Here is a 144,179-nt window from a genome sequence, read left to right as displayed (position 1 = left end):
AAAATTAAAATCGTGCGATAATCGTGCGAATGGTTTTTATGCCCAGAATTGTTCAGAAACAAAGTCTGATGTTTTTAAGCTGCAAAATCCTTTATAACTTTCACTTAACACTACGAAAATTATTAAAACCGACGCAAGTTTTACCGAGTTTCTTTGTTTGAGTGAGTTTAAAACATTGGATTCGAGATATTCAAATTAATTTCCACTTAAAAACCTGCTAAAACAATGCCCTCATATTTTAAAGCTTGACTCCAGTGAAAATCATTTTCACAGGAAAACATAAAATTTCAAAAGCATTAGGCTTCGAGTGCTCCCCCTGTGAACTGCTAAAACAGTTTAGCACATAATTATTCACATTAAGCACCGATAACAACTTCATAAATAATATCCAAATATGAAGATCACTCATATGTAATTCCTCAAAATCCTTAGAGCACCTAAAAATGTATCTAAAAAGCAAATAAGTACGAAACGCAGCGAAAAATTAAAATCGTGCGATAATCGTGCGAATGGTTTTTATGCCCAGAATTGTTCAGAAACAAAGTCTGATGTTTTTAAGCTGCAAAATCCTTTATAACTTTCACTTAACACTACGAAAATTATTAAAACCGACGCAAGTTTTACCGAGTTTCTTTGTTTGAGTGAGTTTAAAACATTGGATTCGAGATATTCAAATTAATTTCCACTTAAAAACCTGCTAAAACAATGCCCTCATATTTTAAAGCTTGACTCCAGTGAAAATCATTTTCACAGGAAAACATAAAATTTCAAAAGCATTAGGCTTCGAGTGCTCCCCCTGTGAACTGCTAAAACAGTTTAGCACATAATTATTCACATTAAGCACCGATAACAACTTCATAAATAATATCCAAATATGAAGATCACTCATATGTAATTCCTCAAAATCCTTAGAGCACCTAAAAATGTATCTAAAAAGCAAATAAGTACGAAACGCAGCGAAAAATTAAAATCGTGCGATAATCGTGCGAATGGTTTTTATGCCCAGAATTGTTCAGAAACAAAGTCTGATGTTTTTAAGCTGCAAAATCCTTTATAACTTTCACTTAACACTACGAAAATTATTAAAACCGACGCAAGTTTTACCGAGTTTCTTTGTTTGAGTGAGTTTAAAACATTGGATTCGAGATATTCAAATTAATTTCCACTTAAAAACCTGCTAAAACAATGCCCTCATATTTTAAAGCTTGACTCCAGTGAAAATCATTTTCACAGGAAAACATAAAATTTCAAAAGCATTAGGCTTCGAGTGCTCCCCCTGTGAACTGCTAAAACAGTTTAGCACATAATTATTCACATTAAGCACCGATAACAACTTCATAAATAATATCCAAATATGAAGATCACTCATATGTAATTCCTCAAAATCCTTAGAGCACCTAAAAATGTATCTAAAAGGCAAATAAGTACGAAACGCAGCGAAAAATTAAAATCGTGCGATAATCGTGCGAATGGTTTTTATGCCCAGAATTGTTCAGAAACAAAGTCTGATGTTTTTAAGCTGCAAAATCCTTTATAACTTTCACTTAACACTACGAAAATTATTAAAACCGACGCAAGTTTTACCGAGTTTCTTTGTTTGAGTGAGTTTAAAACATTGGATTCGAGATATTCAAATTAATTTCCACTTAAAAACCTGCTAAAACAATGCCCTCATATTTTAAAGCTTGACTCCAGTGAAAATCATTTTCACAGGAAAACATAAAATTTCAAAAGCATTAGGCTTCGAGTGCTCCCCCTGTGAACTGCTAAAACAGTTTAGCACATAATTATTCACATTAAGCACCGATAACAACTTCATAAATAATATCCAAATATGAAGATCACTCATATGTAATTCCTCAAAATCCTTAGAGCACCTAAAAATGTATCTAAAAAGCAAATAAGTACGAAACGCAGCGAAAAATTAAAATCGTGCGATAATCGTGCGAATGGTTTTTATGCCCAGAATTGTTCAGAAACAAAGTCTGATGTTTTTAAGCTGCAAAATCCTTTATAACTTTCACTTAACACTACGAAAATTATTAAAACCGACGCAAGTTTTACCGAGTTTCTTTGTTTGAGTGAGTTTAAAACATTGGATTCGAGATATTCAAATTAATTTCCACTTAAAAACCTGCTAAAACAATGCCCTCATATTTTAAAGCTTGACTCCAGTGAAAATCATTTTCACAGGAAAACATAAAATTTCAAAAGCATTAGGCTTCGAGTGCTCCCCCTGTGAACTGCTAAAACAGTTTAGCACATAATTATTCACATTAAGCACCGATAACAACTTCATAAATAATATCCAAATATGAAGATCACTCATATGTAATTCCTCAAAATCCTTAGAGCACCTAAAAATGTATCTAAAAGGCAAATAAGTACGAAACGCAGCGAAAAATTAAAATCGTGCGATAATCGTGCGAATGGTTTTTATGCCCAGAATTGTTCAGAAACAAAGTCTGATGTTTTTAAGCTGCAAAATCCTTTATAACTTTCACTTAACACTACGAAAATTATTAAAACCGACGCAAGTTTTACCGAGTTTCTTTGTTTGAGTGAGTTTAAAACATTGGATTCGAGATATTCAAATTAATTTCCACTTAAAAACCTGCTAAAACAATGCCCTCATATTTTAAAGCTTGACTCCAGTGAAAATCATTTTCACAGGAAAACATAAAATTTCAAAAGCATTAGGCTTCGAGTGCTCCCCCTGTGAACTGCTAAAACAGTTTAGCACATAATTATTCACATTAAGCACCGATAACAACTTCATAAATAATATCCAAATATGAAGATCACTCATATGTAATTCCTCAAAATCCTTAGAGCACCTAAAAATGTATCTAAAAGGCAAATAAGTACGAAACGCAGCGAAAAATTAAAATCGTGCGATAATCGTGCGAATGGTTTTTATGCCCAGAATTGTTCAGAAACAAAGTCTGATGTTTTTAAGCTGCAAAATCCTTTATAACTTTCACTTAACACTACGAAAATTATTAAAACCGACGCAAGTTTTACCGAGTTTCTTTGTTTGAGTGAGTTTAAAACATTGGATTCGAGATATTCAAATTAATTTCCACTTAAAAACCTGCTAAAACAATGCCCTCATATTTTAAAGCTTGACTCCAGTGAAAATCATTTTCACAGGAAAACATAAAATTTCAAAAGCATTAGGCTTCGAGTGCTCCCCCTGTGAACTGCTAAAACAGTTTAGCACATAATTATTCACATTAAGCACCGATAACAACTTCATAAATAATATCCAAATATGAAGATCACTCATATGTAATTCCTCAAAATCCTTAGAGCACCTAAAAATGTATCTAAAAAGCAAATAAGTACGAAACGCAGCGAAAAATTAAAATCGTGCGATAATCGTGCGAATGGTTTTTATGCCCAGAATTGTTCAGAAACAAAGTCTGATGTTTTTAAGCTGCAAAATCCTTTATAACTTTCACTTAACACTACGAAAATTATTAAAACCGACGCAAGTTTTACCGAGTTTCTTTGTTTGAGTGAGTTTAAAACATTGGATTCGAGATATTCAAATTAATTTCCACTTAAAAACCTGCTAAAACAATGCCCTCATATTTTAAAGCTTGACTCCAGTGAAAATCATTTTCACAGGAAAACATAAAATTTCAAAAGCATTAGGCTTCGAGTGCTCCCCCTGTGAACTGCTAAAACAGTTTAGCACATAATTATTCACATTAAGCACCGATAACAACTTCATAAATAATATCCAAATATGAAGATCACTCATATGTAATTCCTCAAAATCCTTAGAGCACCTAAAAATGTATCTAAAAGGCAAATAAGTACGAAACGCAGCGAAAAATTAAAATCGTGCGATAATCGTGCGAATGGTTTTTATGCCCAGAATTGTTCAGAAACAAAGTCTGATGTTTTTAAGCTGCAAAATCCTTTATAACTTTCACTTAACACTACGAAAATTATTAAAACCGACGCAAGTTTTACCGAGTTTCTTTGTTTGAGTGAGTTTAAAACATTGGATTCGAGATATTCAAATTAATTTCCACTTAAAAACCTGCTAAAACAATGCCCTCATATTTTAAAGCTTGACTCCAGTGAAAATCATTTTCACAGGAAAACATAAAATTTCAAAAGCATTAGGCTTCGAGTGCTCCCCCTGTGAACTGCTAAAACAGTTTAGCACATAATTATTCACATTAAGCACCGATAACAACTTCATAAATAATATCCAAATATGAAGATCACTCATATGTAATTCCTCAAAATCCTTAGAGCACCTAAAAATGTATCTAAAAAGCAAATAAGTACGAAACGCAGCGAAAAATTAAAATCGTGCGATAATCGTGCGAATGGTTTTTATGCCCAGAATTGTTCAGAAACAAAGTCTGATGTTTTTAAGCTCCAAAATCCTTTATAACTTTCACTTAACACTACGAAAATTATTAAAACCGACGCAAGTTTTACCGAGTTTCTTTGTTTGAGTGAGTTTAAAACATTGGATTCGAGATATTCAAATTAATTTCCACTTAAAAACCTGCTAAAACAATGCCTTCATATTTTAAAGCTTGACTCCAGTGAAAATCATTTTCACAGGAAAACATAAAATTTCAAAAGCATTAGGCTTCGAGTGCTCCCCCTGTGAACTGCTAAAACAGTTTAGCACATAATTATTCACATTAAGCACCGATAACAACTTCATAAATAATATCCAAATATGAAGATCACTCATATGTAATTCCTCAAAATCCTTAGAGCACCTAGAAATGTACCTAAAAAGCAAATAAGTACGAAACGCAGCGAAAAATTAAAATCGTGCGATAATCGTGCGAATGGTTTTTATGCCCAGAATTGTTCAGAAACAAAGTCTGATGTTTTTAAGCTGCAAAATCCTTTATAACTTTCACTTAACACTACGAAAATTATTAAAACCGACGCAAGTTTTACCGAGTTTCTTTGTTTGAGTGAGTTTAAAACATTGGATTCGAGATATTCAAATTAATTTCCACTTAAAAACCTGCTAAAACAATGCCCTCATATTTTAAAGCTTGACTCCAGTGAAAATCATTTTCACAGGAAAACATAAAATTTCAAAAGCATTAGGCTTCGAGTGCTCCCCCTGTGAACTGCTAAAACAGTTTAGCACATAATTATTCACATTAAGCACCGATAACAACTTCATAAATAATATCCAAATATGAAGATCACTCATATGTAATTCCTCAAAATCCTTAGAGCACCTAAAAATGTATCTAAAAAGCAAATAAGTACGAAACGCAGCGAAAAATTAAAATCGTGCGATAATCGTGCGAATGGTTTTTATGCCCAGAATTGTTCAGAAACAAAGTCTGATGTTTTTAAGCTGCAAAATCCTTTATAACTTTCACTTAACACTACGAAAATTATTAAAACCGACGCAAGTTTTACCGAGTTTCTTTGTTTGAGTGAGTTTAAAACATTGGATTCGAGATATTCAAATTAATTTCCACTTAAAAACCTGCTAAAACAATGCCTTCATATTTTAAAGCTTGACTCCAGTGAAAATCATTTTCACAGGAAAACATAAAATTTCAAAAGCATTAGGCTTCGAGTGCTCCCCCTGTGAACTGCTAAAACAGTTTAGCACATAATTATTCACATTAAGCACCGATAACAACTTCATAAATAATATCCAAATATGAAGATCACTCATATGTAATTCCTCAAAATCCTTAGAGCACCTAAAAATGTATCTAAAAAGCAAATAAGTACGAAACGCAGCGAAAAATTAAAATCGTGCGATAATCGTGCGAATGGTTTTTATGCCCAGAATTGTTCAGAAACAAAGTCTGATGTTTTTAAGCTGCAAAATCCTTTATAACTTTCACTTAACACTACGAAAATTATTAAAACCGACGCAAGTTTTACCGAGTTTCTTTGTTTGAGTGAGTTTAAAACATTGGATTCGAGATATTCAAATTAATTTCCACTTAAAAACCTGCTAAAACAATGCCTTCATATTTTAAAGCTTGACTCCAGTGAAAATCATTTTCACAGGAAAACATAAAATTTCAAAAGCATTAGGCTTCGAGTGCTCCCCCTGTGAACTGCTAAAACAGTTTAGCACATAATTATTCACATTAAGCACCGATAACAACTTCATAAATAATATCCAAATATGAAGATCACTCATATGTAATTCCTCAAAATCCTTAGAGCACCTAAAAATGTATCTAAAAAGCAAATAAGTACGAAACGCAGCGAAAAATTAAAATCGTGCGATAATCGTGCGAATGGTTTTTATGCCCAGAATTGTTCAGAAACAAAGTCTGATGTTTTTAAGCTGCAAAATCCTTTATAACTTTCACTTAACACTACGAAAATTATTAAAACCGACGCAAGTTTTACCGAGTTTCTTTGTTTGAGTGAGTTTAAAACATTGGATTCGAGATATTCAAATTAATTTCCACTTAAAAACCTGCTAAAACAATGCCCTCATATTTTAAAGCTTGACTCCAGTGAAAATCATTTTCACAGGAAAACATAAAATTTCAAAAGCATTAGGCTTCGAGTGCTCCCCCTGTGAACTGCTAAAACAGTTTAGCACATAATTATTCACATTAAGCACCGATAACAACTTCATAAATAATATCCAAATATGAAGATCACTCATATGTAATTCCTCAAAATCCTTAGAGCACCTAAAAATGTATCTAAAAAGCAAATAAGTACGAAACGCAGCGAAAAATTAAAATCGTGCGATAATCGTGCGAATGGTTTTTATGCCCAGAATTGTTCAGAAACAAAGTCTGATGTTTTTAAGCTGCAAAATCCTTTATAACTTTCACTTAACACTACGAAAATTATTAAAACCGACGCAAGTTTTACCGAGTTTCTTTGTTTGAGTGAGTTTAAAACATTGGATTCGAGATATTCAAATTAATTTCCACTTAAAAACCTGCTAAAACAATGCCCTCATATTTTAAAGCTTGACTCCAGTGAAAATCATTTTCACAGGAAAACATAAAATTTCAAAAGCATTAGGCTTCGAGTGCTCCCCCTGTGAACTGCTAAAACAGTTTAGCACATAATTATTCACATTAAGCACCGATAACAACTTCATAAATAATATCCAAATATGAAGATCACTCATATGTAATTCCTCAAAATCCTTAGAGCACCTAAAAATGTATCTAAAAAGCAAATAAGTACGAAACGCAGCGAAAAATTAAAATCGTGCGATAATCGTGCGAATGGTTTTTATGCCCAGAATTGTTCAGAAACAAAGTCTGATGTTTTTAAGCTGCAAAATCCTTTATAACTTTCACTTAACACTACGAAAATTATTAAAACCGACGCAAGTTTTACCGAGTTTCTTTGTTTGAGTGAGTTTAAAACATTGGATTCGAGATATTCAAATTAATTTCCACTTAAAAACCTGCTAAAACAATGCCCTCATATTTTAAAGCTTGACTCCAGTGAAAATCATTTTCACAGGAAAACATAAAATTTCAAAAGCATTAGGCTTCGAGTGCTCCCCCTGTGAACTGCTAAAACAGTTTAGCACATAATTATTCACATTAAGCACCGATAACAACTTCATAAATAATATCCAAATATGAAGATCACTCATATGTAATTCCTCAAAATCCTTAGAGCACCTAAAAATGTATCTAAAAAGCAAATAAGTACGAAACGCAGCGAAAAATTAAAATCGTGCGATAATCGTGCGAATGGTTTTTATGCCCAGAATTGTTCAGAAACAAAGTCTGATGTTTTTAAGCTGCAAAATCCTTTATAACTTTCACTTAACACTACGAAAATTATTAAAACCGACGCAAGTTTTACCGAGTTTCTTTGTTTGAGTGAGTTTAAAACATTGGATTCGAGATATTCAAATTAATTTCCACTTAAAAACCTGCTAAAACAATGCCCTCATATTTTAAAGCTTGACTCCAGTGAAAATCATTTTCACAGGAAAACATAAAATTTCAAAAGCATTAGGCTTCGAGTGCTCCCCCTGTGAACTGCTAAAACAGTTTAGCACATAATTATTCACATTAAGCACCGATAACAACTTCATAAATAATATCCAAATATGAAGATCACTCATATGTAATTCCTCAAAATCCTTAGAGCACCTAAAAATGTATCTAAAAAGCAAATAAGTACGAAACGCAGCGAAAAATTAAAATCGTGCGATAATCGTGCGAATGGTTTTTATGCCCAGAATTGTTCAGAAACAAAGTCTGATGTTTTTAAGCTGCAAAATCCTTTATAACTTTCACTTAACACTACGAAAATTATTAAAACCGACGCAAGTTTTACCGAGTTTCTTTGTTTGAGTGAGTTTAAAACATTGGATTCGAGATATTCAAATTAATTTCCACTTAAAAACCTGCTAAAACAATGCCCTCATATTTTAAAGCTTGACTCCAGTGAAAATCATTTTCACAGGAAAACATAAAATTTCAAAAGCATTAGGCTTCGAGTGCTCCCCCTGTGAACTGCTAAAACAGTTTAGCACATAATTATTCACATTAAGCACCGATAACAACTTCATAAATAATATCCAAATATGAAGATCACTCATATGTAATTCCTCAAAATCCTTAGAGCACCTAAAAATGTATCTAAAAAGCAAATAAGTACGAAACGCAGCGAAAAATTAAAATCGTGCGATAATCGTGCGAATGGTTTTTATGCCCAGAATTGTTCAGAAACAAAGTCTGATGTTTTTAAGCTGCAAAATCCTTTATAACTTTCACTTAACACTACGAAAATTATTAAAACCGACGCAAGTTTTACCGAGTTTCTTTGTTTGAGTGAGTTTAAAACATTGGATTCGAGATATTCAAATTAATTTCCACTTAAAAACCTGCTAAAACAATGCCCTCATATTTTAAAGCTTGACTCCAGTGAAAATCATTTTCACAGGAAAACATAAAATTTCAAAAGCATTAGGCTTCGAGTGCTCCCCCTGTGAACTGCTAAAACAGTTTAGCACATAATTATTCACATTAAGCACCGATAACAACTTCATAAATAATATCCAAATATGAAGATCACTCATATGTAATTCCTCAAAATCCTTAGAGCACCTAAAAATGTATCTAAAAAGCAAATAAGTACGAAACGCAGCGAAAAATTAAAATCGTGCGATAATCGTGCGAATGGTTTTTATGCCCAGAATTGTTCAGAAACAAAGTCTGATGTTTTTAAGCTGCAAAATCCTTTATAACTTTCACTTAACACTACGAAAATTATTAAAACCGACGCAAGTTTTACCGAGTTTCTTTGTTTGAGTGAGTTTAAAACATTGGATTCGAGATATTCAAATTAATTTCCACTTAAAAACCTGCTAAAACAATGCCCTCATATTTTAAAGCTTGACTCCAGTGAAAATCATTTTCACAGGAAAACATAAAATTTCAAAAGCATTAGGCTTCGAGTGCTCCCCCTGTGAACTGCTAAAACAGTTTAGCACATAATTATTCACATTAAGCACCGATAACAACTTCATAAATAATATCCAAATATGAAGATCACTCATATGTAATTCCTCAAAATCCTTAGAGCACCTAAAAATGTATCTAAAAAGCAAATAAGTACGAAACGCAGCGAAAAATTAAAATCGTGCGATAATCGTGCGAATGGTTTTTATGCCCAGAATTGTTCAGAAACAAAGTCTGATGTTTTTAAGCTGCAAAATCCTTTATAACTTTCACTTAACACTACGAAAATTATTAAAACCGACGCAAGTTTTACCGAGTTTCTTTGTTTGAGTGAGTTTAAAACATTGGATTCGAGATATTCAAATTAATTTCCACTTAAAAACCTGCTAAAACAATGCCTTCATATTTTAAAGCTTGACTCCAGTGAAAATCATTTTCACAGGAAAACATAAAATTTCAAAAGCATTAGGCTTCGAGTGCTCCCCCTGTGAACTGCTAAAACAGTTTAGCACATAATTATTCACATTAAGCACCGATAACAACTTCATAAATAATATCCAAATATGAAGATCACTCATATGTAATTCCTCAAAATCCTTAGAGCACCTAAAAATGTATCTAAAAAGCAAATAAGTACGAAACGCAGCGAAAAATTAAAATCGTGCGATAATCGTGCGAATGGTTTTTATGCCCAGAATTGTTCAGAAACAAAGTCTGATGTTTTTAAGCTGCAAAATCCTTTATAACTTTCACTTAACACTACGAAAATTATTAAAACCGACGCAAGTTTTACCGAGTTTCTTTGTTTGAGTGAGTTTAAAACATTGGATTCGAGATATTCAAATTAATTTCCACTTAAAAACCTGCTAAAACAATGCCTTCATATTTTAAAGCTTGACTCCAGTGAAAATCATTTTCACAGGAAAACATAAAATTTCAAAAGCATTAGGCTTCGAGTGCTCCCCCTGTGAACTGCTAAAACAGTTTAGCACATAATTATTCACATTAAGCACCGATAACAACTTCATAAATAATATCCAAATATGAAGATCACTCATATGTAATTCCTCAAAATCCTTAGAGCACCTAAAAATGTATCTAAAAAGCAAATAAGTACGAAACGCAGCGAAAAATTAAAATCGTGCGATAATCGTGCGAATGGTTTTTATGCCCAGAATTGTTCAGAAACAAAGTCTGATGTTTTTAAGCTGCAAAATCCTTTATAACTTTCACTTAACACTACGAAAATTATTAAAACCGACGCAAGTTTTACCGAGTTTCTTTGTTTGAGTGAGTTTAAAACATTGGATTCGAGATATTCAAATTAATTTCCACTTAAAAACCTGCTAAAACAATGCCTTCATATTTTAAAGCTTGACTCCAGTGAAAATCATTTTCACAGGAAAACATAAAATTTCAAAAGCATTAGGCTTCGAGTGCTCCCCCTGTGAACTGCTAAAACAGTTTAGCACATAATTATTCACATTAAGCACCGATAACAACTTCATAAATAATATCCAAATATGAAGATCACTCATATGTAATTCCTCAAAATCCTTAGAGCACCTAAAAATGTATCTAAAAAGCAAATAAGTACGAAACGCAGCGAAAAATTAAAATCGTGCGATAATCGTGCGAATGGTTTTTATGCCCAGAATTGTTCAGAAACAAAGTCTGATGTTTTTAAGCTGCAAAATCCTTTATAACTTTCACTTAACACTACGAAAATTATTAAAACCGACGCAAGTTTTACCGAGTTTCTTTGTTTGAGTGAGTTTAAAACATTGGATTCGAGATATTCAAATTAATTTCCACTTAAAAACCTGCTAAAACAATGCCTTCATATTTTAAAGCTTGACTCCAGTGAAAATCATTTTCACAGGAAAACATAAAATTTCAAAAGCATTAGGCTTCGAGTGCTCCCCCTGTGAACTGCTAAAACAGTTTAGCACATAATTATTCACATTAAGCACCGATAACAACTTCATAAATAATATCCAAATATGAAGATCACTCATATGTAATTCCTCAAAATCCTTAGAGCACCTAAAAATGTATCTAAAAAGCAAATAAGTACGAAACGCAGCGAAAAATTAAAATCGTGCGATAATCGTGCGAATGGTTTTTATGCCCAGAATTGTTCAGAAACAAAGTCTGATGTTTTTAAGCTGCAAAATCCTTTATAACTTTCACTTAACACTACGAAAATTATTAAAACCGACGCAAGTTTTACCGAGTTTCTTTGTTTGAGTGAGTTTAAAACATTGGATTCGAGATATTCAAATTAATTTCCACTTAAAAACCTGCTAAAACAATGCCCTCATATTTTAAAGCTTGACTCCAGTGAAAATCATTTTCACAGGAAAACATAAAATTTCAAAAGCATTAGGCTTCGAGTGCTCCCCCTGTGAACTGCTAAAACAGTTTAGCACATAATTATTCACATTAAGCACCGATAACAACTTCATAAATAATATCCAAATATGAAGATCACTCATATGTAATTCCTCAAAATCCTTAGAGCACCTAAAAATGTATCTAAAAAGCAAATAAGTACGAAACGCAGCGAAAAATTAAAATCGTGCGATAATCGTGCGAATGGTTTTTATGCCCAGAATTGTTCAGAAACAAAGTCTGATGTTTTTAAGCTGCAAAATCCTTTATAACTTTCACTTAACACTACGAAAATTATTAAAACCGACGCAAGTTTTACCGAGTTTCTTTGTTTGAGTGAGTTTAAAACATTGGATTCGAGATATTCAAATTAATTTCCACTTAAAAACCTGCTAAAACAATGCCCTCATATTTTAAAGCTTGACTCCAGTGAAAATCATTTTCACAGGAAAACATAAAATTTCAAAAGCATTAGGCTTCGAGTGCTCCCCCTGTGAACTGCTAAAACAGTTTAGCACATAATTATTCACATTAAGCACCGATAACAACTTCATAAATAATATCCAAATATGAAGATCACTCATATGTAATTCCTCAAAATCCTTAGAGCACCTAAAAATGTATCTAAAAAGCAAATAAGTACGAAACGCAGCGAAAAATTAAAATCGTGCGATAATCGTGCGAATGGTTTTTATGCCCAGAATTGTTCAGAAACAAAGTCTGATGTTTTTAAGCTGCAAAATCCTTTATAACTTTCACTTAACACTACGAAAATTATTAAAACCGACGCAAGTTTTACCGAGTTTCTTTGTTTGAGTGAGTTTAAAACATTGGATTCGAGATATTCAAATTAATTTCCACTTAAAAACCTGCTAAAACAATGCCCTCATATTTTAAAGCTTGACTCCAGTGAAAATCATTTTCACAGGAAAACATAAAATTTCAAAAGCATTAGGCTTCGAGTGCTCCCCCTGTGAACTGCTAAAACAGTTTAGCACATAATTATTCACATTAAGCACCGATAACAACTTCATAAATAATATCCAAATATGAAGATCACTCATATGTAATTCCTCAAAATCCTTAGAGCACCTAAAAATGTATCTAAAAAGCAAATAAGTACGAAACGCAGCGAAAAATTAAAATCGTGCGATAATCGTGCGAATGGTTTTTATGCCCAGAATTGTTCAGAAACAAAGTCTGATGTTTTTAAGCTGCAAAATCCTTTATAACTTTCACTTAACACTACGAAAATTATTAAAACCGACGCAAGTTTTACCGAGTTTCTTTGTTTGAGTGAGTTTAAAACATTGGATTCGAGATATTCAAATTAATTTCCACTTAAAAACCTGCTAAAACAATGCCCTCATATTTTAAAGCTTGACTCCAGTGAAAATCATTTTCACAGGAAAACATAAAATTTCAAAAGCATTAGGCTTCGAGTGCTCCCCCTGTGAACTGCTAAAACAGTTTAGCACATAATTATTCACATTAAGCACCGATAACAACTTCATAAATAATATCCAAATATGAAGATCACTCATATGTAATTCCTCAAAATCCTTAGAGCACCTAAAAATGTATCTAAAAAGCAAATAAGTACGAAACGCAGCGAAAAATTAAAATCGTGCGATAATCGTGCGAATGGTTTTTATGCCCAGAATTGTTCAGAAACAAAGTCTGATGTTTTTAAGCTGCAAAATCCTTTATAACTTTCACTTAACACTACGAAAATTATTAAAACCGACGCAAGTTTTACCGAGTTTCTTTGTTTGAGTGAGTTTAAAACATTGGATTCGAGATATTCAAATTAATTTCCACGTAAAAACCTGCTAAAACAATGCCTTCATATTTTAAAGCTTGACTCCAGTGAAAATCATTTTCACAGGAAAACATAAAATTTCAAAAGCATTAGGCTTCGAGTGCTCCCCCTGTGAACTGCTAAAACAGTTTAGCACATAATTATTCACATTAAGCACCGATAACAACTTCATAAATAATATCCAAATATGAAGATCACTCATATGTAATTCCTCAAAATCCTTAGAGCACCTAAAAATGTATCTAAAAAGCAAATAAGTACGAAACGCAGCGAAAAATTAAAATCGTGCGATAATCGTGCGAATGGTTTTTATGCCCAGAATTGTTCAGAAACAAAGTCTGATGTTTTTAAGCTGCAAAATCCTTTATAACTTTCACTTAACACTACGAAAATTATTAAAACCGACGCAAGTTTTACCGAGTTTCTTTGTTTGAGTGAGTTTAAAACATTGGATTCGAGATATTCAAATTAATTTCCACTTAAAAACCTGCTAAAACAATGCCTTCATATTTTAAAGCTTGACTCCAGTGAAAATCATTTTCACAGGAAAACATAAAATTTCAAAAGCATTAGGCTTCGAGTGCTCCCCCTGTGAACTGCTAAAACAGTTTAGCACATAATTATTCACATTAAGCACCGATAACAACTTCATAAATAATATCCAAATATGAAGATCACTCATATGTAATTCCTCAAAATCCTTAGAGCACCTAAAAATGTATCTAAAAAGCAAATAAGTACGAAACGCAGCGAAAAATTAAAATCGTGCGATAATCGTGCGAATGGTTTTTATGCCCAGAATTGTTCAGAAACAAAGTCTGATGTTTTTAAGCTGCAAAATCCTTTATAACTTTCACTTAACACTACGAAAATTATTAAAACCGATGCAAGTTTTACCGAGTTTCTTTGTTTGAGTGAGTTTAAAACATTGGATTCGAGATATTCAAATTAATTTCCACTTAAAAACCTGCTAAAACAATGCCTTCATATTTTAAAGCTTGACTCCAGTGAAAATCATTTTCACAGGAAAACATAAAATTTCAAAAGCATTAGGCTTCGAGTGCTCCCCCTGTGAACTGCTAAAACAGTTTAGCACATAATTATTCACATTAAGCACCGATAACAACTTCATAAATAATATCCAAATATGAAGATCACTCATATGTAATTCCTCAAAATCCTTAGAGCACCTAAAAATGTATCTAAAAAGCAAATAAGTACGAAACGCAGCGAAAAATTAAAATCGTGCGATAATCGTGCGAATGGTTTTTATGCCCAGAATTGTTCAGAAACAAAGTCTGATGTTTTTAAGCTGCAAAATCCTTTATAACTTTCACTTAACACTACGAAAATTATTAAAACCGACGCAAGTTTTACCGAGTTTCTTTGTTTGAGTGAGTTTAAAACATTGGATTCGAGATATTCAAATTAATTTCCACTTAAAAACCTGCTAAAACAATGCCCTCATATTTTAAAGCTTGACTCCAGTGAAAATCATTTTCACAGGAAAACATAAAATTTCAAAAGCATTAGGCTTCGAGTGCTCCCCCTGTGAACTGCTAAAACAGTTTAGCACATAATTATTCACATTAAGCACCGATAACAACTTCATAAATAATATCCAAATATGAAGATCACTCATATGTAATTCCTCAAAATCCTTAGAGCACCTAAAAATGTATCTAAAAAGCAAATAAGTACGAAACGCAGCGAAAAATTAAAATCGTGCGATAATCGTGCGAATGGTTTTTATGCCCAGAATTGTTCAGAAACAAAGTCTGATGTTTTTAAGCTGCAAAATCCTTTATAACTTTCACTTAACACTACGAAAATTATTAAAACCGACGCAAGTTTTACCGAGTTTCTTTGTTTGAGTGAGTTTAAAACATTGGATTCGAGATATTCAAATTAATTTCCACTTAAAAACCTGCTAAAACAATGCCCTCATATTTTAAAGCTTGACTCCAGTGAAAATCATTTTCACAGGAAAACATAAAATTTCAAAAGCATTAGGCTTCGAGTGCTCCCCCTGTGAACTGCTAAAACAGTTTAGCACATAATTATTCACATTAAGCACCGATAACAACTTCATAAATAATATCCAAATATGAAGATCACTCATATGTAATTCCTCAAAATCCTTAGAGCACCTAAAAATGTATCTAAAAAGCAAATAAGTACGAAACGCAGCGAAAAATTAAAATCGTGCGATAATCGTGCGAATGGTTTTTATGCCCAGAATTGTTCAGAAACAAAGTCTGATGTTTTTAAGCTGCAAAATCCTTTATAACTTTCACTTAACACTACGAAAATTATTAAAACCGACGCAAGTTTTACCGAGTTTCTTTGTTTGAGTGAGTTTAAAACATTGGATTCGAGATATTCAAATTAATTTCCACTTAAAAACCTGCTAAAACAATGCCCTCATATTTTAAAGCTTGACTCCAGTGAAAATCATTTTCACAGGAAAACATAAAATTTCAAAAGCATTAGGCTTCGAGTGCTCCCCCTGTGAACTGCTAAAACAGTTTAGCACATAATTATTCACATTAAGCACCGATAACAACTTCATAAATAATATCCAAATATGAAGATCACTCATATGTAATTCCTCAAAATCCTTAGAGCACCTAAAAATGTATCTAAAAAGCAAATAAGTACGAAACGCAGCGAAAAATTAAAATCGTGCGATAATCGTGCGAATGGTTTTTATGCCCAGAATTGTTCAGAAACAAAGTCTGATGTTTTTAAGCTGCAAAATCCTTTATAACTTTCACTTAACACTACGAAAATTATTAAAACCGACGCAAGTTTTACCGAGTTTCTTTGTTTGAGTGAGTTTAAAACATTGGATTCGAGATATTCAAATTAATTTCCACTTAAAAACCTGCTAAAACAATGCCTTCATATTTTAAAGCTTGACTCCAGTGAAAATCATTTTCACAGGAAAACATAAAATTTCAAAAGCATTAGGCTTCGAGTGCTCCCCCTGTGAACTGCTAAAACAGTTTAGCACATAATTATTCACATTAAGCACCGATAACAACTTCATAAATAATATCCAAATATGAAGATCACTCATATGTAATTCCTCAAAATCCTTAGAGCACCTAAAAATGTATCTAAAAAGCAAATAAGTACGAAACGCAGCGAAAAATTAAAATCGTGCGATAATCGTGCGAATGGTTTTTATGCCCAGAATTGTTCAGAAACAAAGTCTGATGTTTTTAAGCTGCAAAATCCTTTATAACTTTCACTTAACACTACGAAAATTATTAAAACCGACGCAAGTTTTACCGAGTTTCTTTGTTTGAGTGAGTTTAAAACATTGGATTCGAGATATTCAAATTAATTTCCACTTAAAAACCTGCTAAAACAATGCCCTCATATTTTAAAGCTTGACTCCAGTGAAAATCATTTTCACAGGAAAACATAAAATTTCAAAAGCATTAGGCTTCGAGTGCTCCCCCTGTGAACTGCTAAAACAGTTTAGCACATAATTATTCACATTAAGCACCGATAACAACTTCATAAATAATATCCAAATATGAAGATCACTCATATGTAATTCCTCAAAATCCTTAGAGCACCTAAAAATGTATCTAAAAAGCAAATAAGTACGAAACGCAGCGAAAAATTAAAATCGTGCGATAATCGTGCGAATGGTTTTTATGCCCAGAATTGTTCAGAAACAAAGTCTGATGTTTTTAAGCTGCAAAATCCTTTATAACTTTCACTTAACACTACGAAAATTATTAAAACCGACGCAAGTTTTATCGAGTTTCTTTGTTTGAGTGAGTTTAAAACATTGGATTCGAGATATTCAAATTAATTTCCACTTAAAAACCTGCTAAAACAATGCCCTCATATTTTAAAGCTTGACTCCAGTGAAAATCATTTTCACAGGAAAACATAAAATTTCAAAAGCATTAGGCTTCGAGTGCTCCCCCTGTGAACTGCTAAAACAGTTTAGCACATAATTATTCACATTAAGCACCGATAACAACTTCATAAATAATATCCAAATATGAAGATCACTCATATGTAATTCCTCAAAATCCTTAGAGCACCTAAAAATGTATCTAAAAAGCAAATAAGTACGAAACGCAGCGAAAAATTAAAATCGTGCGATAATCGTGCGAATGGTTTTTATGCCCAGAATTGTTCAGAAACAAAGTCTGATGTTTTTAAGCTGCAAAATCCTTTATAACTTTCACTTAACACTACGAAAATTATTAAAACCGACGCAAGTTTTACCGAGTTTCTTTGTTTGAGTGAGTTTAAAACATTGGATTCGAGATATTCAAATTAATTTCCACTTAAAAACCTGCTAAAACAATGCCCTCATATTTTAAAGCTTGACTCCAGTGAAAATCATTTTCACAGGAAAACATAAAATTTCAAAAGCATTAGGCTTCGAGTGCTCCCCCTGTGAACTGCTAAAACAGTTTAGCACATAATTATTCACATTAAGCACCGATAACAACTTCATAAATAATATCCAAATATGAAGATCACTCATATGTAATTCCTCAAAATCCTTAGAGCACCTAAAAATGTATCTAAAAAGCAAATAAGTACGAAACGCAGCGAAAAATTAAAATCGTGCGATAATCGTGCGAATGGTTTTTATGCCCAAAATTGTTCAGAAACAAAGTCTGATGTTTTTAAGCTGCAAAATCCTTTATAACTTTCACTTAACACTACGAAAATTATTAAAACCGACGCAAGTTTTACCGAGTTTCTTTGTTTGAGTGAGTTTAAAACATTGGATTCGAGATATTCAAATTAATTTCCACTTAAAAACCTGCTAAAACAATGCCTTCATATTTTAAAGCTTGACTCCAGTGAAAATCATTTTCACAGGAAAACATAAAATTTCAAAAGCATTAGGCTTCGAGTGCTCCCCCTGTGAACTGCTAAAACAGTTTAGCACATAATTATTCACATTAAGCACCGATAACAACTTCATAAATAATATCCAAATATGAAGATCACTCATATGTAATTCCTCAAAATCCTTAGAGCACCTAAAAATGTATCTAAAAAGCAAATAAGTACGAAACGCAGCGAAAAATTAAAATCGTGCGATAATCGTGCGAATGGTTTTTATGCCCAGAATTGTTCAGAAACAAAGTCTGATGTTTTTAAGCTGCAAAATCCTTTATAACTTTCACTTAACACTACGAAAATTATTAAAACCGACGCAAGTTTTACCGAGTTTCTTTGTTTGAGTGAGTTTAAAACATTGGATTCGAGATATTCAAATTAATTTCCACTTAAAAACCTGCTAAAACAATGCCTTCATATTTTAAAGCTTGACTCCAGTGAAAATCATTTTCACAGGAAAACATAAAATTTCAAAAGCATTAGGCTTCGAGTGCTCCCCCTGTGAACTGCTAAAACAGTTTAGCACATAATTATTCACATTAAGCACCGATAACAACTTCATAAATAATATCCAAATATGAAGATCACTCATATGTAATTCCTCAAAATCCTTAGAGCACCTAAAAATGTATCTAAAAAGCAAATAAGTACGAAACGCAGCGAAAAATTAAAATCGTGCGATAATCGTGCGAATGGTTTTTATGCCCAGAATTGTTCAGAAACAAAGTCTGATGTTTTTAAGCTGCAAAATCCTTTATAACTTTCACTTAACACTACGAAAATTATTAAAACCGACGCAAGTTTTACCGAGTTTCTTTGTTTGAGTGAGTTTAAAACATTGGATTCGAGATATTCAAATTAATTTCCACTTAAAAACCTGCTAAAACAATGCCTTCATATTTTAAAGCTTGACTCCAGTGAAAATCATTTTCACAGGAAAACATAAAATTTCAAAAGCATTAGGCTTCGAGTGCTCCCCCTGTGAACTGCTAAAACAGTTTAGCACATAATTATTCACATTAAGCACCGATAACAACTTCATAAATAATATCCAAATATGAAGATCACTCATATGTAATTCCTCAAAATCCTTAGAGCACCTAAAAATGTATCTAAAAAGCAAATAAGTACGAAACGCAGCGAAAAATTAAAATCGTGCGATAATCGTGCGAATGGTTTTTATGCCCAGAATTGTTCAGAAACAAAGTCTGATGTTTTTAAGCTGCAAAATCCTTTATAACTTTCACTTAACACTACGAAAATTATTAAAACCGACGCAAGTTTTACCGAGTTTCTTTGTTTGAGTGAGTTTAAAACATTGGATTCGAGATATTCAAATTAATTTCCACTTAAAAACCTGCTAAAACAATGCCCTCATATTTTAAAGCTTGACTCCAGTGAAAATCATTTTCACAGGAAAACATAAAATTTCAAAAGCATTAGGCTTCGAGTGCTCCCCCTGTGAACTGCTAAAACAGTTTAGCACATAATTATTCACATTAAGCACCGATAACAACTTCATAAATAATATCCAAATATGAAGATCACTCATATGTAATTCCTCAAAATCCTTAGAGCACCTAAAAATGTATCTAAAAAGCAAATAAGTACGAAACGCAGCGAAAAATTAAAATCGTGCGATAATCGTGCGAATGGTTTTTATGCCCAGAATTGTTCAGAAACAAAGTCTGATGTTTTTAAGCTGCAAAATCCTTTATAACTTTCACTTAACACTACGAAAATTATTAAAACCGACGCAAGTTTTACCGAGTTTCTTTGTTTGAGTGAGTTTAAAACATTGGATTCGAGATATTCAAATTAATTTCCACTTAAAAACCTGCTAAAACAATGCCCTCATATTTTAAAGCTTGACTCCAGTGAAAATCATTTTCACAGGAAAACATAAAATTTCAAAAGCATTAGGCTTCGAGTGCTCCCCCTGTGAACTGCTAAAACAGTTTAGCACATAATTATTCACATTAAGCACCGATAACAACTTCATAAATAATATCCAAATATGAAGATCACTCATATGTAATTCCTCAAAATCCTTAGAGCACCTAAAAATGTATCTAAAAAGCAAATAAGTACGAAACGCAGCGAAAAATTAAAATCGTGCGATAATCGTGCGAATGGTTTTTATGCCCAGAATTGTTCAGAAACAAAGTCTGATGTTTTTAAGCTGCAAAATCCTTTATAACTTTCACTTAACACTACGAAAATTATTAAAACCGACGCAAGTTTTACCGAGTTTCTTTGTTTGAGTGAGTTTAAAACATTGGATTCGAGATATTCAAATTAATTTCCACTTAAAAACCTGCTAAAACAATGCCCTCATATTTTAAAGCTTGACTCCAGTGAAAATCATTTTCACAGGAAAACATAAAATTTCAAAAGCATTAGGCTTCGAGTGCTCCCCCTGTGAACTGCTAAAACAGTTTAGCACATAATTATTCACATTAAGCACCGATAACAACTTCATAAATAATATCCAAATATGAAGATCACTCATATGTAATTCCTCAAAATCCTTAGAGCACCTAAAAATGTATCTAAAAAGCAAATAAGTACGAAACGCAGCGAAAAATTAAAATCGTGCGATAATCGTGCGAATGGTTTTTATGCCCAGAATTGTTCAGAAACAAAGTCTGATGTTTTTAAGCTGCAAAATCCTTTATAACTTTCACTTAACACTACGAAAATTATTAAAACCGACGCAAGTTTTACCGAGTTTCTTTGTTTGAGTGAGTTTAAAACATTGGATTCGAGATATTCAAATTAATTTCCACTTAAAAACCTGCTAAAACAATGCCCTCATATTTTAAAGCTTGACTCCAGTGAAAATCATTTTCACAGGAAAACATAAAATTTCAAAAGCATTAGGCTTCGAGTGCTCCCCCTGTGAACTGCTAAAACAGTTTAGCACATAATTATTCACATTAAGCACCGATAACAACTTCATAAATAATATCCAAATATGAAGATCACTCATATGTAATTCCTCAAAATCCTTAGAGCACCTAAAAATGTATCTAAAAAGCAAATAAGTACGAAACGCAGCGAAAAATTAAAATCGTGCGATAATCGTGCGAATGGTTTTTATGCCCAGAATTGTTCAGAAACAAAGTCTGATGTTTTTAAGCTGCAAAATCCTTTATAACTTTCACTTAACACTACGAAAATTATTAAAACCGACGCAAGTTTTACCGAGTTTCTTTGTTTGAGTGAGTTTAAAACATTGGATTCGAGATATTCAAATTAATTTCCACTTAAAAACCTGCTAAAACAATGCCCTCATATTTTAAAGCTTGACTCCAGTGAAAATCATTTTCACAGGAAAACATAAAATTTCAAAAGCATTAGGCTTCGAGTGCTCCCCCTGTGAACTGCTAAAACAGTTTAGCACATAATTATTCACATTAAGCACCGATAACAACTTCATAAATAATATCCAAATATGAAGATCACTCATATGTAATTCCTCAAAATCCTTAGAGCACCTAAAAATGTATCTAAAAAGCAAATAAGTACGAAACGCAGCGAAAAATTAAAATCGTGCGATAATCGTGCGAATGGTTTTTATGCCCAGAATTGTTCAGAAACAAAGTCTGATGTTTTTAAGCTGCAAAATCCTTTATAACTTTCACTTAACACTACGAAAATTATTAAAACCGACGCAAGTTTTACCGAGTTTCTTTGTTTGAGTGAGTTTAAAACATTGGATTCGAGATATTCAAATTAATTTCCACTTAAAAACCTGCTAAAACAATGCCCTCATATTTTAAAGCTTGACTCCAGTGAAAATCATTTTCACAGGAAAACATAAAATTTCAAAAGCATTAGGCTTCGAGTGCTCCCCCTGTGAACTGCTAAAACAGTTTAGCACATAATTATTCACATTAAGCACCGATAACAACTTCATAAATAATATCCAAATATGAAGATCGCTCATATGTAATTCCTCAAAATCCTTAGAGCACCTAAAAATGTATCTAAAAAGCAAATAAGTACGAAACGCAGCGAAAAATTAAAATCGTGCGATAATCGTGCGAATGGTTTTTATGCCCAGAATTGTTCAGAAACAAAGTCTGATGTTTTTAAGCTGCAAAATCCTTTATAACTTTCACTTAACACTACGAAAATTATTAAAACCGACGCAAGTTTTACCGAGTTTCTTTGTTTGAGTGAGTTTAAAACATTGGATTCGAGATATTCAAATTAATTTCCACTTAAAAACCTGCTAAAACAATGCCCTCATATTTTAAAGCTTGACTCCAGTGAAAATCATTTTCACAGGAAAACATAAAATTTCAAAAGCATTAGGCTTCGAGTGCTCCCCCTGTGAACTGCTAAAACAGTTTAGCACATAATTATTCACATTAAGCACCGATAACAACTTCATAAATAATATCCAAATATGAAGATCACTCATATGTAATTCCTCAAAATCCTTAGAGCACCTAAAAATGTATCTAAAAAGCAAATAAGTACGAAACGCAGCGAAAAATTAAAATCGTGCGATAATCGTGCGAATGGTTTTTATGCCCAGAATTGTTCAGAAACAAAGTCTGATGTTTTTAAGCTGCAAAATCCTTTATAACTTTCACTTAACACTACGAAAATTATTAAAACCGACGCAAGTTTTACCGAGTTTCTTTGTTTGAGTGAGTTTAAAACATTGGATTCGAGATATTCAAATTAATTTCCACTTAAAAACCTGCTAAAACAATGCCCTCATATTTTAAAGCTTGACTCCAGTGAAAATCATTTTCACAGGAAAACATAAAATTTCAAAAGCATTAGGCTTCGAGTGCTCCCCCTGTGAACTGCTAAAACAGTTTAGCACATAATTATTCACATTAAGCACCGATAACAACTTCATAAATAATATCCAAATATGAAGATCGCTCATATGTAATTCCTCAAAATCCTTAGAGCACCTAAAAATGTATCTAAAAAGCAAATAAGTACGAAACGCAGCGAAAAATTAAAATCGTGCGATAATCGTGCGAATGGTTTTTATGCCCAGAATTGTTCAGAAACAAAGTCTGATGTTTTTAAGCTGCAAAATCCTTTATAACTTTCACTTAACACTACGAAAATTATTAAAACCGACGCAAGTTTTACCGAGTTTCTTTGTTTGAGTGAGTTTAAAACATTGGATTCGAGATATTCAAATTAATTTCCACTTAAAAACCTGCTAAAACAATGCCCTCATATTTTAAAGCTTGACTCCAGTGAAAATCATTTTCACAGGAAAACATAAAATTTCAAAAGCATTAGGCTTCGAGTGCTCCCCCTGTGAACTGCTAAAACAGTTTAGCACATAATTATTCACATTAAGCACCGATAACAACTTCATAAATAATATCCAAATATGAAGATCACTCATATGTAATTCCTCAAAATCCTTAGAGCACCTAAAAATGTATCTAAAAAGCAAATAAGTACGAAACGCAGCGAAAAATTAAAATCGTGCGATAATCGTGCGAATGGTTTTTATGCCCAGAATTGTTCAGAAACAAAGTCTGATGTTTTTAAGCTGCAAAATCCTTTATAACTTTCACTTAACACTACGAAAATTATTAAAACCGACGCAAGTTTTACCGAGTTTCTTTGTTTGAGTGAGTTTAAAACATTGGATTCGAGATATTCAAATTAATTTCCACTTAAAAACCTGCTAAAACAATGCCCTCATATTTTAAAGCTTGACTCCAGTGAAAATCATTTTCACAGGAAAACATAAAATTTCAAAAGCATTAGGCTTCGAGTGCTCCCCCTGTGAACTGCTAAAACAGTTTAGCACATAATTATTCACATTAAGCACCGATAACAACTTCATAAATAATATCCAAATATGAAGATCACTCATATGTAATTCCTCAAAATCCTTAGAGCACCTAAAAATGTATCTAAAAAGCAAATAAGTACGAAACGCAGCGAAAAATTAAAATCGTGCGATAATCGTGCGAATGGTTTTTATGCCCAGAATTGTTCAGAAACAAAGTCTGATGTTTTTAAGCTGCAAAATCCTTTATAACTTTCACTTAACACTACGAAAATTATTAAAACCGACGCAAGTTTTACCGAGTTTCTTTGTTTGAGTGAGTTTAAAACATTGGATTCGAGATATTCAAATTAATTTCCACTTAAAAACCTGCTAAAACAATGCCCTCATATTTTAAAGCTTGACTCCAGTGAAAATCATTTTCACAGGAAAACATAAAATTTCAAAAGCATTAGGCTTCGAGTGCTCCCCCTGTGAACTGCTAAAACAGTTTAGCACATAATTATTCACATTAAGCACCGATAACAACTTCATAAATAATATCCAAATATGAAGATCACTCATATGTAATTCCTCAAAATCCTTAGAGCACCTAAAAATGTATCTAAAAAGCAAATAAGTACGAAACGCAGCGAAAAATTAAAATCGTGCGATAATCGTGCGAATGGTTTTTATGCCCAGAATTGTTCAGAAACAAAGTCTGATGTTTTTAAGCTGCAAAATCCTTTATAACTTTCACTTAACACTACGAAAATTATTAAAACCGACGCAAGTTTTACCGAGTTTCTTTGTTTGAGTGAGTTTAAAACATTGGATTCGAGATATTCAAATTAATTTCCACTTAAAAACCTGCTAAAACAATGCCCTCATATTTTAAAGCTTGACTCCAGTGAAAATCATTTTCACAGGAAAACATAAAATTTCAAAAGCATTAGGCTTCGAGTGCTCCCCCTGTGAACTGCTAAAACAGTTTAGCACATAATTATTCACATTAAGCACCGATAACAACTTCATAAATAATATCCAAATATGAAGATCACTCATATGTAATTCCTCAAAATCCTTAGAGCACCTAAAAATGTATCTAAAAAGCAAATAAGTACGAAACGCAGCGAAAAATTAAAATCGTGCGATAATCGTGCGAATGGTTTTTATGCCCAGAATTGTTCAGAAACAAAGTCTGATGTTTTTAAGCTGCAAAATCCTTTATAACTTTCACTTAACACTACGAAAATTATTAAAACCGACGCAAGTTTTACCGAGTTTCTTTGTTTGAGTGAGTTTAAAACATTGGATTCGAGATATTCAAATTAATTTCCACTTAAAAACCTGCTAAAACAATGCCCTCATATTTTAAAGCTTGACTCCAGTGAAAATCATTTTCACAGGAAAACATAAAATTTCAAAAGCATTAGGCTTCGAGTGCTCCCCCTGTGAACTGCTAAAACAGTTTAGCACATAATTATTCACATTAAGCACCGATAACAACTTCATAAATAATATCCAAATATGAAGATCGCTCATATGTAATTCCTCAAAATCCTTAGAGCACCTAAAAATGTATCTAAAAAGCAAATAAGTACGAAACGCAGCGAAAAATTAAAATCGTGCGATAATCGTGCGAATGGTTTTTATGCCCAGAATTGTTCAGAAACAAAGTCTGATGTTTTTAAGCTGCAAAATCCTTTATAACTTTCACTTAACACTACGAAAATTATTAAAACCGACGCAAGTTTTACCGAGTTTCTTTGTTTGAGTGAGTTTAAAACATTGGATTCGAGATATTCAAATTAATTTCCACTTAAAAACCTGCTAAAACAATGCCCTCATATTTTAAAGCTTGACTCCAGTGAAAATCATTTTCACAGGAAAACATAAAATTTCAAAAGCATTAGGCTTCGAGTGCTCCCCCTGTGAACTGCTAAAACAGTTTAGCACATAATTATTCACATTAAGCACCGATAACAACTTCATAAATAATATCCAAATATGAAGATCACTCATATGTAATTCCTCAAAATCCTTAGAGCACCTAAAAATGTATCTAAAAAGCAAATAAGTACGAAACGCAGCGAAAAATTAAAATCGTGCGATAATCGTGCGAATGGTTTTTATGCCCAGAATTGTTCAGAAACAAAGTCTGATGTTTTTAAGCTGCAAAATCCTTTATAACTTTCACTTAACACTACGAAAATTATTAAAACCGACGCAAGTTTTACCGAGTTTCTTTGTTTGAGTGAGTTTAAAACATTGGATTCGAGATATTCAAATTAATTTCCACTTAAAAACCTGCTAAAACAATGCCCTCATATTTTAAAGCTTGACTCCAGTGAAAATCATTTTCACAGGAAAACATAAAATTTCAAAAGCATTAGGCTTCGAGTGCTCCCCCTGTGAACTGCTAAAACAGTTTAGCACATAATTATTCACATTAAGCACCGATAACAACTTCATAAATAATATCCAAATATGAAGATCGCTCATATGTAATTCCTCAAAATCCTTAGAGCACCTAAAAATGTATCTAAAAAGCAAATAAGTACGAAACGCAGCGAAAAATTAAAATCGTGCGATAATCGTGCGAATGGTTTTTATGCCCAGAATTGTTCAGAAACAAAGTCTGATGTTTTTAAGCTGCAAAATCCTTTATAACTTTCACTTAACACTACGAAAATTATTAAAACCGACGCAAGTTTTACCGAGTTTCTTTGTTTGAGTGAGTTTAAAACATTGGATTCGAGATATTCAAATTAATTTCCACTTAAAAACCTGCTAAAACAATGCCCTCATATTTTAAAGCTTGACTCCAGTGAAAATCATTTTCACAGGAAAACATAAAATTTCAAAAGCATTAGGCTTCGAGTGCTCCCCCTGTGAACTGCTAAAACAGTTTAGCACATAATTATTCACATTAAGCACCGATAACAACTTCATAAATAATATCCAAATATGAAGATCACTCATATGTAATTCCTCAAAATCCTTAGAGCACCTAAAAATGTATCTAAAAAGCAAATAAGTACGAAACGCAGCGAAAAATTAAAATCGTGCGATAATCGTGCGAATGGTTTTTATGCCCAGAATTGTTCAGAAACAAAGTCTGATGTTTTTAAGCTGCAAAATCCTTTATAACTTTCACTTAACACTACGAAAATTATTAAAACCGACGCAAGTTTTACCGAGTTTCTTTGTTTGAGTGAGTTTAAAACATTGGATTCGAGATATTCAAATTAATTTCCACTTAAAAACCTGCTAAAACAATGCCCTCATATTTTAAAGCTTGACTCCAGTGAAAATCATTTTCACAGGAAAACATAAAATTTCAAAAGCATTAGGCTTCGAGTGCTCCCCCTGTGAACTGCTAAAACAGTTTAGCACATAATTATTCACATTAAGCACCGATAACAACTTCATAAATAATATCCAAATATGAAGATCGCTCATATGTAATTCCTCAAAATCCTTAGAGCACCTAAAAATGTATCTAAAAAGCAAATAAGTACGAAACGCAGCGAAAAATTAAAATCGTGCGATAATCGTGCGAATGGTTTTTATGCCCAGAATTGTTCAGAAACAAAGTCTGATGTTTTTAAGCTGCAAAATCCTTTATAACTTTCACTTAACACTACGAAAATTATTAAAACCGACGCAAGTTTTACCGAGTTTCTTTGTTTGAGTGAGTTTAAAACATTGGATTCGAGATATTCAAATTAATTTCCACTTAAAAACCTGCTAAAACAATGCCCTCATATTTTAAAGCTTGACTCCAGTGAAAATCATTTTCACAGGAAAACATAAAATTTCAAAAGCATTAGGCTTCGAGTGCTCCCCCTGTGAACTGCTAAAACAGTTTAGCACATAATTATTCACATTAAGCACCGATAACAACTTCATAAATAATATCCAAATATGAAGATCACTCATATGTAATTCCTCAAAATCCTTAGAGCACCTAAAAATGTATCTAAAAAGCAAATAAGTACGAAACGCAGCGAAAAATTAAAATCGTGCGATAATCGTGCGAATGGTTTTTATGCCCAGAATTGTTCAGAAACAAAGTCTGATGTTTTTAAGCTGCAAAATCCTTTATAACTTTCACTTAACACTACGAAAATTATTAAAACCGACGCAAGTTTTACCGAGTTTCTTTGTTTGAGTGAGTTTAAAACATTGGATTCGAGATATTCAAATTAATTTCCACTTAAAAACCTGCTAAAACAATGCCCTCATATTTTAAAGCTTGACTCCAGTGAAAATCATTTTCACAGGAAAACATAAAATTTCAAAAGCATTAGGCTTCGAGTGCTCCCCCTGTGAACTGCTAAAACAGTTTAGCACATAATTATTCACATTAAGCACCGATAACAACTTCATAAATAATATCCAAATATGAAGATCACTCATATGTAATTCCTCAAAATCCTTAGAGCACCTAAAAATGTATCTAAAAAGCAAATAAGTACGAAACGCAGCGAAAAATTAAAATCGTGCGATAATCGTGCGAATGGTTTTTATGCCCAGAATTGTTCAGAAACAAAGTCTGATGTTTTTAAGCTGCAAAATCCTTTATAACTTTCACTTAACACTACGAAAATTATTAAAACCGACGCAAGTTTTACCGAGTTTCTTTGTTTGAGTGAGTTTAAAACATTGGATTCGAGATATTCAAATTAATTTCCACTTAAAAACCTGCTAAAACAATGCCCTCATATTTTAAAGCTTGACTCCAGTGAAAATCATTTTCACAGGAAAACATAAAATTTCAAAAGCATTAGGCTTCGAGTGCTCCCCCTGTGAACTGCTAAAACAGTTTAGCACATAATTATTCACATTAAGCACCGATAACAACTTCATAAATAATATCCAAATATGAAGATCACTCATATGTAATTCCTCAAAATCCTTAGAGCACCTAAAAATGTATCTAAAAAGCAAATAAGTACGAAACGCAGCGAAAAATTAAAATCGTGCGATAATCGTGCGAATGGTTTTTATGCCCAGAATTGTTCAGAAACAAAGTCTGATGTTTTTAAGCTGCAAAATCCTTTATAACTTTCACTTAACACTACGAAAATTATTAAAACCGACGCAAGTTTTACCGAGTTTCTTTGTTTGAGTGAGTTTAAAACATTGGATTCGAGATATTCAAATTAATTTCCACTTAAAAACCTGCTAAAACAATGCCCTCATATTTTAAAGCTTGACTCCAGTGAAAATCATTTTCACAGGAAAACATAAAATTTCAAAAGCATTAGGCTTCGAGTGCTCCCCCTGTGAACTGCTAAAACAGTTTAGCACATAATTATTCACATTAAGCACCGATAACAACTTCATAAATAATATCCAAATATGAAGATCACTCATATGTAATTCCTCAAAATCCTTAGAGCACCTAAAAATGTATCTAAAAAGCAAATAAGTACGAAACGCAGCGAAAAATTAAAATCGTGCGATAATCGTGCGAATGGTTTTTATGCCCAGAATTGTTCAGAAACAAAGTCTGATGTTTTTAAGCTGCAAAATCCTTTATAACTTTCACTTAACACTACGAAAATTATTAAAACCGACGCAAGTTTTACCGAGTTTCTTTGTTTGAGTGAGTTTAAAACATTGGATTCGAGATATTCAAATTAATTTCCACTTAAAAACCTGCTAAAACAATGCCCTCATATTTTAAAGCTTGACTCCAGTGAAAATCATTTTCACAGGAAAACATAAAATTTCAAAAGCATTAGGCTTCGAGTGCTCCCCCTGTGAACTGCTAAAACAGTTTAGCACATAATTATTCACATTAAGCACCGATAACAACTTCATAAATAATATCCAAATATGAAGATCACTCATATGTAATTCCTCAAAATCCTTAGAGCACCTAAAAATGTATCTAAAAAGCAAATAAGTACGAAACGCAGCGAAAAATTAAAATCGTGCGATAATCGTGCGAATGGTTTTTATGCCCAGAATTGTTCAGAAACAAAGTCTGATGTTTTTAAGCTGCAAAATCCTTTATAACTTTCACTTAACACTACGAAAATTATTAAAACCGACGCAAGTTTTACCGAGTTTCTTTGTTTGAGTGAGTTTAAAACATTGGATTCGAGATATTCAAATTAATTTCCACTTAAAAACCTGCTAAAACAATGCCCTCATATTTTAAAGCTTGACTCCAGTGAAAATCATTTTCACAGGAAAACATAAAATTTCAAAAGCATTAGGCTTCGAGTGCTCCCCCTGTGAACTGCTAAAACAGTTTAGCACATAATTATTCACATTAAGCACCGATAACAACTTCATAAATAATATCCAAATATGAAGATCACTCATATGTAATTCCTCAAAATCCTTAGAGCACCTAAAAATGTATCTAAAAAGCAAATAAGTACGAAACGCAGCGAAAAATTAAAATCGTGCGATAATCGTGCGAATGGTTTTTATGCCCAGAATTGTTCAGAAACAAAGTCTGATGTTTTTAAGCTGCAAAATCCTTTATAACTTTCACTTAACACTACGAAAATTATTAAAACCGACGCAAGTTTTACCGAGTTTCTTTGTTTGAGTGAGTTTAAAACATTGGATTCGAGATATTCAAATTAATTTCCACTTAAAAACCTGCTAAAACAATGCCCTCATATTTTAAAGCTTGACTCCAGTGAAAATCATTTTCACAGGAAAACATAAAATTTCAAAAGCATTAGGCTTCGAGTGCTCCCCCTGTGAACTGCTAAAACAGTTTAGCACATAATTATTCACATTAAGCACCGATAACAACTTCATAAATAATATCCAAATATGAAGATCACTCATATGTAATTCCTCAAAATCCTTAGAGCACCTAAAAATGTATCTAAAAAGCAAATAAGTACGAAACGCAGCGAAAAATTAAAATCGTGCGATAATCGTGCGAATGGTTTTTATGCCCAGAATTGTTCAGAAACAAAGTCTGATGTTTTTAAGCTGCAAAATCCTTTATAACTTTCACTTAACACTACGAAAATTATTAAAACCGACGCAAGTTTTACCGAGTTTCTTTGTTTGAGTGAGTTTAAAACATTGGATTCGAGATATTCAAATTAATTTCCACTTAAAAACCTGCTAAAACAATGCCCTCATATTTTAAAGCTTGACTCCAGTGAAAATCATTTTCACAGGAAAACATAAAATTTCAAAAGCATTAGGCTTCGAGTGCTCCCCCTGTGAACTGCTAAAACAGTTTAGCACATAATTATTCACATTAAGCACCGATAACAACTTCATAAATAATATCCAAATATGAAGATCACTCATATGTAATTCCTCAAAATCCTTAGAGCACCTAAAAATGTATCTAAAAAGCAAATAAGTACGAAACGCAGCGAAAAATTAAAATCGTGCGATAATCGTGCGAATGGTTTTTATGCCCAGAATTGTTCAGAAACAAAGTCTGATGTTTTTAAGCTGCAAAATCCTTTATAACTTTCACTTAACACTACGAAAATTATTAAAACCGACGCAAGTTTTACCGAGTTTCTTTGTTTGAGTGAGTTTAAAACATTGGATTCGAGATATTCAAATTAATTTCCACTTAAAAACCTGCTAAAACAATGCCCTCATATTTTAAAGCTTGACTCCAGTGAAAATCATTTTCACAGGAAAACATAAAATTTCAAAAGCATTAGGCTTCGAGTGCTCCCCCTGTGAACTGCTAAAACAGTTTAGCACATAATTATTCACATTAAGCACCGATAACAACTTCATAAATAATATCCAAATATGAAGATCACTCATATGTAATTCCTCAAAATCCTTAGAGCACCTAAAAATGTATCTAAAAAGCAAATAAGTACGAAACGCAGCGAAAAATTAAAATCGTGCGATAATCGTGCGAATGGTTTTTATGCCCAGAATTGTTCAGAAACAAAGTCTGATGTTTTTAAGCTGCAAAATCCTTTATAACTTTCACTTAACACTACGAAAATTATTAAAACCGACGCAAGTTTTACCGAGTTTCTTTGTTTGAGTGAGTTTAAAACATTGGATTCGAGATATTCAAATTAATTTCCACTTAAAAACCTGCTAAAACAATGCCCTCATATTTTAAAGCTTGACTCCAGTGAAAATCATTTTCACAGGAAAACATAAAATTTCAAAAGCATTAGGCTTCGAGTGCTCCCCCTGTGAACTGCTAAAACAGTTTAGCACATAATTATTCACATTAAGCACCGATAACAACTTCATAAATAATATCCAAATATGAAGATCACTCATATGTAATTCCTCAAAATCCTTAGAGCACCTAAAAATGTATCTAAAAAGCAAATAAGTACGAAACGCAGCGAAAAATTAAAATCGTGCGATAATCGTGCGAATGGTTTTTATGCCCAGAATTGTTCAGAAACAAAGTCTGATGTTTTTAAGCTGCAAAATCCTTTATAACTTTCACTTAACACTACGAAAATTATTAAAACCGACGCAAGTTTTACCGAGTTTCTTTGTTTGAGTGAGTTTAAAACATTGGATTCGAGATATTCAAATTAATTTCCACTTAAAAACCTGCTAAAACAATGCCCTCATATTTTAAAGCTTGACTCCAGTGAAAATCATTTTCACAGGAAAACATAAAATTTCAAAAGCATTAGGCTTCGAGTGCTCCCCCTGTGAACTGCTAAAACAGTTTAGCACATAATTATTCACATTAAGCACCGATAACAACTTCATAAATAATATCCAAATATGAAGATCACTCATATGTAATTCCTCAAAATCCTTAGAGCACCTAAAAATGTATCTAAAAAGCAAATAAGTACGAAACGCAGCGAAAAATTAAAATCGTGCGATAATCGTGCGAATGGTTTTTATGCCCAGAATTGTTCAGAAACAAAGTCTGATGTTTTTAAGCTGCAAAATCCTTTATAACTTTCACTTAACACTACGAAAATTATTAAAACCGACGCAAGTTTTACCGAGTTTCTTTGTTTGAGTGAGTTTAAAACATTGGATTCGAGATATTCAAATTAATTTCCACTTAAAAACCTGCTAAAACAATGCCCTCATATTTTAAAGCTTGACTCCAGTGAAAATCATTTTCACAGGAAAACATAAAATTTCAAAAGCATTAGGCTTCGAGTGCTCCCCCTGTGAACTGCTAAAACAGTTTAGCACATAATTATTCACATTAAGCACCGATAACAACTTCATAAATAATATCCAAATATGAAGATCACTCATATGTAATTCCTCAAAATCCTTAGAGCACCTAAAAATGTATCTAAAAAGCAAATAAGTACGAAACGCAGCGAAAAATTAAAATCGTGCGATAATCGTGCGAATGGTTTTTATGCCCAGAATTGTTCAGAAACAAAGTCTGATGTTTTTAAGCTGCAAAATCCTTTATAACTTTCACTTAACACTACGAAAATTATTAAAACCGACGCAAGTTTTACCGAGTTTCTTTGTTTGAGTGAGTTTAAAACATTGGATTCGAGATATTCAAATTAATTTCCACTTAAAAACCTGCTAAAACAATGCCCTCATATTTTAAAGCTTGACTCCAGTGAAAATCATTTTCACAGGAAAACATAAAATTTCAAAAGCATTAGGCTTCGAGTGCTCCCCCTGTGAACTGCTAAAACAGTTTAGCACATAATTATTCACATTAAGCACCGATAACAACTTCATAAATAATATCCAAATATGAAGATCACTCATATGTAATTCCTCAAAATCCTTAGAGCACCTAAAAATGTATCTAAAAAGCAAATAAGTACGAAACGCAGCGAAAAATTAAAATCGTGCGATAATCGTGCGAATGGTTTTTATGCCCAGAATTGTTCAGAAACAAAGTCTGATGTTTTTAAGCTGCAAAATCCTTTATAACTTTCACTTAACACTACGAAAATTATTAAAACCGACGCAAGTTTTACCGAGTTTCTTTGTTTGAGTGAGTTTAAAACATTGGATTCGAGATATTCAAATTAATTTCCACTTAAAAACCTGCTAAAACAATGCCCTCATATTTTAAAGCTTGACTCCAGTGAAAATCATTTTCACAGGAAAACATAAAATTTCAAAAGCATTAGGCTTCGAGTGCTCCCCCTGTGAACTGCTAAAACAGTTTAGCACATAATTATTCACATTAAGCACCGATAACAACTTCATAAATAATATCCAAATATGAAGATCACTCATATGTAATTCCTCAAAATCCTTAGAGCACCTAAAAATGTATCTAAAAAGCAAATAAGTACGAAACGCAGCGAAAAATTAAAATCGTGCGATAATCGTGCGAATGGTTTTTATGCCCAGAATTGTTCAGAAACAAAGTCTGATGTTTTTAAGCTGCAAAATCCTTTATAACTTTCACTTAACACTACGAAAATTATTAAAACCGACGCAAGTTTTACCGAGTTTCTTTGTTTGAGTGAGTTTAAAACATTGGATTCGAGATATTCAAATTAATTTCCACTTAAAAACCTGCTAAAACAATGCCCTCATATTTTAAAGCTTGACTCCAGTGAAAATCATTTTCACAGGAAAACATAAAATTTCAAAAGCATTAGGCTTCGAGTGCTCCCCCTGTGAACTGCTAAAACAGTTTAGCACATAATTATTCACATTAAGCACCGATAACAACTTCATAAATAATATCCAAATATGAAGATCACTCATATGTAATTCCTCAAAATCCTTAGAGCACCTAAAAATGTATCTAAAAAGCAAATAAGTACGAAACGCAGCGAAAAATTAAAATCGTGCGATAATCGTGCGAATGGTTTTTATGCCCAGAATTGTTCAGAAACAAAGTCTGATGTTTTTAAGCTGCAAAATCCTTTATAACTTTCACTTAACACTACGAAAATTATTAAAACCGACGCAAGTTTTACCGAGTTTCTTTGTTTGAGTGAGTTTAAAACATTGGATTCGAGATATTCAAATTAATTTCCACTTAAAAACCTGCTAAAACAATGCCTTCATATTTTAAAGCTTGACTCCAGTGAAAATCATTTTCACAGGAAAACATAAAATTTCAAAAGCATTAGGCTTCGAGTGCTCCCCCTGTGAACTGCTAAAACAGTTTAGCACATAATTATTCACATTAAGCACCGATAACAACTTCATAAATAATATCCAAATATGAAGATCACTCATATGTAATTCCTCAAAATCCTTAGAGCACCTAAAAATGTATCTAAAAAGCAAATAAGTACGAAACGCAGCGAAAAATTAAAATCGTGCGATAATCGTGCGAATGGTTTTTATGCCCAGAATTGTTCAGAAACAAAGTCTGATGTTTTTAAGCTGCAAAATCCTTTATAACTTTCACTTAACACTACGAAAATTATTAAAACCGACGCAAGTTTTACCGAGTTTCTTTGTTTGAGTGAGTTTAAAACATTGGATTCGAGATATTCAAATTAATTTCCACTTAAAAACCTGCTAAAACAATGCCCTCATATTTTAAAGCTTGACTCCAGTGAAAATCATTTTCACAGGAAAACATAAAATTTCAAAAGCATTAGGCTTCGAGTGCTCCCCCTGTGAACTGCTAAAACAGTTTAGCACATAATTATTCACATTAAGCACCGATAACAACTTCATAAATAATATCCAAATATGAAGATCACTCATATGTAATTCCTCAAAATCCTTAGAGCACCTAAAAATGTATCTAAAAAGCAAATAAGTACGAAACGCAGCGAAAAATTAAAATCGTGCGATAATCGTGCGAATGGTTTTTATGCCCAGAATTGTTCAGAAACAAAGTCTGATGTTTTTAAGCTGCAAAATCCTTTATAACTTTCACTTAACACTACGAAAATTATTAAAACCGACGCAAGTTTTACCGAGTTTCTTTGTTTGAGTGAGTTTAAAACATTGGATTCGAGATATTCAAATTAATTTCCACTTAAAAACCTGCTAAAACAATGCCCTCATATTTTAAAGCTTGACTCCAGTGAAAATCATTTTCACAGGAAAACATAAAATTTCAAAAGCATTAGGCTTCGAGTGCTCCCCCTGTGAACTGCTAAAACAGTTTAGCACATAATTATTCACATTAAGCACCGATAACAACTTCATAAATAATATCCAAATATGAAGATCACTCATATGTAATTCCTCAAAATCCTTAGAGCACCTAAAAATGTATCTAAAAAGCAAATAAGTACGAAACGCAGCGAAAAATTAAAATCGTGCGATAATCGTGCGAATGGTTTTTATGCCCAGAATTGTTCAGAAACAAAGTCTGATGTTTTTAAGCTGCAAAATCCTTTATAACTTTCACTTAACACTACGAAAATTATTAAAACCGACGCAAGTTTTACCGAGTTTCTTTGTTTGAGTGAGTTTAAAACATTGGATTCGAGATATTCAAATTAATTTCCACTTAAAAACCTGCTAAAACAATGCCCTCATATTTTAAAGCTTGACTCCAGTGAAAATCATTTTCACAGGAAAACATAAAATTTCAAAAGCATTAGGCTTCGAGTGCTCCCCCTGTGAACTGCTAAAACAGTTTAGCACATAATTATTCACATTAAGCACCGATAACAACTTCATAAATAATATCCAAATATGAAGATCACTCATATGTAATTCCTCAAAATCCTTAGAGCACCTAAAAATGTATCTAAAAAGCAAATAAGTACGAAACGCAGCGAAAAATTAAAATCGTGCGATAATCGTGCGAATGGTTTTTATGCCCAGAATTGTTCAGAAACAAAGTCTGATGTTTTTAAGCTGCAAAATCCTTTATAACTTTCACTTAACACTACGAAAATTATTAAAACCGACGCAAGTTTTACCGAGTTTCTTTGTTTGAGTGAGTTTAAAACATTGGATTCGAGATATTCAAATTAATTTCCACTTAAAAACCTGCTAAAACAATGCCTTCATATTTTAAAGCTTGACTCCAGTGAAAATCATTTTCACAGGAAAACATAAAATTTCAAAAGCATTAGGCTTCGAGTGCTCCCCCTGTGAACTGCTAAAACAGTTTAGCACATAATTATTCACATTAAGCACCGATAACAACTTCATAAATAATATCCAAATATGAAGATCACTCATATGTAATTCCTCAAAATCCTTAGAGCACCTAAAAATGTATCTAAAAAGCAAATAAGTACGAAACGCAGCGAAAAATTAAAATCGTGCGATAATCGTGCGAATGGTTTTTATGCCCAGAATTGTTCAGAAACAAAGTCTGATGTTTTTAAGCTGCAAAATCCTTTATAACTTTCACTTAACACTACGAAAATTATTAAAACCGACGCAAGTTTTACCGAGTTTCTTTGTTTGAGTGAGTTTAAAACATTGGATTCGAGATATTCAAATTAATTTCCACTTAAAAACCTGCTAAAACAATGCCTTCATATTTTAAAGCTTGACTCCAGTGAAAATCATTTTCACAGGAAAACATAAAATTTCAAAAGCATTAGGCTTCGAGTGCTCCCCCTGTGAACTGCTAAAACAGTTTAGCACATAATTATTCACATTAAGCACCGATAACAACTTCATAAATAATATCCAAATATGAAGATCACTCATATGTAATTCCTCAAAATCCTTAGAGCACCTAAAAATGTATCTAAAAAGCAAATAAGTACGAAACGCAGCGAAAAATTAAAATCGTGCGATAATCGTGCGAATGGTTTTTATGCCCAGAATTGTTCAGAAACAAAGTCTGATGTTTTTAAGCTGCAAAATCCTTTATAACTTTCACTTAACACTACGAAAATTATTAAAACCGACGCAAGTTTTACCGAGTTTCTTTGTTTGAGTGAGTTTAAAACATTGGATTCGAGATATTCAAATTAATTTCCACTTAAAAACCTGCTAAAACAATGCCCTCATATTTTAAAGCTTGACTCCAGTGAAAATCATTTTCACAGGAAAACATAAAATTTCAAAAGCATTAGGCTTCGAGTGCTCCCCCTGTGAACTGCTAAAACAGTTTAGCACATAATTATTCACATTAAGCACCGATAACAACTTCATAAATAATATCCAAATATGAAGATCACTCATATGTAATTCCTCAAAATCCTTAGAGCACCTAAAAATGTATCTAAAAAGCAAATAAGTACGAAACGCAGCGAAAAATTAAAATCGTGCGATAATCGTGCGAATGGTTTTTATGCCCAGAATTGTTCAGAAACAAAGTCTGATGTTTTTAAGCTGCAAAATCCTTTATAACTTTCACTTAACACTACGAAAATTATTAAAACCGACGCAAGTTTTACCGAGTTTCTTTGTTTGAGTGAGTTTAAAACATTGGATTCGAGATATTCAAATTAATTTCCACTTAAAAACCTGCTAAAACAATGCCTTCATATTTTAAAGCTTGACTCCAGTGAAAATCATTTTCACAGGAAAACATAAAATTTCAAAAGGATTAGGCTTCGAGTGCTCCCCCTGTGAACTGCTAAAACAGTTTAGCACATAATTATTCACATTAAGCACCGATAACAACTTCATAAATAATATCCAAATATGAAGATCACTCATATGTAATTCCTCAAAATCCTTAGAGCACCTAAAAATGTATCTAAAAAGCAAATAAGTACGAAACGCAGCGAAAAATTAAAATCGTGCGATAATCGTGCGAATGGTTTTTATGCCCAGAATTGTTCAGAAACAAAGTCTGATGTTTTTAAGCTGCAAAATCCTTTATAACTTTCACTTAACACTACGAAAATTATTAAAACCGACGCAAGTTTTACCGAGTTTCTTTGTTTGAGTGAGTTTAAAACATTGGATTCGAGATATTCAAATTAATTTCCACTTAAAAACCTGCTAAAACAATGCCCTCATATTTTAAAGCTTGACTCCAGTGAAAATCATTTTCACAGGAAAACATAAAATTTCAAAAGCATTAGGCTTCGAGTGCTCCCCCTGTGAACTGCTAAAACAGTTTAGCACATAATTATTCACATTAAGCACCGATAACAACTTCATAAATAATATCCAAATATGAAGATCACTCATATGTAATTCCTCAAAATCCTTAGAGCACCTAAAAATGTATCTAAAAAGCAAATAAGTACGAAACGCAGCGAAAAATTAAAATCGTGCGATAATCGTGCGAATGGTTTTTATGCCCAGAATTGTTCAGAAACAAAGTCTGATGTTTTTAAGCTGCAAAATCCTTTATAACTTTCACTTAACACTACGAAAATTATTAAAACCGACGCAAGTTTTACCGAGTTTCTTTGTTTGAGTGAGTTTAAAACATTGGATTCGAGATATTCAAATTAATTTCCACTTAAAAACCTGCTAAAACAATGCCCTCATATTTTAAAGCTTGACTCCAGTGAAAATCATTTTCACAGGAAAACATAAAATTTCAAAAGCATTAGGCTTCGAGTGCTCCCCCTGTGAACTGCTAAAACAGTTTAGCACATAATTATTCACATTAAGCACCGATAACAACTTCATAAATAATATCCAAATATGAAGATCACTCATATGTAATTCCTCAAAATCCTTAGAGCACCTAAAAATGTATCTAAAAAGCAAATAAGTACGAAACGCAGCGAAAAATTAAAATCGTGCGATAATCGTGCGAATGGTTTTTATGCCCAGAATTGTTCAGAAACAAAGTCTGATGTTTTTAAGCTGCAAAATCCTTTATAACTTTCACTTAACACTACGAAAATTATTAAAACCGACGCAAGTTTTACCGAGTTTCTTTGTTTGAGTGAGTTTAAAACATTGGATTCGAGATATTCAAATTAATTTCCACTTAAAAACCTGCTAAAACAATGCCCTCATATTTTAAAGCTTGACTCCAGTGAAAATCATTTTCACAGGAAAACATAAAATTTCAAAAGCATTAGGCTTCGAGTGCTCCCCCTGTGAACTGCTAAAACAGTTTAGCACATAATTATTCACATTAAGCACCGATAACAACTTCATAAATAATATCCAAATATGAAGATCACTCATATGTAATTCCTCAAAATCCTTAGAGCACCTAAAAATGTATCTAAAAAGCAAATAAGTACGAAACGCAGCGAAAAATTAAAATCGTGCGATAATCGTGCGAATGGTTTTTATGCCCAGAATTGTTCAGAAACAAAGTCTGATGTTTTTAAGCTGCAAAATCCTTTATAACTTTCACTTAACACTACGAAAATTATTAAAACCGACGCAAGTTTTACCGAGTTTCTTTGTTTGAGTGAGTTTAAAACATTGGATTCGAGATATTCAAATTAATTTCCACTTAAAAACCTGCTAAAACAATGCCTTCATATTTTAAAGCTTGACTCCAGTGAAAATCATTTTCACAGGAAAACATAAAATTTCAAAAGCATTAGGCTTCGAGTGCTCCCCCTGTGAACTGCTAAAACAGTTTAGCACATAATTATTCACATTAAGCACCGATAACAACTTCATAAATAATATCCAAATATGAAGATCACTCATATGTAATTCCTCAAAATCCTTAGAGCACCTAAAAATGTATCTAAAAAGCAAATAAGTACGAAACGCAGCGAAAAATTAAAATCGTGCGATAATCGTGCGAATGGTTTTTATGCCCAGAATTGTTCAGAAACAAAGTCTGATGTTTTTAAGCTGCAAAATCCTTTATAACTTTCACTTAACACTACGAAAATTATTAAAACCGACGCAAGTTTTACCGAGTTTCTTTGTTTGAGTGAGTTTAAAACATTGGATTCGAGATATTCAAATTAATTTCCACTTAAAAACCTGCTAAAACAATGCCCTCATATTTTAAAGCTTGACTCCAGTGAAAATCATTTTCACAGGAAAACATAAAATTTCAAAAGCATTAGGCTTCGAGTGCTCCCCCTGTGAACTGCTAAAACAGTTTAGCACATAATTATTCACATTAAGCACCGATAACAACTTCATAAATAATATCCAAATATGAAGATCACTCATATGTAATTCCTCAAAATCCTTAGAGCACCTAAAAATGTATCTAAAAAGCAAATAAGTACGAAACGCAGCGAAAAATTAAAATCGTGCGATAATCGTGCGAATGGTTTTTATGCCCAGAATTGTTCAGAAACAAAGTCTGATGTTTTTAAGCTGCAAAATCCTTTATAACTTTCACTTAACACTACGAAAATTATTAAAACCGACGCAAGTTTTACCGAGTTTCTTTGTTTGAGTGAGTTTAAAACATTGGATTCGAGATATTCAAATTAATTTCCACTTAAAAACCTGCTAAAACAATGCCTTCATATTTTAAAGCTTGACTCCAGTGAAAATCATTTTCACAGGAAAACATAAAATTTCAAAAGGATTAGGCTTCGAGTGCTCCCCCTGTGAACTGCTAAAACAGTTTAGCACATAATTATTCACATTAAGCACCGATAACAACTTCATAAATAATATCCAAATATGAAGATCACTCATATGTAATTCCTCAAAATCCTTAGAGCACCTAAAAATGTATCTAAAAAGCAAATAAGTACGAAACGCAGCGAAAAATTAAAATCGTGCGATAATCGTGCGAATGGTTTTTATGCCCAGAATTGTTCAGAAACAAAGTCTGATGTTTTTAAGCTGCAAAATCCTTTATAACTTTCACTTAACACTACGAAAATTATTAAAACCGACGCAAGTTTTACCGAGTTTCTTTGTTTGAGTGAGTTTAAAACATTGGATTCGAGATATTCAAATTAATTTCCACTTAAAAACCTGCTAAAACAATGCCCTCATATTTTAAAGCTTGACTCCAGTGAAAATCATTTTCACAGGAAAACATAAAATTTCAAAAGCATTAGGCTTCGAGTGCTCCCCCTGTGAACTGCTAAAACAGTTTAGCACATAATTATTCACATTAAGCACCGATAACAACTTCATAAATAATATCCAAATATGAAGATCACTCATATGTAATTCCTCAAAATCCTTAGAGCACCTAAAAATGTATCTAAAAAGCAAATAAGTACGAAACGCAGCGAAAAATTAAAATCGTGCGATAATCGTGCGAATGGTTTTTATGCCCAGAATTGTTCAGAAACAAAGTCTGATGTTTTTAAGCTGCAAAATCCTTTATAACTTTCACTTAACACTACGAAAATTATTAAAACCGACGCAAGTTTTACCGAGTTTCTTTGTTTGAGTGAGTTTAAAACATTGGATTCGAGATATTCAAATTAATTTCCACTTAAAAACCTGCTAAAACAATGCCCTCATATTTTAAAGCTTGACTCCAGTGAAAATCATTTTCACAGGAAAACATAAAATTTCAAAAGCATTAGGCTTCGAGTGCTCCCCCTGTGAACTGCTAAAACAGTTTAGCACATAATTATTCACATTAAGCACCGATAACAACTTCATAAATAATATCCAAATATGAAGATCACTCATATGTAATTCCTCAAAATCCTTAGAGCACCTAAAAATGTATCTAAAAAGCAAATAAGTACGAAACGCAGCGAAAAATTAAAATCGTGCGATAATCGTGCGAATGGTTTTTATGCCCAGAATTGTTCAGAAACAAAGTCTGATGTTTTTAAGCTGCAAAATCCTTTATAACTTTCACTTAACACTACGAAAATTATTAAAACCGACGCAAGTTTTACCGAGTTTCTTTGTTTGAGTGAGTTTAAAACATTGGATTCGAGATATTCAAATTAATTTCCACTTAAAAACCTGCTAAAACAATGCCCTCATATTTTAAAGCTTGACTCCAGTGAAAATCATTTTCACAGGAAAACATAAAATTTCAAAAGCATTAGGCTTCGAGTGCTCCCCCTGTGAACTGCTAAAACAGTTTAGCACATAATTATTCACATTAAGCACCGATAACAACTTCATAAATAATATCCAAATATGAAGATCACTCATATGTAATTCCTCAAAATCCTTAGAGCACCTAAAAATGTATCTAAAAAGCAAATAAGTACGAAACGCAGCGAAAAATTAAAATCGTGCGATAATCGTGCGAATGGTTTTTATGCCCAGAATTGTTCAGAAACAAAGTCTGATGTTTTTAAGCTGCAAAATCCTTTATAACTTTCACTTAACACTACGAAAATTATTAAAACCGACGCAAGTTTTACCGAGTTTCTTTGTTTGAGTGAGTTTAAAACATTGGATTCGAGATATTCAAATTAATTTCCACTTAAAAACCTGCTAAAACAATGCCCTCATATTTTAAAGCTTGACTCCAGTGAAAATCATTTTCACAGGAAAACATAAAATTTCAAAAGCATTAGGCTTCGAGTGCTCCCCCTGTGAACTGCTAAAACAGTTTAGCACATAATTATTCACATTAAGCACCGATAACAACTTCATAAATAATATCCAAATATGAAGATCACTCATATGTAATTCCTCAAAATCCTTAGAGCACCTAAAAATGTATCTAAAAAGCAAATAAGTACGAAACGCAGCGAAAAATTAAAATCGTGCGATAATCGTGCGAATGGTTTTTATGCCCAGAATTGTTCAGAAACAAAGTCTGATGTTTTTAAGCTGCAAAATCCTTTATAACTTTCACTTAACACTACGAAAATTATTAAAACCGACGCAAGTTTTACCGAGTTTCTTTGTTTGAGTGAGTTTAAAACATTGGATTCGAGATATTCAAATTAATTTCCACTTAAAAACCTGCTAAAACAATGCCCTCATATTTTAAAGCTTGACTCCAGTGAAAATCATTTTCACAGGAAAACATAAAATTTCAAAAGCATTAGGCTTCGAGTGCTCCCCCTGTGAACTGCTAAAACAGTTTAGCACATAATTATTCACATTAAGCACCGATAACAACTTCATAAATAATATCCAAATATGAAGATCACTCATATGTAATTCCTCAAAATCCTTAGAGCACCTAAAAATGTATCTAAAAAGCAAATAAGTACGAAACGCAGCGAAAAATTAAAATCGTGCGATAATCGTGCGAATGGTTTTTATGCCCAGAATTGTTCAGAAACAAAGTCTGATGTTTTTAAGCTGCAAAATCCTTTATAACTTTCACTTAACACTACGAAAATTATTAAAACCGACGCAAGTTTTACCGAGTTTCTTTGTTTGAGTGAGTTTAAAACATTGGATTCGAGATATTCAAATTAATTTCCACTTAAAAACCTGCTAAAACAATGCCCTCATATTTTAAAGCTTGACTCCAGTGAAAATCATTTTCACAGGAAAACATAAAATTTCAAAAGCATTAGGCTTCGAGTGCTCCCCCTGTGAACTGCTAAAACAGTTTAGCACATAATTATTCACATTAAGCACCGATAACAACTTCATAAATAATATCCAAATATGAAGATCACTCATATGTAATTCCTCAAAATCCTTAGAGCACCTAAAAATGTATCTAAAAAGCAAATAAGTACGAAACGCAGCGAAAAATTAAAATCGTGCGATAATCGTGCGAATGGTTTTTATGCCCAGAATTGTTCAGAAACAAAGTCTGATGTTTTTAAGCTGCAAAATCCTTTATAACTTTCACTTAACACTACGAAAATTATTAAAACCGACGCAAGTTTTACCGAGTTTCTTTGTTTGAGTGAGTTTAAAACATTGGATTCGAGATATTCAAATTAATTTCCACTTAAAAACCTGCTAAAACAATGCCCTCATATTTTAAAGCTTGACTCCAGTGAAAATCATTTTCACAGGAAAACATAAAATTTCAAAAGCATTAGGCTTCGAGTGCTCCCCCTGTGAACTGCTAAAACAGTTTAGCACATAATTATTCACATTAAGCACCGATAACAACTTCATAAATAATATCCAAATATGAAGATCACTCATATGTAATTCCTCAAAATCCTTAGAGCACCTAAAAATGTATCTAAAAAGCAAATAAGTACGAAACGCAGCGAAAAATTAAAATCGTGCGATAATCGTGCGAATGGTTTTTATGCCCAGAATTGTTCAGAAACAAAGTCTGATGTTTTTAAGCTGCAAAATCCTTTATAACTTTCACTTAACACTACGAAAATTATTAAAACCGACGCAAGTTTTACCGAGTTTCTTTGTTTGAGTGAGTTTAAAACATTGGATTCGAGATATTCAAATTAATTTCCACTTAAAAACCTGCTAAAACAATGCCCTCATATTTTAAAGCTTGACTCCAGTGAAAATCATTTTCACAGGAAAACATAAAATTTCAAAAGCATTAGGCTTCGAGTGCTCCCCCTGTGAACTGCTAAAACAGTTTAGCACATAATTATTCACATTAAGCACCGATAACAACTTCATAAATAATATCCAAATATGAAGATCACTCATATGTAATTCCTCAAAATCCTTAGAGCACCTAAAAATGTATCTAAAAAGCAAATAAGTACGAAACGCAGCGAAAAATTAAAATCGTGCGATAATCGTGCGAATGGTTTTTATGCCCAGAATTGTTCAGAAACAAAGTCTGATGTTTTTAAGCTGCAAAATCCTTTATAACTTTCACTTAACACTACGAAAATTATTAAAACCGACGCAAGTTTTACCGAGTTTCTTTGTTTGAGTGAGTTTAAAACATTGGATTCGAGATATTCAAATTAATTTCCACTTAAAAACCTGCTAAAACAATGCCCTCATATTTTAAAGCTTGACTCCAGTGAAAATCATTTTCACAGGAAAACATAAAATTTCAAAAGCATTAGGCTTCGAGTGCTCCCCCTGTGAACTGCTAAAACAGTTTAGCACATAATTATTCACATTAAGCACCGATAACAACTTCATAAATAATATCCAAATATGAAGATCACTCATATGTAATTCCTCAAAATCCTTAGAGCACCTAAAAATGTATCTAAAAAGCAAATAAGTACGAAACGCAGCGAAAAATTAAAATCGTGCGATAATCGTGCGAATGGTTTTTATGCCCAGAATTGTTCAGAAACAAAGTCTGATGTTTTTAAGCTGCAAAATCCTTTATAACTTTCACTTAACACTACGAAAATTATTAAAACCGACGCAAGTTTTACCGAGTTTCTTTGTTTGAGTGAGTTTAAAACATTGGATTCGAGATATTCAAATTAATTTCCACTTAAAAACCTGCTAAAACAATGCCCTCATATTTTAAAGCTTGACTCCAGTGAAAATCATTTTCACAGGAAAACATAAAATTTCAAAAGCATTAGGCTTCGAGTGCTCCCCCTGTGAACTGCTAAAACAGTTTAGCACATAATTATTCACATTAAGCACCGATAACAACTTCATAAATAATATCCAAATATGAAGATCACTCATATGTAATTCCTCAAAATCCTTAGAGCACCTAAAAATGTATCTAAAAAGCAAATAAGTACGAAACGCAGCGAAAAATTAAAATCGTGCGATAATCGTGCGAATGGTTTTTATGCCCAGAATTGTTCAGAAACAAAGTCTGATGTTTTTAAGCTGCAAAATCCTTTATAACTTTCACTTAACACTACGAAAATTATTAAAACCGACGCAAGTTTTACCGAGTTTCTTTGTTTGAGTGAGTTTAAAACATTGGATTCGAGATATTCAAATTAATTTCCACTTAAAAACCTGCTAAAACAATGCCCTCATATTTTAAAGCTTGACTCCAGTGAAAATCATTTTCACAGGAAAACATAAAATTTCAAAAGCATTAGGCTTCGAGTGCTCCCCCTGTGAACTGCTAAAACAGTTTAGCACATAATTATTCACATTAAGCACCGATAACAACTTCATAAATAATATCCAAATATGAAGATCACTCATATGTAATTCCTCAAAATCCTTAGAGCACCTAAAAATGTATCTAAAAAGCAAATAAGTACGAAACGCAGCGAAAAATTAAAATCGTGCGATAATCGTGCGAATGGTTTTTATGCCCAGAATTGTTCAGAAACAAAGTCTGATGTTTTTAAGCTGCAAAATCCTTTATAACTTTCACTTAACACTACGAAAATTATTAAAACCGACGCAAGTTTTACCGAGTTTCTTTGTTTGAGTGAGTTTAAAACATTGGATTCGAGATATTCAAATTAATTTCCACTTAAAAACCTGCTAAAACAATGCCCTCATATTTTAAAGCTTGACTCCAGTGAAAATCATTTTCACAGGAAAACATAAAATTTCAAAAGCATTAGGCTTCGAGTGCTCCCCCTGTGAACTGCTAAAACAGTTTAGCACATAATTATTCACATTAAGCACCGATAACAACTTCATAAATAATATCCAAATATGAAGATCACTCATATGTAATTCCTCAAAATCCTTAGAGCACCTAAAAATGTATCTAAAAAGCAAATAAGTACGAAACGCAGCGAAAAATTAAAATCGTGCGATAATCGTGCGAATGGTTTTTATGCCCAGAATTGTTCAGAAACAAAGTCTGATGTTTTTAAGCTGCAAAATCCTTTATAACTTTCACTTAACACTACGAAAATTATTAAAACCGACGCAAGTTTTACCGAGTTTCTTTGTTTGAGTGAGTTTAAAACATTGGATTCGAGATATTCAAATTAATTTCCACTTAAAAACCTGCTAAAACAATGCCCTCATATTTTAAAGCTTGACTCCAGTGAAAATCATTTTCACAGGAAAACATAAAATTTCAAAAGCATTAGGCTTCGAGTGCTCCCCCTGTGAACTGCTAAAACAGTTTAGCACATAATTATTCACATTAAGCACCGATAACAACTTCATAAATAATATCCAAATATGAAGATCACTCATATGTAATTCCTCAAAATCCTTAGAGCACCTAAAAATGTATCTAAAAAGCAAATAAGTACGAAACGCAGCGAAAAATTAAAATCGTGCGATAATCGTGCGAATGGTTTTTATGCCCAGAATTGTTCAGAAACAAAGTCTGATGTTTTTAAGCTGCAAAATCCTTTATAACTTTCACTTAACACTACGAAAATTATTAAAACCGACGCAAGTTTTACCGAGTTTCTTTGTTTGAGTGAGTTTAAAACATTGGATTCGAGATATTCAAATTAATTTCCACTTAAAAACCTGCTAAAACAATGCCCTCATATTTTAAAGCTTGACTCCAGTGAAAATCATTTTCACAGGAAAACATAAAATTTCAAAAGCATTAGGCTTCGAGTGCTCCCCCTGTGAACTGCTAAAACAGTTTAGCACATAATTATTCACATTAAGCACCGATAACAACTTCATAAATAATATCCAAATATGAAGATCACTCATATGTAATTCCTCAAAATCCTTAGAGCACCTAAAAATGTATCTAAAAAGCAAATAAGTACGAAACGCAGCGAAAAATTAAAATCGTGCGATAATCGTGCGAATGGTTTTTATGCCCAGAATTGTTCAGAAACAAAGTCTGATGTTTTTAAGCTGCAAAATCCTTTATAACTTTCACTTAACACTACGAAAATTATTAAAACCGACGCAAGTTTTACCGAGTTTCTTTGTTTGAGTGAGTTTAAAACATTGGATTCGAGATATTCAAATTAATTTCCACTTAAAAACCTGCTAAAACAATGCCTTCATATTTTAAAGCTTGACTCCAGTGAAAATCATTTTCACAGGAAAACATAAAATTTCAAAAGCATTAGGCTTCGAGTGCTCCCCCTGTGAACTGCTAAAACAGTTTAGCACATAATTATTCACATTAAGCACCGATAACAACTTCATAAATAATATCCAAATATGAAGATCACTCATATGTAATTCCTCAAAATCCTTAGAGCACCTAAAAATGTATCTAAAAAGCAAATAAGTACGAAACGCAGCGAAAAATTAAAATCGTGCGATAATCGTGCGAATGGTTTTTATGCCCAGAATTGTTCAGAAACAAAGTCTGATGTTTTTAAGCTGCAAAATCCTTTATAACTTTCACTTAACACTACGAAAATTATTAAAACCGACGCAAGTTTTACCGAGTTTCTTTGTTTGAGTGAGTTTAAAACATTGGATTCGAGATATTCAAATTAATTTCCACTTAAAAACCTGCTAAAACAATGCCCTCATATTTTAAAGCTTGACTCCAGTGAAAATCATTTTCACAGGAAAACATAAAATTTCAAAAGCATTAGGCTTCGAGTGCTCCCCCTGTGAACTGCTAAAACAGTTTAGCACATAATTATTCACATTAAGCACCGATAACAACTTCATAAATAATATCCAAATATGAAGATCACTCATATGTAATTCCTCAAAATCCTTAGAGCACCTAAAAATGTATCTAAAAAGCAAATAAGTACGAAACGCAGCGAAAAATTAAAATCGTGCGATAATCGTGCGAATGGTTTTTATGCCCAGAATTGTTCAGAAACAAAGTCTGATGTTTTTAAGCTGCAAAATCCTTTATAACTTTCACTTAACACTACGAAAATTATTAAAACCGACGCAAGTTTTACCGAGTTTCTTTGTTTGAGTGAGTTTAAAACATTGGATTCGAGATATTCAAATTAATTTCCACTTAAAAACCTGCTAAAACAATGCCCTCATATTTTAAAGCTTGACTCCAGTGAAAATCATTTTCACAGGAAAACATAAAATTTCAAAAGCATTAGGCTTCGAGTGCTCCCCCTGTGAACTGCTAAAACAGTTTAGCACATAATTATTCACATTAAGCACCGATAACAACTTCATAAATAATATCCAAATATGAAGATCACTCATATGTAATTCCTCAAAATCCTTAGAGCACCTAAAAATGTATCTAAAAAGCAAATAAGTACGAAACGCAGCGAAAAATTAAAATCGTGCGATAATCGTGCGAATGGTTTTTATGCCCAGAATTGTTCAGAAACAAAGTCTGATGTTTTTAAGCTGCAAAATCCTTTATAACTTTCACTTAACACTACAAAAATTATTAAAACCGACGCAAGTTTTACCGAGTTTCTTTGTTTGAGTGAGTTTAAAACATTGGATTCGAGATATTCAAATTAATTTCCACTTAAAAACCTGCTAAAACAATGCCTTCATATTTTAAAGCTTGACTCCAGTGAAAATCATTTTCACAGGAAAACATAAAATTTCAAAAGCATTAGGCTTCGAGTGCTCCCCCTGTGAACTGCTAAAACAGTTTAGCACATAATTATTCACATTAAGCACCGATAACAACTTCATAAATAATATCCAAATATGAAGATCACTCATATGTAATTCCTCAAAATCCTTAGAGCACCTAAAAATGTATCTAAAAAGCAAATAAGTACGAAACGCAGCGAAAAATTAAAATCGTGCGATAATCGTGCGAATGGTTTTTATGCCCAGAATTGTTCAGAAACAAAGTCTGATGTTTTTAAGCTGCAAAATCCTTTATAACTTTCACTTAACACTACGAAAATTATTAAAACCGACGCAAGTTTTACCGAGTTTCTTTGTTTGAGTGAGTTTAAAACATTGGATTCGAGATATTCAAATTAATTTCCACTTAAAAACCTGCTAAAACAATGCCTTCATATTTTAAAGCTTGACTCCAGTGAAAATCATTTTCACAGGAAAACATAAAATTTCAAAAGCATTAGGCTTCGAGTGCTCCCCCTGTGAACTGCTAAAACAGTTTAGCACATAATTATTCACATTAAGCACCGATAACAACTTCATAAATAATATCCAAATATGAAGATCACTCATATGTAATTCCTCAAAATCCTTAGAGCACCTAAAAATGTATCTAAAAAGCAAATAAGTACGAAACGCAGCGAAAAATTAAAATCGTGCGATAATCGTGCGAATGGTTTTTATGCCCAGAATTGTTCAGAAACAAAGTCTGATGTTTTTAAGCTGCAAAATCCTTTATAACTTTCACTTAACACTACGAAAATTATTAAAATCGACGCAAGTTTTACCGAGTTTCTTTGTTTGAGTGAGTTTAAAACATTGGATTCGAGATATTCAAATTAATTTCCACTTAAAAACCTGCTAAAACAATGCCTTCATATTTTAAAGCTTGACTCCAGTGAAAATCATTTTCACAGGAAAACATAAAATTTCAAAAGCATTAGGCTTCGAGTGCTCCCCCTGTGAACTGCTAAAACAGTTTAGCACATAATTATTCACATTAAGCACCGATAACAACTTCATAAATAATATCCAAATATGAAGATCACTCATATGTAATTCCTCAAAATCCTTAGAGCACCTAAAAATGTATCTAAAAAGCAAATAAGTACGAAACGCAGCGAAAAATTAAAATCGTGCGATAATCGTGCGAATGGTTTTTATGCCCAGAATTGTTCAGAAACAAAGTCTGATGTTTTTAAGCTGCAAAATCCTTTATAACTTTCACTTAACACTACGAAAATTATTAAAACCGACGCAAGTTTTACCGAGTTTCTTTGTTTGAGTGAGTTTAAAACATTGGATTCGAGATATTCAAATTAATTTCCACTTAAAAACCTGCTAAAACAATGCCCTCATATTTTAAAGCTTGACTCCAGTGAAAATCATTTTCACAGGAAAACATAAAATTTCAAAAGCATTAGGCTTCGAGTGCTCCCCCTGTGAACTGCTAAAACAGTTTAGCACATAATTATTCACATTAAGCACCGATAACAACTTCATAAATAATATCCAAATATGAAGATCACTCATATGTAATTCCTCAAAATCCTTAGAGCACCTAAAAATGTATCTAAAAAGCAAATAAGTACGAAACGCAGCGAAAAATTAAAATCGTGCGATAATCGTGCGAATGGTTTTTATGCCCAGAATTGTTCAGAAACAAAGTCTGATGTTTTTAAGCTGCAAAATCCTTTATAACTTTCACTTAACACTACGAAAATTATTAAAACCGACGCAAGTTTTACCGAGTTTCTTTGTTTGAGTGAGTTTAAAACATTGGATTCGAGATATTCAAATTAATTTCCACTTAAAAACCTGCTAAAACAATGCCCTCATATTTTAAAGCTTGACTCCAGTGAAAATCATTTTCACAGGAAAACATAAAATTTCAAAAGCATTAGGCTTCGAGTGCTCCCCCTGTGAACTGCTAAAACAGTTTAGCACATAATTATTCACATTAAGCACCGATAACAACTTCATAAATAATATCCAAATATGAAGATCACTCATATGTAATTCCTCAAAATCCTTAGAGCACCTAAAAATGTATCTAAAAAGCAAATAAGTACGAAACGCAGCGAAAAATTAAAATCGTGCGATAATCGTGCGAATGGTTTTTATGCCCAGAATTGTTCAGAAACAAAGTCTGATGTTTTTAAGCTGCAAAATCCTTTATAACTTTCACTTAACACTACGAAAATTATTAAAACCGACGCAAGTTTTACCGAGTTTCTTTGTTTGAGTGAGTTTAAAACATTGGATTCGAGATATTCAAATTAATTTCCACTTAAAAACCTGCTAAAACAATGCCCTCATATTTTAAAGCTTGACTCCAGTGAAAATCATTTTCACAGGAAAACATAAAATTTCAAAAGCATTAGGCTTCGAGTGCTCCCCCTGTGAACTGCTAAAACAGTTTAGCACATAATTATTCACATTAAGCACCGATAACAACTTCATAAATAATATCCAAATATGAAGATCACTCATATGTAATTCCTCAAAATCCTTAGAGCACCTAAAAATGTATCTAAAAAGCAAATAAGTACGAAACGCAGCGAAAAATTAAAATCGTGCGATAATCGTGCGAATGGTTTTTATGCCCAGAATTGTTCAGAAACAAAGTCTGATGTTTTTAAGCTGCAAAATCCTTTATAACTTTCACTTAACACTACGAAAATTATTAAAACCGACGCAAGTTTTACCGAGTTTCTTTGTTTGAGTGAGTTTAAAACATTGGATTCGAGATATTCAAATTAATTTCCACTTAAAAACCTGCTAAAACAATGCCCTCATATTTTAAAGCTTGACTCCAGTGAAAATCATTTTCACAGGAAAACATAAAATTTCAAAAGCATTAGGCTTCGAGTGCTCCCCCTGTGAACTGCTAAAACAGTTTAGCACATAATTATTCACATTAAGCACCGATAACAACTTCATAAATAATATCCAAATATGAAGATCACTCATATGTAATTCCTCAAAATCCTTAGAGCACCTAAAAATGTATCTAAAAAGCAAATAAGTACGAAACGCAGCGAAAAATTAAAATCGTGCGATAATCGTGCGAATGGTTTTTATGCCCAGAATTGTTCAGAAACAAAGTCTGATGTTTTTAAGCTGCAAAATCCTTTATAACTTTCACTTAACACTACGAAAATTATTAAAACCGACGCAAGTTTTACCGAGTTTCTTTGTTTGAGTGAGTTTAAAACATTGGATTCGAGATATTCAAATTAATTTCCACTTAAAAACCTGCTAAAACAATGCCTTCATATTTTAAAGCTTGACTCCAGTGAAAATCATTTTCACAGGAAAACATAAAATTTCAAAAGCATTAGGCTTCGAGTGCTCCCCCTGTGAACTGCTAAAACAGTTTAGCACATAATTATTCACATTAAGCACCGATAACAACTTCATAAATAATATCCAAATATGAAGATCACTCATATGTAATTCCTCAAAATCCTTAGAGCACCTAAAAATGTATCTAAAAAGCAAATAAGTACGAAACGCAGCGAAAAATTAAAATCGTGCGATAATCGTGCGAATGGTTTTTATGCCCAGAATTGTTCAGAAACAAAGTCTGATGTTTTTAAGCTGCAAAATCCTTTATAACTTTCACTTAACACTACGAAAATTATTAAAACCGACGCAAGTTTTACCGAGTTTCTTTGTTTGAGTGAGTTTAAAACATTGGATTCGAGATATTCAAATTAATTTCCACTTAAAAACCTGCTAAAACAATGCCTTCATATTTTAAAGCTTGACTCCAGTGAAAATCATTTTCACAGGAAAACATAAAATTTCAAAAGCATTAGGCTTCGAGTGCTCCCCCTGTGAACTGCTAAAACAGTTTAGCACATAATTATTCACATTAAGCACCGATAACAACTTCATAAATAATATCCAAATATGAAGATCACTCATATGTAATTCCTCAAAATCCTTAGAGCACCTAAAAATGTATCTAAAAAGCAAATAAGTACGAAACGCAGCGAAAAATTAAAATCGTGCGATAATCGTGCGAATGGTTTTTATGCCCAGAATTGTTCAGAAACAAAGTCTGATGTTTTTAAGCTGCAAAATCCTTTATAACTTTCACTTAACACTACGAAAATTATTAAAACCGACGCAAGTTTTACCGAGTTTCTTTGTTTGAGTGAGTTTAAAACATTGGATTCGAGATATTCAAATTAATTTCCACTTAAAAACCTGCTAAAACAATGCCCTCATATTTTAAAGCTTGACTCCAGTGAAAATCATTTTCACAGGAAAACATAAAATTTCAAAAGCATTAGGCTTCGAGTGCTCCCCCTGTGAACTGCTAAAACAGTTTAGCACATAATTATTCACATTAAGCACCGATAACAACTTCATAAATAATATCCAAATATGAAGATCACTCATATGTAATTCCTCAAAATCCTTAGAGCACCTAAAAATGTATCTAAAAAGCAAATAAGTACGAAACGCAGCGAAAAATTAAAATCGTGCGATAATCGTGCGAATGGTTTTTATGCCCAGAATTGTTCAGAAACAAAGTCTGATGTTTTTAAGCTGCAAAATCCTTTATAACTTTCACTTAACACTACGAAAATTATTAAAACCGACGCAAGTTTTACCGAGTTTCTTTGTTTGAGTGAGTTTAAAACATTGGATTCGAGATATTCAAATTAATTTCCACTTAAAAACCTGCTAAAACAATGCCCTCATATTTTAAAGCTTGACTCCAGTGAAAATCATTTTCACAGGAAAACATAAAATTTCAAAAGCATTAGGCTTCGAGTGCTCCCCCTGTGAACTGCTAAAACAGTTTAGCACATAATTATTCACATTAAGCACCGATAACAACTTCATAAATAATATCCAAATATGAAGATCACTCATATGTAATTCCTCAAAATCCTTAGAGCACCTAAAAATGTATCTAAAAAGCAAATAAGTACGAAACGCAGCGAAAAATTAAAATCGTGCGATAATCGTGCGAATGGTTTTTATGCCCAGAATTGTTCAGAAACAAAGTCTGATGTTTTTAAGCTGCAAAATCCTTTATAACTTTCACTTAACACTACGAAAATTATTAAAACCGACGCAAGTTTTACCGAGTTTCTTTGTTTGAGTGAGTTTAAAACATTGGATTCGAGATATTCAAATTAATTTCCACTTAAAAACCTGCTAAAACAATGCCCTCATATTTTAAAGCTTGACTCCAGTGAAAATCATTTTCACAGGAAAACATAAAATTTCAAAAGCATTAGGCTTCGAGTGCTCCCCCTGTGAACTGCTAAAACAGTTTAGCACATAATTATTCACATTAAGCACCGATAACAACTTCATAAATAATATCCAAATATGAAGATCACTCATATGTAATTCCTCAAAATCCTTAGAGCACCTAAAAATGTATCTAAAAAGCAAATAAGTACGAAACGCAGCGAAAAATTAAAATCGTGCGATAATCGTGCGAATGGTTTTTATGCCCAGAATTGTTCAGAAACAAAGTCTGATGTTTTTAAGCTGCAAAATCCTTTATAACTTTCACTTAACACTACGAAAATTATTAAAACCGACGCAAGTTTTACCGAGTTTCTTTGTTTGAGTGAGTTTAAAACATTGGATTCGAGATATTCAAATTAATTTCCACTTAAAAACCTGCTAAAACAATGCCCTCATATTTTAAAGCTTGACTCCAGTGAAAATCATTTTCACAGGAAAACATAAAATTTCAAAAGCATTAGGCTTCGAGTGCTCCCCCTGTGAACTGCTAAAACAGTTTAGCACATAATTATTCACATTAAGCACCGATAACAACTTCATAAATAATATCCAAATATGAAGATCACTCATATGTAATTCCTCAAAATCCTTAGAGCACCTAAAAATGTATCTAAAAAGCAAATAAGTACGAAACGCAGCGAAAAATTAAAATCGTGCGATAATCGTGCGAATGGTTTTTATGCCCAGAATTGTTCAGAAACAAAGTCTGATGTTTTTAAGCTGCAAAATCCTTTATAACTTTCACTTAACACTACGAAAATTATTAAAACCGACGCAAGTTTTACCGAGTTTCTTTGTTTGAGTGAGTTTAAAACATTGGATTCGAGATATTCAAATTAATTTCCACTTAAAAACCTGCTAAAACAATGCCCTCATATTTTAAAGCTTGACTCCAGTGAAAATCATTTTCACAGGAAAACATAAAATTTCAAAAGCATTAGGCTTCGAGTGCTCCCCCTGTGAACTGCTAAAACAGTTTAGCACATAATTATTCACATTAAGCACCGATAACAACTTCATAAATAATATCCAAATATGAAGATCACTCATATGTAATTCCTCAAAATCCTTAGAGCACCTAAAAATGTATCTAAAAAGCAAATAAGTACGAAACGCAGCGAAAAATTAAAATCGTGCGATAATCGTGCGAATGGTTTTTATGCCCAGAATTGTTCAGAAACAAAGTCTGATGTTTTTAAGCTGCAAAATCCTTTATAACTTTCACTTAACACTACGAAAATTATTAAAACCGACGCAAGTTTTACCGAGTTTCTTTGTTTGAGTGAGTTTAAAACATTGGATTCGAGATATTCAAATTAATTTCCACTTAAAAACCTGCTAAAACAATGCCTTCATATTTTAAAGCTTGACTCCAGTGAAAATCATTTTCACAGGAAAACATAAAATTTCAAAAGCATTAGGCTTCGAGTGCTCCCCCTGTGAACTGCTAAAACAGTTTAGCACATAATTATTCACATTAAGCACCGATAACAACTTCATAAATAATATCCAAATATGAAGATCACTCATATGTAATTCCTCAAAATCCTTAGAGCACCTAAAAATGTATCTAAAAAGCAAATAAGTACGAAACGCAGCGAAAAATTAAAATCGTGCGATAATCGTGCGAATGGTTTTTATGCCCAGAATTGTTCAGAAACAAAGTCTGATGTTTTTAAGCTGCAAAATCCTTTATAACTTTCACTTAACACTACGAAAATTATTAAAACCGACGCAAGTTTTACCGAGTTTCTTTGTTTGAGTGAGTTTAAAACATTGGATTCGAGATATTCAAATTAATTTCCACTTAAAAACCTGCTAAAACAATGCCTTCATATTTTAAAGCTTGACTCCAGTGAAAATCATTTTCACAGGAAAACATAAAATTTCAAAAGCATTAGGCTTCGAGTGCTCCCCCTGTGAACTGCTAAAACAGTTTAGCACATAATTATTCACATTAAGCACCGATAACAACTTCATAAATAATATCCAAATATGAAGATCACTCATATGTAATTCCTCAAAATCCTTAGAGCACCTAAAAATGTATCTAAAAAGCAAATAAGTACGAAACGCAGCGAAAAATTAAAATCGTGCGATAATCGTGCGAATGGTTTTTATGCCCAGAATTGTTCAGAAACAAAGTCTGATGTTTTTAAGCTGCAAAATCCTTTATAACTTTCACTTAACACTACGAAAATTATTAAAACCGACGCAAGTTTTACCGAGTTTCTTTGTTTGAGTGAGTTTAAAACATTGGATTCGAGATATTCAAATTAATTTCCACTTAAAAACCTGCTAAAACAATGCCTTCATATTTTAAAGCTTGACTCCAGTGAAAATCATTTTCACAGGAAAACATAAAATTTCAAAAGCATTAGGCTTCGAGTGCTCCCCCTGTGAACTGCTAAAACAGTTTAGCACATAATTATTCACATTAAGCACCGATAACAACTTCATAAATAATATCCAAATATGAAGATCACTCATATGTAATTCCTCAAAATCCTTAGAGCACCTAAAAATGTATCTAAAAAGCAAATAAGTACGAAACGCAGCGAAAAATTAAAATCGTGCGATAATCGTGCGAATGGTTTTTATGCCCAGAATTGTTCAGAAACAAAGTCTGATGTTTTTAAGCTGCAAAATCCTTTATAACTTTCACTTAACACTACGAAAATTATTAAAACCGACGCAAGTTTTACCGAGTTTCTTTGTTTGAGTGAGTTTAAAACATTGGATTCGAGATATTCAAATTAATTTCCACTTAAAAACCTGCTAAAACAATGCCCTCATATTTTAAAGCTTGACTCCAGTGAAAATCATTTTCACAGGAAAACATAAAATTTCAAAAGCATTAGGCTTCGAGTGCTCCCCCTGTGAACTGCTAAAACAGTTTAGCACATAATTATTCACATTAAGCACCGATAACAACTTCATAAATAATATCCAAATATGAAGATCACTCATATGTAATTCCTCAAAATCCTTAGAGCACCTAAAAATGTATCTAAAAAGCAAATAAGTACGAAACGCAGCGAAAAATTAAAATCGTGCGATAATCGTGCGAATGGTTTTTATGCCCAGAATTGTTCAGAAACAAAGTCTGATGTTTTTAAGCTGCAAAATCCTTTATAACTTTCACTTAACACTACGAAAATTATTAAAACCGACGCAAGTTTTACCGAGTTTCTTTGTTTGAGTGAGTTTAAAACATTGGATTCGAGATATTCAAATTAATTTCCACTTAAAAACCTGCTAAAACAATGCCCTCATATTTTAAAGCTTGACTCCAGTGAAAATCATTTTCACAGGAAAACATAAAATTTCAAAAGCATTAGGCTTCGAGTGCTCCCCCTGTGAACTGCTAAAACAGTTTAGCACATAATTATTCACATTAAGCACCGATAACAACTTCATAAATAATATCCAAATATGAAGATCACTCATATGTAATTCCTCAAAATCCTTAGAGCACCTAAAAATGTATCTAAAAAGCAAATAAGTACGAAACGCAGCGAAAAATTAAAATCGTGCGATAATCGTGCGAATGGTTTTTATGCCCAGAATTGTTCAGAAACAAAGTCTGATGTTTTTAAGCTGCAAAATCCTTTATAACTTTCACTTAACACTACGAAAATTATTAAAACCGACGCAAGTTTTACCGAGTTTCTTTGTTTGAGTGAGTTTAAAACATTGGATTCGAGATATTCAAATTAATTTCCACTTAAAAACCTGCTAAAACAATGCCCTCATATTTTAAAGCTTGACTCCAGTGAAAATCATTTTCACAGGAAAACATAAAATTTCAAAAGCATTAGGCTTCGAGTGCTCCCCCTGTGAACTGCTAAAACAGTTTAGCACATAATTATTCACATTAAGCACCGATAACAACTTCATAAATAATATCCAAATATGAAGATCACTCATATGTAATTCCTCAAAATCCTTAGAGCACCTAAAAATGTATCTAAAAAGCAAATAAGTACGAAACGCAGCGAAAAATTAAAATCGTGCGATAATCGTGCGAATGGTTTTTATGCCCAGAATTGTTCAGAAACAAAGTCTGATGTTTTTAAGCTGCAAAATCCTTTATAACTTTCACTTAACACTACGAAAATTATTAAAACCGACGCAAGTTTTACCGAGTTTCTTTGTTTGAGTGAGTTTAAAACATTGGATTCGAGATATTCAAATTAATTTCCACTTAAAAACCTGCTAAAACAATGCCCTCATATTTTAAAGCTTGACTCCAGTGAAAATCATTTTCACAGGAAAACATAAAATTTCAAAAGCATTAGGCTTCGAGTGCTCCCCCTGTGAACTGCTAAAACAGTTTAGCACATAATTATTCACATTAAGCACCGATAACAACTTCATAAATAATATCCAAATATGAAGATCACTCATATGTAATTCCTCAAAATCCTTAGAGCACCTAAAAATGTATCTAAAAAGCAAATAAGTACGAAACGCAGCGAAAAATTAAAATCGTGCGATAATCGTGCGAATGGTTTTTATGCCCAGAATTGTTCAGAAACAAAGTCTGATGTTTTTAAGCTGCAAAATCCTTTATAACTTTCACTTAACACTACGAAAATTATTAAAACCGACGCAAGTTTTACCGAGTTTCTTTGTTTGAGTGAGTTTAAAACATTGGATTCGAGATATTCAAATTAATTTCCACTTAAAAACCTGCTAAAACAATGCCCTCATATTTTAAAGCTTGACTCCAGTGAAAATCATTTTCACAGGAAAACATAAAATTTCAAAAGCATTAGGCTTCGAGTGCTCCCCCTGTGAACTGCTAAAACAGTTTAGCACATAATTATTCACATTAAGCACCGATAACAACTTCATAAATAATATCCAAATATGAAGATCACTCATATGTAATTCCTCAAAATCCTTAGAGCACCTAAAAATGTATCTAAAAAGCAAATAAGTACGAAACGCAGCGAAAAATTAAAATCGTGCGATAATCGTGCGAATGGTTTTTATGCCCAGAATTGTTCAGAAACAAAGTCTGATGTTTTTAAGCTGCAAAATCCTTTATAACTTTCACTTAACACTACGAAAATTATTAAAACCGACGCAAGTTTTACCGAGTTTCTTTGTTTGAGTGAGTTTAAAACATTGGATTCGAGATATTCAAATTAATTTCCACTTAAAAACCTGCTAAAACAATGCCCTCATATTTTAAAGCTTGACTCCAGTGAAAATCATTTTCACAGGAAAACATAAAATTTCAAAAGCATTAGGCTTCGAGTGCTCCCCCTGTGAACTGCTAAAACAGTTTAGCACATAATTATTCACATTAAGCACCGATAACAACTTCATAAATAATATCCAAATATGAAGATCACTCATATGTAATTCCTCAAAATCCTTAGAGCACCTAAAAATGTATCTAAAAAGCAAATAAGTACGAAACGCAGCGAAAAATTAAAATCGTGCGATAATCGTGCGAATGGTTTTTATGCCCAGAATTGTTCAGAAACAAAGTCTGATGTTTTTAAGCTGCAAAATCCTTTATAACTTTCACTTAACACTACGAAAATTATTAAAACCGACGCAAGTTTTACCGAGTTTCTTTGTTTGAGTGAGTTTAAAACATTGGATTCGAGATATTCAAATTAATTTCCACTTAAAAACCTGCTAAAACAATGCCCTCATATTTTAAAGCTTGACTCCAGTGAAAATCATTTTCACAGGAAAACATAAAATTTCAAAAGCATTAGGCTTCGAGTGCTCCCCCTGTGAACTGCTAAAACAGTTTAGCACATAATTATTCACATTAAGCACCGATAACAACTTCATAAATAATATCCAAATATGAAGATCACTCATATGTAATTCCTCAAAATCCTTAGAGCACCTAAAAATGTATCTAAAAAGCAAATAAGTACGAAACGCAGCGAAAAATTAAAATCGTGCGATAATCGTGCGAATGGTTTTTATGCCCAGAATTGTTCAGAAACAAAGTCTGATGTTTTTAAGCTGCAAAATCCTTTATAACTTTCACTTAACACTACGAAAATTATTAAAACCGACGCAAGTTTTACCGAGTTTCTTTGTTTGAGTGAGTTTAAAACATTGGATTCGAGATATTCAAATTAATTTCCACTTAAAAACCTGCTAAAACAATGCCCTCATATTTTAAAGCTTGACTCCAGTGAAAATCATTTTCACAGGAAAACATAAAATTTCAAAAGCATTAGGCTTCGAGTGCTCCCCCTGTGAACTGCTAAAACAGTTTAGCACATAATTATTCACATTAAGCACCGATAACAACTTCATAAATAATATCCAAATATGAAGATCACTCATATGTAATTCCTCAAAATCCTTAGAGCACCTAAAAATGTATCTAAAAAGCAAATAAGTACGAAACGCAGCGAAAAATTAAAATCGTGCGATAATCGTGCGAATGGTTTTTATGCCCAGAATTGTTCAGAAACAAAGTCTGATGTTTTTAAGCTGCAAAATCCTTTATAACTTTCACTTAACACTACGAAAATTATTAAAACCGACGCAAGTTTTACCGAGTTTCTTTGTTTGAGTGAGTTTAAAACATTGGATTCGAGATATTCAAATTAATTTCCACTTAAAAACCTGCTAAAACAATGCCCTCATATTTTAAAGCTTGACTCCAGTGAAAATCATTTTCACAGGAAAACATAAAATTTCAAAAGCATTAGGCTTCGAGTGCTCCCCCTGTGAACTGCTAAAACAGTTTAGCACATAATTATTCACATTAAGCACCGATAACAACTTCATAAATAATATCCAAATATGAAGATCACTCATATGTAATTCCTCAAAATCCTTAGAGCACCTAAAAATGTATCTAAAAAGCAAATAAGTACGAAACGCAGCGAAAAATTAAAATCGTGCGATAATCGTGCGAATGGTTTTTATGCCCAGAATTGTTCAGAAACAAAGTCTGATGTTTTTAAGCTGCAAAATCCTTTATAACTTTCACTTAACACTACGAAAATTATTAAAACCGACGCAAGTTTTACCGAGTTTCTTTGTTTGAGTGAGTTTAAAACATTGGATTCGAGATATTCAAATTAATTTCCACTTAAAAACCTGCTAAAACAATGCCCTCATATTTTAAAGCTTGACTCCAGTGAAAATCATTTTCACAGGAAAACATAAAATTTCAAAAGCATTAGGCTTCGAGTGCTCCCCCTGTGAACTGCTAAAACAGTTTAGCACATAATTATTCACATTAAGCACCGATAACAACTTCATAAATAATATCCAAATATGAAGATCACTCATATGTAATTCCTCAAAATCCTTAGAGCACCTAAAAATGTATCTAAAAAGCAAATAAGTACGAAACGCAGCGAAAAATTAAAATCGTGCGATAATCGTGCGAATGGTTTTTATGCCCAGAATTGTTCAGAAACAAAGTCTGATGTTTTTAAGCTGCAAAATCCTTTATAACTTTCACTTAACACTACGAAAATTATTAAAACCGACGCAAGTTTTACCGAGTTTCTTTGTTTGAGTGAGTTTAAAACATTGGATTCGAGATATTCAAATTAATTTCCACTTAAAAACCTGCTAAAACAATGCCCTCATATTTTAAAGCTTGACTCCAGTGAAAATCATTTTCACAGGAAAACATAAAATTTCAAAAGCATTAGGCTTCGAGTGCTCCCCCTGTGAACTGCTAAAACAGTTTAGCACATAATTATTCACATTAAGCACCGATAACAACTTCATAAATAATATCCAAATATGAAGATCACTCATATGTAATTCCTCAAAATCCTTAGAGCACCTAAAAATGAATCTAAAAAGCAAATAAGTACGAAACGCAGCGAAAAATTAAAATCGTGCGATAATCGTGCGAATGGTTTTTATGCCCAGAATTGTTCAGAAACAAAGTCTGATGTTTTTAAGCTGCAAAATCCTTTATAACTTTCACTTAACACTACGAAAATTATTAAAACCGACGCAAGTTTTACCGAGTTTCTTTGTTTGAGTGAGTTTAAAACATTGGATTCGAGATATTCAAATTAATTTCCACTTAAAAACCTGCTAAAACAATGCCCTCATATTTTAAAGCTTGACTCCAGTGAAAATCATTTTCACAGGAAAACATAAAATTTCAAAAGCATTAGGCTTCGAGTGCTCCCCCTGTGAACTGCTAAAACAGTTTAGCACATAATTATTCACATTAAGCACCGATAACAACTTCATAAATAATATCCAAATATGAAGATCACTCATATGTAATTCCTCAAAATCCTTAGAGCACCTAAAAATGAATCTAAAAAGCAAATAAGTACGAAACGCAGCGAAAAATTAAAATCGTGCGATAATCGTGCGAATGGTTTTTATGCCCAGAATTATTCAGAAACAAAGTCTGATGTTTTTAAGCTGCAAAATCCTTTATAACTTTCACTTAACACTACGAAAATTATTAAAACCGACGCAAGTTTTACCGAGTTTCTTTGTTTGAGTGAGTTTAAAACATTGGATTCGAGATATTCAAATTAATTTCCACTTAAAAACCTGCTAAAACAATGCCCTCATATTTTAAAGCTTGACTCCAGTGAAAATCATTTTCACAGGAAAACATAAAATTTCAAAAGCATTAGGCTTCGAGTGCTCCCCCTGTGAACTGCTAAAACAGTTTAGCACATAATTATTCACATTAAGCACCGATAACAACTTCATAAATAATATCCAAATATGAAGATCACTCATATGTAATTCCTCAAAATCCTTAGAGCACCTAAAAATGTATCTAAAAAGCAAATAAGTACGAAACGCAGCGAAAAATTAAAATCGTGCGATAATCGTGCGAATGGTTTTTATGCCCAGAATTGTTCAGAAACAAAGTCTGATGTTTTTAAGCTGCAAAATCCTTTATAACTTTCACTTAACACTACGAAAATTATTAAAACCGACGCAAGTTTTACCGAGTTTCTTTGTTTGAGTGAGTTTAAAACATTGGATTCGAGATATTCAAATTAATTTCCACTTAAAAACCTGCTAAAACAATGCCCTCATATTTTAAAGCTTGACTCCAGTGAAAATCATTTTCACAGGAAAACATAAAATTTCAAAAGCATTAGGCTTCGAGTGCTCCCCCTGTGAACTGCTAAAACAGTTTAGCACATAATTATTCACATTAAGCACCGATAACAACTTCATAAATAATATCCAAATATGAAGATCACTCATATGTAATTCCTCAAAATCCTTAGAGCACCTAAAAATGAATCTAAAAAGCAAATAAGTACGAAACGCAGCGAAAAATTAAAATCGTGCGATAATCGTGCGAATGGTTTTTATGCCCAGAATTGTTCAGAAACAAAGTCTGATGTTTTTAAGCTGCAAAATCCTTTATAACTTTCACTTAACACTACGAAAATTATTAAAACCGACGCAAGTTTTACCGAGTTTCTTTGTTTGAGTGAGTTTAAAACATTGGATTCGAGATATTCAAATTAATTTCCACTTAAAAACCTGCTAAAACAATGCCCTCATATTTTAAAGCTTGACTCCAGTGAAAATCATTTTCACAGGAAAACATAAAATTTCAAAAGCATTAGGCTTCGAGTGCTCCCCCTGTGAACTGCTAAAACAGTTTAGCACATAATTATTCACATTAAGCACCGATAACAACTTCATAAATAATATCCAAATATGAAGATCACTCATATGTAATTCCTCAAAATCCTTAGAGCACCTAAAAATGAATCTAAAAAGCAAATAAGTACGAAACGCAGCGAAAAATTAAAATCGTTCGATAATCGTGCGAATGGTTTTTATGCCCAGAATTGTTCAGAAACAAAGTCTGATGTTTTTAAGCTGCAAAATCCTTTATAACTTTCACTTAACACTACGAAAATTATTAAAACCGACGCAAGTTTTACCGAGTTTCTTTGTTTGAGTGAGTTTAAAACATTGGATTCGAGATATTCAAATTAATTTCCACTTAAAAACCTGCTAAAACAATGCCCTCATATTTTAAAGCTTGACTCCAGTGAAAATCATTTTCACAGGAAAACATAAAATTTCAAAAGCATTAGGCTTCGAGTGCTCCCCCTGTGAACTGCTAAAACAGTTTAGCACATAATTATTCACATTAAGCACCGATAACAACTTCATAAATAATATCCAAATATGAAGATCACTCATATGTAATTCCTCAAAATCCTTAGAGCACCTAAAAATGAATCTAAAAAGCAAATAAGTACGAAACGCAGCGAAAAATTAAAATCGTGCGATAATCGTGCGAATGGTTTTTATGCCCAGAATTGTTCAGAAACAAAGTCTGATGTTTTTAAGCTGCAAAATCCTTTATAACTTTCACTTAACACTACGAAAATTATTAAAACCGACGCAAGTTTTACCGAGTTTCTTTGTTTGAGTGAGTTTAAAACATTGGATTCGAGATATTCAAATTAATTTCCACTTAAAAACCTGCTAAAACAATGCCCTCATATTTTAAAGCTTGACTCCAGTGAAAATCATTTTCACAGGAAAACATAAAATTTCAAAAGCATTAGGCTTCGAGTGCTCCCCCTGTGAACTGCTAAAACAGTTTAGCACATAATTATTCACATTAAGCACCGATAACAACTTCATAAATAATATCCAAATATGAAGATCACTCATATGTAATTCCTCAAAATCCTTAGAGCACCTAAAAATGTATCTAAAAAGCAAATAAGTACGAAACGCAGCGAAAAATTAAAATCGTGCGATAATCGTGCGAATGGTTTTTATGCCCAGAATTGTTCAGAAACAAAGTCTGATGTTTTTAAGCTGCAAAATCCTTTATAACTTTCACTTAACACTACGAAAATTATTAAAACCGACGCAAGTTTTACCGAGTTTCTTTGTTTGAGTGAGTTTAAAACATTGGATTCGAGATATTCAAATTAATTTCCACTTAAAAACCTGCTAAAACAATGCCCTCATATTTTAAAGCTTGACTCCAGTGAAAATCATTTTCACAGGAAAACATAAAATTTCAAAAGCATTAGGCTTCGAGTGCTCCCCCTGTGAACTGCTAAAACAGTTTAGCACATAATTATTCACATTAAGCACCGATAACAACTTCATAAATAATATCCAAATATGAAGATCACTCATATGTAATTCCTCAAAATCCTTAGAGCACCTAAAAATGTATCTAAAAAGCAAATAAGTACGAAACGCAGCGAAAAATTAAAATCGTGCGATAATCGTGCGAATGGTTTTTATGCCCAGAATTGTTCAGAAACAAAGTCTGATGTTTTTAAGCTGCAAAATCCTTTATAACTTTCACTTAACACTACGAAAATTATTAAAACCGACGCAAGTTTTACCGAGTTTCTTTGTTTGAGTGAGTTTAAAACATTGGATTCGAGATATTCAAATTAATTTCCACTTAAAAACCTGCTAAAACAATGCCCTCATATTTTAAAGCTTGACTCCAGTGAAAATCATTTTCACAGGAAAACATAAAATTTCAAAAGCATTAGGCTTCGAGTGCTCCCCCTGTGAACTGCTAAAACAGTTTAGCACATAATTATTCACATTAAGCACCGATAACAACTTCATAAATAATATCCAAATATGAAGATCACTCATATGTAATTCCTCAAAATCCTTAGAGCACCTAAAAATGTATCTAAAAAGCAAATAAGTACGAAACGCAGCGAAAAATTAAAATCGTGCGATAATCGTGCGAATGGTTTTTATGCCCAGAATTGTTCAGAAACAAAGTCTGATGTTTTTAAGCTGCAAAATCCTTTATAACTTTCACTTAACACTACGAAAATTATTAAAACCGACGCAAGTTTTACCGAGTTTCTTTGTTTGAGTGAGTTTAAAACATTGGATTCGAGATATTCAAATTAATTTCCACTTAAAAACCTGCTAAAACAATGCCCTCATATTTTAAAGCTTGACTCCAGTGAAAATCATTTTCACAGGAAAACATAAAATTTCAAAAGCATTAGGCTTCGAGTGCTCCCCCTGTGAACTGCTAAAACAGTTTAGCACATAATTATTCACATTAAGCACCGATAACAACTTCATAAATAATATCCAAATATGAAGATCACTCATATGTAATTCCTCAAAATCCTTAGAGCACCTAAAAATGTATCTAAAAAGCAAATAAGTACGAAACGCAGCGAAAAATTAAAATCGTGCGATAATCGTGCGAATGGTTTTTATGCCCAGAATTGTTCAGAAACAAAGTCTGATGTTTTTAAGCTGCAAAATCCTTTATAACTTTCACTTAACACTACGAAAATTATTAAAACCGACGCAAGTTTTACCGAGTTTCTTTGTTTGAGTGAGTTTAAAACATTGGATTCGAGATATTCAAATTAATTTCCACTTAAAAACCTGCTAAAACAATGCCCTCATATTTTAAAGCTTGACTCCAGTGAAAATCATTTTCACAGGAAAACATAAAATTTCAAAAGCATTAGGCTTCGAGTGCTCCCCCTGTGAACTGCTAAAACAGTTTAGCACATAATTATTCACATTAAGCACCGATAACAACTTCATAAATAATATCCAAATATGAAGATCACTCATATGTAATTCCTCAAAATCCTTAGAGCACCTAAAAATGTATCTAAAAAGCAAATAAGTACGAAACGCAGCGAAAAATTAAAATCGTGCGATAATCGTGCGAATGGTTTTTATGCCCAGAATTGTTCAGAAACAAAGTCTGATGTTTTTAAGCTGCAAAATCCTTTATAACTTTCACTTAACACTACGAAAATTATTAAAACCGACGCAAGTTTTACCGAGTTTCTTTGTTTGAGTGAGTTTAAAACATTGGATTCGAGATATTCAAATTAATTTCCACTTAAAAACCTGCTAAAACAATGCCCTCATATTTTAAAGCTTGACTCCAGTGAAAATCATTTTCACAGGAAAACATAAAATTTCAAAAGCATTAGGCTTCGAGTGCTCCCCCTGTGAACTGCTAAAACAGTTTAGCACATAATTATTCACATTAAGCACCGATAACAACTTCATAAATAATATCCAAATATGAAGATCACTCATATGTAATTCCTCAAAATCCTTAGAGCACCTAAAAATGTATCTAAAAAGCAAATAAGTACGAAACGCAGCGAAAAATTAAAATCGTGCGATAATCGTGCGAATGGTTTTTATGCCCAGAATTGTTCAGAAACAAAGTCTGATGTTTTTAAGCTGCAAAATCCTTTATAACTTTCACTTAACACTACGAAAATTATTAAAACCGACGCAAGTTTTACCGAGTTTCTTTGTTTGAGTGAGTTTAAAACATTGGATTCGAGATATTCAAATTAATTTCCACTTAAAAACCTGCTAAAACAATGCCTTCATATTTTAAAGCTTGACTCCAGTGAAAATCATTTTCACAGGAAGACATAAAATTTCAAAAGCATTAGGCTTCGAGTGCTCCCCCTGTGAACTGCTAAAACAGTTTAGCACATAATTATTCACATTAAGCACCGATAACAACTTCATAAATAATATCCAAATATGAAGATCACTCATATGTAATTCCTCAAAATCCTTAGAGCACCTAAAAATGTATCTAAAAAGCAAATAAGTACGAAACGCAGCGAAAAATTAAAATCGTGCGATAATCGTGCGAATGGTTTTTATGCCCAGAATTGTTCAGAAACAAAGTCTGATGTTTTTAAGCTGCAAAATCCTTTATAACTTTCACTTAACACTACGAAAATTATTAAAACCGACGCAAGTTTTACCGAGTTTCTTTGTTTGAGTGAGTTTAAAACATTGGATTCGAGATATTCAAATTAATTTCCACTTAAAAACCTGCTAAAACAATGCCTTCATATTTTAAAGCTTGACTCCAGTGAAAATCATTTTCACAGGAAGACATAAAATTTCAAAAGCATTAGGCTTCGAGTGCTCCCCCTGTGAACTGCTAAAACAGTTTAGCACATAATTATTCACATTAAGCACCGATAACAACTTCATAAATAATATCCAAATATGAAGATCACTCATATGTAATTCCTCAAAATCCTTAGAGCACCTAAAAATGTATCTAAAAAGCAAATAAGTACGAAACGTAGCGAAAAATTAAAATCGTGCGATAATCGTGCGAATGGTTTTTATGCCCAGAATTGTTCAGAAACAAAGTCTGATGTTTTTAAGCTGCAAAATCCTTTATAACTTTCACTTAACACTACGAAAATTATTAAAACCGACGCAAGTTTTACCGAGTTTCTTTGTTTGAGTGAGTTTAAAACATTGGATTCGAGATATTCAAATTAATTTCCACTTAAAAACCTGCTAAAACAATGCCTTCATATTTTAAAGCTTGACTCCAGTGAAAATCATTTTCACAGGAAGACATAAAATTTCAAAAGCATTAGGCTTCGAGTGCTCCCCCTGTGAACTGCTAAAACAGTTTAGCACATAATTATTCACATTAAGCACCGATAACAACTTCATAAATAATATCCAAATATGAAGATCACTCATATGTAATTCCTCAAAATCCTTAGAGCACCTAAAAATGTATCTAAAAAGCAAATAAGTACGAAACGCAGCGAAAAATTAAAATCGTGCGATAATCGTGCGAATGGTTTTTATGCCCAGAATTGTTCAGAAACAAAGTCTGATGTTTTTAAGCTGCAAAATCCTTTATAACTTTCACTTAACACTACGAAAATTATTAAAACCGACGCAAGTTTTACCGAGTTTCTTTGTTTGAGTGAGTTTAAAACATTGGATTCGAGATATTCAAATTAATTTCCACTTAAAAACCTGCTAAAACAATGCCTTCATATTTTAAAGCTTGACTCCAGTGAAAATCATTTTCACAGGAAGACATAAAATTTCAAAAGCATTAGGCTTCGAGTGCTCCCCCTGTGAACTGCTAAAACAGTTTAGCACATAATTATTCACATTAAGCACCGATAACAACTTCATAAATAATATCCAAATATGAAGATCACTCATATGTAATTCCTCAAAATCCTTAGAGCACCTAAAAATGTATCTAAAAAGCAAATAAGTACGAAACGCAGCGAAAAATTAAAATCGTGCGATAATCGTGCGAATGGTTTTTATGCCCAGAATTGTTCAGAAACAAAGTCTGATGTTTTTAAGCTGCAAAATCCTTTATAACTTTCACTTAACACTACGAAAATTATTAAAACCGACGCAAGTTTTACCGAGTTTCTTTGTTTGAGTGAGTTTAAAACATTGGATTCGAGATATTCAAATTAATTTCCACTTAAAAACCTGCTAAAACAATGCCTTCATATTTTAAAGCTTGACTCCAGTGAAAATCATTTTCACAGGAAGACATAAAATTTCAAAAGCATTAGGCTTCGAGTGCTCCCCCTGTGAACTGCTAAAACAGTTTAGCACATAATTATTCACATTAAGCACCGATAACAACTTCATAAATAATATCCAAATATGAAGATCACTCATATGTAATTCCTCAAAATCCTTAGAGCACCTAAAAATGTATCTAAAAAGCAAATAAGTACGAAACGCAGCGAAAAATTAAAATCGTGCGATAATCGTGCGAATGGTTTTTATGCCCAGAATTGTTCAGAAACAAAGTCTGATGTTTTTAAGCTGCAAAATCCTTTATAACTTTCACTTAACACTACGAAAATTATTAAAACCGACGCAAGTTTTACCGAGTTTCTTTGTTTGAGTGAGTTTAAAACATTGGATTCGAGATATTCAAATTAATTTCCACTTAAAAACCTGCTAAAACAATGCCTTCATATTTTAAAGCTTGACTCCAGTGAAAATCATTTTCACAGGAAGACATAAAATTTCAAAAGCATTAGGCTTCGAGTGCTCCCCCTGTGAACTGCTAAAACAGTTTAGCACATAATTATTCACATTAAGCACCGATAACAACTTCATAAATAATATCCAAATATGAAGATCACTCATATGTAATTCCTCAAAATCCTTAGAGCACCTAAAAATGTATCTAAAAAGCAAATAAGTACGAAACGCAGCGAAAAATTAAAATCGTGCGATAATCGTGCGAATGGTTTTTATGCCCAGAATTGTTCAGAAACAAAGTCTGATGTTTTTAAGCTGCAAAATCCTTTATAACTTTCACTTAACACTACGAAAATTATTAAAACCGACGCAAGTTTTACCGAGTTTCTTTGTTTGAGTGAGTTTAAAACATTGGATTCGAGATATTCAAATTAATTTCCACTTAAAAACCTGCTAAAACAATGCCTTCATATTTTAAAGCTTGACTCCAGTGAAAATCATTTTCACAGGAAGACATAAAATTTCAAAAGCATTAGGCTTCGAGTGCTCCCCCTGTGAACTGCTAAAACAGTTTAGCACATAATTATTCACATTAAGCACCGATAACAACTTCATAAATAATATCCAAATATGAAGATCACTCATATGTAATTCCTCAAAATCCTTAGAGCACCTAAAAATGTATCTAAAAAGCAAATAAGTACGAAACGCAGCGAAAAATTAAAATCGTGCGATAATCGTGCGAATGGTTTTTATGCCCAGAATTGTTCAGAAACAAAGTCTGATGTTTTTAAGCTGCAAAATCCTTTATAACTTTCACTTAACACTACGAAAATTATTAAAACCGACGCATGTTTTACCGAGTTTCTTTGTTTGAGTGAGTTTAAAACATTGGATTCGAGATATTCAAATTAATTTCCACTTAAAAACCTGCTAAAACAATGCCTTCATATTTTAAAGCTTGACTCCAGTGAAAATCATTTTCACAGGAAAACATAAAATTTCAAAAGCATTAGGCTTCGAGTGCTCCCCCTGTGAACTGCTAAAACAGTTTAGCACATAATTATTCACATTAAGCACCGATAACAACTTCATAAATAATATCCAAATATGAAGATCACTCATATGTAATTCCTCAAAATCCTTAGAGCACCTAAAAATGTATCTAAAAAGCAAATAAGTACGAAACGCAGCGAAAAATTAAAATCGTGCGATAATCGTGCGAATGGTTTTTATGCCCAGAATTGTTCAGAAACAAAGTCTGATGTTTTTAAGCTGCAAAATCCTTTATAACTTTCACTTAACACTACGAAAATTATTAAAACCGACGCATGTTTTACCGAGTTTCTTTGTTTGAGTGAGTTTAAAACATTGGATTCGAGATATTCAAATTAATTTCCACTTAAAAACCTGCTAAAACAATGCCTTCATATTTTAAAGCTTGACTCCAGTGAAAATTTATTTTCACAGGAAAACATAAAATTTCAAAAGCATTAGGCTTCGAGTGCTCCCCCTGTGAACTGCTAAAACAGTTTAGCACATAATTATTCACATTAAGCACCGATAACAACTTCATAAATAATATCCAAATATGAAGATCACTCATATGTAATTCCTCAAAATCCTTAGAGCACCTAAAAATGTATCTAAAAAGCAAATAAGTACGAAACGCAGCGAAAAATTAAAATCGTGCGATAATCGTGCGAATGGTTTTTATGCCCAGAATTGTTCAGAAACAAAGTCTGATGTTTTTAAGCTGCAAAATCCTTTATAACTTTCACTTAACACTACGAAAATTATTAAAACCGACGCATGTTTTACCGAGTTTCTTTGTTTGAGTGAGTTTAAAACATTGGATTCGAGATATTCAAATTAATTTCCACTTAAAAACCTGCTAAAACAATGCCTTCATATTTTAAAGCTTGACTCCAGTGAAAATCATTTTCACACGAAAACATAAAATTTCAAAAGCATTAGGCTTCGAGTGCTCCCCCTGTGAACTGCTAAAACAGTTTAGCACATAATTATTCACATTAAGCACCGATAACAACTTCATAAATAATATCCAAATATGAAGATCACTCATATGTAATTCCTCAAAATCCTTAGAGCACCTAAAAATGTATCTAAAAAGCAAATAAGTACGAAACGCAGCGAAAAATTAAAATCGTGCGATAATCGTGCGAATGGTTTTTATGCCCAGAATTGTTCAGAAACAAAGTCTGATGTTTTTAAGCTGCAAAATCCTTTATAACTTTCACTTAACACTACGAAAATTATTAAAACCGACGCATGTTTTACCGAGTTTCTTTGTTTGAGTGAGTTTAAAACATTGGATTCGAGATATTCAAATTAATTTCCACTTAAAAACCTGCTAAAACAATGCCTTCATATTTTAAAGCTTGACTCCAGTGAAAATCATTTTCACAGGAAAACATAAAATTTCAAAAGCATTAGGCTTCGAGTGCTCCCCCTGTGAACTGCTAAAACAGTTTAGCACATAATTATTCACATTAAGCACCGATAACAACTTCATAAATAATATCCAAATATGAAGATCACTCATATGTAATTCCTCAAAATCCTTAGAGCACCTAAAAATGTATCTAAAAAGCAAATAAGTACGAAACGCAGCGAAAAATTAAAATCGTGCGATAATCGTGCGAATGGTTTTTATGCCCAGAATTGTTCAGAAACAAAGTCTGATGTTTTTAAGCTGCAAAATCCTTTATAACTTTCACTTAACACTACGAAAATTATTAAAACCGACGCATGTTTTACCGAGTTTCTTTGTTTGAGTGAGTTTAAAACATTGGATTCGAGATATTCAAATTAATTTCCACTTAAAAACCTGCTAAAACAATGCCTTCATATTTTAAAGCTTGACTCCAGTGAAAATTTATTTTCACAGGAAAACAAAAAATTTCAAAAGCATTAGGCTTCGAGTGCTCCCCCTGTGAACTGCTAAAACAGTTTAGCACATAATTATTCACATTAAGCACCGATAACAACTTCATAAATAATATCCAAATATGAAGATCACTCATATGTAATTCCTCAAAATCCTTAGAGCACCTAAAAATGTATCTAAAAAGCAAATAAGTACGAAACGCAGCGAAAAATTAAAATCGTGCGATAATCGTGCGAATGGTTTTTATGCCCAGAATTGTTCAGAAACAAAGTCTGATGTTTTTAAGCTGCAAAATCCTTTATAACTTTCACTTAACACTACGAAAATTATTAAAACCGACGCATGTTTTACCGAGTTTCTTTGTTTGAGTGAGTTTAAAACATTGGATTCGAGATATTCAAATTAATTTCCACTTAAAAACCTGCTAAAACAATGCCTTCATATTTTAAAGCTTGACTCCAGTGAAAATCATTTTCACAGGAAAACAAAAAATTTCAAAAGCATTAGGCTTCGAGTGCTCCCCCTGTGAACTGCTAAAACAGTTTAGCACATAATTATTCACATTAAGCACCGATAACAACTTCATAAATAATATCCAAATATGAAGATCACTCATATGTAATTCCTCAAAATCCTTAGAGCACCTAAAAATGTATCTAAAAAGCAAATAAGTATGAAACGCAGCGAAAAATTAAAATCGTGCGATAATCGTGCGAATGGTTTTTATGCCCAGAATTGTTCAGAAACAAAGTCTGATGTTTTTAAGCTGCAAAATCCTTTATAAGTTTCACTTAACACTACGAAAATTATTAAAACCGACGCATGTTTTACCGAGTTTCTTTGTTTGAGTGAGTTTAAAACATTGGATTCGAGATATTCAAATTAATTTCCACTTAAAAACCTGCTAAAACAATGCCTTCATATTTTAAAGCTTGACTCCAGTGAAAATTTATTTTCACACGAAAACAAAAAATTTCAAAAGCATTAGGCTTCGAGTGCTCCCCCTGTGAACTGCTAAAACAGTTTAGCACATAATTATTCACATTAAGCACCGATAACAACTTCATAAATAATATCCAAATATGAAGATCACTCATATGTAATTCCTCAAAATCCTTAGAGCACCTAAAAATGTATCTAAAAAGCAAATAAGTACGAAACGCAGCGAAAAATTAAAATCGTGCGATAATCGTGCGAATGGTTTTTATGCCCAGAATTGTTCAGAAACAAAGTCTGATGTTTTTAAGCTGCAAAATCCTTTATAACTTTCACTTAACACTACGAAAATTATTAAAACCGACGCATGTTTTACCGAGTTTCTTTGTTTGAGTGAGTTTAAAACATTGGATTCGAGATATTCAAATTAATTTCCACTTAAAAACCTGCTAAAACAATGCCTTCATATTTTAAAGCTTGACTCCAGTGAAAATCATTTTCACACGAAAACATAAAATTTCAAAAGCATTAGGCTTCGAGTGCTCCCCCTGTGAACTGCTAAAACAGTTTAGCACATAATTATTCACATTAAGCACCGATAACAACTTCATAAATAATATCCAAATATGAAGATCACTCATATGTAATTCCTCAAAATCCTTAGAGCACCTAAAAATGTATCTAAAAAGCAAATAAGTACGAAACGCAGCGAAAAATTAAAATCGTGCGACAATCGTGCGAATGGTTTTTATGCCCAGAATTGTTCAGAAACAAAGTCTGATGTTTTTAAGCTGCAAAATCCTTTATAACTTTCACTTAACACTACGAAAATTATTAAAACCGACGCAAGTTTTACCGAGTTTCTTTGTTTGAGTGAGTTTAAAACATTGGATTCGAGATATTCAAATTAATTTCCACTTAAAAACCTGCTAAAACAATGCCTTCATATTTTAAAGCTTGACTCCAGTGAAAATCATTTTCACAGGAAAACATAAAATTTCAAAAGCATTAGGCTTCGAGTGCTCCCCCTGTGAACTGCTAAAACAGTTTAGCACATAATTATTCACATTAAGCACCGATAACAACTTCATAAATAATATCCAAATATGAAGATCACTCATATGTAATTCCTCAAAATCCTTAGAGCACCTAAAAATGTATCTAAAAAGCAAATAAGTACGAAACGCAGCGAAAAATTAAAATCGTGCGATAATCGTGCGAATGGTTTTTATGCCCAGACTTGTTCAGAAACAAAGTCTGATGTTTTTAAGCTGCAAAATCCTTTATAACTTTCACTTAACACTACGAAAATTATTAAAACCGACGCATGTTTTACCGAGTTTCTTTGTTTGAGTGAGTTTAAAACATTGGATTCGAGATATTCAAATTAATTTCCACTTAAAAACCTGCTAAAACAATGCCTTCATATTTTAAAGCTTGACTCCAGTGAAAATCATTTTCACAGGAAAACATAAAATTTCAAAAGCATTAGGCTTCGAGTGCTCCCCCTGTGAACTGCTAAAACAGTTTAGCACATAATTATTCACATTAAGCACCGATAACAACTTCATAAATAATATCCAAATATGAAGATCACTCATATGTAATTCCTCAAAATCCTTAGAGCACCTAAAAATGTATCTAAAAAGCAAATAAGTACGAAACGCAGCGAAAAATTAAAATCGTGCGATAATCGTGCGAATGGTTTTTATGCCCAGAATTGTTCAGAAACAAAGTCTGATGTTTTTAAGCTGCAAAATCCTTTATAACTTTCACTTAACACTACGAAAATTATTAAAACCGACGCAAGTTTTACCGAGTTTCTTTGTTTGAGTGAGTTTAAAACATTGGATTCGAGATATTCAAATTAATTTCCACTTAAAAACCTGCTAAAACAATGCCTTCATATTTTAAAGCTTGACTCCAGTGAAAATCATTTTCACAGGAAAACATAAAATTTCAAAAGCATTAGGCTTCGAGTGCTCCCCCTGTGAACTGCTAAAACAGTTTAGCACATAATTATTCACATTAAGCACCGATAACAACTTCATAAATAATATCCAAATATGAAGATCACTCATATGTAATTCCTCAAAATCCTTAGAGCACCTAAAAATGTATCTAAAAAGCAAATAAGTACGAAACGCAGCGAAAAATTAAAATCGTGCGATAATCGTGCGAATGGTTTTTATGCCCAGAATTGTTCAGAAACAAAGTCTGATGTTTTTAAGCTGCAAAATCCTTTATAACTTTCACTTAACACTACGAAAATTATTAAAACCGACGCAAGTTTTACCGAGTTTCTTTGTTTGAGTGAGTTTAAAACATTGGATTCGAGATATTCAAATTAATTTCCACTTAAAAACCTGCTAAAACAATGCCTTCATATTTTAAAGCTTGACTCCAGTGAAAATCATTTTCACAGGAAAACATAAAATTTCAAAAGCATTAGGCTTCGAGTGCTCCCCCTGTGAACTGCTAAAACAGTTTAGCACATAATTATTCACATTAAGCACCGATAACAACTTCATAAATAATATCCAAATATGAAGATCACTCATATGTAATTCCTCAAAATCCTTAGAGCACCTAAAAATGTATCTAAAAAGCAAATAAGTACGAAACGCAGCGAAAAATTAAAATCGTGCGATAATCGTGCGAATGGTTTTTATGCCCAGAATTGTTCAGAAACAAAGTCTGATGTTTTTAAGCTGCAAAATCCTTTATAACTTTCACTTAACACTACGAAAATTATTAAAACCGACGCAAGTTTTACCGAGTTTCTTTGTTTGAGTGAGTTTAAAACATTGGATTCGAGATATTCAAATTAATTTCCACTTAAAAACCTGCTAAAACAATGCCTTCATATTTTAAAGCTTGACTCCAGTGAAAATCATTTTCACAGGAAAACATAAAATTTCAAAAGCATTAGGCTTCGAGTGCTCCCCCTGTGAACTGCTAAAACAGTTTAGCACATAATTATTCACATTAAGCACCGATAACAACTTCATAAATAATATCCAAATATGAAGATCACTCATATGTAATTCCTCAAAATCCTTAGAGCACCTAAAAATGTATCTAAAAAGCAAATAAGTACGAAACGCAGCGAAAAATTAAAATCGTGCGATAATCGTGCGAATGGTTTTTATGCCCAGAATTGTTCAGAAACAAAGTCTGATGTTTTTAAGCTGCAAAATCCTTTATAACTTTCACTTAACACTACGAAAATTATTAAAACCGACGCAAGTTTTACCGAGTTTCTTTGTTTGAGTGAGTTTAAAACATTGGATTCGAGATATTCAAATTAATTTCCACTTAAAAACCTGCTAAAACAATGCCTTCATATTTTAAAGCTTGACTCCAGTGAAAATCATTTTCACAGGAAAACTTAAAATTTCAAAAGCATTAGGCTTCGAGTGCTCCCCCTGTGAACTGCTAAAACAGTTTAGCACATAATTATTCACATTAAGCACCGATAACAACTTCATAAATAATATCCAAATATGAAGATCACTCATATGTAATTCCTCAAAATCCTTAGAGCACCTAAAAATGTATCTAAAAAGCAAATAAGTACGAAACGCAGCGAAAAATTAAAATCGTGCGATAATCGTGCGAATGGTTTTTATGCCCAGAATTGTTCAGAAACAAAGTCTGATGTTTTTAAGCTGCAAAATCCTTTATAACTTTCACTTAACACTACGAAAATTATTAAAACCGACGCAAGTTTTACCGAGTTTCTTTGTTTGAGTGAGTTTAAAACATTGGATTCGAGATATTCAAATTAATTTCCACTTAAAAACCTGCTAAAACAATGCCTTCATATTTTAAAGCTTGACTCCAGTGAAAATCATTTTCACAGGAAAACTTAAAATTTCAAAAGCATTAGGCTTCGAGTGCTCCCCCTGTGAACTGCTAAAACAGTTTAGCACATAATTATTCACATTAAGCACCGATAACAACTTCATAAATAATATCCAAATATGAAGATCACTCATATGTAATTCCTCAAAATCCTTAGAGCACCTAAAAATGTATCTAAAAAGCAAATAAGTACGAAACGCAGCGAAAAATTAAAATCGTGCGATAATCGTGCGAATGGTTTTTATGCCCAGAATTGTTCAGAAACAAAGTCTGATGTTTTTAAGCTGCAAAATCCTTTATAACTTTCACTTAACACTACGAAAATTATTAAAACCGACGCAAGTTTTACCGAGTTTCTTTGTTTGAGTGAGTTTAAAACATTGGATTCGAGATATTCAAATTAATTTCCACTTAAAAACCTGCTAAAACAATGCCTTCATATTTTAAAGCTTGACTCCAGTGAAAATCATTTTCACAGGAAAACTTAAAATTTCAAAAGCATTAGGCTTCGAGTGCTCCCCCTGTGAACTGCTAAAACAGTTTAGCACATAATTATTCACATTAAGCACCGATAACAACTTCATAAATAATATCCAAATATGAAGATCACTCATATGTAATTCCTCAAAATCCTTAGAGCACCTAAAAATGTATCTAAAAAGCAAATAAGTACGAAACGCAGCGAAAAATTAAAATCGTGCGATAATCGTGCGAATGGTTTTTATGCCCAGAATTGCTCAGAAACAAAGTCTGATGTTTCTAAGCTGCAAAATCCTTTATAACTTTCACTTAACACTACGAAAATTATTAAAACCGACGCAAGTTTTACCGAGTTTCTTTGTTTGAGTGAGTTTAAAACATTGGATTCGAGATATTCAAATTAATTTCCACTTAAAAACCTGCTAAAACAATGCCTTCATATTTTAAAGCTTGACTCCAGTGAAAATCATTTTCACACGAAAACATAAAATTTCAAAAGCATTAGGCTTCGAGTGCTCCCCCTGTGAACTGCTAAAACAGTTTAGCACATAATTATTCACATTAAGCACCGATAACAACTTCATAAATAATATCCAAATATGAAGATCACTCATATGTAATTCCTCAAAATCCTTAGAGCACCTAAAAATGTATCTAAAAAGCAAAAAAGTACGAAACGCAGCGAAAAATTAAAATCGTGCGATAATCGTGCGAATGGTTTTTATGCCAAGAATTGTTCAGAAACAAAGTCTGATGTTTTAAAGCCGCAAAATCCTTTATAACTTTCACTTAACACTACGAAAATTATTAAAACCGACGCAAGTTTTACCGAGTTTCTTTGTTTGAGTGAGTTTAAAACATTGGATTCGAGATATTCAAATTAATTTCCACTTAAAAACCTGCTAAAACAATGCTTTCATATTTTAAAGCTTGACTCCAGTGAAAATCATTTTCACACGAAAACATAAAATTTCAAAAGCATTAGGCTTCGAGTGCTCCCCCTGTGAACTGCTAAAACAGTTTAGCACATAATTATTCACATTAAGCACCGATAACAACTTCATAAATAATATCCAAATATGAAGATCACTCATATGTAATTCCTCAAAATCCTTAGAGCACCTAAAAATGTATCTAAAAAGCAAATAAGTACGAAACGCAGCGAAAAATTAAAATCGTGCGATAATCGTGCGAATGGTTTTTATGCCCAGAATTGTTCAGAAACAAAGTCTGATGTTTTTAAGCTGCAAAATCCTTTATAACTTTCACTTAACACTACGAAAATTATTAAAACCGACGCAAGTTTTACCGAGTTTCTTTGTTTGAGTGAGTTTAAAACATTGGATTCGAGATATTCAAATTAATTTCCACTTAAAAACCTGCTAAAACAATGCCTTCATATTTTAAAGCTTGACTCCAGTGAAAATCATTTTCACAGGAAAACATAAAATTTCAAAAGCATTAGGCTTCGAGTGCTCCCCCTGTGAACTGCTAAAACAGTTTAGCACATAATTATTCACATTAAGCACCGATAACAACTTCATAAATAATATCCAAATATGAAGATCACTCATATGTAATTCCTCAAAATCCTTAGAGCACCTAAAAATGTATCTAAAAAGCAAATAAGTACGAAACGCAGCGAAAAATTAAAATCGTGCGATAATCGTGCGAATGGTTTTTATGCCCAGAATTGTTCAGAAACAAAGTCTGATGTTTTTAAGCTGCAAAATCCTTTATAACTTTCACTTAACACTACGAAAATTATTAAAACCGACGCAAGTTTTACCGAGTTTCTTTGTTTGAGTGAGTTTAAAACATTGGATTCGAGATATTCAAATTAATTTCCACTTAAAATCCTGCTAAAACAATGCCTTCATATTTTAAAGCTTGACTCCAGTGAAAATCATTTTCACAGGAAAACATAAAATTTCAAAAGCATTAGGCTTCGAGTGCTCCCCCTGTGAACTGCTAAAACAGTTTAGCACATAATTATTCACATTAAGCACCGATAACAACTTCATAAATAATATCCAAATATGAAGATCACTCATATGTAATTCCTCAAAATCCTTAGAGCACCTAAAAATGTATCTAAAAAGCAAATAAGTACGAAACGCAGCGAAAAATTAAAATCGTGCGATAATCGTGCGAATGGTTTTTATGCCCAGAACTGTTCAGAAACAAAGTCTGATGTTTTTAAGCTGCAAAATCCTTTATAACTTTCACTTAACACTACGAAAATTATTAAAACCGACGCAAGTTTTACCGAGTTTCTTTGTTTGAGTGAGTTTAAAACATTGGATTCGAGATATTCAAATTAATTTCCACTTAAAAACCTGCTAAAACAATGCCTTCATATTTTAAAGCTTGACTCCAGTGAAAATCATTTTCACAGGAAAACATAAAATTTCAAAAGCATTAGGCTTCGAGTGCTCCCCCTGTGAACTGCTAAAACAGTTTAGCACATAATTATTCACATTAAGCACCGATAACAACTTCATAAATAATATCCAAATATGAAGATCACTCATATGTAATTCCTCAAAATCCTTAGAGCACCTAAAAATGTATCTAAAAAGCAAATAAGTACGAAACGCAGCGAAAAATTAAAATCGTGCGATAATCGTGCGAATGGTTTTTATGCCCAGAACTGTTCAGAAACAAAGTCTGATGTTTTTAAGCTGCAAAATCCTTTATAACTTTCACTTAACACTACGAAAATTATTAAAACCGACGCAAGTTTTACCGAGTTTCTTTGTTTGAGTGAGTTTAAAACATTGGATTCGAGATATTCAAATTAATTTCCACTTAAAAACCTGCTAAAACAATGCCCTCATATTTTAAAGCTTGACTCCAGTGAAAATCATTTTCACAGGAAAACATAAAATTTCAAAAGCATTAGGCTTCGAGTGCTCCCCCTGTGAACTGCTAAAACAGTTTAGCACATAATTATTCACATTAAGCACCGATAACAACTTCATAAATAATATCCAAATATGAAGATCACTCATATGTAATTCCTCAAAATCCTTAGAGCACCTAAAAATGTATCTAAAAAGCAAATAAGTACGAAACGCAGCGAAAAATTAAAATCGTGCGATAATCGTGCGAATGGTTTTTATGCCCAGAACTGTTCAGAAACAAAGTCTGATGTTTTTAAGCTGCAAAATCCTTTATAACTTTCACTTAACACTACGAAAATTATTAAAACCGACGCAAGTTTTACCGAGTTTCTTTGTTTGAGTGAGTTTAAAACATTGGATTCGAGATATTCAAATTAATTTCCACTTAAAAACCTGCTAAAACAATGCCCTCATATTTTAAAGCTTGACTCCAGTGAAAATCATTTTCACAGGAAAACATAAAATTTCAAAAGCATTAGGCTTCGAGTGCTCCCCCTGTGAACTGCTAAAACAGTTTAGCACATAATTATTCACATTAAGCACTGATAACAACTTCATAAATAATATCCAAATATGAAGATCACTCATATGTAATTCCTCAAAATCCTTAGAGCACCTAAAAATGTATCTAAAAAGCAAATAAGTACGAAACGCAGCGAAAAATTAAAATCGTGCGATAATCGTGCGAATGGTTTTTATGCCCAGAATTGTTCAGAAACAAAGTCTGATGTTTTTAAGCTGCAAAATCCTTTATAACTTTCACTTAACACTACGAAAATTATTAAAACCGACGCAAGTTTTACCGAGTTTCTTTGTTTGAGTGAGTTTAAAACATTGGATTCGAGATATTCAAATTAATTTCCACTTAAAAACCTGCTAAAACAATGCCTTCATATTTTAAAGCTTGACTCCAGTGAAAATCATTTTCACAGGAAAACATAAAATTTCAAAAGCATTAGGCTTCGAGTGCTCCCCCTGTGAACTGCTAAAACAGTTTAGCACATAATTATTCACATTAAGCACCGATAACAACTTCATAAATAATATCCAAATATGAAGATCACTCATATGTAATTCCTCAAAATCCTTAGAGCACCTAAAAATGTATCTAAAAAGCAAATAAGTACGAAACGCAGCGAAAAATTAAAATCGTGCGATAATCGTGCGAATGGTTTTTATGCCCAGAATTGTTCAGAAACAAAGTCTGATGTTTTTAAGCTGCAAAATCCTTTATAACTTTCACTTAACACTACGAAAATTATTAAAACCGACGCAAGTTTTACCGAGTTTCTTTGTTTGAGTGAGTTTAAAACATTGGATTCGAGATATTCAAATTAATTTCCACTTAAAAACCTGCTAAAACAATGCCCTCATATTTTAAAGCTTGACTCCAGTGAAAATCATTTTCACAGGAAAACATAAAATTTCAAAAGCATTAGGCTTCGAGTGCTCCCCCTGTGAACTGCTAAAACAGTTTAGCACATAATTATTCACATTAAGCACCGATAACAACTTCATAAATAATATCCAAATATGAAGATCACTCATATGTAATTCCTCAAAATCCTTAGAGCACCTAAAAATGTATCTAAAAAGCAAATAAGTACGAAACGCAGCGAAAAATTAAAATCGTGCGATAATCGTGCGAATGGTTTTTATGCCCAGAATTGTTCAGAAACAAAGTCTGATGTTTTTAAGCTGCAAAATCCTTTATAACTTTCACTTAACACTACGAAAATTATTAAAACCGACGCAAGTTTTACCGAGTTTCTTTGTTTGAGTGAGTTTAAAACATTGGATTCGAGATATTCAAATTAATTTCCACTTAAAAACCTGCTAAAACAATGCCTTCATATTTTAAAGCTTGACTCCAGTGAAAATCATTTTCACAGGAAAACATAAAATTTCAAAAGCATTAGGCTTCGAGTGCTCCCCCTGTGAACTGCTAAAACAGTTTAGCACATAATTATTCACATTAAGCACCGATAACAACTTCATAAATAATATCCAAATATGAAGATCACTCATATGTAATTCCTCAAAATCCTTAGAGCACCTAAAAATGTATCTAAAAAGCAAATAAGTACGAAACGCAGCGAAAAATTAAAATCGTGCGATAATCGTGCGAATGGTTTTTATGCCCAGAATTGTTCAGAAACAAAGTCTGATGTTTTTAAGCTGCAAAATCCTTTATAACTTTCACTTAACACTACGAAAATTATTAAAACCGACGCAAGTTTTACCGAGTTTCTTTGTTTGAGTGAGTTTAAAACATTGGATTCGAGATATTCAAATTAATTTCCACTTAAAAACCTGCTAAAACAATGCCTTCATATTTTAAAGCTTGACTCCAGTGAAAATCATTTTCACAGGAAAACATAAAATTTCAAAAGCATTAGGCTTCGAGTGCTCCCCCTGTGAACTGCTAAAACAGTTTAGCACATAATTATTCACATTAAGCACCGATAACAACTTCATAAATAATATCCAAATATGAAGATCACTCATATGTAATTCCTCAAAATCCTTAGAGCACCTAAAAATGTATCTAAAAAGCAAATAAGTACGAAACGCAGCGAAAAATTAAAATCGTGCGATAATCGTGCGAATGGTTTTTATGCCCAGAATTGTTCAGAAACAAAGTCTGATGTTTTTAAGCTGCAAAATCCTTTATAACTTTCACTTAACACTACGAAAATTATTAAAACCGACGCAAGTTTTACCGAGTTTCTTTGTTTGAGTGAGTTTAAAACATTGGATTCGAGATATTCAAATTAATTTCCACTTAAAAACCTGCTAAAACAATGCCCTCATATTTTAAAGCTTGACTCCAGTGAAAATCATTTTCACAGGAAAACATAAAATTTCAAAAGCATTAGGCTTCGAGTGCTCCCCCTGTGAACTGCTAAAACAGTTTAGCACATAATTATTCACATTAAGCACCGATAACAACTTCATAAATAATATCCAAATATGAAGATCACTCATATGTAATTCCTCAAAATCCTTAGAGCACCTAAAAATGTATCTAAAAAGCAAATAAGTACGAAACGCAGCGAAAAATTAAAATCGTGCGATAATCGTGCGAATGGTTTTTATGCCCAGAATTGTTCAGAAACAAAGTCTGATGTTTTTAAGCTGCAAAATCCTTTATAACTTTCACTTAACACTACGAAAATTATTAAAACCGACGCAAGTTTTACCGAGTTTCTTTGTTTGAGTGAGTTTAAAACATTGGATTCGAGATATTCAAATTAATTTCCACTTAAAAACCTGCTAAAACAATGCCTTCATATTTTAAAGCTTGACTCCAGTGAAAATCATTTTCACAGGAAAACATAAAATTTCAAAAGCATTAGGCTTCGAGTGCTCCCCCTGTGAACTGCTAAAACAGTTTAGCACATAATTATTCACATTAAGCACCGATAACAACTTCATAAATAATATCCAAATATGAAGATCACTCATATGTAATTCCTCAAAATCCTTAGAGCACCTAAAAATGTATCTAAAAAGCAAATAAGTACGAAACGCAGCGAAAAATTAAAATCGTGCGATAATCGTGCGAATGGTTTTTATGCCCAGAATTGTTCAGAAACAAAGTCTGATGTTTTTAAGCTGCAAAATCCTTTATAACTTTCACTTAACACTACGAAAATTATTAAAACCGACGCAAGTTTTACCGAGTTTCTTTGTTTGAGTGAGTTTAAAACATTGGATTCGAGATATTCAAATTAATTTCCACTTAAAAACCTGCTAAAACAATGCCTTCATATTTTAAAGCTTGACTCCAGTGAAAATCATTTTCACAGGAAAACATAAAATTTCAAAAGCATTAGGCTTCGAGTGCTCCCCCTGTGAACTGCTAAAACAGTTTAGCACATAATTATTCACATTAAGCACCGATAACAACTTCATAAATAATATCCAAATATGAAGATCACTCATATGTAATTCCTCAAAATCCTTAGAGCACCTAAAAATGTATCTAAAAAGCAAATAAGTACGAAACGCAGCGAAAAATTAAAATCGTGCGATAATCGTGCGAATGGTTTTTATGCCCAGAATTGTTCAGAAACAAAGTCTGATGTTTTTAAGCTGCAAAATCCTTTATAACTTTCACTTAACACTACGAAAATTATTAAAACCGACGCAAGTTTTACCGAGTTTCTTTGTTTGAGTGAGTTTAAAACATTGGATTCGAGATATTCAAATTAATTTCCACTTAAAAACCTGCTAAAACAATGCCTTCATATTTTAAAGCTTGACTCCAGTGAAAATCATTTTCACAGGAAAACATAAAATTTCAAAAGCATTAGGCTTCGAGTGCTCCCCCTGTGAACTGCTAAAACAGTTTAGCACATAATTATTCACATTAAGCACCGATAACAACTTCATAAATAATATCCAAATATGAAGATCACTCATATGTAATTCCTCAAAATCCTTAGAGCACCTAAAAATGTATCTAAAAAGCAAATAAGTACGAAACGCAGCGAAAAATTAAAATCGTGCGATAATCGTGCGAATGGTTTTTATGCCCAGAATTGTTCAGAAACAAAGTCTGATGTTTTTAAGCTGCAAAATCCTTTATAACTTTCACTTAACACTACGAAAATTATTAAAACCGACGCAAGTTTTACCGAGTTTCTTTGTTTGAGTGAGTTTAAAACATTGGATTCGAGATATTCAAATTAATTTCCACTTAAAAACCTGCTAAAACAATGCCTTCATATTTTAAAGCTTGACTCCAGTGAAAATCATTTTCACAGGAAAACATAAAATTTCAAAAGCATTAGGCTTCGAGTGCTCCCCCTGTGAACTGCTAAAACAGTTTAGCACATAATTATTCACATTAAGCACCGATAACAACTTCATAAATAATATCCAAATATGAAGATCACTCATATGTAATTCCTCAAAATCCTTAGAGCACCTAAAAATGTATCTAAAAAGCAAATAAGTACGAAACGCAGCGAAAAATTAAAATCGTGCGATAATCGTGCGAATGGTTTTTATGCCCAGAATTGTTCAGAAACAAAGTCTGATGTTTTTAAGCTGCAAAATCCTTTATAACTTTCACTTAACACTACGAAAATTATTAAAACCGACGCAAGTTTTACCGAGTTTCTTTGTTTGAGTGAGTTTAAAACATTGGATTCGAGATATTCAAATTAATTTCCACTTAAAAACCTGCTAAAACAATGCCCTCATATTTTAAAGCTTGACTCCAGTGAAAATCATTTTCACAGGAAAACATAAAATTTCAAAAGCATTAGGCTTCGAGTGCTCCCCCTGTGAACTGCTAAAACAGTTTAGCACATAATTATTCACATTAAGCACCGATAACAACTTCATAAATAATATCCAAATATGAAGATCACTCATATGTAATTCCTCAAAATCCTTAGAGCACCTAAAAATGTATCTAAAAAGCAAATAAGTACGAAACGCAGCGAAAAATTAAAATCGTGCGATAATCGTGCGAATGGTTTTTATGCCCAGAATTGTTCAGAAACAAAGTCTGATGTTTTTAAGCTGCAAAATCCTTTATAACTTTCACTTAACACTACGAAAATTATTAAAACCGACGCAAGTTTTACCGAGTTTCTTTGTTTGAGTGAGTTTAAAACATTGGATTCGAGATATTCAAATTAATTTCCACTTAAAAACCTGCTAAAACAATGCCTTCATATTTTAAAGCTTGACTCCAGTGAAAATCATTTTCACAGGAAAACATAAAATTTCAAAAGCATTAGGCTTCGAGTGCTCCCCCTGTGAACTGCTAAAACAGTTTAGCACATAATTATTCACATTAAGCACCGATAACAACTTCATAAATAATATCCAAATATGAAGATCACTCATATGTAATTCCTCAAAATCCTTAGAGCACCTAAAAATGTATCTAAAAAGCAAATAAGTACGAAACGCAGCGAAAAATTAAAATCGTGCGATAATCGTGCGAATGGTTTTTATGCCCAGAATTGTTCAGAAACAAAGTCTGATGTTTTTAAGCTGCAAAATCCTTTATAACTTTCACTTAACACTACGAAAATTATTAAAACCGACGCAAGTTTTACCGAGTTTCTTTGTTTGAGTGAGTTTAAAACATTGGATTCGAGATATTCAAATTAATTTCCACTTAAAAACCTGCTAAAACAATGCCCTCATATTTTAAAGCTTGACTCCAGTGAAAATCATTTTCACAGGAAAACATAAAATTTCAAAAGCATTAGGCTTCGAGTGCTCCCCCTGTGAACTGCTAAAACAGTTTAGCACATAATTATTCACATTAAGCACCGATAACAACTTCATAAATAATATCCAAATATGAAGATCACTCATATGTAATTCCTCAAAATCCTTAGAGCACCTAAAAATGTATCTAAAAAGCAAATAAGTACGAAACGCAGCGAAAAATTAAAATCGTGCGATAATCGTGCGAATGGTTTTTATGCCCAGAATTGTTCAGAAACAAAGTCTGATGTTTTTAAGCTGCAAAATCCTTTATAACTTTCACTTAACACTACGAAAATTATTAAAACCGACGCAAGTTTTACCGAGTTTCTTTGTTTGAGTGAGTTTAAAACATTGGATTCGAGATATTCAAATTAATTTCCACTTAAAAACCTGCTAAAACAATGCCTTCATATTTTAAAGCTTGACTCCAGTGAAAATCATTTTCACAGGAAAACATAAAATTTCAAAAGCATTAGGCTTCGAGTGCTCCCCCTGTGAACTGCTAAAACAGTTTAGCACATAATTATTCACATTAAGCACCGATAACAACTTCATAAATAATATCCAAATATGAAGATCACTCATATGTAATTCCTCAAAATCCTTAGAGCACCTAAAAATGTATCTAAAAAGCAAATAAGTACGAAACGCAGCGAAAAATTAAAATCGTGCGATAATCGTGCGAATGGTTTTTATGCCCAGAATTGTTCAGAAACAAAGTCTGATGTTTTTAAGCTGCAAAATCCTTTATAACTTTCACTTAACACTACGAAAATTATTAAAACCGACGCAAGTTTTACCGAGTTTCTTTGTTTGAGTGAGTTTAAAACATTGGATTCGAGATATTCAAATTAATTTCCACTTAAAAACCTGCTAAAACAATGCCTTCATATTTTAAAGCTTGACTCCAGTGAAAATCATTTTCACAGGAAAACATAAAATTTCAAAAGCATTAGGCTTCGAGTGCTCCCCCTGTGAACTGCTAAAACAGTTTAGCACATAATTATTCACATTAAGCACCGATAACAACTTCATAAATAATATCCAAATATGAAGATCACTCATATGTAATTCCTCAAAATCCTTAGAGCACCTAAAAATGTATCTAAAAAGCAAATAAGTACGAAACGCAGCGAAAAATTAAAATCGTGCGATAATCGTGCGAATGGTTTTTATGCCCAGAATTGTTCAGAAACAAAGTCTGATGTTTTTAAGCTGCAAAATCCTTTATAACTTTCACTTAACACTACGAAAATTATTAAAACCGACGCAAGTTTTACCGAGTTTCTTTGTTTGAGTGAGTTTAAAACATTGGATTCGAGATATTCAAATTAATTTCCACTTAAAAACCTGCTAAAACAATGCCTTCATATTTTAAAGCTTGACTCCAGTGAAAATCATTTTCACAGGAAAACATAAAATTTCAAAAGCATTAGGCTTCGAGTGCTCCCCCTGTGAACTGCTAAAACAGTTTAGCACATAATTATTCACATTAAGCACCGATAACAACTTCATAAATAATATCCAAATATGAAGATCACTCATATGTAATTCCTCAAAATCCTTAGAGCACCTAAAAATGTATCTAAAAAGCAAATAAGTACGAAACGCAGCGAAAAATTAAAATCGTGCGATAATCGTGCGAATGGTTTTTATGCCCAGAATTGTTCAGAAACAAAGTCTGATGTTTTTAAGCTGCAAAATCCTTTATAACTTTCACTTAACACTACGAAAATTATTAAAACCGACGCAAGTTTTACCGAGTTTCTTTGTTTGAGTGAGTTTAAAACATTGGATTCGAGATATTCAAATTAATTTCCACTTAAAAACCTGCTAAAACAATGCCCTCATATTTTAAAGCTTGACTCCAGTGAAAATCATTTTCACAGGAAAACATAAAATTTCAAAAGCATTAGGCTTCGAGTGCTCCCCCTGTGAACTGCTAAAACAGTTTAGCACATAATTATTCACATTAAGCACCGATAACAACTTCATAAATAATATCCAAATATGAAGATCACTCATATGTAATTCCTCAAAATCCTTAGAGCACCTAAAAATGTATCTAAAAAGCAAATAAGTACGAAACGCAGCGAAAAATTAAAATCGTGCGATAATCGTGCGAATGGTTTTTATGCCCAGAATTGTTCAGAAACAAAGTCTGATGTTTTTAAGCTGCAAAATCCTTTATAACTTTCACTTAACACTACGAAAATTATTAAAACCGACGCAAGTTTTACCGAGTTTCTTTGTTTGAGTGAGTTTAAAACATTGGATTCGAGATATTCAAATTAATTTCCACTTAAAAACCTGCTAAAACAATGCCTTCATATTTTAAAGCTTGACTCCAGTGAAAATCATTTTCACAGGAAAACATAAAATTTCAAAAGCATTAGGCTTCGAGTGCTCCCCCTGTGAACTGCTAAAACAGTTTAGCACATAATTATTCACATTAAGCACCGATAACAACTTCATAAATAATATCCAAATATGAAGATCACTCATATGTAATTCCTCAAAATCCTTAGAGCACCTAAAAATGTATCTAAAAAGCAAATAAGTACGAAACGCAGCGAAAAATTAAAATCGTGCGATAATCGTGCGAATGGTTTTTATGCCCAGAATTGTTCAGAAACAAAGTCTGATGTTTTTAAGCTGCAAAATCCTTTATAACTTTCACTTAACACTACGAAAATTATTAAAACCGACGCAAGTTTTACCGAGTTTCTTTGTTTGAGTGAGTTTAAAACATTGGATTCGAGATATTCAAATTAATTTCCACTTAAAAACCTGCTAAAACAATGCCTTCATATTTTAAAGCTTGACTCCAGTGAAAATCATTTTCACAGGAAAACATAAAATTTCAAAAGCATTAGGCTTCGAGTGCTCCCCCTGTGAACTGCTAAAACAGTTTAGCACATAATTATTCACATTAAGCACCGATAACAACTTCATAAATAATATCCAAATATGAAGATCACTCATATGTAATTCCTCAAAATCCTTAGAGCACCTAAAAATGTATCTAAAAAGCAAATAAGTACGAAACGCAGCGAAAAATTAAAATCGTGCGATAATCGTGCGAATGGTTTTTATGCCCAGAATTGTTCAGAAACAAAGTCTGATGTTTTTAAGCTGCAAAATCCTTTATAACTTTCACTTAACACTACGAAAATTATTAAAACCGACGCAAGTTTTACCGAGTTTCTTTGTTTGAGTGAGTTTAAAACATTGGATTCGAGATATTCAAATTAATTTCCACTTAAAAACCTGCTAAAACAATGCCCTCATATTTTAAAGCTTGACTCCAGTGAAAATCATTTTCACAGGAAAACATAAAATTTCAAAAGCATTAGGCTTCGAGTGCTCCCCCTGTGAACTGCTAAAACAGTTTAGCACATAATTATTCACATTAAGCACCGATAACAACTTCATAAATAATATCCAAATATGAAGATCACTCATATGTAATTCCTCAAAATCCTTAGAGCACCTAAAAATGTATCTAAAAAGCAAATAAGTACGAAACGCAGCGAAAAATTAAAATCGTGCGATAATCGTGCGAATGGTTTTTATGCCCAGAATTGTTCAGAAACAAAGTCTGATGTTTTTAAGCTGTAAAATCCTTTATAACTTTCACTTAACACTACGAAAATTATTAAAACCGACGCAAGTTTTACCGAGTTTCTTTGTTTGAGTGAGTTTAAAACATTGGATTCGAGATATTCAAATTAATTTCCACTTAAAAACCTGCTAAAACAATGCCTTCATATTTTAAAGCTTGACTCCAGTGAAAATCATTTTCACAGGAAAACATAAAATTTCAAAAGCATTAGGCTTCGAGTGCTCCCCCTGTGAACTGCTAAAACAGTTTAGCACATAATTATTCACATTAAGCACCGATAACAACTTCATAAATAATATCCAAATATGAAGATCACTCATATGTAATTCCTCAAAATCCTTAGAGCACCTAAAAATGTATCTAAAAAGCAAATAAGTACGAAACGCAGCGAAAAATTAAAATCGTGCGATAATCGTGCGAATGGTTTTTATGCCCAGAATTGTTCAGAAACAAAGTCTGATGTTTTTAAGCTGCAAAATCCTTTATAACTTTCACTTAACACTACGAAAATTATTAAAACCGACGCAAGTTTTACCGAGTTTCTTTGTTTGAGTGAGTTTAAAACATTGGATTCGAGATATTCAAATTAATTTCCACTTAAAAACCTGCTAAAACAATGCCTTCATATTTTAAAGCTTGACTCCAGTGAAAATCATTTTCACAGGAAAACATAAAATTTCAAAAGCATTAGGCTTCGAGTGCTCCCCCTGTGAACTGCTAAAACAGTTTAGCACATAATTATTCACATTAAGCACCGATAACAACTTCATAAATAATATCCAAATATGAAGATCACTCATATGTAATTCCTCAAAATCCTTAGAGCACCTAAAAATGTATCTAAAAAGCAAATAAGTACGAAACGCAGCGAAAAATTAAAATCGTGCGATAATCGTGCGAATGGTTTTTATGCCCAGAATTGTTCAGAAACAAAGTCTGATGTTTTTAAGCTGCAAAATCCTTTATAACTTTCACTTAACACTACGAAAATTATTAAAACCGACGCAAGTTTTACCGAGTTTCTTTGTTTGAGTGAGTTTAAAACATTGGATTCGAGATATTCAAATTAATTTCCACTTAAAAACCTGCTAAAACAATGCCTTCATATTTTAAAGCTTGACTCCAGTGAAAATCATTTTCACAGGAAAACATAAAATTTCAAAAGCATTAGGCTTCGAGTGCTCCCCCTGTGAACTGCTAAAACAGTTTAGCACATAATTATTCACATTAAGCACCGATAACAACTTCATAAATAATATCCAAATATGAAGATCACTCATATGTAATTCCTCAAAATCCTTAGAGCACCTAAAAATGTATCTAAAAAGCAAATAAGTACGAAACGCAGCGAAAAATTAAAATCGTGCGATAATCGTGCGAATGGTTTTTATGCCCAGAATTGTTCAGAAACAAAGTCTGATGTTTTTAAGCTGCAAAATCCTTTATAACTTTCACTTAACACTACGAAAATTATTAAAACCGACGCAAGTTTTACCGAGTTTCTTTGTTTGAGTGAGTTTAAAACATTGGATTCGAGATATTCAAATTAATTTCCACTTAAAAACCTGCTAAAACAATGCCTTCATATTTTAAAGCTTGACTCCAGTGAAAATCATTTTCACAGGAAAACATAAAATTTCAAAAGCATTAGGCTTCGAGTGCTCCCCCTGTGAACTGCTAAAACAGTTTAGCACATAATTATTCACATTAAGCACCGATAACAACTTCATAAATAATATCCAAATATGAAGATCACTCATATGTAATTCCTCAAAATCCTTAGAGCACCTAAAAATGTATCTAAAAAGCAAATAAGTACGAAACGCAGCGAAAAATTAAAATCGTGCGATAATCGTGCGAATGGTTTTTATGCCCAGAATTGTTCAGAAACAAAGTCTGATGTTTTTAAGCTGCAAAATCCTTTATAACTTTCACTTAACACTACGAAAATTATTAAAACCGACGCAAGTTTTACCGAGTTTCTTTGTTTGAGTGAGTTTAAAACATTGGATTCGAGATATTCAAATTAATTTCCACTTAAAAACCTGCTAAAACAATGCCCTCATATTTTAAAGCTTGACTCCAGTGAAAATCATTTTCACAGGAAAACATAAAATTTCAAAAGCATTAGGCTTCGAGTGCTCCCCCTGTGAACTGCTAAAACAGTTTAGCACATAATTATTCACATTAAGCACCGATAACAACTTCATAAATAATATCCAAATATGAAGATCACTCATATGTAATTCCTCAAAATCCTTAGAGCACCTAAAAATGTATCTAAAAAGCAAATAAGTACGAAACGCAGCGAAAAATTAAAATCGTGCGATAATCGTGCGAATGGTTTTTATGCCCAGAATTGTTCAGAAACAAAGTCTGATGTTTTTAAGCTGCAAAATCCTTTATAACTTTCACTTAACACTACGAAAATTATTAAAACCGACGCAAGTTTTACCGAGTTTCTTTGTTTGAGTGAGTTTAAAACATTGGATTCGAGATATTCAAATTAATTTCCACTTAAAAACCTGCTAAAACAATGCCTTCATATTTTAAAGCTTGACTCCAGTGAAAATCATTTTCACAGGAAAACATAAAATTTCAAAAGCATTAGGCTTCGAGTGCTCCCCCTGTGAACTGCTAAAACAGTTTAGCACATAATTATTCACATTAAGCACCGATAACAACTTCATAAATAATATCCAAATATGAAGATCACTCATATGTAATTCCTCAAAATCCTTAGAGCACCTAAAAATGTATCTAAAAAGCAAATAAGTACGAAACGCAGCGAAAAATTAAAATCGTGCGATAATCGTGCGAATGGTTTTTATGCCCAGAATTGTTCAGAAACAAAGTCTGATGTTTTTAAGCTGCAAAATCCTTTATAACTTTCACTTAACACTACGAAAATTATTAAAACCGACGCAAGTTTTACCGAGTTTCTTTGTTTGAGTGAGTTTAAAACATTGGATTCGAGATATTCAAATTAATTTCCACTTAAAAACCTGCTAAAACAATGCCCTCATATTTTAAAGCTTGACTCCAGTGAAAATCATTTTCACAGGAAAACATAAAATTTCAAAAGCATTAGGCTTCGAGTGCTCCCCCTGTGAACTGCTAAAACAGTTTAGCACATAATTATTCACATTAAGCACCGATAACAACTTCATAAATAATATCCAAATATGAAGATCACTCATATGTAATTCCTCAAAATCCTTAGAGCACCTAAAAATGTATCTAAAAAGCAAATAAGTACGAAACGCAGCGAAAAATTAAAATCGTGCGATAATCGTGCGAATGGTTTTTATGCCCAGAATTGTTCAGAAACAAAGTCTGATGTTTTTAAGCTGCAAAATCCTTTATAACTTTCACTTAACACTACGAAAATTATTAAAACCGACGCAAGTTTTACCGAGTTTCTTTGTTTGAGTGAGTTTAAAACATTGGATTCGAGATATTCAAATTAATTTCCACTTAAAAACCTGCTAAAACAATGCCTTCATATTTTAAAGCTTGACTCCAGTGAAAATCATTTTAACAGGAAAACATAAAATTTCAAAAGCATTAGGCTTCGAGTGCTCCCCCTGTGAACTGCTAAAACAGTTTAGCACATAATTATTCACATTAAGCACCGATAACAACTTCATAAATAATATCCAAATATGAAGATCACTCATATGTAATTCCTCAAAATCCTTAGAGCACCTAAAAATGTATCTAAAAAGCAAATAAGTACGAAACGCAGCGAAAAATTAAAATCGTGCGATAATCGTGCGAATGGTTTTTATGCCCAGAATTGTTCAGAAACAAAGTCTGATGTTTTTAAGCTGCAAAATCCTTTATAACTTTCACTTAACACTACGAAAATTATTAAAACCGACGCAAGTTTTACCGAGTTTCTTTGTTTGAGTGAGTTTAAAACATTGGATTCGAGATATTCAAATTAATTTCCACTTAAAAACCTGCTAAAACAATGCCCTCATATTTTAAAGCTTGACTCCAGTGAAAATCATTTTCACAGGAAAACATAAAATTTCAAAAGCATTAGGCTTCGAGTGCTCCCCCTGTGAACTGCTAAAACAGTTTAGCACATAATTATTCACATTAAGCACCGATAACAACTTCATAAATAATATCCAAATATGAAGATCACTCATATGTAATTCCTCAAAATCCTTAGAGCACCTAAAAATGTATCTAAAAAGCAAATAAGTACGAAACGCAGCGAAAAATTAAAATCGTGCGATAATCGTGCGAATGGTTTTTATGCCCAGAATTGTTCAGAAACAAAGTCTGATGTTTTTAAGCTGCAAAATCCTTTATAACTTTCACTTAACACTACGAAAATTATTAAAACCGACGCAAGTTTTACCGAGTTTCTTTGTTTGAGTGAGTTTAAAACATTGGATTCGAGATATTCAAATTAATTTCCACTTAAAAACCTGCTAAAACAATGCCCTCATATTTTAAAGCTTGACTCCAGTGAAAATCATTTTCACAGGAAAACATAAAATTTCAAAAGCATTAGGCTTCGAGTGCTCCCCCTGTGAACTGCTAAAACAGTTTAGCACATAATTATTCACATTAAGCACCGATAACAACTTCATAAATAATATCCAAATATGAAGATCACTCATATGTAATTCCTCAAAATCCTTAGAGCACCTAAAAATGTATCTAAAAAGCAAATAAGTACGAAACGCAGCGAAAAATTAAAATCGTGCGATAATCGTGCGAATGGTTTTTATGCCCAGAATTGTTCAGAAACAAAGTCTGATGTTTTTAAGCTGCAAAATCCTTTATAACTTTCACTTAACACTACGAAAATTATTAAAACCGACGCAAGTTTTACCGAGTTTCTTTGTTTGAGTGAGTTTAAAACATTGGATTCGAGATATTCAAATTAATTTCCACTTAAAAACCTGCTAAAACAATGCCCTCATATTTTAAAGCTTGACTCCAGTGAAAATCATTTTCACAGGAAAACATAAAATTTCAAAAGCATTAGGCTTCGAGTGCTCCCCCTGTGAACTGCTAAAACAGTTTAGCACATAATTATTCACATTAAGCACCGATAACAACTTCATAAATAATATCCAAATATGAAGATCACTCATATGTAATTCCTCAAAATCCTTAGAGCACCTAAAAATGTATCTAAAAAGCAAATAAGTACGAAACGCAGCGAAAAATTAAAATCGTGCGATAATCGTGCGAATGGTTTTTATGCCCAGAATTGTTCAGAAACAAAGTCTGATGTTTTTAAGCTGCAAAATCCTTTATAACTTTCACTTAACACTACGAAAATTATTAAAACCGACGCAAGTTTTACCGAGTTTCTTTGTTTGAGTGAGTTTAAAACATTGGATTCGAGATATTCAAATTAATTTCCACTTAAAAACCTGCTAAAACAATGCCCTCATATTTTAAAGCTTGACTCCAGTGAAAATCATTTTCACAGGAAAACATAAAATTTCAAAAGCATTAGGCTTCGAGTGCTCCCCCTGTGAACTGCTAAAACAGTTTAGCACATAATTATTCACATTAAGCACCGATAACAACTTCATAAATAATATCCAAATATGAAGATCACTCATATGTAATTCCTCAAAATCCTTAGAGCACCTAAAAATGTATCTAAAAAGCAAATAAGTACGAAACGCAGCGAAAAATTAAAATCGTGCGATAATCGTGCGAATGGTTTTTATGCCCAGAATTGTTCAGAAACAAAGTCTGATGTTTTTAAGCTGCAAAATCCTTTATAACTTTCACTTAACACTACGAAAATTATTAAAACCGACGCAAGTTTTACCGAGTTTCTTTGTTTGAGTGAGTTTAAAACATTGGATTCGAGATATTCAAATTAATTTCCACTTAAAAACCTGCTAAAACAATGCCTTCATATTTTAAAGCTTGACTCCAGTGAAAATCATTTTCACAGGAAAACATAAAATTTCAAAAGCATTAGGCTTCGAGTGCTCCCCCTGTGAACTGCTAAAACAGTTTAGCACATAATTATTCACATTAAGCACCGATAACAACTTCATAAATAATATCCAAATATGAAGATCACTCATATGTAATTCCTCAAAATCCTTAGAGCACCTAAAAATGTATCTAAAAAGCAAATAAGTACGAAACGCAGCGAAAAATTAAAATCGTGCGATAATCGTGCGAATGGTTTTTATGCCCAGAATTGTTCAGAAACAAAGTCTGATGTTTTTAAGCTGCAAAATCCTTTATAACTTTCACTTAACACTACGAAAATTATTAAAACCGACGCAAGTTTTACCGAGTTTCTTTGTTTGAGTGAGTTTAAAACATTGGATTCGAGATATTCAAATTAATTTCCACTTAAAAACCTGCTAAAACAATGCCTTCATATTTTAAAGCTTGACTCCAGTGAAAATCATTTTCACAGGAAAACATAAAATTTCAAAAGCATTAGGCTTCGAGTGCTCCCCCTGTGAACTGCTAAAACAGTTTAGCACATAATTATTCACATTAAGCACCGATAACAACTTCATAAATAATATCCAAATATGAAGATCACTCATATGTAATTCCTCAAAATCCTTAGAGCACCTAAAAATGTATCTAAAAAGCAAATAAGTACGAAACGCAGCGAAAAATTAAAATCGTGCGATAATCGTGCGAATGGTTTTTATGCCCAGAATTGTTCAGAAACAAAGTCTGATGTTTTTAAGCTGCAAAATCCTTTATAACTTTCACTTAACACTACGAAAATTATTAAAACCGACGCAAGTTTTACCGAGTTTCTTTGTTTGAGTGAGTTTAAAACATTGGATTCGAGATATTCAAATTAATTTCCACTTAAAAACCTGCTAAAACAATGCCTTCATATTTTAAAGCTTGACTCCAGTGAAAATCATTTTCACAGGAAAACATAAAATTTCAAAAGCATTAGGCTTCGAGTGCTCCCCCTGTGAACTGCTAAAACAGTTTAGCACATAATTATTCACATTAAGCACCGATAACAACTTCATAAATAATATCCAAATATGAAGATCACTCATATGTAATTCCTCAAAATCCTTAGAGCACCTAAAAATGTATCTAAAAAGCAAATAAGTACGAAACGCAGCGAAAAATTAAAATCGTGCGATAATCGTGCGAATGGTTTTTATGCCCAGAATTGTTCAGAAACAAAGTCTGATGTTTTTAAGCTGCAAAATCCTTTATAACTTTCACTTAACACTACGAAAATTATTAAAACCGACGCAAGTTTTACCGAGTTTCTTTGTTTGAGTGAGTTTAAAACATTGGATTCGAGATATTCAAATTAATTTCCACTTAAAAACCTGCTAAAACAATGCCCTCATATTTTAAAGCTTGACTCCAGTGAAAATCATTTTCACAGGAAAACATAAAATTTCAAAAGCATTAGGCTTCGAGTGCTCCCCCTGTGAACTGCTAAAACAGTTTAGCACATAATTATTCACATTAAGCACCGATAACAACTTCATAAATAATATCCAAATATGAAGATCACTCATATGTAATTCCTCAAAATCCTTAGAGCACCTAAAAATGTATCTAAAAAGCAAATAAGTACGAAACGCAGCGAAAAATTAAAATCGTGCGATAATCGTGCGAATGGTTTTTATGCCCAGAATTGTTCAGAAACAAAGTCTGATGTTTTTAAGCTGCAAAATCCTTTATAACTTTCACTTAACACTACGAAAATTATTAAAACCGACGCAAGTTTTACCGAGTTTCTTTGTTTGAGTGAGTTTAAAACATTGGATTCGAGATATTCAAATTAATTTCCACTTAAAAACCTGCTAAAACAATGCCCTCATATTTTAAAGCTTGACTCCAGTGAAAATCATTTTCACAGGAAAACATAAAATTTCAAAAGCATTAGGCTTCGAGTGCTCCCCCTGTGAACTGCTAAAACAGTTTAGCACATAATTATTCACATTAAGCACCGATAACAACTTCATAAATAATATCCAAATATGAAGATCACTCATATGTAATTCCTCAAAATCCTTAGAGCACCTAAAAATGTATCTAAAAAGCAAATAAGTACGAAACGCAGCGAAAAATTAAAATCGTGCGATAATCGTGCGAATGGTTTTTATGCCCAGAATTGTTCAGAAACAAAGTCTGATGTTTTTAAGCTGCAAAATCCTTTATAACTTTCACTTAACACTACGAAAATTATTAAAACCGACGCAAGTTTTACCGAGTTTCTTTGTTTGAGTGAGTTTAAAACATTGGATTCGAGATATTCAAATTAATTTCCACTTAAAAACCTGCTAAAACAATGCCCTCATATTTTAAAGCTTGACTCCAGTGAAAATCATTTTCACAGGAAAACATAAAATTTCAAAAGCATTAGGCTTCGAGTGCTCCCCCTGTGAACTGCTAAAACAGTTTAGCACATAATTATTCACATTAAGCACCGATAACAACTTCATAAATAATATCCAAATATGAAGATCACTCATATGTAATTCCTCAAAATCTTAGAGCACCTAAAAATGTATCTAAAAAGCAAATAAGTACGAAACGCAGCGAAAAATTAAAATCGTGCGATAATCGTGCGAATGGTTTTTATGCCCAGAATTGTTCAGAAACAAAGTCTGATGTTTTTAAGCTGCAAAATCCTTTATAACTTTCACTTAACACTACGAAAATTATTAAAACCGACGCAAGTTTTACCGAGTTTCTTTGTTTGAGTGAGTTTAAAACATTGGATTCGAGATATTCAAATTAATTTCCACTTAAAAACCTGCTAAAACAATGCCCTCATATTTTAAAGCTTGACTCCAGTGAAAATCATTTTCACAGGAAAACATAAAATTTCAAAAGCATTAGGCTTCGAGTGCTCCCCCTGTGAACTGCTAAAACAGTTTAGCACATAATTATTCACATTAAGCACCGATAACAACTTCATAAATAATATCCAAATATGAAGATCACTCATATGTAATTCCTCAAAATCCTTAGAGCACCTAAAAATGTATCTAAAAAGCAAATAAGTACGAAACGCAGCGAAAAATTAAAATCGTGCGATAATCGTGCGAATGGTTTTTATGCCCAGAATTGTTCAGAAACAAAGTCTGATGTTTTTAAGCTGCAAAATCCTTTATAACTTTCACTTAACACTACGAAAATTATTAAAACCGACGCAAGTTTTACCGAGTTTCTTTGTTTGAGTGAGTTTAAAACATTGGATTCGAGATATTCAAATTAATTTCCACTTAAAAACCTGCTAAAACAATGCCCTCATATTTTAAAGCTTGACTCCAGTGAAAATCATTTTCACAGGAAAACATAAAATTTCAAAAGCATTAGGCTTCGAGTGCTCCCCCTGTGAACTGCTAAAACAGTTTAGCACATAATTATTCACATTAAGCACCGATAACAACTTCATAAATAATATCCAAATATGAAGATCACTCATATGTAATTCCTCAAAATCCTTAGAGCACCTAAAAATGTATCTAAAAAGCAAATAAGTACGAAACGCAGCGAAAAATTAAAATCGTGCGATAATCGTGCGAATGGTTTTTATGCCCAGAATTGTTCAGAAACAAAGTCTGATGTTTTTAAGCTGCAAAATCCTTTATAACTTTCACTTAACACTACGAAAATTATTAAAACCGACGCAAGTTTTACCGAGTTTCTTTGTTTGAGTGAGTTTAAAACATTGGATTCGAGATATTCAAATTAATTTCCACTTAAAAACCTGCTAAAACAATGCCCTCATATTTTAAAGCTTGACTCCAGTGAAAATCATTTTCACAGGAAAACATAAAATTTCAAAAGCATTAGGCTTCGAGTGCTCCCCCTGTGAACTGCTAAAACAGTTTAGCACATAATTATTCACATTAAGCACCGATAACAACTTCATAAATAATATCCAAATATGAAGATCACTCATATGTAATTCCTCAAAATCCTTAGAGCACCTAAAAATGTATCTAAAAAGCAAATAAGTACGAAACGCAGCGAAAAATTAAAATCGTGCGATAATCGTGCGAATGGTTTTTATGCCCAGAATTGTTCAGAAACAAAGTCTGATGTTTTTAAGCTGCAAAATCCTTTATAACTTTCACTTAACACTACGAAAATTATTAAAACCGACGCAAGTTTTACCGAGTTTCTTTGTTTGAGTGAGTTTAAAACATTGGATTCGAGATATTCAAATTAATTTCCACTTAAAAACCTGCTAAAACAATGCCCTCATATTTTAAAGCTTGACTCCAGTGAAAATCATTTTCACAGGAAAACATAAAATTTCAAAAGCATTAGGCTTCGAGTGCTCCCCCTGTGAACTGCTAAAACAGTTTAGCACATAATTATTCACATTAAGCACCGATAACAACTTCATAAATAATATCCAAATATGAAGATCACTCATATGTAATTCCTCAAAATCCTTAGAGCACCTAAAAATGTATCTAAAAAGCAAATAAGTACGAAACGCAGCGAAAAATTAAAATCGTGCGATAATCGTGCGAATGGTTTTTATGCCCAGAATTGTTCAGAAACAAAGTCTGATGTTTTTAAGCTGCAAAATCCTTTATAACTTTCACTTAACACTACGAAAATTATTAAAACCGACGCAAGTTTTACCGAGTTTCTTTGTTTGAGTGAGTTTAAAACATTGGATTCGAGATATTCAAATTAATTTCCACTTAAAAACCTGCTAAAACAATGCCCTCATATTTTAAAGCTTGACTCCAGTGAAAATCATTTTCACAGGAAAACATAAAATTTCAAAAGCATTAGGCTTCGAGTGCTCCCCCTGTGAACTGCTAAAACAGTTTAGCACATAATTATTCACATTAAGCACCGATAACAACTTCATAAATAATATCCAAATATGAAGATCACTCATATGTAATTCCTCAAAATCCTTAGAGCACCTAAAAATGTATCTAAAAGGCAAATAAGTACGAAACGCAGCGAAAAATTAAAATCGTGCGATAATCGTGCGAATGGTTTTTATGCCCAGAATTGTTCAGAAACAAAGTCTGATGTTTTTAAGCTGCAAAATCCTTTATAACTTTCACTTAACACTACGAAAATTATTAAAACCGACGCAAGTTTTACCGAGTTTCTTTGTTTGAGTGAGTTTAAAACATTGGATTCGAGATATTCAAATTAATTTCCACTTAAAAACCTGCTAAAACAATGCCCTCATATTTTAAAGCTTGACTCCAGTGAAAATCATTTTCACAGGAAAACATAAAATTTCAAAAGCATTAGGCTTCGAGTGCTCCCCCTGTGAACTGCTAAAACAGTTTAGCACATAATTATTCACATTAAGCACCGATAACAACTTCATAAATAATATCCAAATATGAAGATCACTCATATGTAATTCCTCAAAATCCTTAGAGCACCTAAAAATGTATCTAAAAAGCAAATAAGTACGAAACGCAGCGAAAAATTAAAATCGTGCGATAATCGTGCGAATGGTTTTTATGCCCAGAATTGTTCAGAAACAAAGTCTGATGTTTTTAAGCTCCAAAATCCTTTATAACTTTCACTTAACACTACGAAAATTATTAAAACCGACGCAAGTTTTACCGAGTTTCTTTGTTTGAGTGAGTTTAAAACATTGGATTCGAGATATTCAAATTAATTTCCACTTAAAAACCTGCTAAAACAATGCCCTCATATTTTAAAGCTTGACTCCAGTGAAAATCATTTTCACAGGAAAACATAAAATTTCAAAAGCATTAGGCTTCGAGTGCTCCCCCTGTGAACTGCTAAAACAGTTTAGCACATAATTATTCACATTAAGCACCGATAACAACTTCATAAATAATATCCAAATATGAAGATCACTCATATGTAATTCCTCAAAATCCTTAGAGCACCTAAAAATGTATCTAAAAAGCAAATAAGTACGAAACGCAGCGAAAAATTAAAATCGTGCGATAATCGTGCGAATGGTTTTTATGCCCAGAATTGTTCAGAAACAAAGTCTGATGTTTTTAAGCTGCAAAATCCTTTATAACTTTCACTTAACACTACGAAAATTATTAAAACCGACGCAAGTTTTACCGAGTTTCTTTGTTTGAGTGAGTTTAAAACATTGGATTCGAGATATTCAAATTAATTTCCACTTAAAAACCTGCTAAAACAATGCCCTCATATTTTAAAGCTTGACTCCAGTGAAAATCATTTTCACAGGAAAACATAAAATTTCAAAAGCATTAGGCTTCGAGTGCTCCCCCTGTGAACTGCTAAAACAGTTTAGCACATAATTATTCACATTAAGCACCGATAACAACTTCATAAATAATATCCAAATATGAAGATCACTCATATGTAATTCCTCAAAATCCTTAGAGCACCTAAAAATGTATCTAAAAAGCAAATAAGTACGAAACGCAGCGAAAAATTAAAATCGTGCGATAATCGTGCGAATGGTTTTTATGCCCAGAATTGTTCAGAAACAAAGTCTGATGTTTTTAAGCTGCAAAATCCTTTATAACTTTCACTTAACACTACGAAAATTATTAAAACCGACGCAAGTTTTACCGAGTTTCTTTGTTTGAGTGAGTTTAAAACATTGGATTCGAGATATTCAAATTAATTTCCACTTAAAAACCTGCTAAAACAATGCCCTCATATTTTAAAGCTTGACTCCAGTGAAAATCATTTTCACAGGAAAACATAAAATTTCAAAAGCATTAGGCTTCGAGTGCTCCCCCTGTGAACTGCTAAAACAGTTTAGCACATAATTATTCACATTAAGCACCGATAACAACTTCATAAATAATATCCAAATATGAAGATCACTCATATGTAATTCCTCAAAATCCTTAGAGCACCTAAAAATGTATCTAAAAAGCAAATAAGTACGAAACGCAGCGAAAAATTAAAATCGTGCGATAATCGTGCGAATGGTTTTTATGCCCAGAATTGTTCAGAAACAAAGTCTGATGTTTTTAAGCTGCAAAATCCTTTATAACTTTCACTTAACACTACGAAAATTATTAAAACCGACGCAAGTTTTACCGAGTTTCTTTGTTTGAGTGAGTTTAAAACATTGGATTCGAGATATTCAAATTAATTTCCACTTAAAAACCTGCTAAAACAATGCCCTCATATTTTAAAGCTTGACTCCAGTGAAAATCATTTTCACAGGAAAACATAAAATTTCAAAAGCATTAGGCTTCGAGTGCTCCCCCTGTGAACTGCTAAAACAGTTTAGCACATAATTATTCACATTAAGCACCGATAACAACTTCATAAATAATATCCAAATATGAAGATCACTCATATGTAATTCCTCAAAATCCTTAGAGCACCTAAAAATGTATCTAAAAGGCAAATAAGTACGAAACGCAGCGAAAAATTAAAATCGTGCGATAATCGTGCGAATGGTTTTTATGCCCAGAATTGTTCAGAAACAAAGTCTGATGTTTTTAAGCTCCAAAATCCTTTATAACTTTCACTTAACACTACGAAAATTATTAAAACCGACGCAAGTTTTACCGAGTTTCTTTGTTTGAGTGAGTTTAAAACATTGGATTCGAGATATTCAAATTAATTTCCACTTAAAAACCTGCTAAAACAATGCCCTCATATTTTAAAGCTTGACTCCAGTGAAAATCATTTTCACAGGAAAACATAAAATTTCAAAAGCATTAGGCTTCGAGTGCTCCCCCTGTGAACTGCTAAAACAGTTTAGCACATAATTATTCACATTAAGCACCGATAACAACTTCATAAATAATATCCAAATATGAAGATCACTCATATGTAATTCCTCAAAATCCTTAGAGCACCTAAAAATGTATCTAAAAAGCAAATAAGTACGAAACGCAGCGAAAAATTAAAATCGTGCGATAATCGTGCGAATGGTTTTTATGCCCAGAATTGTTCAGAAACAAAGTCTGATGTTTTTAAGCTGCAAAATCCTTTATAACTTTCACTTAACACTACGAAAATTATTAAAACCGACGCAAGTTTTACCGAGTTTCTTTGTTTGAGTGAGTTTAAAACATTGGATTCGAGATATTCAAATTAATTTCCACTTAAAAACCTGCTAAAACAATGCCCTCATATTTTAAAGCTTGACTCCAGTGAAAATCATTTTCACAGGAAAACATAAAATTTCAAAAGCATTAGGCTTCGAGTGCTCCCCCTGTGAACTGCTAAAACAGTTTAGCACATAATTATTCACATTAAGCACCGATAACAACTTCATAAATAATATCCAAATATGAAGATCACTCATATGTAATTCCTCAAAATCCTTAGAGCACCTAAAAATGTATCTAAAAAGCAAATAAGTACGAAACGCAGCGAAAAATTAAAATCGTGCGATAATCGTGCGAATGGTTTTTATGCCCAGAATTGTTCAGAAACAAAGTCTGATGTTTTTAAGCTGCAAAATCCTTTATAACTTTCACTTAACACTACGAAAATTATTAAAACCGACGCAAGTTTTACCGAGTTTCTTTGTTTGAGTGAGTTTAAAACATTGGATTCGAGATATTCAAATTAATTTCCACTTAAAAACCTGCTAAAACAATGCCCTCATATTTTAAAGCTTGACTCCAGTGAAAATCATTTTCACAGGAAAACATAAAATTTCAAAAGCATTAGGCTTCGAGTGCTCCCCCTGTGAACTGCTAAAACAGTTTAGCACATAATTATTCACATTAAGCACCGATAACAACTTCATAAATAATATCCAAATATGAAGATCACTCATATGTAATTCCTCAAAATCCTTAGAGCACCTAAAAATGTATCTAAAAGGCAAATAAGTACGAAACGCAGCGAAAAATTAAAATCGTGCGATAATCGTGCGAATGGTTTTTATGCCCAGAATTGTTCAGAAACAAAGTCTGATGTTTTTAAGCTCCAAAATCCTTTATAACTTTCACTTAACACTACGAAAATTATTAAAACCGACGCAAGTTTTACCGAGTTTCTTTGTTTGAGTGAGTTTAAAACATTGGATTCGAGATATTCAAATTAATTTCCACTTAAAAACCTGCTAAAACAATGCCCTCATATTTTAAAGCTTGACTCCAGTGAAAATCATTTTCACAGGAAAACATAAAATTTCAAAAGCATTAGGCTTCGAGTGCTCCCCCTGTGAACTGCTAAAACAGTTTAGCACATAATTATTCACATTAAGCACCGATAACAACTTCATAAATAATATCCAAATATGAAGATCACTCATATGTAATTCCTCAAAATCCTTAGAGCACCTAAAAATGTATCTAAAAAGCAAATAAGTACGAAACGCAGCGAAAAATTAAAATCGTGCGATAATCGTGCGAATGGTTTTTATGCCCAGAATTGTTCAGAAACAAAGTCTGATGTTTTTAAGCTGCAAAATCCTTTATAACTTTCACTTAACACTACGAAAATTATTAAAACCGACGCAAGTTTTACCGAGTTTCTTTGTTTGAGTGAGTTTAAAACATTGGATTCGAGATATTCAAATTAATTTCCACTTAAAAACCTGCTAAAACAATGCCTTCATATTTTAAAGCTTGACTCCAGTGAAAATCATTTTCACAGGAAAACATAAAATTTCAAAAGCATTAGGCTTCGAGTGCTCCCCCTGTGAACTGCTAAAACAGTTTAGCACATAATTATTCACATTAAGCACCGATAACAACTTCATAAATAATATCCAAATATGAAGATCACTCATATGTAATTCCTCAAAATCCTTAGAGCACCTAAAAATGTATCTAAAAAGCAAATAAGTACGAAACGCAGCGAAAAATTAAAATCGTGCGATAATCGTGCGAATGGTTTTTATGCCCAGAATTGTTCAGAAACAAAGTCTGATGTTTTTAAGCTGCAAAATCCTTTATAACTTTCACTTAACACTACGAAAATTATTAAAACCGACGCAAGTTTTACCGAGTTTCTTTGTTTGAGTGAGTTTAAAACATTGGATTCGAGATATTCAAATTAATTTCCACTTAAAAACCTGCTAAAACAATGCCTTCATATTTTAAAGCTTGACTCCAGTGAAAATCATTTTCACAGGAAAACATAAAATTTCAAAAGCATTAGGCTTCGAGTGCTCCCCCTGTGAACTGCTAAAACAGTTTAGCACATAATTATTCACATTAAGCACCGATAACAACTTCATAAATAATATCCAAATATGAAGATCACTCATATGTAATTCCTCAAAATCCTTAGAGCACCTAAAAATGTATCTAAAAAGCAAATAAGTACGAAACGCAGCGAAAAATTAAAATCGTGCGATAATCGTGCGAATGGTTTTTATGCCCAGAATTGTTCAGAAACAAAGTCTGATGTTTTTAAGCTGCAAAATCCTTTATAACTTTCACTTAACACTACGAAAATTATTAAAACCGACGCAAGTTTTACCGAGTTTCTTTGTTTGAGTGAGTTTAAAACATTGGATTCGAGATATTCAAATTAATTTCCACTTAAAAACCTGCTAAAACAATGCCCTCATATTTTAAAGCTTGACTCCAGTGAAAATCATTTTCACAGGAAAACATAAAATTTCAAAAGCATTAGGCTTCGAGTGCTCCCCCTGTGAACTGCTAAAACAGTTTAGCACATAATTATTCACATTAAGCACCGATAACAACTTCATAAATAATATCCAAATATGAAGATCACTCATATGTAATTCCTCAAAATCCTTAGAGCACCTAAAAATGTATCTAAAAAGCAAATAAGTACGAAACGCAGCGAAAAATTAAAATCGTGCGATAATCGTGCGAATGGTTTTTATGCCCAGAATTGTTCAGAAACAAAGTCTGATGTTTTTAAGCTGCAAAATCCTTTATAACTTTCACTTAACACTACGAAAATTATTAAAACCGACGCAAGTTTTACCGAGTTTCTTTGTTTGAGTGAGTTTAAAACATTGGATTCGAGATATTCAAATTAATTTCCACTTAAAAACCTGCTAAAACAATGCCCTCATATTTTAAAGCTTGACTCCAGTGAAAATCATTTTCACAGGAAAACATAAAATTTCAAAAGCATTAGGCTTCGAGTGCTCCCCCTGTGAACTGCTAAAACAGTTTAGCACATAATTATTCACATTAAGCACCGATAACAACTTCATAAATAATATCCAAATATGAAGATCACTCATATGTAATTCCTCAAAATCCTTAGAGCACCTAAAAATGTATCTAAAAAGCAAATAAGTACGAAACGCAGCGAAAAATTAAAATCGTGCGATAATCGTGCGAATGGTTTTTATGCCCAGAATTGTTCAGAAACAAAGTCTGATGTTTTTAAGCTGCAAAATCCTTTATAACTTTCACTTAACACTACGAAAATTATTAAAACCGACGCAAGTTTTACCGAGTTTCTTTGTTTGAGTGAGTTTAAAACATTGGATTCGAGATATTCAAATTAATTTCCACTTAAAAACCTGCTAAAACAATGCCCTCATATTTTAAAGCTTGACTCCAGTGAAAATCATTTTCACAGGAAAACATAAAATTTCAAAAGCATTAGGCTTCGAGTGCTCCCCCTGTGAACTGCTAAAACAGTTTAGCACATAATTATTCACATTAAGCACCGATAACAACTTCATAAATAATATCCAAATATGAAGATCACTCATATGTAATTCCTCAAAATCCTTAGAGCACCTAAAAATGTATCTAAAAAGCAAATAAGTACGAAACGCAGCGAAAAATTAAAATCGTGCGATAATCGTGCGAATGGTTTTTATGCCCAGAATTGTTCAGAAACAAAGTCTGATGTTTTTAAGCTGCAAAATCCTTTATAACTTTCACTTAACACTACGAAAATTATTAAAACCGACGCAAGTTTTACCGAGTTTCTTTGTTTGAGTGAGTTTAAAACATTGGATTCGAGATATTCAAATTAATTTCCACTTAAAAACCTGCTAAAACAATGCCCTCATATTTTAAAGCTTGACTCCAGTGAAAATCATTTTCACAGGAAAACATAAAATTTCAAAAGCATTAGGCTTCGAGTGCTCCCCCTGTGAACTGCTAAAACAGTTTAGCACATAATTATTCACATTAAGCACCGATAACAACTTCATAAATAATATCCAAATATGAAGATCACTCATATGTAATTCCTCAAAATCCTTAGAGCACCTAAAAATGTATCTAAAAAGCAAATAAGTACGAAACGCAGCGAAAAATTAAAATCGTGCGATAATCGTGCGAATGGTTTTTATGCCCGGAATTGTTCAGAAACAAAGTCTGATGTTTTTAAGCTGCAAAATCCTTTATAACTTTCACTTAACACTACGAAAATTATTAAAACCGACGCAAGTTTTACCGAGTTTCTTTGTTTGAGTGAGTTTAAAACATTGGATTCGAGATATTCAAATTAATTTCCACTTAAAAACCTGCTAAAACAATGCCCTCATATTTTAAAGCTTGACTCCAGTGAAAATCATTTTCACAGGAAAACATAAAATTTCAAAAGCATTAGGCTTCGAGTGCTCCCCCTGTGAACTGCTAAAACAGTTTAGCACATAATTATTCACATTAAGCACCGATAACAACTTCATAAATAATATCCAAATATGAAGATCACTCATATGTAATTCCTCAAAATCCTTAGAGCACCTAAAAATGTATCTAAAAAGCAAATAAGTACGAAACGCAGCGAAAAATTAAAATCGTGCGATAATCGTGCGAATGGTTTTTATGCCCAGAATTGTTCAGAAACAAAGTCTGATGTTTTTAAGCTGCAAAATCCTTTATAACTTTCACTTAACACTACGAAAATTATTAAAACCGACGCAAGTTTTACCGAGTTTCTTTGTTTGAGTGAGTTTAAAACATTGGATTCGAGATATTCAAATTAATTTCCACTTAAAAACCTGCTAAAACAATGCCCTCATATTTTAAAGCTTGACTCCAGTGAAAATCATTTTCACAGGAAAACATAAAATTTCAAAAGCATTAGGCTTCGAGTGCTCCCCCTGTGAACTGCTAAAACAGTTTAGCACATAATTATTCACATTAAGCACCGATAACAACTTCATAAATAATATCCAAATATGAAGATCACTCATATGTAATTCCTCAAAATCCTTAGAGCACCTAAAAATGTATCTAAAAAGCAAATAAGTACGAAACGCAGCGAAAAATTAAAATCGTGCGATAATCGTGCGAATGGTTTTTATGCCCAGAATTGTTCAGAAACAAAGTCTGATGTTTTTAAGCTGCAAAATCCTTTATAACTTTCACTTAACACTACGAAAATTATTAAAACCGACGCAAGTTTTACCGAGTTTCTTTGTTTGAGTGAGTTTAAAACATTGGATTCGAGATATTCAAATTAATTTCCACTTAAAAACCTGCTAAAACAATGCCCTCATATTTTAAAGCTTGACTCCAGTGAAAATCATTTTCACAGGAAAACATAAAATTTCAAAAGCATTAGGCTTCGAGTGCTCCCCCTGTGAACTGCTAAAACAGTTTAGCACATAATTATTCACATTAAGCACCGATAACAACTTCATAAATAATATCCAAATATGAAGATCACTCATATGTAATTCCTCAAAATCCTTAGAGCACCTAAAAATGTATCTAAAAAGCAAATAAGTACGAAACGCAGCGAAAAATTAAAATCGTGCGATAATCGTGCGAATGGTTTTTATGCCCAGAATTGTTCAGAAACAAAGTCTGATGTTTTTAAGCTGCAAAATCCTTTATAACTTTCACTTAACACTACGAAAATTATTAAAACCGACGCAAGTTTTACCGAGTTTCTTTGTTTGAGTGAGTTTAAAACATTGGATTCGAGATATTCAAATTAATTTCCACTTAAAAACCTGCTAAAACAATGCCCTCATATTTTAAAGCTTGACTCCAGTGAAAATCATTTTCACAGGAAAACATAAAATTTCAAAAGCATTAGGCTTCGAGTGCTCCCCCTGTGAACTGCTAAAACAGTTTAGCACATAATTATTCACATTAAGCACCGATAACAACTTCATAAATAATATCCAAATATGAAGATCACTCATATGTAATTCCTCAAAATCCTTAGAGCACCTAAAAATGTATCTAAAAAGCAAATAAGTACGAAACGCAGCGAAAAATTAAAATCGTGCGATAATCGTGCGAATGGTTTTTATGCCCGGAATTGTTCAGAAACAAAGTCTGATGTTTTTAAGCTGCAAAATCCTTTATAACTTTCACTTAACACTACGAAAATTATTAAAACCGACGCAAGTTTTACCGAGTTTCTTTGTTTGAGTGAGTTTAAAACATTGGATTCGAGATATTCAAATTAATTTCCACTTAAAAACCTGCTAAAACAATGCCCTCATATTTTAAAGCTTGACTCCAGTGAAAATCATTTTCACAGGAAAACATAAAATTTCAAAAGCATTAGGCTTCGAGTGCTCCCCCTGTGAACTGCTAAAACAGTTTAGCACATAATTATTCACATTAAGCACCGATAACAACTTCATAAATAATATCCAAATATGAAGATCACTCATATGTAATTCCTCAAAATCCTTAGAGCACCTAAAAATGTATCTAAAAAGCAAATAAGTACGAAACGCAGCGAAAAATTAAAATCGTGCGATAATCGTGCGAATGGTTTTTATGCCCAGAATTGTTCAGAAACAAAGTCTGATGTTTTTAAGCTGCAAAATCCTTTATAACTTTCACTTAACACTACGAAAATTATTAAAACCGACGCAAGTTTTACCGAGTTTCTTTGTTTGAGTGAGTTTAAAACATTGGATTCGAGATATTCAAATTAATTTCCACTTAAAAACCTGCTAAAACAATGCCCTCATATTTTAAAGCTTGACTCCAGTGAAAATCATTTTCACAGGAAAACATAAAATTTCAAAAGCATTAGGCTTCGAGTGCTCCCCCTGTGAACTGCTAAAACAGTTTAGCACATAATTATTCACATTAAGCACCGATAACAACTTCATAAATAATATCCAAATATGAAGATCACTCATATGTAATTCCTCAAAATCCTTAGAGCACCTAAAAATGTATCTAAAAAGCAAATAAGTACGAAACGCAGCGAAAAATTAAAATCGTGCGATAATCGTGCGAATGGTTTTTATGCCCAGAATTGTTCAGAAACAAAGTCTGATGTTTTTAAGCTGCAAAATCCTTTATAACTTTCACTTAACACTACGAAAATTATTAAAACCGACGCAAGTTTTACCGAGTTTCTTTGTTTGAGTGAGTTTAAAACATTGGATTCGAGATATTCAAATTAATTTCCACTTAAAAACCTGCTAAAACAATGCCCTCATATTTTAAAGCTTGACTCCAGTGAAAATCATTTTCACAGGAAAACATAAAATTTCAAAAGCATTAGGCTTCGAGTGCTCCCCCTGTGAACTGCTAAAACAGTTTAGCACATAATTATTCACATTAAGCACCGATAACAACTTCATAAATAATATCCAAATATGAAGATCACTCATATGTAATTCCTCAAAATCCTTAGAGCACCTAAAAATGTATCTAAAAAGCAAATAAGTACGAAACGCAGCGAAAAATTAAAATCGTGCGATAATCGTGCGAATGGTTTTTATGCCCAGAATTGTTCAGAAACAAAGTCTGATGTTTTTAAGCTGCAAAATCCTTTATAACTTTCACTTAACACTACGAAAATTATTAAAACCGACGCAAGTTTTACCGAGTTTCTTTGTTTGAGTGAGTTTAAAACATTGGATTCGAGATATTCAAATTAATTTCCACTTAAAAACCTGCTAAAACAATGCCCTCATATTTTAAAGCTTGACTCCAGTGAAAATCATTTTCACAGGAAAACATAAAATTTCAAAAGCATTAGGCTTCGAGTGCTCCCCCTGTGAACTGCTAAAACAGTTTAGCACATAATTATTCACATTAAGCACCGATAACAACTTCATAAATAATATCCAAATATGAAGATCACTCATATGTAATTCCTCAAAATCCTTAGAGCACCTAAAAATGTATCTAAAAAGCAAATAAGTACGAAACGCAGCGAAAAATTAAAATCGTGCGATAATCGTGCGAATGGTTTTTATGCCCAGAATTGTTCAGAAACAAAGTCTGATGTTTTTAAGCTGCAAAATCCTTTATAACTTTCACTTAACACTACGAAAATTATTAAAACCGACGCAAGTTTTACCGAGTTTCTTTGTTTGAGTGAGTTTAAAACATTGGATTCGAGATATTCAAATTAATTTCCACTTAAAAACCTGCTAAAACAATGCCCTCATATTTTAAAGCTTGACTCCAGTGAAAATCATTTTCACAGGAAAACATAAAATTTCAAAAGCATTAGGCTTCGAGTGCTCCCCCTGTGAACTGCTAAAACAGTTTAGCACATAATTATTCACATTAAGCACCGATAACAACTTCATAAATAATATCCAAATATGAAGATCACTCATATGTAATTCCTCAAAATCCTTAGAGCACCTAAAAATGTATCTAAAAAGCAAATAAGTACGAAACGCAGCGAAAAATTAAAATCGTGCGATAATCGTGCGAATGGTTTTTATGCCCAGAATTGTTCAGAAACAAAGTCTGATGTTTTTAAGCTGCAAAATCCTTTATAACTTTCACTTAACACTACGAAAATTATTAAAACCGACGCAAGTTTTACCGAGTTTCTTTGTTTGAGTGAGTTTAAAACATTGGATTCGAGATATTCAAATTAATTTCCACTTAAAAACCTGCTAAAACAATGCCCTCATATTTTAAAGCTTGACTCCAGTGAAAATCATTTTCACAGGAAAACATAAAATTTCAAAAGCATTAGGCTTCGAGTGCTCCCCCTGTGAACTGCTAAAACAGTTTAGCACATAATTATTCACATTAAGCACCGATAACAACTTCATAAATAATATCCAAATATGAAGATCACTCATATGTAATTCCTCAAAATCCTTAGAGCACCTAAAAATGTATCTAAAAAGCAAATAAGTACGAAACGCAGCGAAAAATTAAAATCGTGCGATAATCGTGCGAATGGTTTTTATGCCCAGAATTGTTCAGAAACAAAGTCTGATGTTTTTAAGCTGCAAAATCCTTTATAACTTTCACTTAACACTACGAAAATTATTAAAACCGACGCAAGTTTTACCGAGTTTCTTTGTTTGAGTGAGTTTAAAACATTGGATTCGAGATATTCAAATTAATTTCCACTTAAAAACCTGCTAAAACAATGCCCTCATATTTTAAAGCTTGACTCCAGTGAAAATCATTTTCACAGGAAAACATAAAATTTCAAAAGCATTAGGCTTCGAGTGCTCCCCCTGTGAACTGCTAAAACAGTTTAGCACATAATTATTCACATTAAGCACCGATAACAACTTCATAAATAATATCCAAATATGAAGATCACTCATATGTAATTCCTCAAAATCCTTAGAGCACCTAAAAATGTATCTAAAAAGCAAATAAGTACGAAACGCAGCGAAAAATTAAAATCGTGCGATAATCGTGCGAATGGTTTTTATGCCCAGAATTGTTCAGAAACAAAGTCTGATGTTTTTAAGCTGCAAAATCCTTTATAACTTTCACTTAACACTACGAAAATTATTAAAACCGACGCAAGTTTTACCGAGTTTCTTTGTTTGAGTGAGTTTAAAACATTGGATTCGAGATATTCAAATTAATTTCCACTTAAAAACCTGCTAAAACAATGCCTTCATATTTTAAAGCTTGACTCCAGTGAAAATCATTTTCACAGGAAAACATAAAATTTCAAAAGCATTAGGCTTCGAGTGCTCCCCCTGTGAACTGCTAAAACAGTTTAGCACATAATTATTCACATTAAGCACCGATAACAACTTCATAAATAATATCCAAATATGAAGATCACTCATATGTAATTCCTCAAAATCCTTAGAGCACCTAAAAATGTATCTAAAAAGCAAATAAGTACGAAACGCAGCGAAAAATTAAAATCGTGCGATAATCGTGCGAATGGTTTTTATGCCCAGAATTGTTCAGAAACAAAGTCTGATGTTTTTAAGCTGCAAAATCCTTTATAACTTTCACTTAACACTACGAAAATTATTAAAACCGACGCAAGTTTTACCGAGTTTCTTTGTTTGAGTGAGTTTAAAACATTGGATTCGAGATATTCAAATTAATTTCCACTTAAAAACCTGCTAAAACAATGCCTTCATATTTTAAAGCTTGACTCCAGTGAAAATCATTTTCACAGGAAAACATAAAATTTCAAAAGCATTAGGCTTCGAGTGCTCCCCCTGTGAACTGCTAAAACAGTTTAGCACATAATTATTCACATTAAGCACCGATAACAACTTCATAAATAATATCCAAATATGAAGATCACTCATATGTAATTCCTCAAAATCCTTAGAGCACCTAAAAATGTATCTAAAAAGCAAATAAGTACGAAACGCAGCGAAAAATTAAAATCGTGCGATAATCGTGCGAATGGTTTTTATGCCCAGAATTGTTCAGAAACAAAGTCTGATGTTTTTAAGCTGCAAAATCCTTTATAACTTTCACTTAACACTACGAAAATTATTAAAACCGACGCAAGTTTTACCGAGTTTCTTTGTTTGAGTGAGTTTAAAACATTGGATTCGAGATATTCAAATTAATTTCCACTTAAAAACCTGCTAAAACAATGCCTTCATATTTTAAAGCTTGACTCCAGTGAAAATCATTTTCACAGGAAAACATAAAATTTCAAAAGCATTAGGCTTCGAGTGCTCCCCCTGTGAACTGCTAAAACAGTTTAGCACATAATTATTCACATTAAGCACCGATAACAACTTCATAAATAATATCCAAATATGAAGATCACTCATATGTAATTCCTCAAAATCCTTAGAGCACCTAAAAATGTATCTAAAAAGCAAATAAGTACGAAACGCAGCGAAAAATTAAAATCGTGCGATAATCGTGCGAATGGTTTTTATGCCCAGAATTGTTCAGAAACAAAGTCTGATGTTTTTAAGCTGCAAAATCCTTTATAACTTTCACTTAACACTACGAAAATTATTAAAACCGACGCAAGTTTTACCGAGTTTCTTTGTTTGAGTGAGTTTAAAACATTGGATTCGAGATATTCAAATTAATTTCCACTTAAAAACCTGCTAAAACAATGCCTTCATATTTTAAAGCTTGACTCCAGTGAAAATCATTTTCACAGGAAAACATAAAATTTCAAAAGCATTAGGCTTCGAGTGCTCCCCCTGTGAACTGCTAAAACAGTTTAGCACATAATTATTCACATTAAGCACCGATAACAACTTCATAAATAATATCCAAATATGAAGATCACTCATATGTAATTCCTCAAAATCCTTAGAGCACCTAAAAATGTATCTAAAAAGCAAATAAGTACGAAACGCAGCGAAAAATTAAAATCGTGCGATAATCGTGCGAATGGTTTTTATGCCCAGAATTGTTCAGAAACAAAGTCTGATGGTTTTAAGCTGCAAAATCCTTTATAACTTTCACTTAACACTACGAAAATTATTAAAACCGACGCAAGTTTTACCGAGTTTCTTTGTTTGAGTGAGTTTAAAACATTGGATTCGAGATATTCAAATTAATTTCCACTTAAAAACCTGCTAAAACAATGCCTTCATATTTTAAAGCTTGACTCCAGTGAAAATCATTTTCACAGGAAAACATAAAATTTCAAAAGCATTAGGCTTCGAGTGCTCCCCCTGTGAACTGCTAAAACAGTTTAGCACATAATTATTCACATTAAGCACCGATAACAACTTCATAAATAATATCCAAATATGAAGATCACTCATATGTAATTCCTCAAAATCCTTAGAGCACCTAAAAATGTATCTAAAAAGCAAATAAGTACGAAACGCAGCGAAAAATTAAAATCGTGCGATAATCGTGCGAATGGTTTTTATGCCCAGAATTGTTCAGAAACAAAGTCTGATGTTTTTAAGCTGCAAAATCCTTTATAACTTTCACTTAACACTACGAAAATTATTAAAACCGACGCAAGTTTTACCGAGTTTCTTTGTTTGAGTGAGTTTAAAACATTGGATTCGAGATATTCAAATTAATTTCCACTTAAAAACCTGCTAAAACAATGCCTTCATATTTTAAAGCTTGACTCCAGTGAAAATCATTTTCACAGGAAAACATAAAATTTCAAAAGCATTAGGCTTCGAGTGCTCCCCCTGTGAACTGCTAAAACAGTTTAGCACATAATTATTCACATTAAGCACCGATAACAACTTCATAAATAATATCCAAATATGAAGATCACTCATATGTAATTCCTCAAAATCCTTAGAGCACCTAAAAATGTATCTAAAAAGCAAATAAGTACGAAACGCAGCGAAAAATTAAAATCGTGCGATAATCGTGCGAATGGTTTTTATGCCCAGAATTGTTCAGAAACAAAGTCTGATGTTTTTAAGCTGCAAAATCCTTTATAACTTTCACTTAACACTACGAAAATTATTAAAACCGACGCAAGTTTTACCGAGTTTCTTTGTTTGAGTGAGTTTAAAACATTGGATTCGAGATATTCAAATTAATTTCCACTTAAAAACCTGCTAAAACAATGCCTTCATATTTTAAAGCTTGACTCCAGTGAAAATCATTTTCACAGGAAAACATAAAATTTCAAAAGCATTAGGCTTCGAGTGCTCCCCCTGTGAACTGCTAAAACAGTTTAGCACATAATTATTCACATTAAGCACCGATAACAACTTCATAAATAATATCCAAATATGAAGATCACTCATATGTAATTCCTCAAAATCCTTAGAGCACCTAAAAATGTATCTAAAAAGCAAATAAGTACGAAACGCAGCGAAAAATTAAAATCGTGCGATAATCGTGCGAATGGTTTTTATGCCCAGAATTGTTCAGAAACAAAGTCTGATGTTTTTAAGCTGCAAAATCCTTTATAACTTTCACTTAACACTACGAAAATTATTAAAACCGACGCAAGTTTTACCGAGTTTCTTTGTTTGAGTGAGTTTAAAACATTGGATTCGAGATATTCAAATTAATTTCCACTTAAAAACCTGCTAAAACAATGCCCTCATATTTTAAAGCTTGACTCCAGTGAAAATCATTTTCACAGGAAAACATAAAATTTCAAAAGCATTAGGCTTCGAGTGCTCCCCCTGTGAACTGCTAAAACAGTTTAGCACATAATTATTCACATTAAGCACCGATAACAACTTCATAAATAATATCCAAATATGAAGATCACTCATATGTAATTCCTCAAAATCCTTAGAGCACCTAAAAATGTATCTAAAAAGCAAATAAGTACGAAACGCAGCGAAAAATTAAAATCGTGCGATAATCGTGCGAATGGTTTTTATGCCCAGAATTGTTCAGAAACAAAGTCTGATGTTTTTAAGCTGCAAAATCCTTTATAACTTTCACTTAACACTACGAAAATTATTAAAACCGACGCAAGTTTTACCGAGTTTCTTTGTTTGAGTGAGTTTAAAACATTGGATTCGAGATATTCAAATTAATTTCCACTTAAAAACCTGCTAAAACAATGCCCTCATATTTTAAAGCTTGACTCCAGTGAAAATCATTTTCACAGGAAAACATAAAATTTCAAAAGCATTAGGCTTCGAGTGCTCCCCCTGTGAACTGCTAAAACAGTTTAGCACATAATTATTCACATTAAGCACCGATAACAACTTCATAAATAATATCCAAATATGAAGATCACTCATATGTAATTCCTCAAAATCCTTAGAGCACCTAAAAATGTATCTAAAAAGCAAATAAGTACGAAACGCAGCGAAAAATTAAAATCGTGCGATAATCGTGCGAATGGTTTTTATGCCCAGAATTGTTCAGAAACAAAGTCTGATGTTTTTAAGCTGCAAAATCCTTTATAACTTTCACTTAACACTACGAAAATTATTAAAACCGACGCAAGTTTTACCGAGTTTCTTTGTTTGAGTGAGTTTAAAACATTGGATTCGAGATATTCAAATTAATTTCCACTTAAAAACCTGCTAAAACAATGCCCTCATATTTTAAAGCTTGACTCCAGTGAAAATCATTTTCACAGGAAAACATAAAATTTCAAAAGCATTAGGCTTCGAGTGCTCCCCCTGTGAACTGCTAAAACAGTTTAGCACATAATTATTCACATTAAGCACCGATAACAACTTCATAAATAATATCCAAATATGAAGATCACTCATATGTAATTCCTCAAAATCCTTAGAGCACCTAAAAATGTATCTAAAAAGCAAATAAGTACGAAACGCAGCGAAAAATTAAAATCGTGCGATAATCGTGCGAATGGTTTTTATGCCCAGAATTGTTCAGAAACAAAGTCTGATGTTTTTAAGCTGCAAAATCCTTTATAACTTTCACTTAACACTACGAAAATTATTAAAACCGACGCAAGTTTTACCGAGTTTCTTTGTTTGAGTGAGTTTAAAACATTGGATTCGAGATATTCAAATTAATTTCCACTTAAAAACCTGCTAAAACAATGCCCTCATATTTTAAAGCTTGACTCCAGTGAAAATCATTTTCACAGGAAAACATAAAATTTCAAAAGCATTAGGCTTCGAGTGCTCCCCCTGTGAACTGCTAAAACAGTTTAGCACATAATTATTCACATTAAGCACCGATAACAACTTCATAAATAATATCCAAATATGAAGATCACTCATATGTAATTCCTCAAAATCCTTAGAGCACCTAAAAATGTATCTAAAAAGCAAATAAGTACGAAACGCAGCGAAAAATTAAAATCGTGCGATAATCGTGCGAATGGTTTTTATGCCCAGAATTGTTCAGAAACAAAGTCTGATGTTTTTAAGCTGCAAAATCCTTTATAACTTTCACTTAACACTACGAAAATTATTAAAACCGACGCAAGTTTTACCGAGTTTCTTTGTTTGAGTGAGTTTAAAACATTGGATTCGAGATATTCAAATTAATTTCCACGTAAAAACCTGCTAAAACAATGCCTTCATATTTTAAAGCTTGACTCCAGTGAAAATCATTTTCACAGGAAAACATAAAATTTCAAAAGCATTAGGCTTCGAGTGCTCCCCCTGTGAACTGCTAAAACAGTTTAGCACATAATTATTCACATTAAGCACCGATAACAACTTCATAAATAATATCCAAATATGAAGATCACTCATATGTAATTCCTCAAAATCCTTAGAGCACCTAAAAATGTATCTAAAAAGCAAATAAGTACGAAACGCAGCGAAAAATTAAAATCGTGCGATAATCGTGCGAATGGTTTTTATGCCCAGAATTGTTCAGAAACAAAGTCTGATGTTTTTAAGCTGCAAAATCCTTTATAACTTTCACTTAACACTACGAAAATTATTAAAACCGACGCAAGTTTTACCGAGTTTCTTTGTTTGAGTGAGTTTAAAACATTGGATTCGAGATATTCAAATTAATTTCCACTTAAAAACCTGCTAAAACAATGCCTTCATATTTTAAAGCTTGACTCCAGTGAAAATCATTTTCACAGGAAAACATAAAATTTCAAAAGCATTAGGCTTCGAGTGCTCCCCCTGTGAACTGCTAAAACAGTTTAGCACATAATTATTCACATTAAGCACCGATAACAACTTCATAAATAATATCCAAATATGAAGATCACTCATATGTAATTCCTCAAAATCCTTAGAGCACCTAAAAATGTATCTAAAAAGCAAATAAGTACGAAACGCAGCGAAAAATTAAAATCGTGCGATAATCGTGCGAATGGTTTTTATGCCCAGAATTGTTCAGAAACAAAGTCTGATGTTTTTAAGCTGCAAAATCCTTTATAACTTTCACTTAACACTACGAAAATTATTAAAACCGACGCAAGTTTTACCGAGTTTCTTTGTTTGAGTGAGTTTAAAACATTGGATTCGAGATATTCAAATTAATTTCCACTTAAAAACCTGCTAAAACAATGCCTTCATATTTTAAAGCTTGACTCCAGTGAAAATCATTTTCACAGGAAAACATAAAATTTCAAAAGCATTAGGCTTCGAGTGCTCCCCCTGTGAACTGCTAAAACAGTTTAGCACATAATTATTCACATTAAGCACCGATAACAACTTCATAAATAATATCCAAATATGAAGATCACTCATATGTAATTCCTCAAAATCCTTAGAGCACCTAAAAATGTATCTAAAAAGCAAATAAGTACGAAACGCAGCGAAAAATTAAAATCGTGCGATAATCGTGCGAATGGTTTTTATGCCCAGAATTGTTCAGAAACAAAGTCTGATGTTTTTAAGCTGCAAAATCCTTTATAACTTTCACTTAACACTACGAAAATTATTAAAACCGACGCAAGTTTTACCGAGTTTCTTTGTTTGAGTGAGTTTAAAACATTGGATTCGAGATATTCAAATTAATTTCCACTTAAAAACCTGCTAAAACAATGCCTTCATATTTTAAAGCTTGACTCCAGTGAAAATCATTTTCACAGGAAAACATAAAATTTCAAAAGCATTAGGCTTCGAGTGCTCCCCCTGTGAACTGCTAAAACAGTTTAGCACATAATTATTCACATTAAGCACCGATAACAACTTCATAAATAATATCCAAATATGAAGATCACTCATATGTAATTCCTCAAAATCCTTAGAGCACCTAAAAATGTATCTAAAAAGCAAATAAGTACGAAACGCAGCGAAAAATTAAAATCGTGCGATAATCGTGCGAATGGTTTTTATGCCCAGAATTGTTCAGAAACAAAGTCTGATGTTTTTAAGCTGCAAAATCCTTTATAACTTTCACTTAACACTACGAAAATTATTAAAACCGACGCAAGTTTTACCGAGTTTCTTTGTTTGAGTGAGTTTAAAACATTGGATTCGAGATATTCAAATTAATTTCCACTTAAAAACCTGCTAAAACAATGCCCTCATATTTTAAAGCTTGACTCCAGTGAAAATCATTTTCACAGGAAAACATAAAATTTCAAAAGCATTAGGCTTCGAGTGCTCCCCCTGTGAACTGCTAAAACAGTTTAGCACATAATTATTCACATTAAGCACCGATAACAACTTCATAAATAATATCCAAATATGAAGATCACTCATATGTAATTCCTCAAAATCCTTAGAGCACCTAAAAATGTATCTAAAAAGCAAATAAGTACGAAACGCAGCGAAAAATTAAAATCGTGCGATAATCGTGCGAATGGTTTTTATGCCCAGAATTGTTCAGAAACAAAGTCTGATGTTTTTAAGCTGCAAAATCCTTTATAACTTTCACTTAACACTACGAAAATTATTAAAACCGACGCAAGTTTTACCGAGTTTCTTTGTTTGAGTGAGTTTAAAACATTGGATTCGAGATATTCAAATTAATTTCCACTTAAAAACCTGCTAAAACAATGCCCTCATATTTTAAAGCTTGACTCCAGTGAAAATCATTTTCACAGGAAAACATAAAATTTCAAAAGCATTAGGCTTCGAGTGCTCCCCCTGTGAACTGCTAAAACAGTTTAGCACATAATTATTCACATTAAGCACCGATAACAACTTCATAAATAATATCCAAATATGAAGATCACTCATATGTAATTCCTCAAAATCCTTAGAGCACCTAAAAATGTATCTAAAAAGCAAATAAGTACGAAACGCAGCGAAAAATTAAAATCGTGCGATAATCGTGCGAATGGTTTTTATGCCCAGAATTGTTCAGAAACAAAGTCTGATGTTTTTAAGCTGCAAAATCCTTTATAACTTTCACTTAACACTACGAAAATTATTAAAACCGACGCAAGTTTTACCGAGTTTCTTTGTTTGAGTGAGTTTAAAACATTGGATTCGAGATATTCAAATTAATTTCCACTTAAAAACCTGCTAAAACAATGCCCTCATATTTTAAAGCTTGACTCCAGTGAAAATCATTTTCACAGGAAAACATAAAATTTCAAAAGCATTAGGCTTCGAGTGCTCCCCCTGTGAACTGCTAAAACAGTTTAGCACATAATTATTCACATTAAGCACCGATAACAACTTCATAAATAATATCCAAATATGAAGATCACTCATATGTAATTCCTCAAAATCCTTAGAGCACCTAAAAATGTATCTAAAAAGCAAATAAGTACGAAACGCAGCGAAAAATTAAAATCGTGCGATAATCGTGCGAATGGTTTTTATGCCCAGAATTGTTCAGAAACAAAGTCTGATGTTTTTAAGCTGCAAAATCCTTTATAACTTTCACTTAACACTACGAAAATTATTAAAACCGACGCAAGTTTTACCGAGTTTCTTTGTTTGAGTGAGTTTAAAACATTGGATTCGAGATATTCAAATTAATTTCCACTTAAAAACCTGCTAAAACAATGCCCTCATATTTTAAAGCTTGACTCCAGTGAAAATCATTTTCACAGGAAAACATAAAATTTCAAAAGCATTAGGCTTCGAGTGCTCCCCCTGTGAACTGCTAAAACAGTTTAGCACATAATTATTCACATTAAGCACCGATAACAACTTCATAAATAATATCCAAATATGAAGATCACTCATATGTAATTCCTCAAAATCCTTAGAGCACCTAAAAATGTATCTAAAAAGCAAATAAGTACGAAACGCAGCGAAAAATTAAAATCGTGCGATAATCGTGCGAATGGTTTTTATGCCCAGAATTGTTCAGAAACAAAGTCTGATGTTTTTAAGCTGCAAAATCCTTTATAACTTTCACTTAACACTACGAAAATTATTAAAACCGACGCAAGTTTTACCGAGTTTCTTTGTTTGAGTGAGTTTAAAACATTGGATTCGAGATATTCAAATTAATTTCCACTTAAAAACCTGCTAAAACAATGCCCTCATATTTTAAAGCTTGACTCCAGTGAAAATCATTTTCACAGGAAAACATAAAATTTCAAAAGCATTAGGCTTCGAGTGCTCCCCCTGTGAACTGCTAAAACAGTTTAGCACATAATTATTCACATTAAGCACCGATAACAACTTCATAAATAATATCCAAATATGAAGATCACTCATATGTAATTCCTCAAAATCCTTAGAGCACCTAAAAATGTATCTAAAAAGCAAATAAGTACGAAACGCAGCGAAAAATTAAAATCGTGCGATAATCGTGCGAATGGTTTTTATGCCCAGAATTGTTCAGAAACAAAGTCTGATGTTTTTAAGCTGCAAAATCCTTTATAACTTTCACTTAACACTACGAAAATTATTAAAACCGACGCAAGTTTTACCGAGTTTCTTTGTTTGAGTGAGTTTAAAACATTGGATTCGAGATATTCAAATTAATTTCCACGTAAAAACCTGCTAAAACAATGCCTTCATATTTTAAAGCTTGACTCCAGTGAAAATCATTTTCACAGGAAAACATAAAATTTCAAAAGCATTAGGCTTCGAGTGCTCCCCCTGTGAACTGCTAAAACAGTTTAGCACATAATTATTCACATTAAGCACCGATAACAACTTCATAAATAATATCCAAATATGAAGATCACTCATATGTAATTCCTCAAAATCCTTAGAGCACCTAAAAATGTATCTAAAAAGCAAATAAGTACGAAACGCAGCGAAAAATTAAAATCGTGCGATAATCGTGCGAATGGTTTTTATGCCCAGAATTGTTCAGAAACAAAGTCTGATGTTTTTAAGCTGCAAAATCCTTTATAACTTTCACTTAACACTACGAAAATTATTAAAACCGACGCAAGTTTTACCGAGTTTCTTTGTTTGAGTGAGTTTAAAACATTGGATTCGAGATATTCAAATTAATTTCCACTTAAAAACCTGCTAAAACAATGCCTTCATATTTTAAAGCTTGACTCCAGTGAAAATCATTTTCACAGGAAAACATAAAATTTCAAAAGCATTAGGCTTCGAGTGCTCCCCCTGTGAACTGCTAAAACAGTTTAGCACATAATTATTCACATTAAGCACCGATAACAACTTCATAAATAATATCCAAATATGAAGATCACTCATATGTAATTCCTCAAAATCCTTAGAGCACCTAAAAATGTATCTAAAAAGCAAATAAGTACGAAACGCAGCGAAAAATTAAAATCGTGCGATAATCGTGCGAATGGTTTTTATGCCCAGAATTGTTCAGAAACAAAGTCTGATGTTTTTAAGCTGCAAAATCCTTTATAACTTTCACTTAACACTACGAAAATTATTAAAACCGACGCAAGTTTTACCGAGTTTCTTTGTTTGAGTGAGTTTAAAACATTGGATTCGAGATATTCAAATTAATTTCCACTTAAAAACCTGCTAAAACAATGCCTTCATATTTTAAAGCTTGACTCCAGTGAAAATCATTTTCACAGGAAAACATAAAATTTCAAAAGCATTAGGCTTCGAGTGCTCCCCCTGTGAACTGCTAAAACAGTTTAGCACATAATTATTCACATTAAGCACCGATAACAACTTCATAAATAATATCCAAATATGAAGATCACTCATATGTAATTCCTCAAAATCCTTAGAGCACCTAAAAATGTATCTAAAAAGCAAATAAGTACGAAACGCAGCGAAAAATTAAAATCGTGCGATAATCGTGCGAATGGTTTTTATGCCCAGAATTGTTCAGAAACAAAGTCTGATGTTTTTAAGCTGCAAAATCCTTTATAACTTTCACTTAACACTACGAAAATTATTAAAACCGACGCAAGTTTTACCGAGTTTCTTTGTTTGAGTGAGTTTAAAACATTGGATTCGAGATATTCAAATTAATTTCCACTTAAAAACCTGCTAAAACAATGCCTTCATATTTTAAAGCTTGACTCCAGTGAAAATCATTTTCACAGGAAAACATAAAATTTCAAAAGCATTAGGCTTCGAGTGCTCCCCCTGTGAACTGCTAAAACAGTTTAGCACATAATTATTCACATTAAGCACCGATAACAACTTCATAAATAATATCCAAATATGAAGATCACTCATATGTAATTCCTCAAAATCCTTAGAGCACCTAAAAATGTATCTAAAAAGCAAATAAGTACGAAACGCAGCGAAAAATTAAAATCGTGCGATAATCGTGCGAATGGTTTTTATGCCCAGAATTGTTCAGAAACAAAGTCTGATGTTTTTAAGCTGCAAAATCCTTTATAACTTTCACTTAACACTACGAAAATTATTAAAACCGACGCAAGTTTTACCGAGTTTCTTTGTTTGAGTGAGTTTAAAACATTGGATTCGAGATATTCAAATTAATTTCCACTTAAAAACCTGCTAAAACAATGCCCTCATATTTTAAAGCTTGACTCCAGTGAAAATCATTTTCACAGGAAAACATAAAATTTCAAAAGCATTAGGCTTCGAGTGCTCCCCCTGTGAACTGCTAAAACAGTTTAGCACATAATTATTCACATTAAGCACCGATAACAACTTCATAAATAATATCCAAATATGAAGATCACTCATATGTAATTCCTCAAAATCCTTAGAGCACCTAAAAATGTATCTAAAAAGCAAATAAGTACGAAACGCAGCGAAAAATTAAAATCGTGCGATAATCGTGCGAATGGTTTTTATGCCCAGAATTGTTCAGAAACAAAGTCTGATGTTTTTAAGCTGCAAAATCCTTTATAACTTTCACTTAACACTACGAAAATTATTAAAACCGACGCAAGTTTTACCGAGTTTCTTTGTTTGAGTGAGTTTAAAACATTGGATTCGAGATATTCAAATTAATTTCCACTTAAAAACCTGCTAAAACAATGCCCTCATATTTTAAAGCTTGACTCCAGTGAAAATCATTTTCACAGGAAAACATAAAATTTCAAAAGCATTAGGCTTCGAGTGCTCCCCCTGTGAACTGCTAAAACAGTTTAGCACATAATTATTCACATTAAGCACCGATAACAACTTCATAAATAATATCCAAATATGAAGATCACTCATATGTAATTCCTCAAAATCCTTAGAGCACCTAAAAATGTATCTAAAAAGCAAATAAGTACGAAACGCAGCGAAAAATTAAAATCGTGCGATAATCGTGCGAATGGTTTTTATGCCCAGAATTGTTCAGAAACAAAGTCTGATGTTTTTAAGCTGCAAAATCCTTTATAACTTTCACTTAACACTACGAAAATTATTAAAACCGACGCAAGTTTTACCGAGTTTCTTTGTTTGAGTGAGTTTAAAACATTGGATTCGAGATATTCAAATTAATTTCCACTTAAAAACCTGCTAAAACAATGCCCTCATATTTTAAAGCTTGACTCCAGTGAAAATCATTTTCACAGGAAAACATAAAATTTCAAAAGCATTAGGCTTCGAGTGCTCCCCCTGTGAACTGCTAAAACAGTTTAGCACATAATTATTCACATTAAGCACCGATAACAACTTCATAAATAATATCCAAATATGAAGATCACTCATATGTAATTCCTCAAAATCCTTAGAGCACCTAAAAATGTATCTAAAAAGCAAATAAGTACGAAACGCAGCGAAAAATTAAAATCGTGCGATAATCGTGCGAATGGTTTTTATGCCCAGAATTGTTCAGAAACAAAGTCTGATGTTTTTAAGCTGCAAAATCCTTTATAACTTTCACTTAACACTACGAAAATTATTAAAACCGACGCAAGTTTTACCGAGTTTCTTTGTTTGAGTGAGTTTAAAACATTGGATTCGAGATATTCAAATTAATTTCCACTTAAAAACCTGCTAAAACAATGCCCTCATATTTTAAAGCTTGACTCCAGTGAAAATCATTTTCACAGGAAAACATAAAATTTCAAAAGCATTAGGCTTCGAGTGCTCCCCCTGTGAACTGCTAAAACAGTTTAGCACATAATTATTCACATTAAGCACCGATAACAACTTCATAAATAATATCCAAATATGAAGATCACTCATATGTAATTCCTCAAAATCCTTAGAGCACCTAAAAATGTATCTAAAAAGCAAATAAGTACGAAACGCAGCGAAAAATTAAAATCGTGCGATAATCGTGCGAATGGTTTTTATGCCCAGAATTGTTCAGAAACAAAGTCTGATGTTTTTAAGCTGCAAAATCCTTTATAACTTTCACTTAACACTACGAAAATTATTAAAACCGACGCAAGTTTTACCGAGTTTCTTTGTTTGAGTGAGTTTAAAACATTGGATTCGAGATATTCAAATTAATTTCCACTTAAAAACCTGCTAAAACAATGCCCTCATATTTTAAAGCTTGACTCCAGTGAAAATCATTTTCACAGGAAAACATAAAATTTCAAAAGCATTAGGCTTCGAGTGCTCCCCCTGTGAACTGCTAAAACAGTTTAGCACATAATTATTCACATTAAGCACCGATAACAACTTCATAAATAATATCCAAATATGAAGATCACTCATATGTAATTCCTCAAAATCCTTAGAGCACCTAAAAATGTATCTAAAAAGCAAATAAGTACGAAACGCAGCGAAAAATTAAAATCGTGCGATAATCGTGCGAATGGTTTTTATGCCCAGAATTGTTCAGAAACAAAGTCTGATGTTTTTAAGCTGCAAAATCCTTTATAACTTTCACTTAACACTACGAAAATTATTAAAACCGACGCAAGTTTTACCGAGTTTCTTTGTTTGAGTGAGTTTAAAACATTGGATTCGAGATATTCAAATTAATTTCCACTTAAAAACCTGCTAAAACAATGCCTTCATATTTTAAAGCTTGACTCCAGTGAAAATCATTTTCACAGGAAAACATAAAATTTCAAAAGCATTAGGCTTCGAGTGCTCCCCCTGTGAACTGCTAAAACAGTTTAGCACATAATTATTCACATTAAGCACCGATAACAACTTCATAAATAATATCCAAATATGAAGATCACTCATATGTAATTCCTCAAAATCCTTAGAGCACCTAAAAATGTATCTAAAAAGCAAATAAGTACGAAACGCAGCGAAAAATTAAAATCGTGCGATAATCGTGCGAATGGTTTTTATGCCCAGAATTGTTCAGAAACAAAGTCTGATGTTTTTAAGCTGCAAAATCCTTTATAACTTTCACTTAACACTACGAAAATTATTAAAACCGACGCAAGTTTTATCGAGTTTCTTTGTTTGAGTGAGTTTAAAACATTGGATTCGAGATATTCAAATTAATTTCCACTTAAAAACCTGCTAAAACAATGCCCTCATATTTTAAAGCTTGACTCCAGTGAAAATCATTTTCACAGGAAAACATAAAATTTCAAAAGCATTAGGCTTCGAGTGCTCCCCCTGTGAACTGCTAAAACAGTTTAGCACATAATTATTCACATTAAGCACCGATAACAACTTCATAAATAATATCCAAATATGAAGATCACTCATATGTAATTCCTCAAAATCCTTAGAGCACCTAAAAATGTATCTAAAAAGCAAATAAGTACGAAACGCAGCGAAAAATTAAAATCGTGCGATAATCGTGCGAATGGTTTTTATGCCCAGAATTGTTCAGAAACAAAGTCTGATGTTTTTAAGCTGCAAAATCCTTTATAACTTTCACTTAACACTACGAAAATTATTAAAACCGACGCAAGTTTTACCGAGTTTCTTTGTTTGAGTGAGTTTAAAACATTGGATTCGAGATATTCAAATTAATTTCCACTTAAAAACCTGCTAAAACAATGCCCTCATATTTTAAAGCTTGACTCCAGTGAAAATCATTTTCACAGGAAAACATAAAATTTCAAAAGCATTAGGCTTCGAGTGCTCCCCCTGTGAACTGCTAAAACAGTTTAGCACATAATTATTCACATTAAGCACCGATAACAACTTCATAAATAATATCCAAATATGAAGATCACTCATATGTAATTCCTCAAAATCCTTAGAGCACCTAAAAATGTATCTAAAAAGCAAATAAGTACGAAACGCAGCGAAAAATTAAAATCGTGCGATAATCGTGCGAATGGTTTTTATGCCCAGAATTGTTCAGAAACAAAGTCTGATGTTTTTAAGCTGCAAAATCCTTTATAACTTTCACTTAACACTACGAAAATTATTAAAACCGACGCAAGTTTTACCGAGTTTCTTTGTTTGAGTGAGTTTAAAACATTGGATTCGAGATATTCAAATTAATTTCCACTTAAAAACCTGCTAAAACAATGCCCTCATATTTTAAAGCTTGACTCCAGTGAAAATCATTTTCACAGGAAAACATAAAATTTCAAAAGCATTAGGCTTCGAGTGCTCCCCCTGTGAACTGCTAAAACAGTTTAGCACATAATTATTCACATTAAGCACCGATAACAACTTCATAAATAATATCCAAATATGAAGATCACTCATATGTAATTCCTCAAAATCCTTAGAGCACCTAAAAATGTATCTAAAAAGCAAATAAGTACGAAACGCAGCGAAAAATTAAAATCGTGCGATAATCGTGCGAATGGTTTTTATGCCCAGAATTGTTCAGAAACAAAGTCTGATGTTTTTAAGCTGCAAAATCCTTTATAACTTTCACTTAACACTACGAAAATTATTAAAACCGACGCAAGTTTTACCGAGTTTCTTTGTTTGAGTGAGTTTAAAACATTGGATTCGAGATATTCAAATTAATTTCCACTTAAAAACCTGCTAAAACAATGCCTTCATATTTTAAAGCTTGACTCCAGTGAAAATCATTTTCACAGGAAAACATAAAATTTCAAAAGCATTAGGCTTCGAGTGCTCCCCCTGTGAACTGCTAAAACAGTTTAGCACATAATTATTCACATTAAGCACCGATAACAACTTCATAAATAATATCCAAATATGAAGATCACTCATATGTAATTCCTCAAAATCCTTAGAGCACCTAAAAATGTATCTAAAAAGCAAATAAGTACGAAACGCAGCGAAAAATTAAAATCGTGCGATAATCGTGCGAATGGTTTTTATGCCCAGAATTGTTCAGAAACAAAGTCTGATGTTTTTAAGCTGCAAAATCCTTTATAACTTTCACTTAACACTACGAAAATTATTAAAACCGACGCAAGTTTTATCGAGTTTCTTTGTTTGAGTGAGTTTAAAACATTGGATTCGAGATATTCAAATTAATTTCCACTTAAAAACCTGCTAAAACAATGCCCTCATATTTTAAAGCTTGACTCCAGTGAAAATCATTTTCACAGGAAAACATAAAATTTCAAAAGCATTAGGCTTCGAGTGCTCCCCCTGTGAACTGCTAAAACAGTTTAGCACATAATTATTCACATTAAGCACCGATAACAACTTCATAAATAATATCCAAATATGAAGATCACTCATATGTAATTCCTCAAAATCCTTAGAGCACCTAAAAATGTATCTAAAAAGCAAATAAGTACGAAACGCAGCGAAAAATTAAAATCGTGCGATAATCGTGCGAATGGTTTTTATGCCCAGAATTGTTCAGAAACAAAGTCTGATGTTTTTAAGCTGCAAAATCCTTTATAACTTTCACTTAACACTACGAAAATTATTAAAACCGACGCAAGTTTTACCGAGTTTCTTTGTTTGAGTGAGTTTAAAACATTGGATTCGAGATATTCAAATTAATTTCCACTTAAAAACCTGCTAAAACAATGCCCTCATATTTTAAAGCTTGACTCCAGTGAAAATCATTTTCACAGGAAAACATAAAATTTCAAAAGCATTAGGCTTCGAGTGCTCCCCCTGTGAACTGCTAAAACAGTTTAGCACATAATTATTCACATTAAGCACCGATAACAACTTCATAAATAATATCCAAATATGAAGATCACTCATATGTAATTCCTCAAAATCCTTAGAGCACCTAAAAATGTATCTAAAAAGCAAATAAGTACGAAACGCAGCGAAAAATTAAAATCGTGCGATAATCGTGCGAATGGTTTTTATGCCCAAAATTGTTCAGAAACAAAGTCTGATGTTTTTAAGCTGCAAAATCCTTTATAACTTTCACTTAACACTACGAAAATTATTAAAACCGACGCAAGTTTTACCGAGTTTCTTTGTTTGAGTGAGTTTAAAACATTGGATTCGAGATATTCAAATTAATTTCCACTTAAAAACCTGCTAAAACAATGCCTTCATATTTTAAAGCTTGACTCCAGTGAAAATCATTTTCACAGGAAAACATAAAATTTCAAAAGCATTAGGCTTCGAGTGCTCCCCCTGTGAACTGCTAAAACAGTTTAGCACATAATTATTCACATTAAGCACCGATAACAACTTCATAAATAATATCCAAATATGAAGATCACTCATATGTAATTCCTCAAAATCCTTAGAGCACCTAAAAATGTATCTAAAAAGCAAATAAGTACGAAACGCAGCGAAAAATTAAAATCGTGCGATAATCGTGCGAATGGTTTTTATGCCCAGAATTGTTCAGAAACAAAGTCTGATGTTTTTAAGCTGCAAAATCCTTTATAACTTTCACTTAACACTACGAAAATTATTAAAACCGACGCAAGTTTTACCGAGTTTCTTTGTTTGAGTGAGTTTAAAACATTGGATTCGAGATATTCAAATTAATTTCCACTTAAAAACCTGCTAAAACAATGCCTTCATATTTTAAAGCTTGACTCCAGTGAAAATCATTTTCACAGGAAAACATAAAATTTCAAAAGCATTAGGCTTCGAGTGCTCCCCCTGTGAACTGCTAAAACAGTTTAGCACATAATTATTCACATTAAGCACCGATAACAACTTCATAAATAATATCCAAATATGAAGATCACTCATATGTAATTCCTCAAAATCCTTAGAGCACCTAAAAATGTATCTAAAAAGCAAATAAGTACGAAACGCAGCGAAAAATTAAAATCGTGCGATAATCGTGCGAATGGTTTTTATGCCCAGAATTGTTCAGAAACAAAGTCTGATGTTTTTAAGCTGCAAAATCCTTTATAACTTTCACTTAACACTACGAAAATTATTAAAACCGACGCAAGTTTTACCGAGTTTCTTTGTTTGAGTGAGTTTAAAACATTGGATTCGAGATATTCAAATTAATTTCCACTTAAAAACCTGCTAAAACAATGCCTTCATATTTTAAAGCTTGACTCCAGTGAAAATCATTTTCACAGGAAAACATAAAATTTCAAAAGCATTAGGCTTCGAGTGCTCCCCCTGTGAACTGCTAAAACAGTTTAGCACATAATTATTCACATTAAGCACCGATAACAACTTCATAAATAATATCCAAATATGAAGATCACTCATATGTAATTCCTCAAAATCCTTAGAGCACCTAAAAATGTATCTAAAAAGCAAATAAGTACGAAACGCAGCGAAAAATTAAAATCGTGCGATAATCGTGCGAATGGTTTTTATGCCCAGAATTGTTCAGAAACAAAGTCTGATGTTTTTAAGCTGCAAAATCCTTTATAACTTTCACTTAACACTACGAAAATTATTAAAACCGACGCAAGTTTTACCGAGTTTCTTTGTTTGAGTGAGTTTAAAACATTGGATTCGAGATATTCAAATTAATTTCCACTTAAAAACCTGCTAAAACAATGCCCTCATATTTTAAAGCTTGACTCCAGTGAAAATCATTTTCACAGGAAAACATAAAATTTCAAAAGCATTAGGCTTCGAGTGCTCCCCCTGTGAACTGCTAAAACAGTTTAGCACATAATTATTCACATTAAGCACCGATAACAACTTCATAAATAATATCCAAATATGAAGATCACTCATATGTAATTCCTCAAAATCCTTAGAGCACCTAAAAATGTATCTAAAAAGCAAATAAGTACGAAACGCAGCGAAAAATTAAAATCGTGCGATAATCGTGCGAATGGTTTTTATGCCCAGAATTGTTCAGAAACAAAGTCTGATGTTTTTAAGCTGCAAAATCCTTTATAACTTTCACTTAACACTACGAAAATTATTAAAACCGACGCAAGTTTTACCGAGTTTCTTTGTTTGAGTGAGTTTAAAACATTGGATTCGAGATATTCAAATTAATTTCCACTTAAAAACCTGCTAAAACAATGCCCTCATATTTTAAAGCTTGACTCCAGTGAAAATCATTTTCACAGGAAAACATAAAATTTCAAAAGCATTAGGCTTCGAGTGCTCCCCCTGTGAACTGCTAAAACAGTTTAGCACATAATTATTCACATTAAGCACCGATAACAACTTCATAAATAATATCCAAATATGAAGATCACTCATATGTAATTCCTCAAAATCCTTAGAGCACCTAAAAATGTATCTAAAAAGCAAATAAGTACGAAACGCAGCGAAAAATTAAAATCGTGCGATAATCGTGCGAATGGTTTTTATGCCCAGAATTGTTCAGAAACAAAGTCTGATGTTTTTAAGCTGCAAAATCCTTTATAACTTTCACTTAACACTACGAAAATTATTAAAACCGACGCAAGTTTTACCGAGTTTCTTTGTTTGAGTGAGTTTAAAACATTGGATTCGAGATATTCAAATTAATTTCCACTTAAAAACCTGCTAAAACAATGCCCTCATATTTTAAAGCTTGACTCCAGTGAAAATCATTTTCACAGGAAAACATAAAATTTCAAAAGCATTAGGCTTCGAGTGCTCCCCCTGTGAACTGCTAAAACAGTTTAGCACATAATTATTCACATTAAGCACCGATAACAACTTCATAAATAATATCCAAATATGAAGATCACTCATATGTAATTCCTCAAAATCCTTAGAGCACCTAAAAATGTATCTAAAAAGCAAATAAGTACGAAACGCAGCGAAAAATTAAAATCGTGCGATAATCGTGCGAATGGTTTTTATGCCCAGAATTGTTCAGAAACAAAGTCTGATGTTTTTAAGCTGCAAAATCCTTTATAACTTTCACTTAACACTACGAAAATTATTAAAACCGACGCAAGTTTTACCGAGTTTCTTTGTTTGAGTGAGTTTAAAACATTGGATTCGAGATATTCAAATTAATTTCCACTTAAAAACCTGCTAAAACAATGCCCTCATATTTTAAAGCTTGACTCCAGTGAAAATCATTTTCACAGGAAAACATAAAATTTCAAAAGCATTAGGCTTCGAGTGCTCCCCCTGTGAACTGCTAAAACAGTTTAGCACATAATTATTCACATTAAGCACCGATAACAACTTCATAAATAATATCCAAATATGAAGATCACTCATATGTAATTCCTCAAAATCCTTAGAGCACCTAAAAATGTATCTAAAAAGCAAATAAGTACGAAACGCAGCGAAAAATTAAAATCGTGCGATAATCGTGCGAATGGTTTTTATGCCCAGAATTGTTCAGAAACAAAGTCTGATGTTTTTAAGCTGCAAAATCCTTTATAACTTTCACTTAACACTACGAAAATTATTAAAACCGACGCAAGTTTTACCGAGTTTCTTTGTTTGAGTGAGTTTAAAACATTGGATTCGAGATATTCAAATTAATTTCCACTTAAAAACCTGCTAAAACAATGCCCTCATATTTTAAAGCTTGACTCCAGTGAAAATCATTTTCACAGGAAAACATAAAATTTCAAAAGCATTAGGCTTCGAGTGCTCCCCCTGTGAACTGCTAAAACAGTTTAGCACATAATTATTCACATTAAGCACCGATAACAACTTCATAAATAATATCCAAATATGAAGATCACTCATATGTAATTCCTCAAAATCCTTAGAGCACCTAAAAATGTATCTAAAAAGCAAATAAGTACGAAACGCAGCGAAAAATTAAAATCGTGCGATAATCGTGCGAATGGTTTTTATGCCCAGAATTGTTCAGAAACAAAGTCTGATGTTTTTAAGCTGCAAAATCCTTTATAACTTTCACTTAACACTACGAAAATTATTAAAACCGACGCAAGTTTTACCGAGTTTCTTTGTTTGAGTGAGTTTAAAACATTGGATTCGAGATATTCAAATTAATTTCCACTTAAAAACCTGCTAAAACAATGCCCTCATATTTTAAAGCTTGACTCCAGTGAAAATCATTTTCACAGGAAAACATAAAATTTCAAAAGCATTAGGCTTCGAGTGCTCCCCCTGTGAACTGCTAAAACAGTTTAGCACATAATTATTCACATTAAGCACCGATAACAACTTCATAAATAATATCCAAATATGAAGATCACTCATATGTAATTCCTCAAAATCCTTAGAGCACCTAAAAATGTATCTAAAAAGCAAATAAGTACGAAACGCAGCGAAAAATTAAAATCGTGCGATAATCGTGCGAATGGTTTTTATGCCCAGAATTGTTCAGAAACAAAGTCTGATGTTTTTAAGCTGCAAAATCCTTTATAACTTTCACTTAACACTACGAAAATTATTAAAACCGACGCAAGTTTTACCGAGTTTCTTTGTTTGAGTGAGTTTAAAACATTGGATTCGAGATATTCAAATTAATTTCCACTTAAAAACCTGCTAAAACAATGCCCTCATATTTTAAAGCTTGACTCCAGTGAAAATCATTTTCACAGGAAAACATAAAATTTCAAAAGCATTAGGCTTCGAGTGCTCCCCCTGTGAACTGCTAAAACAGTTTAGCACATAATTATTCACATTAAGCACCGATAACAACTTCATAAATAATATCCAAATATGAAGATCACTCATATGTAATTCCTCAAAATCCTTAGAGCACCTAAAAATGTATCTAAAAAGCAAATAAGTACGAAACGCAGCGAAAAATTAAAATCGTGCGATAATCGTGCGAATGGTTTTTATGCCCAGAATTGTTCAGAAACAAAGTCTGATGTTTTTAAGCTGCAAAATCCTTTATAACTTTCACTTAACACTACGAAAATTATTAAAACCGACGCAAGTTTTACCGAGTTTCTTTGTTTGAGTGAGTTTAAAACATTGGATTCGAGATATTCAAATTAATTTCCACTTAAAAACCTGCTAAAACAATGCCCTCATATTTTAAAGCTTGACTCCAGTGAAAATCATTTTCACAGGAAAACATAAAATTTCAAAAGCATTAGGCTTCGAGTGCTCCCCCTGTGAACTGCTAAAACAGTTTAGCACATAATTATTCACATTAAGCACCGATAACAACTTCATAAATAATATCCAAATATGAAGATCACTCATATGTAATTCCTCAAAATCCTTAGAGCACCTAAAAATGTATCTAAAAAGCAAATAAGTACGAAACGCAGCGAAAAATTAAAATCGTGCGATAATCGTGCGAATGGTTTTTATGCCCAGAATTGTTCAGAAACAAAGTCTGATGTTTTTAAGCTGCAAAATCCTTTATAACTTTCACTTAACACTACGAAAATTATTAAAACCGACGCAAGTTTTACCGAGTTTCTTTGTTTGAGTGAGTTTAAAACATTGGATTCGAGATATTCAAATTAATTTCCACTTAAAAACCTGCTAAAACAATGCCCTCATATTTTAAAGCTTGACTCCAGTGAAAATCATTTTCACAGGAAAACATAAAATTTCAAAAGCATTAGGCTTCGAGTGCTCCCCCTGTGAACTGCTAAAACAGTTTAGCACATAATTATTCACATTAAGCACCGATAACAACTTCATAAATAATATCCAAATATGAAGATCACTCATATGTAATTCCTCAAAATCCTTAGAGCACCTAAAAATGTATCTAAAAAGCAAATAAGTACGAAACGCAGCGAAAAATTAAAATCGTGCGATAATCGTGCGAATGGTTTTTATGCCCAGAATTGTTCAGAAACAAAGTCTGATGTTTTTAAGCTGCAAAATCCTTTATAACTTTCACTTAACACTACGAAAATTATTAAAACCGACGCAAGTTTTACCGAGTTTCTTTGTTTGAGTGAGTTTAAAACATTGGATTCGAGATATTCAAATTAATTTCCACTTAAAAACCTGCTAAAACAATGCCCTCATATTTTAAAGCTTGACTCCAGTGAAAATCATTTTCACAGGAAAACATAAAATTTCAAAAGCATTAGGCTTCGAGTGCTCCCCCTGTGAACTGCTAAAACAGTTTAGCACATAATTATTCACATTAAGCACCGATAACAACTTCATAAATAATATCCAAATATGAAGATCACTCATATGTAATTCCTCAAAATCCTTAGAGCACCTAAAAATGTATCTAAAAAGCAAATAAGTACGAAACGCAGCGAAAAATTAAAATCGTGCGATAATCGTGCGAATGGTTTTTATGCCCAGAATTGTTCAGAAACAAAGTCTGATGTTTTTAAGCTGCAAAATCCTTTATAACTTTCACTTAACACTACGAAAATTATTAAAACCGACGCAAGTTTTACCGAGTTTCTTTGTTTGAGTGAGTTTAAAACATTGGATTCGAGATATTCAAATTAATTTCCACTTAAAAACCTGCTAAAACAATGCCCTCATATTTTAAAGCTTGACTCCAGTGAAAATCATTTTCACAGGAAAACATAAAATTTCAAAAGCATTAGGCTTCGAGTGCTCCCCCTGTGAACTGCTAAAACAGTTTAGCACATAATTATTCACATTAAGCACCGATAACAACTTCATAAATAATATCCAAATATGAAGATCACTCATATGTAATTCCTCAAAATCCTTAGAGCACCTAAAAATGTATCTAAAAAGCAAATAAGTACGAAACGCAGCGAAAAATTAAAATCGTGCGATAATCGTGCGAATGGTTTTTATGCCCAGAATTGTTCAGAAACAAAGTCTGATGTTTTTAAGCTGCAAAATCCTTTATAACTTTCACTTAACACTACGAAAATTATTAAAACCGACGCAAGTTTTACCGAGTTTCTTTGTTTGAGTGAGTTTAAAACATTGGATTCGAGATATTCAAATTAATTTCCACTTAAAAACCTGCTAAAACAATGCCCTCATATTTTAAAGCTTGACTCCAGTGAAAATCATTTTCACAGGAAAACATAAAATTTCAAAAGCATTAGGCTTCGAGTGCTCCCCCTGTGAACTGCTAAAACAGTTTAGCACATAATTATTCACATTAAGCACCGATAACAACTTCATAAATAATATCCAAATATGAAGATCACTCATATGTAATTCCTCAAAATCCTTAGAGCACCTAAAAATGTATCTAAAAAGCAAATAAGTACGAAACGCAGCGAAAAATTAAAATCGTGCGATAATCGTGCGAATGGTTTTTATGCCCAGAATTGTTCAGAAACAAAGTCTGATGTTTTTAAGCTGCAAAATCCTTTATAACTTTCACTTAACACTACGAAAATTATTAAAACCGACGCAAGTTTTACCGAGTTTCTTTGTTTGAGTGAGTTTAAAACATTGGATTCGAGATATTCAAATTAATTTCCACTTAAAAACCTGCTAAAACAATGCCCTCATATTTTAAAGCTTGACTCCAGTGAAAATCATTTTCACAGGAAAACATAAAATTTCAAAAGCATTAGGCTTCGAGTGCTCCCCCTGTGAACTGCTAAAACAGTTTAGCACATAATTATTCACATTAAGCACCGATAACAACTTCATAAATAATATCCAAATATGAAGATCACTCATATGTAATTCCTCAAAATCCTTAGAGCACCTAAAAATGTATCTAAAAAGCAAATAAGTACGAAACGCAGCGAAAAATTAAAATCGTGCGATAATCGTGCGAATGGTTTTTATGCCCAGAATTGTTCAGAAACAAAGTCTGATGTTTTTAAGCTGCAAAATCCTTTATAACTTTCACTTAACACTACGAAAATTATTAAAACCGACGCAAGTTTTACCGAGTTTCTTTGTTTGAGTGAGTTTAAAACATTGGATTCGAGATATTCAAATTAATTTCCACTTAAAAACCTGCTAAAACAATGCCCTCATATTTTAAAGCTTGACTCCAGTGAAAATCATTTTCACAGGAAAACATAAAATTTCAAAAGCATTAGGCTTCGAGTGCTCCCCCTGTGAACTGCTAAAACAGTTTAGCACATAATTATTCACATTAAGCACCGATAACAACTTCATAAATAATATCCAAATATGAAGATCACTCATATGTAATTCCTCAAAATCCTTAGAGCACCTAAAAATGTATCTAAAAAGCAAATAAGTACGAAACGCAGCGAAAAATTAAAATCGTGCGATAATCGTGCGAATGGTTTTTATGCCCAGAATTGTTCAGAAACAAAGTCTGATGTTTTTAAGCTGCAAAATCCTTTATAACTTTCACTTAACACTACGAAAATTATTAAAACCGACGCAAGTTTTACCGAGTTTCTTTGTTTGAGTGAGTTTAAAACATTGGATTCGAGATATTCAAATTAATTTCCACTTAAAAACCTGCTAAAACAATGCCCTCATATTTTAAAGCTTGACTCCAGTGAAAATCATTTTCACAGGAAAACATAAAATTTCAAAAGCATTAGGCTTCGAGTGCTCCCCCTGTGAACTGCTAAAACAGTTTAGCACATAATTATTCACATTAAGCACCGATAACAACTTCATAAATAATATCCAAATATGAAGATCACTCATATGTAATTCCTCAAAATCCTTAGAGCACCTAAAAATGTATCTAAAAAGCAAATAAGTACGAAACGCAGCGAAAAATTAAAATCGTGCGATAATCGTGCGAATGGTTTTTATGCCCAGAATTGTTCAGAAACAAAGTCTGATGTTTTTAAGCTGCAAAATCCTTTATAACTTTCACTTAACACTACGAAAATTATTAAAACCGACGCAAGTTTTACCGAGTTTCTTTGTTTGAGTGAGTTTAAAACATTGGATTCGAGATATTCAAATTAATTTCCACTTAAAAACCTGCTAAAACAATGCCCTCATATTTTAAAGCTTGACTCCAGTGAAAATCATTTTCACAGGAAAACATAAAATTTCAAAAGCATTAGGCTTCGAGTGCTCCCCCTGTGAACTGCTAAAACAGTTTAGCACATAATTATTCACATTAAGCACCGATAACAACTTCATAAATAATATCCAAATATGAAGATCACTCATATGTAATTCCTCAAAATCCTTAGAGCACCTAAAAATGTATCTAAAAAGCAAATAAGTACGAAACGCAGCGAAAAATTAAAATCGTGCGATAATCGTGCGAATGGTTTTTATGCCCAGAATTGTTCAGAAACAAAGTCTGATGTTTTTAAGCTGCAAAATCCTTTATAACTTTCACTTAACACTACGAAAATTATTAAAACCGACGCAAGTTTTACCGAGTTTCTTTGTTTGAGTGAGTTTAAAACATTGGATTCGAGATATTCAAATTAATTTCCACTTAAAAACCTGCTAAAACAATGCCCTCATATTTTAAAGCTTGACTCCAGTGAAAATCATTTTCACAGGAAAACATAAAATTTCAAAAGCATTAGGCTTCGAGTGCTCCCCCTGTGAACTGCTAAAACAGTTTAGCACATAATTATTCACATTAAGCACCGATAACAACTTCATAAATAATATCCAAATATGAAGATCACTCATATGTAATTCCTCAAAATCCTTAGAGCACCTAAAAATGTATCTAAAAAGCAAATAAGTACGAAACGCAGCGAAAAATTAAAATCGTGCGATAATCGTGCGAATGGTTTTTATGCCCAGAATTGTTCAGAAACAAAGTCTGATGTTTTTAAGCTGCAAAATCCTTTATAACTTTCACTTAACACTACGAAAATTATTAAAACCGACGCAAGTTTTACCGAGTTTCTTTGTTTGAGTGAGTTTAAAACATTGGATTCGAGATATTCAAATTAATTTCCACTTAAAAACCTGCTAAAACAATGCCCTCATATTTTAAAGCTTGACTCCAGTGAAAATCATTTTCACAGGAAAACATAAAATTTCAAAAGCATTAGGCTTCGAGTGCTCCCCCTGTGAACTGCTAAAACAGTTTAGCACATAATTATTCACATTAAGCACCGATAACAACTTCATAAATAATATCCAAATATGAAGATCACTCATATGTAATTCCTCAAAATCCTTAGAGCACCTAAAAATGTATCTAAAAAGCAAATAAGTACGAAACGCAGCGAAAAATTAAAATCGTGCGATAATCGTGCGAATGGTTTTTATGCCCAGAATTGTTCAGAAACAAAGTCTGATGTTTTTAAGCTGCAAAATCCTTTATAACTTTCACTTAACACTACGAAAATTATTAAAACCGACGCAAGTTTTACCGAGTTTCTTTGTTTGAGTGAGTTTAAAACATTGGATTCGAGATATTCAAATTAATTTCCACTTAAAAACCTGCTAAAACAATGCCCTCATATTTTAAAGCTTGACTCCAGTGAAAATCATTTTCACAGGAAAACATAAAATTTCAAAAGCATTAGGCTTCGAGTGCTCCCCCTGTGAACTGCTAAAACAGTTTAGCACATAATTATTCACATTAAGCACCGATAACAACTTCATAAATAATATCCAAATATGAAGATCACTCATATGTAATTCCTCAAAATCCTTAGAGCACCTAAAAATGTATCTAAAAAGCAAATAAGTACGAAACGCAGCGAAAAATTAAAATCGTGCGATAATCGTGCGAATGGTTTTTATGCCCAGAATTGTTCAGAAACAAAGTCTGATGTTTTTAAGCTGCAAAATCCTTTATAACTTTCACTTAACACTACGAAAATTATTAAAACCGACGCAAGTTTTACCGAGTTTCTTTGTTTGAGTGAGTTTAAAACATTGGATTCGAGATATTCAAATTAATTTCCACTTAAAAACCTGCTAAAACAATGCCCTCATATTTTAAAGCTTGACTCCAGTGAAAATCATTTTCACAGGAAAACATAAAATTTCAAAAGCATTAGGCTTCGAGTGCTCCCCCTGTGAACTGCTAAAACAGTTTAGCACATAATTATTCACATTAAGCACCGATAACAACTTCATAAATAATATCCAAATATGAAGATCACTCATATGTAATTCCTCAAAATCCTTAGAGCACCTAAAAATGTATCTAAAAAGCAAATAAGTACGAAACGCAGCGAAAAATTAAAATCGTGCGATAATCGTGCGAATGGTTTTTATGCCCAGAATTGTTCAGAAACAAAGTCTGATGTTTTTAAGCTGCAAAATCCTTTATAACTTTCACTTAACACTACGAAAATTATTAAAACCGACGCAAGTTTTACCGAGTTTCTTTGTTTGAGTGAGTTTAAAACATT

This window comes from Durio zibethinus, chromosome 1 (genome assembly GCF_047325235.1).
Source record: "Durio zibethinus cultivar Kanyao isolate XHJ-2024 chromosome 1, ASM4732523v1, whole genome shotgun sequence".
Taxonomy (NCBI): domain Eukaryota; kingdom Viridiplantae; phylum Streptophyta; class Magnoliopsida; order Malvales; family Malvaceae; genus Durio; species Durio zibethinus.
The sequence above is the reverse complement of the archived record's forward strand: the minus strand, read 5'-3'. Positions refer to the sequence as shown.